Raw genomic sequence first — 141,898 nt, forward strand, 5'->3', positions numbered from 1 at the left:
CTAGGGAGAAGGACAATGTTGGACGAGGTTCAAAGGGAGTGAATCAGGCAGGCTGCCCTGGGACTTCCTCCCTTTGAGTCCCCCCAACCCACAGCCCTGGACCCCCTCTGCCAGCCCTGCCTGCCATCCCTAATTAATAGGTATCCACATAAGCTGTTTTGTGCCAGGAATCCAGAGCATTGCCTTCTTTGCCTGCCAAGTCCCCTGATTTTTTACTCAAAGCCAAATGCCATAATGCCTAACTGCCTCTTATGGGACTCCCCAGCCTGGATCTTGTGGGCCAGGAACCAGACTGCGGCAAGTCCTGTTCCTGAAGAGGGCCTGGAGCTTGGAGCTAAAGGCCCAGTAGAGGGTTACAGGAGGGGAAGCCCCCAAGTGCTCCACTCTGAGGCCAGCTGGCCAAGGGAGATGTTTCCAAGGAGGCCACCAGGGCTAGAGTTGAACCACAAGGCTGTGGAGCCAGGTGGCCTGGGCTTGAATCCCAGCTCTGTCCCCCGCTAGCTGCCCACCATGGGCAGGTTGATTACCCTGTGGGTGCCTCTCACCTAAAAAATGGGGGTGATAATAACAGGGTGAGTGTGAGGTCTAAATGAGATCATATCCGTAAGGTTCTTAGCCCATGACAAGTGCTATGAAAGTGTTTTTTAAGTAAAAAGGAAAGTGCTTAGTGAAGTGTATTTTAAAATCACTCTCTTCCATGTAATTGTATTGAAAATGTTAGGTAGGAAAAGGGTTCACCCCCTTTAAGAATAATCTGGAAGAAACTGCTTCTGTCAGCACAAAGTCAGTGACTAGGAAACAAAGCAAGAGTTGCCAACGGTTTAATTAGTTCCTTTTAGCACTTAAGGCCAAACCCAGAGGCCTGTAGAGGTGGGAGCAGTGACCAGCCTGGGAGGGGTCAGCACACCCTGGTTTAGGGACACCAGCTGGCAGGGACCCCCGACCCCAGCCTCGGTGAACACGCTGAGTTGAATGGGCAGAGCCGGGAGGCTCAGCCTGTAGGCATCTGACCCTCAACAGCCAAGGAGGCCCAAGGCGAGGGGGACTGTGGGTGCCGGGGCCTGGATGGATGGACGGAACGCAATGCAAGTGTAGTGAGAGAATGAAAAGTCCAGTAGTAACAAGAGGAATAGAAAGTCAGCAAGCCACTTGGACCAGGCCTCCACTGTCTATTCAAACTTTCTGCCCAGATATCATCTTTCTTTTTCCATCTCTTTGATTACTAAGGCACACTCTCAGTTTGTCCTTAAAAGGGGGAAAAAGCACGACTGGAGGGTGCTAGTCATGAGCCTGGTGCTTTCTAGTTCAATATCCACGTTGGTGGCATCGGTCTTCCCTTGAGGGCAGAAACAAACACCAATATGATTTATCAAGCACAGATAAGAAAACTGAGGATAAGAGTTCTGCGAAATTGCTGATCTCAGAGACCTCCCACAGAGTAGACTTTCCACAAGAGGGTTGTTCAGTGGTCAGGACTGAGGCTGGGGTCCCGGGTGTCCCCTTCCCTCTTAGATCTCTCCACCTGCCCCTCTCGCTCTCCCAGGACCTCGTCCCTGGTGTCTCCCTGAAGAGCTGCAACCGGACAACAAACTCCCTTCAAGCAACAGTAGTCACAGGGATGCAAGTTAATTTCCACCAAGTGCCAGAATGCGGTGGGGTTTGAAAGAGAGAGCAGGATGCCGGGAGAAATTAAGGAAGACGTTCATAAATAGAGAGCTACACCATGTTCCTGGACGAGATGACTCAATATCTATGGTGTCAATTCTCCCCAAAATGATCTGTAGATTCAGCAAAACTCCAGTCAAAGTTCCAGCAAGATTCTGGTGGAAATTGACAAGCCTATTCTAAAACATACATGAAAATGCAAAATACCTAAAATAGGCAAGAGGATCATGAAGAACAAAGATGAATGACTTAAACTACCTGATTTTAAAACTTTCTATAAAACTACAGCCATTAAGACACTGTGATATTGGTGTAAGGGTAAATAAATAGACCAGTATAAGAGAAAAGAGAGAACCCAAAAATAGACCCACCCATGTATGGTCAATTGATTTACGACAAAGACACCACTGCAGTTCAGTGGAGAAAGGATTTTCTTTGTCCCTCCAACCAGCCTGGTCCCATCATGGGTACCAGAGGGAGGGAGGGGGCTGAGAAAGGAGATGATGGGGGAAGGAGACTCACCCAGCTTTTGGTGAGAGGAGCTGGTCCTCGTGTGTGTGTGTGTGTGTGTGTGTGTGTGTGTGTGTGTGTGTGTGTGTGTGTACAGCTTCCTGAGGCATCAAAGGCAGTTTTTTTTTCCCCAGAGGGACACGGGGCTGTTGCATTGTTGGGCTGAGCCACACAGAATCAAAGGTGCTTGCTAATGAGGAGCCGCTGCCAGTGGGGGTGTGACCTGGGCAGCCCAGGTCTCTCCAGCTCCAGAATCTGCTTCATCCAAAACCCAGGCCAGGCCAATCATTCCCCACTCCCAGCCCCACCTGTCCACTAAGGATCTCTCTCTGGAGACCAGAGCAAAGGCAAGGGGCTTCAGGGGCAGCCAGAGGGCTTGAGGGCAAAACTAAGGGAGCACAGGGGCGAGAGGATGACAGTCAGAGAGGCCAGAGACCAGAGAGGGGTGGTGAAATAGTGACGAGAGGTGACCTCTCTCCCCACACAGGTGTCCTATTTCACAAAGATTGGAACACAGATGGAAAGCACTAGAGATTTTTGCCCTCCGTGTGCTTCTGGCCAAGGACATCTGGAGAGAGAAGTTGCAGGAGGCCCACGAGCTCCTGGGCTGGGGCTGCTCTGAGAGAACAGAAGGAAAAGGAGAGACAGACCTGCACACAGGGACTTCCCCCTCCATAAAAACTGCGGCATGAGGTTTGAGTAATAAGAGCTTACACTTCTTGGAGACTCACTGTGTACCACCCCTGTTCTAAGTACTGTATACTTGAGTCATTTAATCCCCATGACAGCGCTATGAGGTCAGTACAATCACTATCTCCACTTTGCAGATGAGATAACTGAGGCACAGAGATGTAAACTAACATGCCCAAACCACACAGCAGTTAAGTGGCAGAGACAGGTTTCTGACCCAAGTAGCTAAGCTGACCACGACTGCGGGGATGGGGAGTGGAGGAAGGCGCTGGAAGGATGCTGGGGAGCAGAGGGCCCCCCCCCCGCAGATCCGGGGAGTCGAGTAGGGCGCGGCGGGCTTCCGCGGTCTCCATGGCAACGCGAGGGGTTGCGGGGAAGAGGGGAGACTTAGGGGGAGGAGAGAGGGCCTCTGCGCATTGATCTCGCTCCAGACAGATTCAATCCCGAGTGAAAATGGATTTTTTAATGCGTCTATAAGCTGCTTTGAAAACACAAATTGAGTTCAGGAGAGACAGAGGCCGCCATCAGAAAACAATTTGGCGTCTAAGACCCTGGGGGGCAGGGGGCACCCTAGAACGAGGTGCCCATTCCCCAAGCCTGAGCTTAGCCTTGGTGAGGGGGGAGGGGAGGGAGGAGGTACCCTGGAACCTTTCCCCCTCCCCAGTCCCCAGGGCAAGGGGATCTAGCCGTGGGGCAGCTCTTCCACAGAAAAGCGCAGATTACTGCCCCAGAGGGAAGCCAGTTCTCCTGAAGGGCACAATACTGGAAGTCTTCCTGGACGAGGCCGAATTCTTAGGGGCCTTTGAAAACTCACATTCAGCAAATACCGGGTTCAGGCAAAAATAATGCTCAGTAAGCTTTGGCCCAGCGCTTTACAATTTATAAAAGGCTCCCTCGCTAGCTCTCACTTGAGTCCTCCTGAGGGCTACAGAGAGCGGGTGTGTGAATTCGTTTTACAGTTAAGGAACTCAGTGCGGAGGAGGTGTGTTGCCAAGATCACTCAGGCAGGGCCCAGGCTAGAATTCCCAACCTCTGTTTTGTGAGACCCACATCTCTGGGAGGGAAAGGAGCTGCAGGAGCCGGCCTGGGCCAGAGGGCTTGGTAAGCAGGGAGTCAGATTGGCCTGGCTGAGGGCAGGGAGCAGGGCTGGCCTCTCCACCAGCTTTCAAGAGAGGCTGGGGGTGGGGGGGGGGGTGGCTGGAGGAGGCAGGAAGTAGAAGGGAGGGATGGAGGGGTTCGGGCCAGATACACAATTACTTCTCTTCATTGTCATTCGCTGTGTGTGGAGCCTTCTTTGCATATGCAGATGAATTCATCCTCCCGCAATTACACAGTAATCAGGAGGAAATTACCTTCTTGCTGTTTACTTTCAGCGTCCTTAATTAATCTGGTTATTAGATGATTAATGAAGCTTATTTGATGAGAAATTCATAGCAAAACTGGAGAAAGGGATGTGTGTGTATGAGGTGTGTGTGTGTGTGAAGGGGGTGGGAGATGATGCACTTATCCAGAAATAGAGGCAATCCCTGGGCTTCCCCTCAGCCTTCTCAGCCTCTTTCCTGCCCTCCACAGTTTCCAGCACACACCCAGACCCACCTCTCCTTTCCCCCAACCCACTGTTCCCAGCTTCCTCTTGCAGCCCATCACCTCCTCCAGGAAGCCTTTGGGGATTGGAAAAGTGGCCCCTGGTGTCCTCCAGAGTCTCTTGAAGGCAGTGGCCACAAACAGGGCTGGAGGTCGTGGGTTAGTTTCCTGGCCGTCTCTGTTGCCCCCAGGGCCCACTCCAGGCACCCTAATTCTCACACTGCCTCATGTTCACTGCCCACCCTCCAGCTGCGTCCAGGCAGTGTTCCAAAAGTGGCCCTCTGCCCTCTACAGGCAAAAGTAACCTCCCACAGCTTGTGGACCAGAGAGGTTACCGAGTGTGCCCACCCTGCACACTCACACACACTGACTGGGCTGTGAAACCACCAGACTCAGCTTGAGAGAACACTGAGATCATATTTCTTTTAATAATTTACCAGTAATAGTCTGAGGCCCAACCTGCTCATGCTGGCAGTAGTCAGGATTTCTCCTGAGGTACACTTCCCTAGACAATTTCTGGGCCTCCCAAGGACAAGTGTTCATGTCTCCAGTTCTATCCTGGAGTCATTTGTAATCTGACTTTTTTCTATCCAGCTGCTCTTAGGATCTCTTTGGATTTCTGCAGTTTCACTACAGTGTTTCTAGGTCTGGGCTTCTCTTTATTTACTCTGCTTCAATTCTTCATGCTTCCTTCCCAGGATTTGTCTTTTTTATCATTTCTGGAAAATTCCTAATCAATATCATTAAGTGTTGCCTCCCCCAATTCCCTCAATTATCTCCTATGGAATTCCTAGATGACATTTGTTAAATTCCCTATTCTATATCCCATGTCTTTTTTTCCTCTTGTTCATATTTTTCTCTCTGTGCTGTGTTATGGCTAATGATTTCTTCAAATCTGTTTTCCGGTTAAGTAACTATCTCTTCAACTGTATTTAATCTGGTGTTTAACCTGTGCATTGGGTTTTACATTTCAACATTATCATTTTCATTTCTGAGTCCATGTGTTCACTTTCATATTTGCCTGGTTTTCCTGGTAGCATCTTTATTTCTCTAAACACTTTTAACAAGTTTTTGTTGGTTTGTTTTTGTTTTTATAATCTTCTGGATCTGATCATTCCAGTATCTTAAGTCTTGAAGGTCTAATTTGGCCATTTGTTGTTTTTACTGACTCACTCATGAGCAGTTGTTTCCTGGAGTGCTTTGTAATTTTGTATTGCAAACTCAAGCTTGGCTGGGTTCTACACATGGGATTCCTGCACAGCAAGAGCTGAGGGTGTGTCCCTCCCAAGAGAATTTGCTTTTGCTTCAACCAGGTGCCCCAGGGGCTACCAATACACTTGGAGTTAATTTCACTACTTGAAGTTTCCTTGAACACAGGTAATGCATACCTTTACCCTAAACCCCTGTGTGGGCAGGCCTGTGGTTACAAACAAAAAGGCTTTTGTTTCTATCTAGAGCACAAGCTGAAATAGACAAATATTCTAATCATTTCTCTTTGCCACTGGAGACTTTTTTTCTCTGTCCTTTCACAAAAGGTGTAGCTTTGAGAGTCCTATTTTTGTTTTTTGTTTTTTGTGTGTGTGTGTAGAGGTCTCAATTTCAGCTCCCCACCATGAGTGCCCACAACCTGTCTCCTTCTTCCTTGTGGAGCCTTTAACAAGCCTCTAGGCCTTTGTTCCTGGGCCTGGACAATCTTGTCCCCCAGAAGACATTTCTGGTTGTCACACTGGAGGAGGGAGTTGCTTTGGCGTCTAATGGGTAGAGGCCAAAGTTGCTGCCAAACAACCTACAATGCACAGGACAGCCACCCTCAACCAAAAATAATCCTGCCCAAAATGTCAATAGTGCTACTGTTGAGAAACTCTGATCTAGGTCACGGAAATATATGTGCAAAGGACCTGAGGCCTCCCTGCAGCTTCAGGGCTCCCTAACACTCAGGCTTCCAGCACCCTCTTTATGTTTGACATCCTAAAGATATTCCTTGCATTCATTCATTCTACAAACACAAACATGCATTTTGAAAAATACTTGTCTATTTTATGGAGCACCTTTGGCTGTTCTGTGGTGGGAGATGGCTCAGGATGTCCACTTGTCACTCCTGCCTGCATCCACCTCTCTAATGTTTGCTGCTCAGGTTCACCTCTCACTGTCTGGTGACCATCTTGTCTATTTCACGCCCTCTCCCTGCAGCAGTGCACAGCAGTGCACAGGAAGCCCTGAGAATGTTACTGAAGGTTTGGGAGACAATCAAAAGGGTCCTGAGAGAGTGTGATGTGCCCACGGGCAGCAGTTACTCTTCTACAACCTCCCTCCTCCCCTGAACTCCAGGTCTCTTCAACCCCCTCGCTCACAACCTCAGAGAGAATGTCCTTACCTCCCCCCAGCCCGAGGCCCCAGTAATTCCTGCAGTAAGAATATGTATCCCATCCCTCAGAGTCTGTGTCAGGCTTGTCCACTCTGGAATCCAGAGCCTGGCCCACAAGAGATGCTCAGTATTGACTTGTAGAATGAATGAATGAGGCCCTGCTTCCGGGCCCAGCAAGGCCATTATAATAAGCAAACGTACGTTTCCTGGCTTCTGGGTTATTCAACTTCAAAGTGACGCTGTGTTGGGACAGCCACGGTGCACATTTAGGCAAAACATTTCTCTAATGCCTCAAGGGCACAGCCAGCAGGGCTAGAGGAGCTCCTGATTTCCATAACTAAACAGCGCACTTAACCTCGAAAACTGCCGCATCTGTGCTCCAATTTGTGGTGACTTTACAGTTTCCTCCGAGAACAAATAGGGCGGACTCTTGCTTGTTTGTAACTACAGGGCCCAGCCTGGGATGAAGACAAAGCAAAGGGAGCCCATTCCAAAGACTTAATTCCCCACCTCCAAAAACTCAAACTGCCGCAACCCCCAACACTCTCCCTGGAAAGAGCAAAACAAGGTCTTCCTGGTCAGAGCAGTCCCTGGAATTCCGAGGTCATTCACTCCATTCATTCAATAAATATTTGTAGAGTATCTCCGTGTGCACCGGTTCAAGCATTTGAAGGTTAGTAGAAAATAAAGTCCCCTCCCACTCAGCGCTTTTGTTCTCCTGGGAGAGACACAATCAGTATACTGTGGGATGCCAGGTGGGTGATAAGATCTATGGCTGGAGTAATGCGGGGGTGGGAATGCCGTTTGAGGGGCATCAGAAAATGCCTCTCTGTGAAGACAACTTCGTTCAGTGAAAGTAAGTGCGCCAGAATTGGTGGAGGGGAGGGACGTCCGGGAAGAGAAAGGGGAAGAAAGGAAGGAAAGGAGGCTGGGAAAACACTAGGGCCCCACCCCATTGAGCCTCATGGGCCTTGGCTAGAGATCTGAGGTTTGTTTTCACCGTGGTGGGAAACCTGGAGGGTTTAAAGCAGGGGCATGAAAGAATCCGATTTACATTTTCACAAGGTCCCCCTGGCTGCTGCATAGGACCTGTGTGAGGAAGAAAGAGCTGAAGCAGGGGGCCTAAATAACCCAGGCTAAGTGAAAGACGAGGGGAGGGGGCAGGGCACAACCCTTTAAGAATGACATAGCCACAGAGCTGTTGTGGATGTGACATAAACTGGTTAGGACTGACTAGGTCCAAGATGCTGGAAGATTCGACTTCCAGTAGACCTTGAGCCTCATTATATGCTCACTGTAATGCATTAGCTAAATGACACACCCACAGGTACCAGGACAGTTCCAAGGCCAACCATAAAAGTGGGCAGTGGCCCAATTCCTGGAAATCCCCGCCCCTTCACCAAAGTAGTTGGAATAATCTTCCCACTCATGAGCCTATGAAATTACCCAGCCCATAAAAACTAACCACCCCATATTTGGGGGCCCCTCACCTTCTGAGATGGTCCACACTCTGTCTGTGGAGTGTGTTTCTCCCAGAGCTGTTCTTGGCCTTTTGAGACAGACCACATGCTGTCTATGGAATGTGTATCTCTCTAAATACATCCACTTACCTTTCAGTTTGCCTCTCGCTGAATTTCTTCTGCACTGAGACATAAAGAACCTGAGCTTCATTAAGTCCTGAGACCAGGTACGCAATCTTAATTAAAAGACGGTGGGTTCCAGTCCCAGCCAGTGAGTTCAAGTCCCAATCTGAGTATTGGCTGAGTCCCATCAGAACTGTGCAATTTCATAAGGATAGTGGTGGTTTGCACCAGATGGGAAGGAGCGGTTGGATTTTGAGACTCCTCCTAAAGGCAAGCCACCAGGACTCGCTGACATACTGGATGAGGGGTGGGGATTAGGGGGTCAAGGTTGATCCTATAGTTTCTGACTATGAGGCTGGTGGGGCCTTTTACTGAGAGGAGAGAAGAGGGAGGAGCAGGTTGAGGGGTAGTCGAAAGTCTGGATCTGCACATGCTAAGGTGGCGGTGCCTGGTGATGGGGTTCAGAACAGGTCATCCCAAAATATGGCACCTTGGCATACTGAATATTTTAAGCTGAGTGTGTTTAAAAACGGCAGAAGCAGGAAGGTCACCCTGACCTACCTCCCACCTTTCTTCCCTGAAACAGGTCATAAAACCTTCATGTGACAGGTGCTCTCCCCCATGAAAGGAGATTCCTCACTCATCTCTGAAGACATAGTGGTGACAAGAAGGAACCTAACAAAGAGGCCCTGCTGAGTTCCCCTAAGTTTATTACACTTACCTCTTACTCTCTAACCTGTCATATTTCTTTTTGTTTATTTTAAAGCTGAGGCTAAAGTGATTTTTAAAAATTAATTAATTTCTATTTTTGGCTGCGTTGGCTCTTCATCACTGGACATGGGCTTTCTTTAGTTGCGGTGAGCGGGGGCTACTCTTTGTTTCGGTGCGCGGGCTTCTCTTGTTGCGGAGCACGGGCTCTAGGCACACCGGCTTCAGTAGTTGTGGCTCGCGGGCTCTAGAGCGCAGGCTCAGTAGTTGTGGCGGACGGGCTTAGTTGCTCCGTGGCATGTGGGATCTTCCCGGACCAGGGCTCGAACCGGTGTCCCCTGCATTGGCAGGTGGATTCTTAACCACTGTGCCATGAGGGAAGTCCCTCTAACCTGTCATATTTCTATGCAGCTGGCTTCTCTTCATCAAATATAGCATAAAAACACTCGGTTCTGTTTCTTCGGCTCTTCTTTCCTTATGAAGGCTCCCATGTCATGTAAAGCTTACATTAAATAAATGTGTATGCTTTTCTCCTGGGAATCTGTCTTTGTCCGTTTAATTTTCAGACCCAGCCAGGAGTCCTAAGAGGCTCAAGGAAAACTTTCCCTCCCCTATGCTGGCAGAACTGGGGAATGGGGAAGGAGCCACACAAGTCAAGTTCAAGTGCAAGAACAGACAGCTGGAGATGCAAGTCTGGGAGTCAAAGCTACAGGACTAGCCCCTAGGGAGAGGGTACAGCTGGAGAAGGAAAGGAGTCTGTGGCCTGAGCCCTGGACACACAAGCATCCAGAGGTCATTAAAAGTGCATGTCACGCCCCATCCTGCTTAAAGCTTTCCAGTGGCTTTCTGGCTGCATGGTTCCGGGTCCTGGGTGATCTCCCCTTGGGGTCTTTGACTAAATGCTGCTGCGGTCCCATCTAATAAGACTTTAAAGCAAGACTTGAAAGGATTGAACCATTTCCAAGTAACCACATTCTGGACAAACCTCAAGAATATTTGTATGTACACAAAAATAACCAGCCCCCTAGGAGGTAAAATTTACAGTATCTGGAATCCAGTAAGAAATTACCAGGTATACAGAGACAGAGGAAAATGCAGGCCATAATGAGAAAAGAAATCAATCAATTGAAACCAACCCAGAAATGACACGATGACAGAATTAGTAGACAAGGATATTCAAAAAGTTATTATAACTGTATTCCATGTGTTCTGGAAGTAGAGGGAAAATTGAACATTTAACTAGAGATATGAAAAATATAAAAAAAAGACCCAATCAAGGGGACTTCCCTGGTGGTCCAGTGGTTAAGAATCCACCTTCCAATGCAGGGGACACAGGTTCGATCCCTGGTCAGGGAACTAAGATTCCCACATGCTGCAGGGCAACTAAGCCTGCATGCTGCAACTAATGAGCCAGCGCACCACAACTAGAGAGAAGCCAGTGCACTGCAACAAAGAGTCTGCACACTGCAGCGAGAGATCCTGCATGCTACAACGAAGATCCCGCGTGCTGCAACTAAGACCCGAGGCAGTCACATTAATTAATTAATTAAAGACCCAATCAAGTTTCTAGAGTAAAAGAAAGCTACAACGCTGAGATTAAAAATGTACTGGACACAAACAACAGCAGATTGGATATTGCAGAGGAAAATGTCAGTGGACTTGAAGACACAGCTATAGAAGCTATACAATGGAGAGTGTGGTCAAGACAGCAGAGTAGGAAGACCCTGACCTCACCTCCTCCCACAGGCACATCAAAATTACAACTATTTGCAGAGCAACTGTCTATGAGAACAACCTGAAGACCAGCAGAAAGGATTTTCCACAATTAACGACAGAAAGAGAGAACCACAATGAGATGGTAGGAGGGTTGGAGACATGGTATAGTCAAGATGCCCACACTTGGGTAGGTGACACATAAACAGGAGTGTAATTACAACTGCACAGGTTGTCCCCAAGGAGTGAGGGGGCAGAGCCCCACACTGGGCTCCTCAGTCTGGGGGTTCTGCATCCAGAAGACGAGCCTCCAGAATGTCTGGCTTTGAAGGCCAGCGGGGCTTGCTTACCGGAGAGGTGGAGGGCTGTAAGAAAGAGACTCTGCTCTTAAAGGTCACACGCAAAATCTCACCTGCTCCGAGTCCCAGCACAGAGGGACTGTCAGACCCACTTGCTGATCTTGGAGAGCCTCCTGGAGAGGCAGGAGGCAACTGGGACTCTCCCTGGGGACACGGATGCTGACGGCAGCCATTTGGGAGGCTTGTCCTACCACAAGGACACTAGTGCTGGCACGTACCATTTTGGGGTCCTCCACCCCCTCTGTTAGTGCCTGGGGCTTGCCCGCCAACCAGCAGGCCAAGGACCCCCTGGACCAAGCAGGCAGCCACACCAGACCCGGCCTCGCACACCAATGGGCTGGCCCCAGCCCTAGGACCTGGCCCCACCCACCAGCAGGGGGCAGCCAACCAGGCCAGGGATCGGCCCTGCCACCAGTGCGCCCACAGTAGCCAGCCCTGCCACAACAGAGGGGCCCGTGCAGCCCACATGGGGGGCACCCTAGACTATATAGCTCTGGTGACCGGTTGGGAGCATGCTGGTGGGCTCCATTGGACATCTCCTGCCTAAGGCCACTTTTCCAAGATTAGGAGATGTAACCAACCTACCTAATACCTAATACATAAAATAAACACAGAGATATAGGCAAAATGAGGAGACAGAGGAATGTGTTACAAATGAAGAAACAAGACAAAATCCTAGAGGAATTAAGCTAAGTGGAGATTAGCAATCTACCCAATAAAGAGCTCAAGGTGCTCTCACCTTCTGAGATGGCCACGTCTGCGGAGTGTGTTTCTCCCAGGGCTACTCGCACATTTTGAGATGAACCACATTCTGTCTATGGAATGTGTATCTCTAAATAAATCCACTTTTTACCTACCAAAAAAAAAAAAAAAGAGTTCAAGGTAATGATCATGAAGACGTTTAAAGAACTCAGGAGAAGAATGGATGAATCCAGGGGGAAACTTAACAAAGACTTGAAAAATATAAAGAAGAACCAAACAGAGGTGAAGAATACAATAATGGAAATAAAAAATATATTAGAAGGAATCAACAGCAGATTAGATGATACAGAGGAATGGATCAGTGAACTGAAAGACGGAGAAGCGGAAATCACCCAAGCTGAACAAAAAAAATTTTTTTAATGAGGATAGTTTAAGAGACCTCTGGGACAATATCAAGCATACTAACATTTGAATTATAGGGGTCCCAGAGGAGAAGAGAGAGAGAAAGTGGCAGAGAATGTATTTGAAGAAATAAGAGCTGAAAACATCCAGGTCCAGGAATCACAGAGAGTCACAAACTAGATTAGCCTTCAGAAGTCCACACCAAGACACATGGTCATTAAAATGGCAAAAATTAAAGAATAAGAGAGAAAAGCAGCAAGAGAAAAGGGAACCTTCGTGCACTATTGGCGAGTATGTAAATTGGTGCAGCACTGGGAAAACAGTATGGAGGTTCCTCAAAAAATTAAAAATAGAACTACCATTCAATCTAGTAATTCCACTTCTGGGCATTTTTCCAAAGAAAACAAAAACTTGAATTCAAAAATAGAGGGGCTTCCCTGGTGGTGCAGTGGTTAAGAATCCGCCTGCCAATGCAGGGGACACCAGTTCGAGCCCTGGTCCGGGAAGATTCCACATGCGGCCAATCCACTAACCCCGTACGCCACAGCTGCTGAGCCTGCGCTCTGGAGCCCGCGAGCCACAACTACTGAAGCCCGTGCATGTAGAGCCTGTGCTCCGCAACAGGAGAAGCCACTGCAATGAGAAACCTGCACACCAGAACGAAGAGTAGCCCCCACTCGCTGCAACTAGAGAAAGGCCATGCACAGCAACGAAGACCCAATGCAGCCAAAAATAATAAAATAAATAAATTTTAAAAAACCCCAAAATATATATGCACCTCTATATCACTGCAGCATTGTTTACTAAATTCAAGACATGGAAGCAACCTAAGTGCCTATCCATAGATGAATGGATAAAGAAGATGTGGTATACATATACAGTGGAATATTACTTAGTCATAAAAAGGAATGAAATCTTGCCACTTGAGACAACGTGGATGGACCTAGAGCACATTAAACTAAAATAGATAAGTCAGACAGAGAAAGACAAATACTGTATGATTTCACTTGTATGTGGAATCTAAAAAACAAAACAAATGCACAGAACAAAACAGAAACACACTCATAGATACAGAGAACCAACTGGTGGTTGCCAGAGGGGAGAGGAGTTGGGGGGTGAGTGAAATAGGTGAGGAAGATTAAGAGGTACAAACGTCCAGTTGTAAAATAACTAAGCCACAGGGATATAATGTGCAGCATGGGGAGTATAGTCAATAAGATTGTAATAACTTTGTTTGGTAACAGATGGTAACTAGACATATCATGGTGGTCATTCTGTAATGTATAAAAATATCGAATCACTATGTTGTATGCCTGAAACTAATATAATATTGTAAATAAATTTTACTTAAATAAATAATTTTTAAGTTAAAAAATAGAAACTATACAAAATGAAACACAACGAGAAAAAAGATTGAAGAAAAAAAAAGAACAGAGCATCCCTGAGTTATTGGAACAAGGTCTAATATACATGTAATAGAAGTCCCCCAAGGAGAGAAGATAGAGGGAGGACAGAAACAGTTCTGAAGTAATAATGACCAAAACTTTTCCAAATATAACAAAGACTATTAACCCCTACAGATCCAAGAAGCTCAGCAAAATGCAAGTACAAGAAATGTGAAGAAAACTACACCAAGGCACGTCACAATCAAACTGCTTAAAACCAGTGATAAAGAGAAAAACGTAAAAGCAGCCAGAGGAAAGTGACATTATATACAAAGGGACAAAGATAAGGATGATGGCACATTTCTCCTTGGAAACAAACTGGAAGACAGGGAGCAACATCTTTAAAGAACCGAGATAAAGGCTAGAAGCTGGGAGAGGCACTGGGAGACCGTGCCCACCACCCAGGGGCAAGAGGTGGTGGGAGCCTGAGGTGCAGAGGTGGCAGTGGGCATGGAGGAGAGGACAGAGAAGATGGTGGGGACTTGGCCACACATGAGAGGTGGGAAGGGGAGGTCTAGAGGAAGCTTCAGGTTTCTGGTTTTCATGGCTGTTGATCACCAAAATGAGAAGCAAGGAAGCGGGCCACATTTAGGGGAAGAAAGAGTTCCACCGTCGGCCATTCACAGAGAGAGAACCCTGGAGAATTGTAGCTAGTGGGGTGCTCAGAAGGAGGTTTGGAAGCTGGAAGAGAGATAAATTTGGCATTTATTTGATGATCTATTAGCCAGGATAGGAAAAACTGTAACTTAGAAACCAATCCTGAAATCTCAGCATCCTAGCAAAAAAAGAGATTTATGTCCTGTGCATACAAAGTTCATCATGGGTTGGCAGAAGCTCTCCTCCAATCAGTGACTCAGGGAGCCAGGTGACCTCCATCTTACGTGCCACCATCTCAACACGTGACTTCCAAGGTTGCCGCAGCAAGAGAAGAAAAGCCTGGAGGAAGTACACCTGTGCACTTCTGGAAGTGATGGAGATTGTCGCTGCCCACAGCTCATTGGCCAGAACTGGTCACATGGCCTCAACCCAACTGCAAGGGAGGCTGGGACATGCAGCGGGAGGACATGGAATATTGGGAAAGTACTGAGGTGGAAGAAGAAAAGAGCAAATGGACACTGGCCTGGAGCCCCAGAGGGAGCCCTAGCATTTGAGGAGTGGTTGGAAGAAAAGAAGCCCCAAACCACAGAGGAGGGTGGGTGGGTGGGCAGAGAAGGAGAGGAGGGCACATTGTCCTGGAGGGTAAGGCAGCCAGGGCTCCAGGGTGGGCTCGTGTCCCCTCCCGACCTCCTGTGTTTTCACGATGCTTTTGTAATCATCTTCAGTAGCTATTTATCTCCATTTCGCAGATGGAGAAACTAAAGTGGGGAGAACTGTGTGACTTTGGCGCCCAAGTAACAGAGACCAAAGCCTGGGTTCTAGCCCCAGACCCGTCAGTGGCTCTGTGTCCCCTTCCCCGCCTATGCACAGCCAGGACCAGGCACAGCTGTCCACCTCCCTGGTCAGCGTGCACAGGTGGCTCCTGCCCTCCAAGCTTGGCCCCCTGCTTTCCCAAGTACAAGCTCAGAAAGGACAGTGTTTACCAGGAAGATGGTTTGCAGGGCTCCCTGAAAAGCACTCCTCCCCTAACTTCCTAGGTTGACCAGGATGGTGGTGGGGAGGGTCATTCTGGGGCCTCTCAGATCTTGACAAACCCCTTGACTCTCTGGGCTCAATTTCCTCCTTGGCTACTGTACATGTGAGGGGGTAGAGTGCACGGTCATTGGGGTCCTGCCCAGCTTAGACATCTAGTTCTATACCTACTTGGCGAGCGAGTCCATCTCCCACACTGTGGTGGAGGGCAGGGCTGGCAGGCCCACCCTAGACTGGTCCCCAGCTCCCCAACAACCCCCATCATTTCTCCATCCTCTTCCACTGCCCACAACGTTAATAAAGGCTCTTCCTCCAATCACACAGACCACCAGGGCTAGGGAAGCCAAACGAAGGGCCTGATTTGCAGGCCTTAGTGTGTGCGCAGTTGCCGTAGCAACTGACCCCAAAAGACTCTTCTTTGCAGTTGCCTCACCTTTCTGTACCACTGGAACACTGGCTGCTTACCCAGCCTCTGACGGCTCAGAGCTCAGTACCTCATTTAATGGATGAAGAAACTGGGGCCCAGAAAGGGAAAGCAAGTTGCCCAACGGCACACGTTGAGTTAGCCGCCGAGCCTTACTCAGAATCCAGGTCTCCTGATTCCAACTCCAGGCTGCCTGTCATCCTGGGGTGGGGGCGAGGGGGCAGATGGGGGCCAGTTCCCTATCCAGCGACCAGAGTGGTACAACCATGCTCCCCTCAGGCCTCTGGGGAAAACCTGGGGAAGCTACAAGGAAGAAATGAACCATTGGACTTTGGGCAGGAACTCAGTGATAGAGCTGAGTGCTGGGGGATGGGGGTGGGGGCGGTGGAGGTGGGGATACAGCTGAATAGGTTCCTCTGGGTCTCCAGTCCCACCCCGTCCCCCCAATCCATTCATTCAACAATATTCATTATATGCCTGCTGTGTGCCAGGGACTGTTCTAGATTCAGCTGTGATCAAATTGACATTTGTGATTTATGATCAAACTGACAAAAAGTCCCTGCCCTGGCGGGGCTGACCTTCTGGTGGGAGGATGAAGATAAGAAACAAACCACATGAACGTAAGATGATGTCTGGGGTGAAGTGGTATCCAGAAAGTGGTGGAGGGAAAGCTTGCTACTTGAGTTAAGGTGATCTGGGAAGTTCTTTCAAAATCAAGTCTTTCCTAGTGGGAAGCAGCTGCATAGCACAGGGAGATCAGCTCGGTGCTTTGTGACCGCCTGGAGGGGTGGGATAGGGAAGGTGGGAGGGAGGGAGACGCAAGAGGGAAGAGATATCAGAACATATGTATAACTGATTCACTTTGTTATAGAGCAGAAACTAACACACCATTGTAGGGCAATTGTACTCCAATAAAGATGTAAAAAAATATATATATATGCTAAAATAGTAGCAAATGAAAAAAAAAAAAACTTACCTGTCGTCCCCACCACCACCGCCCCGTTCCACGCCTTCAGAGCAGCTGGTGTCTTGAAACCTATATGCCTATATGGTTGCCAACCATCGCCGTATTTTAGGAGAACATGCCTCGACCCAGAAGCCTAAGGCTTTAGCGGTAGAATTTGAGGTGGCAGAGATGGCAGGTGGGAAGATGTTTGGGGGCAGTGGCCTCCCTGAAACGACATGGGTAGCTGCCCTGTTTGTTCCCAGCATGGCCTACAGGCTCCAAGAGGATCGCCCACCACCAGTCACCGGCACCAAAATAATGACTGAAATGCAGTTCCTGGTGCGTAAAGAGCTCAGAGTTAGAGAGAACACCAAGTCACAAGTGCTCCTGAGAGCAGATGCCAGGCGCCAGCCTTGGTTAGCAGACCCCTTCCCGGTGAAGGGATTTTATTTATTTATTAAGGAAAATTTCAAACCTCTGTAGCAGGAGAGTAGTATCAAGAATTCGCAGATCCCCAAGCGCAGCTCAAGAATCATCAACTCAGGGCTACTCTGGTTTCAACTCCACACCCTTTCTGACCACTGGAATCCTCTGTTTTTCTGGAATACCGGAATACTGGGGCTGGTTTTATAAGGAAAGAACTGGAAGAACAGGAAGCTCGTCTCCCCCAAACCTAACCTGGAAGAGGAAGACTCCAGAAGTGCAAGCAAGGGCAGCCAACAAGGGGGGAGTCTTGGGCAGGAAGTCCCTGGGGCAGCCCCTGAGGTTAGGGAGGTCCCAGGAGTACATGCTCCCAGAATGGGGCTCCTGGTCCTGCCGATGGAGCAGAGGATCCTGGCTGGGGTAGCCAAGCCCCATTTCCTGCCCCAACTCAATCTCTCTTTGTTTTCTTTCCCTCCTCTTCTTGGCGTTTTTCCCTCTAATTATGGGCTTTATAAAAAAAAAAAAAAAAAGGCAAATTACGGTGACATGCTTTAATTATCTGCCGAGCAATGGCGGGCTGAATTACACAGGCAGGGCCTTGGAGGTTACCTAAAAATAAAGCAAGAAGCCTCATTAGATGCTAATTGCTGCTTTTGCCAACTGAAGTGAGATTTTGGCACCATGTACCGCTTGGTGCTGGGGTGTCTGCAGGGAAGTCGAAGCCCTGGGAAGCTCAGAGTGCCAGGGCCAAGGCCTGTGGGGCAGTGGGGCAGGGCAGGGCAGGCACAGGGGTAGAGAGGGGCTCTCGTGCCAGGGAGAGCCCCTCAGTCTCCCCTCAGTGTTCAGGGACTGGATGGAAACCCCAGGCTTGGGGGGAGGGAGCACCATCAAAAAAAAGTGAGAGCATCCAAAAAAAAGGGTCCATGGTCTGACCTCTGGCCAGGGAGGGTCACAGCCTCCTAAAAGCGCAGCCTCCTCTTGCGGACTCCCAAGGACCCCTCCCTGGGCCTGGAGGCTGAAGTGGTGCAGGGGACCTGGCGTGGTGCTAACAGGCCACTCCCTGGCCACCTTGCCTCTGCCTCTAGGGCCCAAGAAGACAGGATGGGAGAAACTGACCATAGGACACTGGAACTCAGAACCAGCCCATCTGAGCTGGAAGGTATTCAAGCTTGGATACTGCTTCCGAAGCTGAGTCCCCAGGATCCTGGGAGTTCCACAGAGGTGTCCCGTGTGCCCAGCCAGCAGCCTGGGAGCTCAGTGGGCTCCTGCTCAGGGCAGGTAGCAGCCTGGTCTTGGTTTTGAGCCTCAAAAAGCTCTCGAGTGGCATTCTTCTCTACTGGCTGCAGAAACCCCAAGGTCTGGTACCACACCTAGCTCATTCACCACTGCACACCCGGGGCCTGGCTCATAGTAGGTACTTGATATCTGTTGAATGAATAAGGAAAGGGGTCTTATCAGATTTGTCTAGATTTTTCCAGGACTCTCTTGGTTTTAGCACTGAAAGTCCTGCATCCCAGGAACTCCCCAGGCCCCAGGAACCCTAGGCCTGAACTCCACCCTCCCCCTGCCCTGCCACATATTTCAATCTCACACATTGGCCTTTTAACACAGTTAGTCTTAGGCAGTGGTTCTCAAGCTTGGTTTTGCACAGAAGTGACCTGCAGGGCCTATAAAATGGATTTAAGGACCCACCCCCAGAGCTTCCAGTTCAGCCCACCTGGGGTAGGGGCTGGGGAGGAAGCCCATAATTTAATTTTCCAACAAGTTCCCAGGGATGCAGATGCTGATTTAAGGTTCTGTTGTTGGGATGTTCATTCACCTGGCCCACTAGACTGCCCCCGTTCTCCTGGGGAGCTTGTAAAGCACACTTGTGCCAAGCCATCCACAGGGCCTCAGATCCAGTCCTTCTGGGGAGGGCCCAGCATCTGCATAGTCTAAAAGTTCTGGTGGGGGTAAAATCTCCACTAGCCTAATCCTTTCATCCTGCCCTGAGGAGAGCAGCCATGGGGTCTGCCCCTGATCTCACCCCTGGGCCTCTCACTTGGAGAATGAGGCCCCAGGGGAGGGGTAAGAGCAGAGCCTGTGGAGACCCCATCACCCCTCTTGCAGAGCAAAGTTTTCTGGGGGCCGCCGGCTTGGTCCAGGGAGCCAGGGACACTGCAAACCCCCCATCTCAGTGAAATAGAAAATCCTGAAGATACAAATATCTGTCCACCTTTCTCAGGTGTCCCATGAGCCTGGTGAATTAAGAATATGGGATGGGGCTTCCCTGGTGGCGCAGTGGTTGAGAGTCCACCTGCCGATGCAGGAGACACGGGTTCGTGCCCCAGTCCGGGAAGATCCCACAGGCCGCGGAGCGGCTGGGCCCGTGAGCCATGGCCGCTGAGCCTGCGCGTCCGGAGCCTGTGCTCCGCAACGGGAGAGGCCACAACAGCGAGAGGCCTGCGTGCCACAACAGCGAGAGGCCTGCGTACCACAAAAAAAAAAAAAAAAAAAAAAAAGAATATGGGATGGAGAACAAAGATGGGCAGCCAACTAGCCCGGGAAGGTCTTCCCCACCATGTGCATCAGGGCAGGCCCCACCTGGGCCCACCTGTGGAATCCCAGCCCTGGCCTCACGGGCCTGGATGTCTTCCGTCCCACACTGCTGCTGCAGGCCTGACTTCCACAAGTCCTGCTGGGGACTGGTCCCTCCTCTCCAGCTCTGGACCACGGAGCCTGCACACCTCCCCTCTGTACCAGACCCAGCCTTCCCCACTTAACCCACTCATTCCCATAATTATGTTTCTTTGGGACCATCAGCATTTCTGGGCTGTTTGGCTCCCTGAGGGCTGTCTCCCCCATCCAACTGGTGGCCTCCGGAGGGCAGGGCCCAGATGCGCCCCCTCCCACCTGCCCCTTCTCAGAGCCCCAGGCAGGCTGGACTAGGCCAAGCCTCAGGGATGCCCGATGGGCCTAAGCCCCACCGAGAGCCCACCCTGGCCTGACCCTCGGCCTCCTCCTCCCCCTAGGAGGCCTTGAAGGGAGGGGAGCAGAGGGGGCAGCACCGCCTTGGAAGGAAGGTGATTCTCCCTGGAACCTAGAAGGGGGCTCCACAGATGTGGAGGACATGGGGAAAGTCCTGGGCTGAGCGTCAAACCCTTGAGTTCCATGCCAGACCCTCAGTCTAGGCCAGACCCTCAGTCTAGACTTGGGCCCCAGCACGGCGATCACTGTAGAGGGACATGGACCAGAGAGGGAACAAGGTGCCCAGGCCTGGGGTGCTATCAGAGGCCCCACTCCACTTCTACATCCAGCTTCTCCCCACCCCACCCCCACATATACTGCCCTGGAAGCTTCTGGAGGACGCTATTGGACTGACACCCTAGTTTTGCCTGATTACCCTGGGGCACTGGGTAGAATCTATGCCGGGTGGCAGTCTCAGGGACCATTCTTCGAAAGCAAGATGATCAGTGTGGGACCTCCTTCCCCGCCCCTTCCCTTACACACACGTTTACTGAGCATACAATAGGCGCTGCACACGCACACAGTGTGTGTCACACAGACCCTCGGGAAGAACGGACCCCCAAGTGCAGCCCCCCCCCAGGAGTAGATGGGCTGACAGAGGGGCACTAACACGTGGCATGATTGAATGCCCCAGCCTCACCTCTCACACACGCCCACACCTAGTCCCCTCCTGCCCCCACCGGGTCCCTCCAAGCCCCGCCCCCCTGTCAGTTAGCGGAGGAGGTGGAAGGGGGTACAGGCCTGGGGGTGCGGCAGGAAGGAACAGCACAGGCAGCCCGGGCTCTAGCTGCTGCCTGTAGTCTCATTGTGTTACTGGCTCTATAATTCACCCCTGGCAGGGCCCAGCCCCTGAGCGGCTCTCGCTCCCTATCTCCCAATCTGCCACGGAAGCCAGCTGCTGTGAATGCACTCACACTTGCCCAGGACAGGCATCCTCACGACATGGGTGTGATGTGGACTCACATCCACGTGCGCCTAAACAGACAGTCCCACAAGACAAACAAGCTTGAATATGGAGGTGCAGGAGCACACACACACACACACACACACACACACACAGATAGAACAGACACGCAAAGGGCTGGGGGAATGGGGGAAGACACACACACACACACACACACACACACACCTGTGCAGTGCACCTGGCCCACCTGGCCACGCACCACACACTCATCACGGAGACAGTCACACATCATCCCAGCACCTGTGACCTGAAGACAGGACAGGCAGGAGGGGAGGGCTGTGGATGCTGGGAGCCCCGGAAGGCGATTTCTCAAGAGGTGAGTTTCCTGGCTGGAAGGGGAGGAGCGGCTCAGGTTATGGGATGGGGGGGTGGGGCTCAGGCATGAGGGATGTGAGCCAGAGGAGAGGCAGGGCAGAAATGGTACCCTCCTTAGGGGCTGCAGGACAGAGGACAGGGACAGAACATCCCCCTTACTTAGGGGAGTACCGGGGCTGATTTCTGGAACCTCCCACAGTGTCCTGGCCCCTCCCTGCCCAAGGACTCTCCAAGATCCCACCCGATGCCAGCCCAGGGAGCAGCCTCCACTGCCCCCAAGCCCTATGTCCCTATCAGCCATTTCCTCCTTCCCGCTAACTCCAGGCTCTCCAGCTTTAGGCTGAGCTGGGGGTCCCACTGCAGGACCCTCAGTGGATGTGGAGCCAGGGTGCAAAACCATGTGTTGACTTTTATTAGAAATGTTCTTGGTATAAAAAAATCATGCGCTACACATTGTCATCAATAACCATCAACAAACACCCAGGCACTGAACTCCGTGTCATCGGCAGGAGGGGCAGGCGGGTAGGACACATGGCAGACGGGCGGGGGTAGGTGGGCAAGCTGCGGGCCATGGGGACACACACAGAGGCCACCAGGAGGACGCAGCACTTTGCAAGACACTCGAGATTTGTTTTAGTTTTGGCTTTTTTGTGTTTTGATTTTTTTTTTTTTTCTTTTTTCTCTTTTGTGACATGTGAGATTTGGTGAATTAGGAAAAGATGGCAGGGAGAGAGAACAAAGGTTGGATGTAAATGAAGGTGAGGAGGGGGCTGAGGACAGGAAACAAAAATGCACAAGAGGAGAGACCCGGGTGGAGCACAAGAGAAAAGACAGGAGAAAGCTGGAGACGGCAGAGAAAAGGCAGAGACAGAAAGAAAGAAGATACAGAAAAAGCAGACAGACACAGAGATACAGGTGATACAAAAGAGAGAAGAGAAAATAAAGACAGGGATGGAGACAGACTGAGAAGGTCACCAATAGGATGGAGAGAGACGAGGGAGAGAGAAAACCAGCGCGGGAGGCCTCCTGTGGTTTGGGGCTGGGAGGGGCTTTGGTCCAGGACACAGGGTCTTGGGGTGACCTGAAGCTTCCCCGGCCCCTCATCCTCCTCCTGTCACCAGCCCGGCTTGCCCAGGCAACCCAGCAGTGACCGCTGGGGGCTGTGCTATCTTCAGCACCAAGCCACGTCCGTGGGTGCCCACGGGCAGTTAGGACATCAGCTGGGCCCCCCTGCAGCGGTGGGGGGGCCCTGACCCGATGCACCATCCACAAGGGTCTGTTCTACTCCTCCTGTGCGGCTCCGGTGGCCTAGCTAGATTGCATGGTTGGTGTAGGCGACGTAGGTCTGTTTGGTGGCCAGCGCTGGAAGGAGAGAGACGGGGGGAGAAGAAGTCAGGAACTGTCTTCTTCCAACGCCCCTTCCACAGGGGTGTGGCCCTGCCCACGCATCAAGTTCGGACCCCTGAACTGTGTGTGTCCCCATGGCCTGCAGCTTGCCCACCTACCCATCGCCAGACCGGAGCAGGGTCCCGCCCCGCCCCTCGCATCGCTTCCCCCAGACTCATCCCACCCACACCCACACCTGGGCTGCTGGCCGGGAGGGCCCTTCCCTCTTCACTTTGTCCCTCTAGGAGCACTGCCTCCCGACCCCAACCCTCTGTGAGTGTCACACCCCACGGAGTCCCTGCCACCTCCTGACTCCACCACACTTTAAGAGAATCGTTTTTATTTGTGATATACGGTCTTCAAGTATAATCAAGGGGGAGTTTTTCAGAAGTTCAACACACACTCTGGAAGAGCACGTGTGAAGAATATACGTAGATGGCAGCCTAGCGGAAGTGAGTGGAAAATAGGGACAGAGGAGATAAATAATGGAACCAGAGAGGGGTCTTGCGAGGCTAGAAACTGAGGCGTATGACTGATTCGGCCCTCTCCCCATGCCCAAGGGAAACGGAAGTCCTCCTGGGCCCCTCAGGCCTCCATGCAGCCATGTTTCCCATTGCTGGGTGTCCTGACTCGCCTCAGTCTTGAGCCTCTCTTATCTGCACCCAACACCCTGGCCCCTGCTCGTCCCCACTGGGACCAGGGTTGCCTCTCTGGGTGTCTCCCTTCCCCACCACAGCCAGGTGACAACGTCAGCTCCCCTGGGCAGCACGAGTGCCCCGACCTCCACCCCGCCGGGGTTCGCGCCTCACGGCAGCCTCGCAAGAAGGCCAGATAAGCAGCACCCCCATTTAACAATTGAGGAGCTGAGGCCAGAGGGGTGAGGAGTCCAGCCAGGTCCTGGTTTTTGTCCTGTCCTGCCAGGGTTCAGGGTCTCCCTCTGTGGCCTGGGGACAGCTCAGTGAGAGTAATTGAGGCTGGTCTGCTGGTGCTGGGAGAGAAGACTAGACGGGGGAAAGCCCTGGTGCCCTTGGCCATAAAACTGCCTTGACTCCATCAGGATCCTGACGGCTCAGAAAAGAGGGTACATCTGCCAGGTGCAGCCAGGGGTGTCTGCCTGGAGAAGGTGACATGGAGGGGAGCAGTGTGGTGGGCTGCATGCTGACCACCCCCAACCCTCTTTCCCCATTTTTCACTGCCAAGTTAAGGACCGCATTTCCCAGACTCCCTTGCAGCCCCACGTGCCCCTGTGTGACTACATTCCTGTTAATGACAAGTGTCAAGGGCTGTGTGCAGCTTCCACGTCATCTGATTAAAATAGACTGTTTCCCCTGTCCTTCCTCTCTTTTCCCTTCCAGGGCCAGAACAGACATATGAGGTCAACCAGCCTCGGCCACGATGATGAGGACAACCCTCTCGGAGCTGATGAAATGACAAAATGGAAGGAACCCGGGTCCCTCCCTGCACCTGCCCATCCCCCATGCACTACGCTATCAGAAAGAAACAAACATCTGTCTGATTTGAGCCACTCTGTCCTGGGGCCTCTCTGTCACACCAGCGTAACTAGAAGCCCATTCATACAGGTAGGACTGCTGTGTCACCCTCTCAGAGGGTCCCCCGATTGTGGGAAGAAGCAAAGTTGCCGGGGTGGGGTGAGCAGAGCGGACACCACGGGACCAGTGCGGAGGCATGAGGGTCAGAGTGTAGCTCAGCTAAAGGAAGAACTCTCTCCTGGCCTGAGCTGAGAGTGGAGTGGGTCGCTTCGTGCGGTAGGTGAGCTGAAATGTTCCCTGTCAGCAGAAATATTCAAGCGGAAGAGGAACGATCACTGGGCAGGGAAGTCTCACGCTTTAGGTGCCATCTGGACAGGTGCTACTGGAAGAAAATGGTGCCCATGACACACAAGACAGCATTAAGAACACAGCACAGCGCCTTACAGTTTGTGAAGAATGCCCATCTTCATTTCTAAAATGGCCCAGGTCCCTCCAGGATGCTGGAGGACCAAGAGGGGAGAAGGAGCACAGACCGGGCACCGTTAAGGAGGGGCCTGGGCTGGGGGGCACCAGGGGAAGAGAGCTGAGCGACAGGAGGCTGGGACCTGGGGGTGGCAGAAGGTGCTGAAAAGGAGGCGGAAGGTGGGAGGCCAGCGCAGATCAGCCTCTGGAGACCAGGGCCTCAGCCTCCCTCTGTGACTTCAAGCAGCTCCTCCCCTGCCCTGCGAGGCTGTGGTCTCCCTGCCAGTAGCAGGAGGGGAGTAGCCCTTTGTGCCTAGACTTCTTTTCCTGTGGGGCTTTGGCCACCCCCACCTCTCCACTCCACTCTCTCCCGCACCACCAGAAAAAGAGCCGGCAGCTGGCTCTGTGAATCAGGAGCCCGCAGGCCAGGCTGGTGAGAATCAATTCCCCAGGGCTCCATCACCCCTTGGGTGAACTGATAATTATTGAGTTTCTAAACCTGTAAACCTGTCAGCAGCTCCCGGCTCAGAGGTGAAGGAAAATCTCAGCAACAACAGCGGCAAAATCTCCACTGACTGCAGGGAAACGGGAGCCTGAGGGTGGCCATAGCGGCACCGAGAGCGGTAGGGACGAGAGAAAGTGGCGGGGAGGTGAGGGACAGCTGGGCCCCTCTTCTCCCTGAATCACCAGAGGTGCCTCCTCTAGAAAACCCAATCTGTAGGTTTCAGAACCTAGAAGCACACTGGGCCCTCAGCTATAAGCTAGGAGCCCGAGTCCTTCAGCAGAGCCTCAGTCTGACCGTCCGGAAAATGGGAGCAATGATTCTGCCCGGGGCCCCCAGGAGCCGGGAGGCTCAAAAGGAAGAGTTCTGGCCAAGAGTCAGGACACTTGAGGTCCAGCCCTGCCCTCACCGGTGTAGGGGATCTCAGCACCTGCCACGCAGCCTTTCTAACAAATTGAACCTCTCGGAGCCTCAACTCGCTCATGTAAGATGGGGTGATCATAAACCCTTAGCTGCTCTCAGCCACGGCATGGATAGAAATACTCTCTAAACCCTGCAAAATGGTAGGCGAAGGGGCAGGGCTGAATAACCATAGTGATGAGGACAGGATGGGGACAGCGACACTCCAGGGGCAGCTTCAGCATGGGGGGAGGGGGGAGGGTGTGGGCAGAGGGCCCCAATCCATCCCTCACCGATGACAGGCCCTGGCTGCTGGCTTTCAGTCCCCACCGCCTCAGATTACAATTAGCTGGGCAGCGGCAGGCACGAGCTGTCAGCCCCCATTTGTCGGCCCCATGTTTCCTTGCCTAATCTGCCTGCAATCGCGTCCCTGAATTATTTATTCTGTTGTTTGTTTAAAGATACGTGGCCTGCCAGGGACAGAGTGAAAAATGTCCCTGCTCCACGGGAGTGACACCTCCCCGCACCTCCCGCTCACACCCCCTCCATCTGGCTGTTCCCAGAGTTAATCACCCAGCTCCTGCCCAGCGCCTCCACGGCCCCTGTTGTCACCGAGCTGAGACGGTGGGGGCAAGGGGCACTGGCCTCTGGTCCTCAGTGCAGGGGGCCATGGGGAGGGGCAGCTCTCACCCTTCCCTCACAGGAAGCAGGGGCTGGGAAGGCTGGGTCTCCCCTCGCCATGCCTGCACACCCCTCCTTGTCCCCTGTCCCCAGGTGACCAGTCTGAGCAGAGGCAGAGGCAACAGTGTCAGTGAGGTGACATCAGTGCTCTCTGTGACAGCCCTGTCCCTGTGGTACCCTCTGGCCTGTCACAGCACAATGAGGGCCACCCTCTGGGGTCAGGGTGCTATCTCCTGTTAGATACCCATGGTCTCCAGAGGGCTGATGTCCCACTCAGTCTCATGAGCCCTGGAGCAGAGTAGGGCCTGGAGGGATGGGACCCAGCAAGGGCGAGTCTCCGTGGGAAGGAGGAAATCTAAGTCAGGAGCTTGGGGCAGGGAGTGGCGAGGGGTCCGTGCCTAGGATAGAAGGGCCTGGTCAGGGGCGGCAGTGGGGGTTTCTGCACATCTGCGTGGACGAGAAAGGCCAGAGATGGGGAGGCCCACAAAGACACTGCCCCTTCCCGTCGCAAGTAGAGGGCCCACCTGGCATCTGAAGGGAGCCCCAGGCTGTAGGTACAGGGAAGCTGGTGCTCTGGGAGGAAGAGCAGGACTGGAGAGAACCAGATGTCATCTGGTGGAGGGTGTGGCCAACAGACTCATCAGGGGTGTCCATCAAAGGGGGGGTGGTGGTGCTGGAAGCCAGGTGCACTGCTCAGCACAGAGAGAGAGGGAGGCCATATGAAGTCAGGGTCAAGGGAAAGACACTGGGTGGGGCCAGCCAGTCACCACCTTGCTATGTGACTTCAGGAGAGTCACTCACCCTCTCTGGGCCTCAGCTGGGGATCCAGCCCAATCCGGGCCTCACAGGACTGCTGTGAAGATCACTCACAGGGGGAGAGAGCTCTGGGAAGTGAAAAATCCTGTTTGGATGTGGGAAGCTACTTTCCTCCTTTCCACGGCTGATATTCCTTCTACTCGTGGGAATGATGTTGAGAATGGAAGATGCTTCACCCAGAGCCCCAGCGCGGGGAGCCTGTAAGAGGGGCTGTCCCAGTCCAAACACACCTGCGAGGGGAGGTCTCCTGTTTCTCCCGATCTCTTGGTGGGTGACAAAGGGGCTCCTCTCTGGAGCCTATGTTCACCAGTGTCCCTCCTGCTGCCACCAACAATGTCCACTTCTGGCCTTTCCCCCAGTACTAGAGGGAGAAAGCAGAGTGCTAACCCCAGGTGCCACCAGGATCTGAAACTCTCCTGGGGAGAGGGGCTCTTCTCCTCCTCCCCCACCAACGGAAGCCCCCCAAGACTATCAGAGAGCAGGGAGGCAGCAGGAGCTGCCATGTTAACCATTTGGACACTTACAGGGTGTCCAGGGAGGGAGTCAGGTGTGCAGTGGGGCAGGGTGACCATAGCAACCCCTCAACCCTGTCTACCTGGGAGCAACCAGAGGCCAGGCCCATGGAGGCCCAGCCCACAGTCTGGAGGCCTCGGTCTCTGCTCAGAGGCAGCGGGGATACCACCTGCTGCTGTGTGGCCTGGGTGAGTCCCTCACCTTTCTGAGCCTCCCTTTCCTCACCTGTAGCAGCAAATAATTAAAAATCACTGCTTTCAAGGTTGCTGTGAAAATGAAAACTGGTTCCCGGCAGGTGTGGCCCACAGTTGGGGTTCAAGAAATGGTCACCACTGTTACTGGTCCCCCAAGGCCTAACCTGCCCCTCACATGCCCTGCCCCTCTCTCCTCTCTGTCCCTTCTCGTCACACTGTGGGCTGGCTCCAGGGGGCACAGGAAAGTGAGCAAAGATGGTGGCCCTGCTCCCTCCTGTACACATCCCTCAACCACTGAGGGACCAAGTCCTGCACAGGCTTTGGGTCTGCCCCTCAGATGCTAAGAGTCCCACATCCTCCCCCAACCCTGTCAAAGCACAGCCCTCTACAGCTGAGGTCTCCTTGGACACCCCCCTGAGAACCACAGCTCTGCGGGCCCTCCTCCCGGCCCCAGCCCTTACTTACCCATCCCAGGGCCCGTATCCCGAGTCCCTATCTCTCAGGGCCCTGCCAGGGGGCGGCTGGGCAAAGCCAAGCCGAGGGGTTTCAACTGCTCTGGCACCAGGGCCACAGCTCCCAGGTTACCAAAGGGCCCCGGAGCAATGGCCCTCCAGTCAATCCCTTCCCCAGGGAGACTGAAAGGGCACAGGCCCAGATGTGGACTCCAGGGCAGAGAAATACCGACGTCTCAGGTCACTCTGCCTGAACCGAGGCCCCCCCAACACCCCCCCACCCCCCGCCTCTCCCTAGGTAGACAGGGATCCCTGGAAAGGAGAGGCTAGAGTGGAGCAGGGGGTGTGTGGAGCGGGACCTGGAGAGACCCCATTACCCGGACAGAGTGGGGCAGAGGGGGCTAAGCTAGAGCCTCAAGCCTCTCCTCTGGGTGGGGACGGCTCACCTGCGGCCTCAGGGATCTCCCAGTGCCCTCATTGGTCCAGACTTGGTGGGGGGGCGCTGACCTTCTCCAGGAAGGGGACGGGGCCTGGGCGGGCCCAGGGGGAGAGGGGCGGAGCCAGGCACTCACCTGGAGCTTCCAGGTTCTCGCAGAGCTCGGACTTGGCCTCGCCGTTGGGCCGGAAGCTGCCCTTCTGCGTGAACTTGTTGGACATGGTGGCGGCGGTGACGACGGCTTTGAGGCTGCGCTTGCGCTTGGGCACGTTCTGCTCCGGGTGGAAGAGGATGATGTAGACCTTGGGCATGTAGAGCATCCCCAGGGACACCGAGGCGCTCAGACTCACCGAGACCGTCAGCGTCGTCGTCTGGATGTACAGCTGGGGGCGGGCCGGGGGCGGTGTCAGGGCGGGCTCCGCCCCGGCCTCTCGGGGGCCCTGTCTGAAGCCCACGCCCTAGACAGACACAGTGGGGTACAAACCCGGGGACCGCCCTGTGTCCCGCTGGCCTCGGGCAGAAGGGAGTTGTGGTATAGAGCTGGGACTTTAGACCAGAATCCCTGGATTCAGCCGGGCTCACCACTGTCACTGTGTGGTCTGGGACAAGTCACATCCTTGGGCCTCAGTTTCCTCGGGTATAATATGGGCGTGATAATTCTAGCCCTTTCCTCATAGGGCTGTTGTGAGTTTGAAATGACTTGATAAATGGCAAAAACATGTAAAATAATATTTGGCACATGGTCAGTGCACAGACGTGTTCACCACTGTTATGTGCTATTGGGTAGAGGCCCCTGGGGAGGGGCCCTCAGGGGACAGCTGACCCTCCTTGGGGGCAGCGCCCCCTGCACAGGGCTGGGAGTGAGATGAACATCTGTCGGTGCCTTGTAGTAATTCCCAGTGGCCATGGCACAACCCCTCGACCAGGCCCCCCATTCAGTGACTGCCCCCCCACATGCCACCCTGTGCAGAGCAGGCCGCTGGCACAGGAGCTGTGGCCTGATGGTGATCCACCGACGGCAGCCCAGTCAAAGCTCATTTCACGCTCACTCACCAGCACTAACGTTGACAGATGTTTAGCAAAATGAAAGTCCATTAATCTGGGTGTCGGGTAATCCATTCTTCAATAGTGGGGCCTTCCAGGCAGGGCCCGACAATTCCCACCACCCTCGCCTGGGATGCCCTCCCCACCTCCTCCCTCCCTCCGGGTCCTCCAGGCCTCAGCTGCCCCTCTGGCCCCCTCAGCCAGGGTGGGGCCAGGGGAAGCCCAGGCTGTGGCCCCCAGGTCTGGGTATGGGAAAGCAGGAAATGCTCTGCCCCCAGATTTGCCGTTTCCGGGCCTGGGCCCCTCCCCTGGGGCCTGGCTAATGTACCACCTCCTCCAGGAAGCTCTCTCTGACTCTCAGCTCTAGCCAATCCCCCATGATAGCCTTCACTCCTTGCACCCAGCCCAGAAGTGGGGGACCGAGGTCTGGACTTGCCTCCTGAGGTCACAGGAGCCCTGAGCTCATCTGGAAGTCTCCCGAAAGGAGGGGCCGGGTCCTCCCATTCTCACATTCCTCCCCATCTCTCGCCCCTCTCATAAATACCTCATGACCTGGATCTGAAGGCCTTCATCCCAGCCACCCTTCCCCGGGTCTCCTTCGGGAGAGGGGCTGGAGAAGCTCTAGGGTCTGAGAGGAGAGAGGTGTGTGACACTGAGGAAGTCTCATCCCCTCTCTGGCCCTCAGTTTTCTCAACAGCACAATGGGACAATAGCACCTACCTCACCCAAACCATGAGGCTACCCAAGTGCAGACTGTGAGGCCACATGAAACTTACAGGGCACCAGAGCGGGGTGTGGGGGAAGGAGGCTGGGAGTGTAGAGAGGCTGTTTCATTTGCCACCATTCAGAAAATGTCACAGGCCTGGGGAAATGAGAGCTTGTTTCCTAGTGAGCACACACCCCTCTGTCCTCACACGCAACCCACACTCTCACCAACAGGCACAGTGCTGCCGCCTGGCATGTGGACCGGGAGAGGTCATGACAAGCCAGTAGGAGGGTGCTGGCCACCTCTCCCACCCCCTGGATGGCACTGGGGGCCAGGGCGGAAGGAGTGAAGGGGGACAGTCTCCAGAATATCATAACAGACCCTTGGAGAAGACAGTGGAAATCTGGGCTAAGCAAGAATGGGCTTGTTATCTGGGTCTTCACTATTGACTGGGGGTCCCGTGGGGACAAATGTGTCTCCCTCATTAGACTGGGGGTTTCCTGAGGGCAGGGGTGTCTCTCCTTTTGCACTGGGGGTTCTTGAGTATAAGGGTGTATTTCCAGGGCAGATATCCATCTTAGGTCTTTTGCCCCCAACTTGTTGATGGGAAGGAGGTATGGTTGGGCCAGTATGGGGATGGTGGGACAGGGGTCAAGTACCCTCTCTGGGCAGAGTGAGGCCTGCAGTGGACACAGCCCTATATGGGGGTCAGGGGGCTGGGTTCCAGATTTCACTCTGCCCTGACTCATTGAGGGATGCTGAGCCCCCTCCACTAATATAGGCAGAGTTCGCTCCACGGGCACGCACACTCGGTTTAACACCTTGCGGCCGCCAACTTGAATACTGAATAATTTTTGAACAAGGGGCCTTCGTTTTCATTTGGCTCCTGTCCCTGAAAACTATGGAGCCAGCCCCGAGCACAGGCCTCGGTGTTCTGTTCTAATCTGCTTTTCGGCCTAGGAGCCTTTCTGCACACAAAATACAAGGAGGGGTGTAAAGAGATCAAACTTGGACAAAGCTGCCCCCCCGCCCCGCTGGGGCCCCTCCCCGCCAGCATGGGCCCTGGGGGCTCCTCTAGCCATGCTCAGGCTGGGGGCGGCTGGCCCTGTGCACAGAAGTGGGGCTGCGCACCCCCAGCCCCTCTCCTTGCCCCAGGGTCTGGAGTTCTCACCCCACCACTGGCTCCAGCATTGTTCTGGGGCCACCTGGGGTGAAGGTGCATGTCATCACCAGGAGGTGGTAGTGTGTTAACCCTGTCAGAGAAGCAGCGGTCCTCTGGAACCTCTAGCCTACAGGAATGGGGCCCAGGCGCGGATGCAGGTCTCTCACGGATGCAGGTCTCGCACGGATGCAGAGTAAGAGGCGGCATCCAGGATGTGATTTTACCTTCTCTCTTCTTCCAGGATGTGATTTCACCTTCTCTCCCATCCACCCATCCTCCAGCCTGAACTGCCACCCTTCCTGCTCCCCTCTTTGACTTTGGTCAGACCCTTGCTACACTCCGTCCTCTGCAAGGAATCCTGCCTTAGCCTCATGAGTCACCGCTCCCCAGAGCGAAGCAGGTTGTCAGAGCTGGGTTTGATGGAAGAGGACAGAGGTCACCTGGGGTGGGGCAAAAGGCAAAGAAAGGAGCTGCTGTGGAGGTGGACAATGAAGTTCCTGTTTTGTGCTCGGTCTGGTGGGGGGCACGGAGGGGTCCGCCTGCTTCGTGTTTCTGCCCAGGCTGACCCTGGTGGGTCCTGAGATCCTCAGTCTAACAAACCAGACACATGACCTTCCCCACAACCTGGCCGGCCTCTGAGGCCACGGCCCGCCCCAGCCTGGCTGAGCAGTTACCCCAACCAGTGGAGAGACGATGCCCCAGTCAGCTCAGGGTAATGGCACGCGGCTACGCAGGGGAGCCCTGGAAATCCAGGCCCACGTGGGAGATCCGGTCACCTGCTTACCAGAGCAACATGGACAGCTTCACTCGGCGCTACCTGCAGCCTGAGGGACAGGCGGGGTTGCAAGTACGCGTGCGCACACACCAGGGCACGCATAGATGCTCACAAATCCACACTTACGTACCCATGCGACTCTGCATTCACACACACACACCCCTGAACTCACAGCCGCACACTCCTACCTGACTCAGATACACCTGGGCTCTCACACACACACACCCCTTCATGTACCTGGGTACACACACGTGTGCACACACACACCTGCACACATACCTGAACACACACATACACCTGTGCACGCACACTTAATCTGCACACCCAAATACATCCTAGCAGCCATGAGCCCTCAGTGCACACCTGTCCATCCCCACTCAATCCGCACACACACACACACACACTGCCCATCCACTGCTCAGTGTGCACAGAAAGGCACACACACATTCTGTACGCACACACTTCTGTACCCATAACACAACTCCCCATAGTAGCCCCACTCCACTCCGTCCACACACACACACACACACTAGCACCCAGGACCCGGCAGTCACTGGGGCTGTTTGTAGCTCAGACATGACACAGCACAGATAGAGCCCCAGGGTTGCCTGAGCCTCTAAGAAGCCTGGTGGTCTGAACTGGAGGGACTTCAGAGCTCCCCTCCCCACCCTCGCCTCATTCAGAAGCCCAGAGAAGGAGGGGGCGTATCCCATGTTGACGCCATCAGGGGCAGAGCTGGGTCTCAGGACCATACGCTGGTGTGGGCCAGCCTGCTTTGCGACCCTGGGCAGGTCCCTCGCCCTCTCTGGGCCTCAGAGGAGATCATCTCAGAGGCTCCTTTTCATAACCTGTACTGAGAGGAGCCTCCAAAAAGGGAGAAATCAGAGGCAGGTGGGGTGGCCTGGAGAGATGGGGGGAGGGTGCCGAGATGGGGGCTGGGCCCCAGCACCTGGAGGTGGGAGGGTCTGGTACCAGGATGACAGGGACCGTACTGGGAGCAGCGTGCTGGCAGACAGCCAGGGGAAGTTATGGGAAGGCAGAGCAAGGGCCTGAACCACCATGCTGTCGGCCACCTGGCTGTGCACCTTTACACCCTGAGGAGGCGAGGGAAGGGGCCTCCTCGGATTGTTGAGGGTAATGTCTCAAGCTGCCAGCTTCCTGGGGCGTGGGCGGCCTCCCCTGATGGCTCCATGGGCCCCCTGGGCGCTGTGGGGCGTGCGGGCCTCTGCCTGCACCTGCCCTCAGTGGGGAAGGCCTCTCACTGGCCTGCTGGGGGTGGAGACCCAGCCCACCGTGCGAGCTGTTCCTCAGTGGCGGTGGCTTTGGCTCAAGTGTGCAGGGTGGCCTGGAGCCAGGTATGGTCTCAGACCTCGGGGCGCTCACTGCCAGCCTGAAGGTCTGCTTCTCAGAACCCCCAGTCTGCTGGGTCACCACTGGAAGACAGGCCACAGGCCTCTCTGCACCAGACCCAAAGGATTTGGGGTGGAGGGCGGCAGCTCCTGCACTTGAGGAGCTGCTGGAGAAGGGGTGGGCACCTACCAAGGAAGGCCCAGCGGGAGAGGTGCCCCAGAGCTGCAGGGAGTGGTGTGGGCTTGGGAGGGGCTCCTGAGTCAGACAGAGTAGGTTCAAGTGGTCCAGCCATGCCTCCTACTGGCTGTGTGACCTTAGACAAGTCACTTCACCTCTCTGTGCCTCCACGTGCTCATCTGTAAACAGGGATGGTGAATCGACCCTAGCCCACTGTTGTGGTGTCTGCTGACCGCCAGGTGAAGTGCCTAACACAGGACAAGCAGCCCTCCGTGGTTGCTATGACTGCTGCCTCACTGAGGCCAAGCATCTCTACTGGAGCTCACACCCAGGTTCACTCTTTAAGTGCTGCCCACAGGATGGCGACTCCCCCAGGTACAGATCTAACCCAGCCCTCGGCACTGAACCCCAGACTCACACAGTCAACCACTGACTCAACAGCTGCACCTGGACGTCTCACGGGCGTCCCAAACTCAGCACCTCCAGAGGACTTCCGGATCTCCGCCCCCTATAGGCTCCGCTGCCATCTCTACCCCGCCCCGCACCCCACCCCCACCCCAGTGCAGACACTCTTCCCTTCCCATCGCTCACACCAACGACTGTGGAGTCATCCTGACTCCCCCCTGCGCCTCTCATCCCACACGCACTCCATCGGAAACCCAGCCAGCCCCACCCCCTGACACAGCAGGAATCCCCCACACCTCACCACTCCTGCTGCCAGCAGCTCCCTTCGGGATCATTACAACCACCTCCAGCAGGGCTCCACCCAGCAGCCAGAGGGATCCTTTTAAACCTATGTCCCAACGCATCACTCCCTGCTCAGAACCCCTCCGTGGCTCACTTCTCACTCCCGGTAAAAGCCCACATCCTTCCCACAGCCTCTGGGTCCTACACCATCTGCTCTGTCTGCCCCTTGACCTCGTCCCCTCCACCCTCCTTCCCAGCCCCAGCCTCCTTACGGTGGGTAAACGGCTTTTACACCCCTCATGTTGTGTGACTGTTACAACACCTGTAAGGACTGCAGAGGAAGGGTCATGGCCCCAATCTGTTGATGAAGAGACTGAAGCAGGGAGGCCAGCTGGCTTGCCCAGGATCCCACAGTTAGACACAGAGCTGGGGTCCTCAGTCCCTCTGATTCTCCCTATCTCTGGCCTCTGACTTCAGTGACTCCCAATCCTTCAAGATAAAACCCCCCAGCACCCAGGCAGCACGGGGGCAGTGATGTGGGCAGAGTCCACGGGGCCCTTGGAGTGTATCTAGACCCTCAGGCCAGGCTGGCAGGATAGCCTGACAGAGCCCCCAAGAGGCAGCTCATCGGCAGCTCCAGCCAGTGGAGGGTGGACCCTCAGCTGATGCTGCCACGTATCCCCACCTGGCCTTCGGGGTGGCTTGGGGCCAGGGAGAGAGGGAGCGAGTGCCCAATACATCACCCACCTCGGGGACCCATGGGGATCCTGCAAGGGCAGAGAAGAGGGTGGAGAGAGGAGGAAGAAAAGAGGAGTGGACAGAAAGGAAGATGGGCTGAGTAGGGAGAGAGGTAAGGGAGAGTATAGAGAAGAATGGGGAATTCCCTGGCGGTCCAGTGGTTAGGACTCCACGCTCTCACTGCCGAGGGCCCGGGGTTTGATCCCTGGTCAGGGAACTAAGATACCGCAAGCCACGTGGCGCAGCTAAAAACAAGAATGAAAGCGGGGGCAGCATCCCAGGCTGGCAGAGAGGAGAGAGGAAGGTGGGAAGGAGATGGGGAGGGGAAAAAGGTGGGGCGGGAGAGGCAGGGATGGAGAGATAGGGAAAGAGAGAGGAGAGGGAGAGAGGAGAGGCAGAGGGTAGAGAGAGGGTGGGAAGCAGCAGGAAGGAGAGAGATGAGGCAGCGGAAGGTGGTGGGGGGCGGAGAGAAACGCGAGAGGAGGCAGGAGAAGAGAAAGGGAGAGAGAGAGGAGAGAAACCCAGAACCTGGAGAGAAAACTGAGACAGAGAGAAGACAGAATGAGGCAGGAATGAAGGCACTTCCAGAGCAAGGTGAGAGGCCAGCTAGCCCCAGGAGGCTGCCCCCTGCTTGCCTCCCTCACCCACCCCACCCCCGGCCCCTGCCACTCACCTTGTCAGCCGACTGCGAGGTACCAAAGAAGATGGGGATAAAGGCGAGCCAGACGATGCAGGTGGTGTACATGGTGAAGCCGATGGGCTTGGCCTCATTGAAGGTCTCAGGCACTCCGCGCGTCTTGATGGCGTACACGGTGCACGTGACCATGAGCAGCATGCTGTAGCCCAGCAGGCAGATGAGCGACAGGTCCGAGATGTCACACTTGAGCACGCCCCTGGCGAAGCGGGGGTCGAGCGTCCGCTGGTCCTGGAAGTCCACCACCGAATGAGAGGGGTCCACTACAAACCACACGCAGATGCCCAGCAGCTGCAGGGAGATGAGGCTGAAGGTTATGGCCAGCTGCGAGGCGGGGCTGATGAAGCGCGGGGCGCTGACCGACCGCTTGCCCTGCTCGAAGATGCGATAGATGCGGTTGGTCTTGGTGAGCAGGGCCGCATAGCTGATGCTCATGCCGAGCCCCAGGAAGATCCGGCGCAGAGAGCAGGTACCCAGGTCAGGCTCGGCGATCATGAGGAAGGTGGTGGCGTAGCACAGGAAGATGCCCGCCAGCAGCACGTAGCTCAGCTCGCGGCCCGAGGCCTTGACGATGGGCGTGTCGTTGTAGCGCACGAAGGTGACCACCACGAAGAGCGTGGCAGCGATGCCCACCACAGCCAGGAAGAGGGGCAGCACGGCCCAGGGTGAGTCCCACTCAAGCTTGATGATGGGGATGGGCTGGCAGCCCGTGCGGTTCTCTGTGGGCCGCATGTCGTAGGGACATGTCTTGCAGGTGTAGCGGTCCACCTGGTACTGGTACCCCGTGCAGGGCTCGCAGTGCCAGCAGCAGGGCATGCCCTTCACCGTCTTCTTCCGCTCACCTGGCTGACAGGGCAGGCTGCAGATGGAGCGGGGCAGCTGCTGCCCGCTCCCTGGCCAGTGCATCCGCTCTATCTGGCAACAACAGTGCAGAGGAGAGGGCCTCAGGACATGCCGCCAAGTGCCCTGGACCGCCCCACTGGTGGCACCAATCTGAGTCACTTAGTTAGTGATTTTAGTTAGATGGGTAAAATTCAGCTGCCTTAGGCCCTGCCAGGATCAGCTGAATCCAACAGCTGCATTTAAATAAGCTCCCTGGGGCAGGATCCAGACCCAGCTGACCACGGGGGATCCTGCTCGAATACAAAACTCCCAAGGGTCGTATGGAGAAATGCCCAGAGACCGGCAGTGACAACCTAGGGTCACATGGCAGAGTGGAGAGGACCCAGCAGTACCGACTCCCAGCCCCATGAGGCCTTGCTATGCAAAGTGGTCCCCAGACCGGCCACATCAGCATCACCCAGGAGCTTGTTGGAAATGGAAATTTTTGGTCCACCCCAGACCCACTGACACAGAATCTGAGTTTCAACAAGACCCCGCAGGTGACTCCTGTGCACCCTCAAGAAGAAACGTGCTACGGCTCAGCCCACCGGGCCTCCTCCAGGCGGCACAGGGACTTGGGTTCAGAAGAGAACAACGAATAAAGATTCGATCACAGGACCACTAATGTGTGCCCACAGGTTAGCGTTCCTTTGCATCTTGCTCTAAATGAGTGCTAGTCAGTTACATGTCTCTGAAGACACAACTGCTGCAAGCTAAGAGGCGATAGAAGCTGGCACGCCCTACTGAATGTGTCACAAAGTTCTGGAAAGTAAGCGAGAGCCCCATAGAGCTCCAGGCACGGGGCAAAGGGAACCTGACTACACTTGGGAGCCGTATTCAAAGCATCAGTTCTAAATAAGTGGCTCTGGGCTCCCCTGGTGGCGCAGTGGCTGGGAGTCCACCCGCCGATGCAGGGGACACGGGTTTGTGCCCCGGTCCGGGAGGATCCCACATGCCGCGGAGCGGCTAGACCCGTGAGCCATGGCCGCTGAGCCTGCGCGTCCGGAGCCCGTGCTCCACAGCAGGAGAGGCCACAATAGTGAGAGGCCCGCGTAACGCAAAAAAAAAAAAAAAACGTGGCTCTTAGGAGAGTTCATGCTTAGAGAACAGCAGGCCGTGCTCTTTGCCTTAAGACGTCGTCCTCCTCTGTCCAGACACAGCCCTCCCCTTCCTCACCTCTCTCCCCCCCGAACCCCCCCAAAACTTTGAGCCCCTGAACTCCAGCGTGACTTCATCTATCCAGAGTTCTTGCCCTGCCTTGCCTTGCAGCAGGCAAGAAGACCCCAGGCCAAGGGAAAGGGCAGGGGCAGGAATGGCAGCAGAAGCCCAGCCACCCTGTTCTTCTGTTTCAGGGTTGGGGAGCTCAGGGCCCTCTGAGGTCTAGGGTGGGGCATGGAAGGAAGCCCCAACTTGGCAGCAGCAAACCCGGGGGGCAGGGCTAGTCGGCGGCTGCCTCCCCTTGGCCTCCCCTCCCTGGGTTGGGGTGGCCTCTCTCTGCCGCCTAGCCTCCCGGGACCCCTCGCTGCCCTCCCGCCAGGTGCTTACTCTGAGGTGCAGGTGGTCAGTCCAGGAGCCGATGACCTTGTACTCGGCAGAGCCGTTGCGCAACTGGTACTGGTAGATGTCATAGCGCCCAGGTGCGTCTCCGTTCTCATTGAAGGTCACAGGGTTCCCCGCGATGCCTGTGGGGGCCCGTGGGGGTCACACGCTCAGGGCAGAGACACCTCTGTATGGAACCCCTTGGAAGCATCTGAAGAGACCCCCACGCACTCCCACCCCATGGAGCCCCAGGACCCTTTCCCCAGGGTTGGGTGGTGCCCCCACCTGAGAAATTGACGCTGCGGATGTACTTGAGCAACTGGGTGCCGTCCACAGGGTCCATGCGCGGGCAGAGCCCCACGCGGCCCGGACACAGGTCTCGGTGCATGGCGTGCAGTGCGTGGCCCATGGCGTACACGGCGTCGATCACAAACTGCACCTTCCCCTCCTGCTCGTACGCCGAGTCCTGCCCAATGCGCTCACGGCCTGCAACGAAATATTCAAAGTGGGGGCGCCCATGAGGCCCACCATCCTCACAGGTGTATGGTGGGAACCACAGCATACCTAGGTGTGCCCTGGGGCCCAGAGAGCCCACCTGGGCACACCTAGGTCTCCGGGTCCCTGGCCCAGTGCTCGCTCCATCACCCCAGGAGATGGTCTTGTGGAAGGCCCGGGGAATGGTCCTGAGGTCTGCTGCCCTCACTACTGTACCGCTGGACCCTGTGCCCTGAGGCCCCAGAACAGCCAGGGCAGGCTCCCTTGTCCCCATCGCCCTTGGAGGGCAGTGAGCCTGCGGGTCTCCCTGTGGCCGTGGTGCTTGCCTGCCCTCCCCCAGCCTGGCTTGGACCAAACACGGGAGCAGCTGGCCCTCACACAGGCAGGAGCTGTGACTGTCCATGAGGGCAGTGGTGCCCTACAGCAGCTCACCCATGGGTAGCCCCAGCACAGGGTATGGGTAGGGAAACTGAGGCCCAGAGAGGGTGAGAGATCTGCCACAGGTCCCTCAAGATTCAGGACACCAGATGCCCTCAATGACTTCCAGATGCCCCAGACACCAGAAGGCACCATCATCCCCATCCACTCCTCCCCCATGTCAGGGGCATCCCCCCATTAGCCACGGTGAGTGAGCTTTGCAAAATGGGGAACCCACCCCACTCACCCCCTTCTCACTGCAAACAGCAGTGGCTCCCTAGGGCACTGTGACCTCCCATCCTCACCCCCTGGGCTCTGGCCACACCCAACCCCTCTGCTCTGGGCCCTGGGCAAACTCTTTGGCTGCCGGAGGTCTCAATGTCCTCTGGGTAAAAAGATCATCCTCCTGCCTCACAGAAGTGCTGTGAGGCTTAAATGAGATGAGATAACAGAAAACACGCGGCACAGAGTAGCTGACTAAGCCACACTGTTATGTTTAAGTGGTCAGAATAGAGGGTTTCTAAGGTGGGCTACAGAGGTCCCGGGGCCAGAGCAGGCCAGGAAGGCTTTCTGGAGGAGGAGGAGCTCCTGGCCTGGGCCCTGGGTAATAATGATGATGAAGAATAAGGACTGCTAACTTCTTCTTTTTTTTTTTTTGTAACTTGCTCCTGTTTACTTTTTTTTTAATTTTAAATTTATTTTTGGCTGCATTGGGTCTTCGTGGCTACACATGGGCTTTCTCTAGTTGTGGCAAGCAGGGGCTACTCTTCGTTGCAGTGCACAGGCTTCTCACTGTGGTGGCTTCGCTTGCTGCAGAGCACGGGCTCTAGGCACGTGGGCTTTGGTAGTTGCAGCACGTGGGCTCAGTAGTTGCAGCATGCAGGCTAGAGCGCGTGGGCTTCAATAGTTGCAGCGTGTGGGCTCAGCAGTTGTGGCGCATGGGCTCTAGGGTACATGGGCTTCAGTAGTTGTGGTACGCGGGCTCAGTAGTTGTGGCTCACAGGCTTAGTAGTTGTGGCACACGGGCTTAGTTGCTCCACAGCATGTGGGATCTTCCCAGACCAGGGATCAAACACATGTCCCCTGCATTGGCAGGTGGATTCTTTTTTTTTTTTTTTTTGCGGTACGCGGGCCTCTCACTATTGTGGCCTCTCCCGTTGCAGAGCACAGGCTCCGGACGCGCAGGCTCAGCGGTCATGGCTCACGGGCCCAGCCGCTCCACGGCATGTGGGATCTTCCCGGACTGGCGCACAAACCCGTGTACCCTGCATCGGCAGGCAGACTCTCGACCACTGCGCCACCAGGGAAGCCCCAAGGCAGATGGATTCTTAACCACTGCACCACCAGGGAAGTCCCAAGGCAGATGGATTCTTAACCACTGCGCCACCAGGGAAGTCCCAAGGCAGATGGATTCTTAACCACTGCGCCACCAGGGAAGTCCCAAGGACTGCTAACTTCTATGGAGCATCCACTCTGTGTCGGGCACTCTTCTAAGCTCTTTATGTATATATTAAGTCATTGAATACTCAGAACAGTGCTACGAGGTGAGTAATTATTCCCATTATAGAGATGGAAAAACTGAGGCACAGAAAAGCTCACTGGCATTCCAGGACCACAAAGAGCTGGGTTTGACCAGGTGCTTCAGCTCCCAGCCTGTGTACCACACTACACCTGAGAGATTGTAAGAGCCTGACTGCAGGGGGACGGCAGGAAAGTGGGGGGCGGGATGGGGCAGGGGCTCTGAGGTGAGGAAACAGGGGCCGGAGGATGGCAGAGGAGAGGAAGGGAGAGTGCTAGGGAACCCCAGCTTCCCCTCCCACAGCCCCTGCATACAGCATGGCCTGCAGCCTCCTCCCTCAAGGCCAGGACAATGAAATTTACCCTCACACATACACACACACACACACACATACACACACACACACACCCATGCCTCCCTGCTAGAGGGCCAGTGCTGCACCTTACAGAAGTAATTCCCCAGCGGCCAGCGGGGTGAATGGCTGCACCTGTGTCCCACCCCATGGGCCATAGGCCTGGGTGTCCCATGTCTGTCATGTGGGGGGTCAGGTTGAGGCCCCAGGGATCCACAGATCACCCCCTAGATTCCTTTATTTTCAGCCAATGTATGGTCACTGTGCCCTGCTGCCCAGGGCTCCCACGGAGCTGATGGCACATCTCATATCCTTGTCTTGGCCACCAAGACTCTGTGACCAAGGTCAGAAACTGACTCCAGTACCCCAACCTCAGGGTCAGAGATCAAAGGTCCCCAGTACACAGACTGGACAGTTTAGGGGCAGATGCCCAGTTGGCTCTGGGGGCACTGCTGGGTCCAGAGAGAGCGAGCCCCCAGCTTTTACGGCGTGGCCTTGGGGCTGGAGGCAGGGTAGTCTTCAAGGGGGCTCACCTGGCTCTCCCAGGGGTCAGCTAAGCCCCTGGCTACCCACTACACTTCATTCACACAAGACTGTCTGGGCTGAAACCCCAGCTCTATCCTGTACTCTAGCTGTGACCTTGGACCTGCCACCTCATCTATCGGGCTTCAGTTTCCTCATCTGCAAAATGAGGATAATGATGGTACTTACCTCAGGTCGGGACAGGGTCCCTATGAGGATAAATGGGTTTATATTCACAGCGGGTCATAAAGAGGGGCCTGGTGCTTGCCAGGTGCTACAGAAGTTTGTTAAACACAAGGGTACAAAGAGTTCTAAGCCCTGCCTGCCTCGGAGCTCCTGGGACAGCAGAGCTTTGCTAACAGGCAAAGCTCTCTCTAGGCCACGGCACAAACAGAGATGGATGGACAGGAGAGGCAAATTCTCCAGCCTCAGCAGCCTGCCCCCTTACTCAAGGCTACTGATCCCAGCTTCTGAGAGCCAGGAGAGAAGCGCAAGGGACGATCCTGTCCCCGAAGGGTGACAGAGGGGCCTGGGGCAGGGTTACATGCAAGGCCCCAGCCCCAGACCCCACCATCACCCCCGGCTCCCAGGTCCTGCCCTCTGTATCCCGCTGCTCCATGCTCCCAAAGCTCCCATCACACCCTCATTTCATATGGATGAGAGACTGAATTATTAACCAGGACAGATGGGGAGGCTGCAGCCACTGCAGAGAAGCAGCAGCTCTATCCCAAGGCCAAGGACACAGCAGGCCAAGGGACCCTGGCTGAGCTGCCCTCAGCCCCCTCCTCTCCCTATCTTCCCAGGGGTGCCTCCTCAGTGGTCCAGCTGAAGCATCCATCCCTGGGCCACTCAGGTCCAGGACCACGTGTTCTCACTGGGGTCACGAAGCCACCTGCACTGGCACTGGGATACAGATGGCCCCACAGGAGGTCCTCACCAGGGGAGCCCACCTCTGCCTGGGGAGGCTCCCGCGGGAAGGGCTTTGGGGTCCTGTGGGCTGTGGGCTGTCAGCGGCCCTTGAGCATTGCCCCTTTGGGATTTCCACCCCAGAGTTGTCATGGTGCCAGCCATGGACTTCTAGAGATTTCCCAACACACTTTCACGTCCTTGACTTTTGTCTCAAGTCTGCCCCCAATTACAAATGAGATAACAGGCCAGTGAGGTGCCTTGCAAAGGGCCTTAATTTGAAAGGGAGCGGCGGGCCTTGAGTGTGACCCCCTACACACACACACACACACACACACACACACACACACACGCCCCTCAAACTCCAAGGGCACTTCCCCTGAGCCCCACAGGAAGCAACAGTGACAAAGCCTAAGTGTGCTCCCTTTGGGGGAGGGGGAAGGGATCACAAACACAAGTCAAACAAGGTCAAGACATGCTGTGCTGAACGTCGGAAGCTGTGCCCATAACCAGTGCAGCTCTCCCACACCCTTGACTCTTCAGCAAATAACCCTGCAGCATGGCTGGTGCTTCCTCTTCCCCGAGCCTCTGGGACGTAGGCCAGACTGGCCCCCGTCACAGAGGAGGTAACTGAGATTTTCAGGTGGTCGAGTAAGGTACCCAGAGTCTTGAGGGAATCCTGGGCCCCAGCTGGTGTTCCTACCCACCTGGGGATTGGCCTGGCTGGTGAGTGGCTGGGATTTGAACCTGGATCTCTCTGGGTCCCAAAGAATTTCCGCCACCCTGAACTGTCTGCCTCCTTCTTCTCCCGCCATCCAGCCCCGACCTGCCTTCCCCCTTCTCTGGGGCTCAGGCCTTGCCCCAATTGTCTGGCCAGGCCTAACCAGGAGCTAAGGATCCCTGTCTCCAGGGCTGGAGGAGGCAGATGGCCGTGGAGGGAAGCGGGGGTTCAGAGAATCCCCTTTCATGGGTGGTTGGGACCCCCAGGCCCAGACAGGGGAACCACAGTTCTGGCAGGAAACAAGACACACATTTCCGAGAGCTCCTAGAGGAGATAAATTCCAGACACATGGCAACAATGACAGCAGCAACAGTTTGAAGATGTCCTAATTGTGTCCCAAGGCACAGTGAGCCGGAGATGTGTTTGGCTTGGCCACGGATGACAGCCAGCCCCGGAACCATCCGGGAGAGGACTTTCTCCATCAATCCCCCGCCCCCCCCCCCCCGTGGTTACTACGGCGACTGCAGCCTTTGTCTGCAGGTTGTAAATTGTAATTGAAATGAGTTTTCAAAGTTGAAATAATCAGAGTTCCTCCCTGTCTCCCTGCTCACCTCTCCACAACTACTCACCCCACCCAGCCACAATCCTCCTGCGTTCTAGGCTCATGTGTACACACACACACACTCCCTCACATAAAGGTACACAAAATCAGCCACATATACACTCCCATATTTTCACATCTACACATATAAAGTAGCAACACACAAACCTGCATGCGTTTATATACATCCCTATACACGCATCTATGTTCAAACATCTAGAAACATAAGTGTCCATATAAACACATACTCTATATATTGGGTTGACCAAAAGTTCGTTTGGGCTTTTCTTAAAAGATTTTTTTGACGTGGACCATTTTTAAAGTCTTTATCGAATTTGTTACAATATTGCTTCTGTTTTTATGTTTTGGTTTTTTGGCGCGAGGCACGTGGGGTCTTAGCTCCCCGACCAGGGATCGAACCTACACCCCCTGCACTGGAAGGCGAAGTCTTAACCACTGGCCCATCAGGGAAGCCCCTCGTTTGGGTTCTCGTAACATCTTACGAAAACCCGAACAAACTTTTTGGCCAACCCAATACATAGCTACACAAGAGCATGACACTCCTACAAGCACATGGTCATTCAGATTCACTGTCGGCTGAGAAGCCCCACGAGCAGGTCCTGACAAGGATATGAGTGCAAGTGTTTCATCTGGGAGGTGATGGCCGGAAGCACAAATTGGGGGTGAGGAAGTGAGGCAGAGACGGGAAGGGATGGGAAGACACTAACGCCAGGTGTGAGGCTCAACCCCGTGGGGGGCTCTAGAAAACTGTGTGGCCTATGCCTCAGGGCTGCCCCATCTGAGGGGATAAATAGCCCCACTCCCACCAGTCTCAGGCTGCAGACTGCTCCCGGGGACATTAACTCCATTGGCAAAGCAGGGCTGGGGAGCGCCGAGGGGACCTGGGGCACCACACCCACAGGTTCAAGTCCACACGTGTAATCGGCGTAGGTGTGTGGACATAGCACACACATCTACACACATATAAACTTCCACCTACATACAAATGCACAAACATACACACTGGTTTTCATCCCTTGTGCAAATTTCCAGGGAGCAGGATAAGAGGGTCCTGGGATGCCCCACCCCCAGGGAGAGCTGTAGTGTGTGGTTCTGCCCTGGACCAGCCATATGACCCTGGTCAAGTAAAATTTACATCCCCCAGATGTAAATCCAGGGTAATAACACTTACCTTGAGGGGCCACTGAGAGGATTCAAGGAGGTGCAGACGTAAAACACGTAGCATCATGCCTTATACGTAGTGCTCTCTAAGCCTCCGTTTTCCTCTCCTCCCTAACACTGCCCCGCGGAAAACTCCCCACCCCTGGAGGCCTCCACCCCAGCCCTGGGCCGCCCCTCCATCCTGTCTACAGCCCGGCACGTGCTGGGTCTTCCCAGACCCCCAAAAGATGAGTGTGGGGTGTCCACCCCACAGACAGGGGCCCAGGTCAGCTCACCCACTGACACTCAGATGGGGGAGGAAGCTGCCACCTGTGTTCCCGGCCAGTCCCCCTCTTTCCTGACTCTGCCTGTGGTCGAGCCATTCTCCTCGTCACCTCCCTGGAACACGCAGGTCTTTCTGAGGGTCCCCGAGTCCTGCTCCGGAGGCCAGGCTCCACCACCCCGGCATCCCCAGAAGTCACAGAGCAGGCTCCCCCTCCTTGTCTGGAGTCACACCCTTGTTCTTCAGCCCCATTCATACCATGGTGTCTGCCAGTCCCTCCCCTTGAACTTTCAACCTCCATCAAGCCACCTGCTTTCCAGGTAGGGCACCTCTAAACAACTCAGCCTGGTGCCCCCACCCCTAGATCTGTTCCGCCAAACTCCACCACAGCTCTCTGCCAACTCCTGTCCTGGGGAACCCTGAGCCAGTCCGTGTCTTGGGGGGTTAGGGGTGGGGGCCCATAACAGTCACCCCCTCGGGGGCGGGGAGGTGAAGGGTCTTGCCCAGCAGTGGGGGAAGGGGGTGGTGGCTCCTGACTCTCTTCCAGGTGCTCTCTTTCTGGCCCTCAGTGGTGGTACAGCCCAGGGCTCCCCGAACTTGAGCCAGCCTCAGGCCCCTTTTGAAGGAAAACAATTCTGTCCCAGGATGATCCTAGGATGAATGTGGGGATGAAAATACTGACATCAGAGGCTGAAGCCCTGGCAGTGACAGCTACTTCCAACTGCAAATGATCACGGGAGCAGAGAAGTTGTCTTTGCAATCTGTAAAGACCGCTTTCAGAAGGCCATCGAATGAAAATGCCAAGTTCAAGAATCGTCATGGAACTCCTAGGGCGCTGAGAGTCTGACCTCAAGAACATATCCCCAGATGTCCACAGACCCTAACTCAAGAAACAGGACGTGGACGTCCAGCCAGATGGGAGCAGCTTGACACCCCACCCTCCATTCAGCCTCTCACTGGCCTGCCGAGTTGTGTAGCATCTCTGAGCTTCGATCCCCTTGTCTGTAATGAGGTCGGCTCCCGGGACCATTAGAGAAGAGTGATACCTGCAGCAGAAGCCACACTCGGCACCTGCACAGGCCAGCTCCCAGGGAAGGCCGTTCTCTACTCCTCACTGGTTCTGCCCAGCCCAGGGGCCTGGGCTTAGCTCTCCCAGACAAGGTCAGACTGGGGCCAGGGGTGAAGGGGAGGCAGCTCGCGGGGCCGAAGTCACAGCCAACCCCCCACGTGGATGCCCCTTCTCCCCCATCACCCAGCCATGCTCCTTTTCCTTCCAGTAGCATCCAGTTTTTCCTCTACTGGATCTTTGCTGTCAACATGTTTTAATTTCTTCCATTTAAACAGAAACCCTTTCTTGACCCCACTTTTCCCCCAGCTAGCATCCCTCTCTCCCCGTTTACAACAAAACTTCTCAGAAGGGTTGTTCTTACTCACTGTCGTCAATTTCTCTCCTCCATTTTTCTCCTGACCAACCCCAGTCTGGGTCTTGCACCCACCTCTCCCAGGAATCTCCGCGTGGCTAAGCCTGGCCCTCCACCCCCAATCTCAGTGCACCACCAAGAACCTCAGAGTCATCCTTGATTTTCTGCCATCTTTCTCTCATCTCAAATCCTTTAGCAAACTCTGAGACCACACTGCAAAACTGATAAAGAATCAGACTCCTTCTCTCCATCTCCATGGCTACCACCTGCTCCAAGTTCTCACCACCTCCCACTTGGACTAGAGCCCCGGCCCCTAACTGACCTCCAGCTCTGCCCTCACCCCCATCTCTGCTCCAGGAGGCAGCCAGAGTGAGCCCATTATAACATAAATCTGATCACGTTAATCCTTTTTCAAACCCTGCCATGGCCTTGTCTCATTTGACATTAAAAGACTAAATCCTTACAGATTGCCGACAAGGCCCACAGACCCGTGCCACCCCGCCCCACCTCTAGGACCCCATCTCCTACCTGTTGATCTCTCTGCTCCAACCACATGGGTCTCCTCACCGCTCCCCAGACCTGCCAGGCCTGAGCCTACCTCGGGGCCTTTGCACATGCTGTGCCCTCTGCCCGGCATGCTCTTTCCCAGTCATCTTCCCAGTGAGGACTTCTGACCTCCTGATTTAAAGGTGCAACATCCCTAGTCTCCCAGAACTCTCCAGGAGGCCTCCTGGATCTGTCCTCTCTGGTCTCATGATTAAGCTCTCTGGAGGCCCTCAGCTCTGACTACTGGGACCACACCATCATGTACCACCTTGTCTCCAAGGCCATATCATCTCCCACCTGCAGGGGGAGCCCCCCAGGGCAGGTCTGTCCCCTTCACAGAGCCCAGCACAGGGCTGGGGACACAGTCAGCCTCTGAGTAAACGCCAGCTGAACAAGTAAGAAACAGCACTGAGGGGAAGGGCTCAGGACCCCTCTGCCCACCAGGTGGCTGACGGCTTGGGCAAATGTGAGCTCCTCTAATGAGTGGCACAACCTGGTGCATACTAGGTAATCCCAAATATGGGTCTTCCTTCCTTTCCCCAGGTTCCTTTAGGAATGTGGAGGTGAAAAGAGCCACAAAGCCAGGCTGGAATAGCCAGAGGGCCCTGGGGCTGGGACATCAGCTGGCCTGAGGCAGGACATCCCTGGAGCCAGATGGCCAGAGTTCAAATCCCAGCTCTGCCATTTACTACCTGTATGACCTTGGGAAAGTCTTTAACTTCTCTGTGCCTCAGTTTTCTCATCTGTAAAATGGGTTGCTGTGAAAAGCAAATGCAAAACACTAAAACAGAGCTTGACATGTAATAAATGCTATATAAATATCAGCTGTTATTATTGTTATTGCTGCTGGCACAGGCTGGGTGATCAGCATCTCCCCACACATCCCCAGCTGCCATGCGGCCACCCTCCCTCTCAGAACTCCCGGCCCCTGGGAGCAGCAGGCAGTAAATTTCTCCTATGTCCTCGTAAACCAGGCCTTCCTCCACTCAGCCATCACCTGGCTGGCAGTCCTGTCAAAAAGACGGATACCACATCTGCCTTGTTTTCAGCTTTAATTCCCAAGCCCTGCTCTGCGGGCTCCTGGGGAGGGGGCCAGGAGAGGAGGCGGGAGGTGGGCACTGCCCTCCCGCAGGCCTTGACAGCTGCAGAGACGCCCTGCTCTGTGACCCCTATCTCGCTGAGGTGTGGAGCAGCCCGCAGGCCATCTTCTAGTGCTTCCGGCAGTGCTTCCTCCAATCCTTCTCTGGGAAACCATGAGAGAGGCAGCTCTGCTAGGGACAGGGCTCTGGGGGATGGAAGTGGGTAGTATGATCCCCATTTTACAGATGAGGAAACTGAGGCCTCAAGAAGTGACCTGCTCCAGATCACACGGCTAGGAAGTGGCAGCACTAGGACTCACACCCAGTTCAGGGGGACTCTCACGGTTGTGTATTTGAGAAAGAATGGGTGCCCAAGGCCACTTGCTGCTCTGAGACACACCAGCCCAGTCTCCAACTGCCAGTATCTGCCACTCTTCTGAGACTCTCTGGCCACAGAAGCCCTCTTTGCCAGCCATTTGGCGTGTGGAGGCACTGAGGAATTAACACCCTCTGGGAACAGCCAGCAATGATTGATGGGAGTTGGTGTACACACACCCCAGCTCCCTCACACCTCCAGTGGGATGACTGCCAGGCGTGCTCCTTTCTGTCTCCAGAGCCCCCGGGGGAGTAAAGCTTCAGCGCTCACAGTGGTAACCTGCTTGGTATCACACCCTTTATGTCTGCCTTCCCTCCCCTACCAATGTTTCCTGGGATTCTCTCCCAAAGAAACGACTGGCTCTCAATTCCTTGTCTTGAGGAGAATTCAACGTTTTTTTTCTTGGCCGCGCTGCACGACTTGTGGGATCCTAGCTCCCCACCAGGGATCGAACCCGAGCTCTCGGCAGTGAAAGTGTGGAGTCCTAACCACCAGACCACCAGGGAATTCCTGAGGGGAATTCAACTTAACACAGCCTTGAAGGATGGATCGGATCTTCCCAAGCGTAAGACCCCAGCAAGAGAAGGTCCTTCCCACCCTCTGAGAAGGTCATCGGGCCCGTCTGTTGCCCTGAGGAGGGACGGCATGGACCTGGCAGAGCAAAGGGCAGGGGAACACAGGAGTGGCACTCGCTCATGCTGAGATCGTGGGCAGGGCCTGAGGGACTGAGACAGGCAGAGGCTGGCTATTGAAACTGTTAGCAATGAGGGGACCGGAGTGGGCCCACCCGGTGTGGATGGGCAGGCAGCCTGGAAGAAGTGAGCGTGGAGCTTGGCTCGGGAGACAGAGTGAGGCAGGTGGAGAATACAGGGCTAGCTGAGGGCAAGCGAGACGGTGGCTGGGGGCGTGGGAGGAAAGGAAGTGGGAGAGGCAGGTGGGGCACCAGCTGGAGAGCCAGGCTGCCTGGGTATGAATCCAGCTCTGCCAATTCTCTAGCACTGCGATGTTCACCAATCACCTCAGCGTCCTCTTCTGTAAAATGGATGCAACACTTGTGACAGCCTACACCACCCACCCTCAGGATGCTGTCCTCCCCATCGGGGATCCTACAACGGACAGAAGCCTTACAGCAGACTTGAGCTGTTAAATTACCCAGTTGCAGGTAAATCCCACCTCTCCCCCTCCCTCTCTATCAACAACAACCACCATTTTATCAGCGCTGATCATACACATCCTTTTTCAGCCAGCTTCTTCATACTCTTCAAACACATCACCAATCCTTCCAACAACCCATTGAGACGGGTGGTGACTTCCCTGCCCTCTCTGAGACTCAGAGAGGTTAAATAACATGTCCAAGGTCACACAGCAGGGAGGAGGCAGAGTCGGACCCAGACCCTGACACGTTGACAGGTGCCCGGTCCAGAGCCCGTACTCCATGGGTGTCACCCCAGCCCTCCTGGCCTAAGGGACTGGCTCAGCTCAAACCTGGGCGGGGCCATGAGAAGCCAGAGCTGCCTCCCCCTCACCCAGGGTGGGTCTCCGATCCCACAAACGTTCCCAGCAGCTCCCCCACCCCTCACCTCACCCAGAGATGGACGGGCTCACTGTGCCTGATGTGGGGCCGCCCAAGGACCCTTACCAGCCTCTGCTGGGGCTTCAGATGCAGCGAGAAGGATCCAGGTCAGCTGGAATATGCTGTCCTTCCACCCCTCCCTGTGATACACACCCCAAGCTCATTCTGGGCTCTGGTGCTTTGCTCACGCCTTCCCCACTGCCTGGGGTGCACGCCGTCACCCCTTCTATCACCCACCTCTCCTTCTGAGGCAGTGGTTTCCATACATGGCTGCACATTAAACCACAGGGGTACCTTTTAAAAATCCTGATGGGGCTTCCCTGGTGGCGCAGTGGTTGAGAGTCCGCCTGCCGATGCAGGGGACACGGGTTCGTACCCTGGTCCGGGAGGATCCCACACGCCACGGAGCGGCTGGGCCCGCGCGTCCGGAGACTGTGCTCCACAACGGGAGAGGCCACAACAGTGAGAGGCCCGCATGCCGCAAAAAAAAAAAAAAAAAAAATCCTGATGCCCAGGTGGTACCCAGGGCCAATTACATCAGAATGTCTGGGGCTGGGAGCCAGGCCTCGGTCGGCATTTGAAAAGATCCCCAGGTGATTCGATGTGAGGTTCCCAGCCCTAGATACACATAAAATCCACTGGGAGAGCTTGAAAAACAAGCCACCCATGGGGTTCTGTTTAGTGGGTCTGGGGGGGGCCCTAGTAGAGCGCTAAAAGTTCCAGGTGATTCTGATGCACAGCCAGGCTTGAGCACCACCCTCTCACAGTTCACCAAGTGCCTCCAATCAGCTGTCTCACCTGCACCCCCAGACACCCTCTGGGCTGGCCCACCACCAATCCCATTTCTCGGATGAGAAAGCTAAGGTCCTGACAGGGTACAGCTGGCCTCAGGTTCCCAGTGAGAGTCTACACCCTCCTGAATCCTGATCAAGCCCTCTTCCCCACCTGCTCTGACAGCGCACACACCTCCCTGAGGGCACCTAGAGAGGTGCGCCCCCCCGCACCAGTTCACCAGCAGCCGGGGAGTCCTGAAGAGGACTGGGAGTCTGGAAAGAGCTTACAGGGACTGACCAAGGCCTTCTCCCTGCCTGCGCCTCCCAGACCAAGAGCAGACTCCAGAAAGCCCCTCTCCCTTGGTGAGCCAGACACAGGGGCCGAGACGCCCCCTTATCAGTGTTGCCCCCATTTTCGGTCCCACCCATTGCCATCTCCAAGCCAGGTCTCGTTACCTATAATCAGGGTGAAGATACAATCTTCTATCCCCACTTGGGCACTTTTGAGAATAAAAGGGGATGCTCTCAATAATTATGCCAGGAAGAGAGAAGTAAACAGGATGCTCCTACCCATGAGGGCCCAGCCTCCCGTGCCCAGGCATGTTTGTACTTCTTACACCTTTGTTGTGGTTACTGCCTCATAAAGACCTTTGCTGTGCAGCCTCGGGCAAGTTGCTTGACCTCTCTGACTCTCCATAGCCTCCATAATAAGGGGGTCAAAGGAACCCCTAGAGTTGTTTTGAGGGTGAAATGAGATGATGTTGTTAAAATATCTGGAACATAGTAAATGCATAGTAAAGAGTGGTGTGTATGGTTATTAGCTCACCCAAGAACGTCACCCCTACGTAAGACAGACATGCACATATATACCTTCTCTTTTAGACACTCATGTACATACACAGTCACATACAGTCACACACACAAGGGTGTACACACACTGCTGCCTACACCCACAGGCGTTTGCCTCTGTCCCCAGGGGACACCCAGAGTCTTAAGGAGCCACGATTGCCCTGGCCACCAGAGGTCAGCATGCTCCCCACCGGCCCACCCACCTCACCATGCTCCCTCCTCCCCTGGCCCTAGTGGACCAACCCCCCCCCCCCCACCCCCAACTGCCAGTGATTCCATGCAGCATGTCCCTGCAGCTGATCCAGTGGCCCTTGCTCATCTGGCCCTCTGCCCAAGCTGCACCCATCAGTCCAGGAGACTATAAGAGGGAGTTCATCATCCTTGCATGGCCACCACTCACGGTTGAGGGGTACACAGAGCCCTCCCAACGTCCCTGACGCCAGGTCCTGCTGCAGAGCTACCCAGACAAAGAGAGCACAAGGACCCACATCCAACTGTATCAAAGGTGAATGCACCAAGACAGCTACCATAGGGGTCTGAGGGCCTAGAACTCAGACCTGGGTCCATATCCTGCTCCACTACCTCTCATCTGCGGGAACTCAGGTCCCTTTACTTACCTGCTCTGAGCCTCTGTTTTCCATTCTGTAAAATAGACCCATCGTCCCATCCTCCCGTGGCTCATTCCCTGTCCTTTTCAGGACTCTGCTGAAGTGTTACCTTGCAGGGAGGCCATCCTCTTTCTTATCTATTTTGTTTCTACTGCACTTTTTCCTTCTGACATAGTCTATAGTTTACTTACATATCTCGTTTATTGTCTGTCTCCCCATTAAAATAAAAACTCCAAGAGCTTTTCGGCTCTTTCATTCACTGCTATATCCATGGTGCTTAGAAAAGGGCCAGGGAGTGGGAGTCAAACTGGTGTCTGTTGAGTGACTGTGGGAACCTGGAGGGGTTACAGATGGTTTCTGTAAAGTGCTCAGACCGGTGAGCGTTAGGATTCACAGGGCAGCTGGGGTCAGTCAGGTCTGTGGGCTTGCCATAGGGGCGTCCAGATGAAGCCCAAGGTGAGCAGCCAGACGGCACCTCTGCCCAGACCCAGGAGCCCCTTCCCCTACTCAGCAGCGTCCTACGGCTGATGGTCTGAGAGATCACCGAGGTTTCAGCTACCCTAAGCCCACCCACCGACAAGGCCCTGGTGTCAGACCTTGAGTCAGTCCTGGCCCCGCCCCTTCTGCCCCCCCCCACCTTAGGGCTCCGTCCCTTCTGGCCCCCAACTCCACCCCCAGGCAGCACCGCCTGGGCCCCTGGACACCGCTACCCCTGCGGCAGTGTCCCGTAGCCACCACTCACCCCACTTGACACTCTCAGCCTTCTCCCCCATAGCCCCACCCCCTCAGGGCCCACCCTGGCCCCGCCCCCTGAGGCTCAGTCCCACGCCCCCCCACCACGCGCGTGCTCACTGGTGCACTTCTTGACATGGCTGCCTTTCTTGAGCGCGTGGCGGCTCAACTTGCAATGGAAGTTGTCCTCCCAGAACTCAGCAAACCAGATGTTGCGCCGGTTGTTGTCCAGCGTGCGGCTGGAGAAGTAGCGGTCGAAGCCTGACAGGGAACCAGGATGTCAGGACCTCACGCCTCCCTTCCCCACCCGCCCCCTCCCCTTCCCGCTTCCCGCAGCTTTCATGTGACCCAGGCAGAGGGAGGCGGAAGGGAAGAGCACATCCTCTGATCCAGGGCCCAGCCGGAAAAAACAAAATGTGGACCATTTCATTTTCTTCACAATGAAAAGAGCGGTATTAAGTTCCAGGGAGAGCCTGTGTAATCTTACAACTGCTTCCTTTATGGAAGAAGTACAGGATGAGGGTGTTTCTGCTGTTTCTTAGCCACCAAAATGGTAATATGGGGCCTCTTTGAGAAGGAGTCACTTGGGGGCCCAGAGATTAGAGCAGAGAGGCTGGTGGGGGGCAGGCACTCAATCCTGGGAGTACCTGAGCATTCTAGTTCTGAAGAGGAGACCGGACCAGAGAGTGTAGGGAATGACCCAGGTCACACAGATAAGATGGGGGGCTGGATCTTCCTCCTTCAAGTCCAGAACTTCCCCATCACTGACAGAGGCAGCCTCCTTCTCCAAATGCCCCTAAGGGCTTACCCGCTCTGCTCTAAGCCTAGAAAACCCCATCCCAGGGTAGGCAGGCTGGTGAGTGAATATCGCCTTCTCTCTCCTACCAGTGCCCCCTCTCTATATATCATGATCATTCCATGTCATGGGCACAGCTGTCTGACTGTCGGAGCTGTCAGGGAGGTGCTGGCGCTGGTGGGGGACTGGCCTTAGAGCAGAGTTTCTCAACCTTGACCCACTTACACTAGGCCCGATCATTCTTTGCTGGGGTGGGGGGCTGGAGCGGCAGGGGGCTGTCCTGTACATTTCAGGATATTGAGCAACATCCCCGGCCTCTACCCACTAGATGCCGGAAGCATCACTCCCTAATCGTGACAACCGAAAATGTCTCCAAACGTTGCCAAACGGCCCTTGGGGATCAAAATCACCCCCAGGTGAGAACCACTGCTCTAAAGGCTCCTCTAATGTCCCAGAGAAAAAAGGGGGGCTTCCCTGGTGGCGCAGTGGTTGAGAGTCCGCCTGCCGATGCAGGGGACGCGGGTTTGTGCCCTGGTCCGGGAAGATCCCACGTGCCGCAGAGCGGCTGGGCCCGAGAGCCATGGCCGCTGAGCCTGCGTGTCCGGAGCCTGTGCTCGCAATGGGAGAGGCCACAACAGTGAGAGGCCCGCGTACCACAAAAAAGAAAGAAAAAAGGGATTTCTCTGGCAAGTCCAGGGTTCAGATCCCAGTTCTGCCACTTAATAGCAAGTATGTGTCACTTACTGCCACTACATGTCACTAAATCTCTCTGATCCTTAAATGTATTCACCCACTAAATGTGGATAAAAGTTTCTTTTGAGGTTGCAGGGAAGATTGAATGAGATGTCTGTAAGGGGCCTGGTGTTTGCAGGTATCAAGAGCCATAGTTATTGTTATTTTGTGTTTATTATGGCTTGAGGCTGACAGGGGAGGTGTGGAAACTTCTGCGGCCTATGCTCCCTCTGCCTCAGGGTGAGTAGAGGACACGGCGGTGTGACCCACATCCCTCCCCTGTTCAGGCCTTGGTCTCTTGCAAAGTTTGGTGGAAGCAGATGTCTGCAGGCCTTTCCACCTCCATCAATGCTGGATTCTATTGACCAGAGCAAGAGCAGGGGAGAAGGCCCTGGGAGCCTGCCTCCCCCATGGGGAGGACAGTGAGGTCCCTGCCAAACTGAGCCATTAATAGGAACTTCACGCCTCACGCACAGCAAGGTTCTGGCCAGAGCAATCTGTTCCTGCCCAGGGTGACTGGGTTCTGCCCCAAGAGGAAGGGATGCCGGGCAGGGCAGGCGCAACGCCTGCCCCCACACCCAGGGCCCGCCAGACCCAGGCGGGCTCTGCAAGGAGGCCCCTGCCCCCTGGCATGGCACGCTCTTCTTGTAGCTTGCTGGCAGTGCCCAGCCCGTTCTGGCAGAGGATGCGCTCCAGGCAGGGCGGGGATCTCACCTCTTCTATCCCAGATGCGAGAAGGGATGAGAGTATATAGGGATGAAGGAGAGTCCTTGATAAATGAGCCTCCTATACTTGCCACCATCTCCCACACCCACAAATATCTGAGACGGGAGGAAGAAAGGTCCTGAATCTGGATTTGAATCCTGCTGGGTTGTGGCCAGAAAGGCTTCCTATCCCAGAACCCGAGCACAAAGAAGCTGTGAGCCAAGGAAGAGGAAAGACAGGATGGAGGGAGACGAGGAGTGGGAGAGGAAGGGCATGGGGCGCCAATAAGAAGGAGCCATCGGGGTGACACTGACAGCAGTGGTGATGGTGCCGGGTGAGGGCGGCGGGCGTGCCGTCCGGGCTGCCGGGCCTACCTCGCACGGACATCCTCTTGGGGAGGATAGTGACGGCACCCTCGGCCACCTCCTCCAGGTGCCGCACAGGGGCGATCTTGGAGCCCCAGCTGTCTGAGCCCATCCAGAAGAAGTGGCCGGTCTGGTTGGCCTTCCGGGCCGCCTCCAGCACACGCCTGTGGGAACACGCACCAGCCCAGCCCAACCCAGCCGTGTCTGCCCGCGCGGCTGCCGCCACCCTGGCCACACCTGCCCTTGCCTGACCCCCTTCCCCGAGGCCCACACCTGTCCCCCTCCCAGCCTGTGCCTGGATCCCCCATCCCGAACCACATGAGCCCAGGGCCCATAGCCGCCCCAGCACCCGTGTCATACCCGCAGGCTCACAGTTCCCTGCTGCCCTGGCCCACGCCTGCCTGTAGGCCCACGGCTTCCCCTCTCCCCATACGGAAACAAACCCCTGTCTGTTTCCCAGACCCACTCCTGTTCCCTGGGGCTACCTCAGTCCCTGCAAAGACCACAGCTGTTTCCCTCAGTTTGGACCTGTCTGACTCAGGTCCCCAGAACCACATCTGCCCAGGCTCTGTCCTTTCAGGTACATGCCACCCTGGTCCTAAGCCCAGACCCACATCCCTTGGCCCTTTCTCACATTTATATCCACTGTCTCTCTCACACACACCCCCCACTACACCCTTCCCCCTCTGCATGCCACCTCCTTCTGTGCCAAAAGTCCAGGTGCTTCAAAGAGCTGCTCCCCACACCCTCCTGGATGGATGAAATGGTGCGGGCAGCCAGGGCCTCACCCCTCCGCAGGCCCACAGTGACAGTGGTCCTAGTCGAGTCAGGGGCCCTGGAGCCCAGCACAGGGCCCAGCCCACAGGAGGCTTTCAGTCAGTGCTTAATGGATGCTTGCACTAAGTGGCCCCTCAGAGACACCCAGGAGGAGAAAAATAGGAGGGACTGGGCAGAATTCTCGCAACGCACCTCCTTCCACGGGGAGAGACTGGAGCAAGCAACTTGCTCAAGATCACACAGCGAGAGGCCAGGACACTAGAAACCGTCCAGGCCCTTCCCATGGACAAGCCAGGACAGACTCCGGGGCTTGGGGTGGCTGCTGCGCCTGTGCAGGAGGTGGCCAGCTGGGGCAGGACCGCCTGGGGCTGCCAGGGAGAGACATGTTTCCCAGCCCCGGGGCCCTGCCCTCCTCCATCGTCTCCTGTTGGACATTTCCAGACCCCCAAAGCTACCGCAGCCCAGGCAGGGCCCAGTAACTGTAGGTGAGGCTATTAATACCTATTAATACCCGCCTGCATCCGGCCGGCCAGACATGACCAGAGCTGCCAAGACTCCATCTCTGTAAAGTCACCTGGGTTTATTTTTACTTCTGTTTGCTTCTGAAATGCCTGTGGATTTCCAGAAATGCGCCCCCCTCCATCACACACCTCTACCCCCCGCAGCTGCTCAGGGAGTCAGTCTCAGGCCCTTCCCTCTCTCTCCCAGGGGCCTCATCTCTGGGACACGTGGCACCTTCATCCTCCCCTCCCCGCGTGTGGGTCCATCAGAGCCGCAAGGGAGGCCTGGAGTGGGGTGCGTCCCGGGGCGCAGTGGGACCCAAGTAGTGCTGGGCTCTGGGGTGGGAGTGGGGGCAGGGGGGCAGCGACTGGTGACTGCAGGGAGGGAAAGAGCTCAGAAGGAGCCCCTCCTGCCCCTGTTGCCAGCGGACCTGTGGCAGTAGGAATTTAGGGGACCTGAAAGCTTTGAGGGGGTCAGGAGCAGCCTCTGTTTTCAGCTTGGAGGTGCCAGATGGATCCTGAGGACTCCCACGCCCTGGTCCTTCGAGGCCTGAGAAACACCTATTAGAGCTGGTCCTTGTGGCTTTTGAGGCCTTAATGACCTTCCCAAACTCCCCCCTCCACCCCTCCAGGGACCCGACAATGTCTCCTGGGGGGATATCTGTTTTGCTGAAACTCAGGAGTCCAGGATGGGGTCTTCACAAGTGGGAAAGACTGCTGGAAAGAATGCGACCCAGAGAAGATGCTGGTTAGCAACGGGGAGAGGGATGCATGGGGGGCAGACCGGGCAGGCTGGGCTAGGCAGGTGGGCAGGTCGACCAGAGGGCACAGCGGGCTCTGAAAGCTCAGGCCAACTATCTGAGGGAGGAAACCTGGGGAGAACCACATCTCCTCTGCCAGTCAGACTCTGAGCAGGGGCTGTGTCTCCCACTGAGACTAGGGAATCAGGGAGGCCGGCCCCTCTTGGCCCTAACATACAGTCTCGGAGGGGTAGTAGTGAGAGAAAAAGCAGGAAGAAGGGAAGTGGGTTAGGAGGGGTGCTCAGGGGTCACCTTCTAAGGGCACCTGAGTTTCTGACCTGCGACTCGGGACCCAGGGGCAGATGTGCAGAGAGGTGGGGTGGTCCAGGGTTTCTGCACTGCATGGTTCTGGCACCCAGAGTCCACCTGCCCCCAATCTGCAGATGTGGAGACTGAGGACCAGGGAGGGGACAATACTGCCCACAGTGAGTGTGTGCCCAAATCGGGACTAAAACCTCAGCCCAGGCCTCCTCCCACTACTCTGAGCTCACCGAAGGAAGGAGGGAGGCGCTGAGAGGTGGCCAACCTTGCCAGCCTCTGCTCTAAGCCCCTTATGCACGTTCCTGCATTCAATACTCAAGCAACACCATCAAGCAAGCATAATTAGCTTCTCTTTTTTTTTTTTTTAAAGCAGAACAGAAGCCCTGAGAGGTTGAGAAACTTGCCTGAGGTCACACAGCTAGTAGGAAGGAAAGCAGGCGAGGAACCTAGGTGCTCTGACCCCAAGCCCATGGCCTTAGCCCCTCTGTAAAGGTACCTGCTTACCATCCCCAGTTGGTAGAATGGATGCAGGAAACAGCGAGGGGAAGGGGAGCCCATTAGCAGTAGCCTGTGCCCCAGCCAGAAGGGTCTCCCCACCACCCACTCACTGGCCCACCCCATCTCTCTGGATCCCAGGGTGGGTCAGGCTTGCCTAGGAAGGTCTCCAGCAGGGATCCCCAGCTCCCAAGCCCCGCCCCAAGCCCCACCTGCCCTCACCTGATATCATCCTCATTGGCAAAGATGATGACTGCCCTGGCGTTCGAGGTCTCCAGGAGGCGCCGGATGATCTTGTCGAACTCCCCAGGCTTGGGTTCCCGTGGTATCTTGACCGACTGGGCAATGCACACACCCCCTGCAAGAAGGGCACCAGTCAGCCTGGGGCGGACAGAGTCTCTCCCCCAACCCACACTCCTGGGGGCTGCTCACGGCCCTGTGCCTGACTCTTAGCTCCCAGGTCCCCATCTCTGGGCACGGGCTATGCAGTCAGAATAGCCACAGGGGGAATTTTGGCTCCACAACTCACAAGCTTGGTGACCCTGGACATGTCACTTAGGTTCCCTGTGCCTCAGTTTTCATAAATAAAATAGGTTGTTAGCAAGAGGCAGTGCAGCATTGTGCTTAAAGCTAGACTGCCTGGGTTCAAATCTCAGCTCTGCTACTTACCGCTGTGTGATCTCGGGCTGGTTACTGAACCTCTCTGTGCCTCAAATACATCATCTATAAAGTGAAGATAATGATACTACCTATTTCATAGAGTTGTTATAAAGCTAAGTGCGTTCATGCATATAAATACAATAATATCTGGCACATAGTAAGTGCTCAGTAAACATTGGTTCTTTCCAATGTAACCAACTCATAAGGTTTTTTGGAGGAGTAAATCTGAGAACGAGAGCAAACTGCCCACCCTGGGCCATTAGTGCCTCTGGCACCCACATCCACACACACCAACCAGGGCTCTTGTCCCCGGGCCCCATGCTCATCAACAGGCCCCTTGGTAAGAGCAGTGCGCATGGCTGCTGACTCGTGCCCACACATCCTGGGCAGCAATGCTGCAAACCCAGCTACAGTCCTCATCCAGGTCTTCCCAGGTTCCCTTCCACGAACCCACAGGCCACTCAGTGTGTAAGTCTCTCCAGCTCCCACCCTGGCCTGGCAGGGTGCCTTGATACTTGAGGCCCCGCCCATCTTATTTGTGATCAGATTCCTAGCAGGGAGCTCAGGAGAGCCCTGGAAGGTCATTCTAACCGGAGTGCTTGGGGTGGAAGGACTGGAAGAGCTCTGATTGGGGTCAGAAGGTCTTTAGGGGCCCTCCTGTCACTCCTTCTTCTCTGGGCCACCACCCACCTGGCTGGGTCCTGGGGAAGGCGACCCAGGGCCTACCTGCCTCTCAAGCTCATGCCTCTGCGAGAAGGCCAGCCCCCAAGTCTGCAGGAGCCAGGATTCAGTCAACACACACCCCGAATTCACAGCCAGGCCATGTGGCTTACAGAAACCCTGGGAGCACTTTCCACTTCACCCAGCCAGTCCCCAGCCTCAGACATGTCTCTCCAGTGCTGGTGGGGGACAGGTATCAGGTGTGTATTTCAATCTCCCCTCATCTCCTGCTACAAAAGCACTGTGGACCACTGTTTCTATCAACTGCATTTGACAGGTGAGGAAACTGAGGCTCAGAAAAGAGGAGTGGTTTACCCAAAGCCACACAATTCCCTGCCCTACTGAGGTACAGAATGGGGGGCCTCCAGGGAGTAACACCCCCGCCAGGACCCCAGGTGGCAGAGTCAGGGCTCAGCTGATGGAAAAACATGAGGGATTACTCTTGATGAAAGCAGATCCTTTATCTGAGACCATTACCTTCCTCTGGGTCCCGCTCAAGGGTCTCAGCCCAGCTCCACCTCACACAGGAGCCCTTTAGGGCCCAGCCAAACTATGCACCTTGGCTGGGCACCTGGCTGTCACCTCTGGGCACCCCCGAGCCTTTGAATGGCTTCTCAGTCCAGGCCGGGGTCACCTGAGCCTTCTGCGCAGACTCCACGCACCTCTGCGTGGAGGACTGACTGCAAGGGGCTCCCAGCGCAGGGAGAGGTAACACACCCACCTGCCCCCCGGGGAAAGGTGCCAGCACCCAGCTCCACCCAAGGAGGGCCCTCTACTCCTGGGCGTAGGTGGCAACCAGGGAAGGCTGCCCAAGGGCGGTGACCCTGAGCTGAGTCTTAGCAGGAGGAGGCGCAAGCAGCCGGGGCGTGGGGCATTCTGGGAGAACAACGTACTCACACTAGAATGGGGGCTGCTCTGTGCCAGGAACCTGCAAGGCCTGGAGCCACACGACACAGACACATTCTCACATTGCCAGGAAAGTAGACCCCCTGGTTCTCTGCACCAGGCAAGGCAACCATGGCCCTCTGCCCCCTGCCCTGACCAGCACCCACTTCCCTTACTTTCTGCCACTTCCGTGCAGACCAAGCTCCTCAAGACCTCCTAAGACACCCAAAGAAGCCCCAAGCACAGGAGAAAAGCAGGTCTACCAGGAGCTCATGGGGGAGGGAGAGAAGGAGAGAAGGCGGGTGGGTCTGGGGGCAGGACGGGGCCCCTCCAGTCCCGGCTCACAGAAAGAGCCCGGGGAGCCAGTCTGCTGCCCACAGCGCTGGCTCTGCCCTAACAGCGGCCGGGCAGACACTCAGCTCCCAGGTAAACCCTCCATATGGCTCCTTTCCAGTTAGAAATTGGGCCAATTGCTACATTTCCGCACCCCCCCCCCATCTGGGGAGACAGATGGACAAGAGGAGGAGGCTGGCTGAGGGGTTAGGATGTGCCACCTGGCTCCAGGAGGGAGGAGGGGGCCAAGGGGCAGAGGGGAGGCAGGCATAGAATAGGAGTTAATTGTTCTCAAGGAGGGAGAAACTTTTAGATTAAGTCATATTTCTGGGCAATGCTCCCCTAAGAAGTTCCATAGGATGGCCCCACCTGACACGCCAGGGTATATCTTGCAGGCTTCGTTTTGCTGGTGAAAGAAGAATTAGGTGACCACAGCTCAGGCTAATGGCCCCATCTTACATATGTGGAAACTGAGGCTCGGAGGTGCTAAGTAGACTGACGGAGGTCACATGGCCGGTCAGTGGGGCTGTAATCCAGGTGTGTGTCCAGAGCCTCCCTCCGGCAGAGAAAGGGAAGGCCCCAGTCGCTGGGTCTCTGTTAACCCCCATCTCCTGCAGCCCCTCCCCACCCCTGGGAAGATCCCAAGTCTCATGCTAAGCCCGCCAGCCCTCCCATGTCCAGCCCCTGCCTCTGCAGCACCATGACTAGCACTCCCCTGGGACGCCCTCTTCAAACCTCTCCACCAGGGCGGGGGCACTTCTCTGCACCCCTCCTTTGGATAAAAAAAAAAAAATCCATGAGTCCATACTGAGAGCAAATATAATCAAATTAAACCCGAGGAATGAGCCCATGCCCTATCTCTGCACAGAAGCTGGAACACTCCACCTGTCCCAGGCTCCAGGAACAGGATTATAAGAAGGGGGGCATGAAGGAGTCTGGCGTTCCCCGTGGCTCCCCTAGGCCTTCCTGGGTCACTCTTGGCAAGCCCCTCACCCCACACACAGCCCCAGCCCAGTTGCCACATGCCAGCTGCAAGCTCCACCATCCGCCCAGCCAGTGCCTCCGTGCAGGGCCGGGGTGGGGGGGGGGGGCGGGTGGTGCAGGAAGCCACAAGCACTTGCCAGGAGCCTCTGAGTGCCTGGGGGCAGTAGGGACCTTGGAGAGCTCCTGGCCCAAGTGCTCTGGGAACAAGGAGACTGAGGGCAGACTGCACCAGGGGGTCTAGAATCCTACAGGCCAGTGTGTCCCCCTCCACATCCTTCCCAGAGAAAGTCACACACGGGTGCAAGGGAACGTGCCCAAAGACGGTCACTGTGGCGCTGTTCGAAACAGCAACAAAATGGAAACCACTTAAATATTTTACAACAGAAGAATGGCTAATCCGTGGTGTGTTTGCACAATGGAATATTATGTAGCTAAGATTCATAAAACAGCTCTCAAGTATCATCACGACAAAACCCTGAAAACATAAAGTTGGCTGATAAGGCAAAGTACAGCACAATCCGTCCCATTTATGTAGAAATTAAAAGCCACATATAAGATTTATTCTATATGGACACACACAGACATACGAGCAAAAGCTGCATGAAGGCAGATCTGTTCTACTGTATGCACTGCGATCTCCCAGTGCCTGGCACACATTAGGTGCTCCATAAATGCTTGTTGAATGACTAAACGGGGACAAGAAGGGAACTCATCCCCTTCAGAGTCGTGGGTAGAGGGTACCTCAAGGGAGGCAGGGATAGAACAAGACTGAGGGCTCCGTGAAAGGGCTTCCAGGCAATCCCCATTTTATTTCTTGAAAAAAAAAAAATCAGAAGCAAATACAAGATGTAAAGATGTAAATGCTTGGTAAATGTGGACCCCAGAACCCAGGCCAGACCAAACTTTCAGACACGAGTGACAGTGAAGGCATTCAGTCCCTGTGTGCGCTGCCCTGAGCCTCTTTGTGCATCCGTGACACGGCGTCACTCGGCCACTCCCGGCTTGGTAGAATCCACAGGACACTGGAGAGGAAGCACATGGGGAGCCCACCTGGGGCTGCCCTCCTCCTGCCAGCCATCTGGCTCCCGAAATCCTACCTCCCCCCGAGGACAGGCTCTTTCCTGGCCAGCCCTCCCTGGCACTGGAACCCTGCGCCTCCCCCAGGCTCCAGGCACCTGCACTGACTTGAACGTGACATGGAGACTCCACTAGTGAAACTTGATATGGGTTTCCTCTTGCATTTTGTGGTCTCTGCGCCCTTTCCATTTGCAGTCTGGTGACCTTTCCCGATGTTCTCTGGGTCCAGCCAATATATCTGGGTCAGTGTCTGCCTCCAGCTGCACTCCCCAAGGGCAGGGCCGGCTCTGCGTGTTTGTTCATTCGTTCATTCATTCATTCATTCATTCAAGAAGTGTCCTGCTCAGTTCCTGGCACATTTGGTCCTTAAGAAACAATAGGAAGTAGGGACTGCCCTAGCGGCACAGTGGTTAAGAATCCGCCTGCCAATGCAGGGGACACGGGTTTGAGCCCTGGTCCAGGAAGATCCCACGTGCCGCAGAGCAACTAAGCCTGTGCGCCACAACTACTGAGCCTGCGCTCTAGAGCCCACGAGCCACAACTACTGAGCCTGCGTGCCACAGCTACTGAAGCCCGCGCACCTAGAGCTCGTGCTCCGCAACAAGAGAAGCCACTGCAATGAGAAGCCCGCGCACCGCAACGAAGAGTAGCCCCCACTCGCCGCAACTAGAGAAAGCCCGCGTGCAGCAACAAAGACCCAACACAGCCAAAAATAAGTAAATAGATAGATAGATAAATAAATAAAATTTAAAAGAAAAGAAAAACAATAGCAAGTAAAACCCCTTCCTTGGGAGCTCAGTCTAGTTGGGAAGCAAGACAGGAAGAGAGAGCGACCAGCCCCAGGAGGGACTCAGGAGACAGCATTGCTGGCCACACTGGTGGTGGGGAAGGCCCCCTGGGTGCCAGGCCCACCGCATGCTTCCCCAGACACCAGCCATCCAACAACACACCCTGTCCTGTGTGCTACCGCTGCTTTTCCTTCACTGAGTCAACAAGTGTTTACTGAGCACCGTTTAGATGCTGGGATGCAGCCATGAGGAGGACAGAGCCCCTCCTCCCATACAGCTCTCATTGCAGGGCAGAGGAGGAAACAAGTGGAGTGAAGTGATGGAGGGAGGCTGGGGGCTGCATCCTAGGGGGCAGGGAGGCCGGGCCACGCAGTGGCAGCAGCAGGTGTGGACTCTACTCAGACTTTTTTCTAGGAGCTACTGCCTGGCCTGAGAGCCAGGAATTGAAGACACTTTGGACTTGTAAATTCCACCTGCAGGTGAGAGATCGCTGCTGAAATGCCCTCATTTTTCTACGCTTCGCTGCGTGGGATTGTCCGCACTTGGCTCCCTCCATCAGCACAGAGGACCCAGGGGCTTATTTGAGGGCAGGGCCACGGAGACCTGCAGGCACTAAGGACTCAGCAGGGGGGCGGGGAGGGCAGGGGAGCAGCGGGGGGTTGGTCATCAGCCCAGTTTCCCGCCTGAGGTGTCTCCCTAATGTCCTGGTGGACTCGGGTTACACCAAGTAGGATCACTGCACCTGTGCTCAGCTTCCTTCTTCTCTTGGCACCTCCCTGTCCCCCACGGGACGGCTCTCTCCACTCCACCCATCTAAATAAGTCCTCCCCACTCGCTCCAAGCAGCCCCCAGACCCCCTGCCTTCATGACACGCCAACTTGTGGGCTGAGCCTAGCCCGGTGGCCCAGAGCAGGCAAAAAGAAAAAGCCTCCTCCTGGAGCAACCCGCTTCTGCCCAAGCTCACCCCAGGTAGGGGGCAGTCGGGGACCTGGGCTCCCCTGTGCCTTCCCAGAGCCCTCAGCCACATCCTCCAGGCTTGGGAATCCTCTTGTTCCCCCATTCTTCATTCTCTCACTCACCAAGAGACCTACCCTCGCCAGGAAGCAGCTAAGCAGCCAGCCCGCAGGCAGTGGGCAGCAAGGTGACCCAGACAGGGCACTGTGTCCATAGCTCCAAAGCCCTCTTGCTCTAACACCCAGGGCCCTGGGACCACATTCTGCAACCCAGGCTGTTCCCTCGTCCCAAGCAGCAGCCCGGGCTCTGGTCTCCAGACCAGGGGGGAGAAAATCCTCCTCCAGAGCGTCGAGCAATTTCCCTGCAGACAAACAGTGCAGGAGACCAGCAAGACTGGGCTCTTCTCCTCTCTTTCCCTTTTCTTTTTCTTTCTTTCTTTCTTTTTTTTTTTTTTGTCTTTTTAAATTTAAAATGGGAGAAAAACAATGAAAGACAAATCCTAGGAAATCAAGTGGAAAAATCTACATTATGGCAAAATGTGAAGGCAGCAAATTGCAACATGGAGAGAAAGTGGGGATTGTTAACAACCCAAGGGGGTCCCCCAGGCTCCGCTACGTTCCTGCCAGAGAGGGAGTTGGGAGGAAGGCATGACGGAAGCTGGGAGTTACCCTGGACTGTATGGCCTCACACACACACACACACACACACACACACATACTCACACACAGAGGTCTTTCTCCCTGGTCCTCCCTTCTTTCCCTCCCACTCCAAACCTTCTCTCAGGAAAGGGAGTTACTCAGAGGGCTCAGTGACTAACATGGTGTTACTTTTGTTTTCAACCAGGAAGGAAGTCCTTGTCTAAGTAAATGGAGCCATATGGCAGATTCCAGGCAGTAGAGCTGTGGTTAAAAGGGCGTCTGAGGTCAGGAAGGCACCCAGGCCCGAGTGAATGCCCCCTAACCTGTGGCTGTCCGGGGTGAGCGGGGCTGAGGGGCACAGCGAGGAGTGGACCCGCACTCTGGCTGGCTCTGGCTCCACAGAGGGCTTGAGGGCTCTCCGGGAGGCAGCTCAAGCCTGGTTCACGGCCACCATCCCTCTGTCTGCTCCACTCCCGGCCCGACTCTCCACCCTCCGGTGTCCACTCCATCCTCTTTCTAAAGCACAAATCCCTCTGACACATGGCTCCCTGCCTGCAGCCCTTGGTGGTTCCCCACCTGTGTGTGTGTGTGTGTGTGTGTGTGTGTGTGTGTGACATTCAAGGCCACATCTCCTCCTCAGGTCTGCTCCCTACAAAAATCCACCATCCAACCACATCTGCTGCCCCAACAGGCCTTAGCAGAGGCTGTTCCCTCGGCCAGCCCTTCCCTTGCTGGGCCCCAGTTTCTCCTCTGTGTCTGTCTCTCCACCCCATCCCTCATGGGGCCCAGCACACATGCTGTGCCTGCTCGGGTCAGGCAGTGACCCACGCTTGCCGGTCGAATGAGTCACTGAGTGCCCGACTGACAGGGATGGGAGGGCTGGCGGGGCAGGAGCCACTGGCATGGGCAGAGGGGCAGAGGCTCCGTAGGAATCTGAGGTAGCCACCTGCTCAAACCTTCCCACGTCCTTCAGGAACCTCCCTGACCCCCAAAGCCCACTATGACCTCCCCTCTGAGCCACCACCTGGTCACACGGAGTGCCCGAATGTCTGCATGCACAGGCTCTGGGCACCCACTTTGTGCCAGGCTCTGGGCTGCAACGGTTATCCATGCACAGCGCCTGCAGGACACACTGGTGAGCTCCAAGCACACATGGTGCTGGGCGTCATGCACACCAGGACCCCTCTCTCTCAGTCCTGCCTTCTGTTGGGAATTTACTTCTCCACCTAGATGCAAATTCCTTACTATAAGCGCTCGAGAAATGCACATGCAAAAGAACAAGTGGAGAAGTATAAGATAGCCATGCAAACTGGCCGGGCCCCAAGGGCCCAGAGCCGAAGATAGCTGGGCCAGTAGAGAAGGGCATGAGGGCAGGGCGACTCCAGCCCTGTGGACACGGTGGGCCCACTGTGAGAGACCTGGCTGGAGCCAGGAAGACCCAGGTACCAAGGGAAAATGAGGGGGAAACAGTCACTCCGGTTTCCCACCTGCAGGTGTCTCCCTGCAGGTGATATACCCCATCAAAGGTTTGTGCAAAGCGTGGATACTGCACCTGCTGGCTTTCCCCTCCCCTCCAGTCTGAGACAGAGGGGAAGATGCCTGCTCCACTGCTTCCTGGCTGTGTGACTTTGGACAAGTTACTTAGCCTCTCTGAGCATCAGTAAAATGGGAAAAAAGCCCAGTGGGGCTGGAGTGAGGGTCAAACGCGATGGTGTTTGTGAAGGCCTGGGTTGGCCTCCTGGAGCCAAAGCCGCTGGGGAGCAAGTCCTAGTGGGGGCGAGAGCTGCTGAGGCAGGGGGACAGGGACCTCATCACCCAGCTTGGGTCAGGACCCAGGGCTGGTGAGAGATGCTCTGGGGACCAGAAACACCAGCTGAAACTGAGAGATGTCCCCAGGGACAGGGTGCTGAGCAGAACCTGGGGCCTTAGCCTAGAGGCCCAGGGTCTATCCAAGGCAGGACACACATCCTTTCTTTCCTGAACACACTCAGCTCATCTCCCCACCCCTGCATCACTCCCAGCCCCGCCCCACCACACACACATGGTGACACACACCCTCACACAATCACATACCACACATCACTACAACCTCACACAATCTCACAGCCACACAGGCTCACACACTAACCACACCACCCCACACAGCCACACTCACCACGCCCAGCCTCCCAAAGTCACACCCTCCACACAGCCACACAGCCGCAGACCCAGGCACACAAGTCAGCTGTCCACATCTCCACCAGCCAGCCTGGCCACACCTTAGTACCATCAACACCTCTCCTTTGCTACTGGTGCAGGGGAGCCCGGCTGGGGGGTGCTAACGGGGATGGGGTGGTGACTGGGTGGAGGGGTACAACTGTTTACTGAGGAGCCTCGGTGCCGCCATCAGGGCAAAGTCCTCAACTTTCCTCTGAAACCAGGCCGTCCACTCACACCCTCCTGCCCCCATAGAGAATCGGGCTGGGCCTGCAGGTACGGGGGGCACAGGCATCAGAGAGCTGGCCTGCTGTGACACAGGAGGCCGAGGCTGGGCACAGATGGGGCCCTCATCCCACCTCAATCCCTTACTTGATAAGAGCCAAGTCACCCAACCTCTCTGAACCTCCACATCTGCATCTGAAAAATGGGAGAGCATTCTCGCCACTCCCCAGACGTGGCAGGGGTGTTGTGAGGATTAAAGGGATCACCTGTGGACAGGCCTGGCCCCTGGGGGGATATTTTGGGGAGGGGGAGGAGGCAGGCTGTGGGGGACCAGCCAGGGCAGCTGTGGGGCTCAGAGCCCCTGAGCTAAGCGCTGCTGTCCCCTCGCTGGGAAGCCGCTAAGCTGCTCCGAGCTGCATTATTCATGGTGCTCAGCTCTGAGCAGAGGGAAATTTGCTGAGTGATCGACCTAATATCTTAACACAAACCCGTTTAGGTAAAACACCTTTGAAGCAAGAAAAGCAGAAAAAAGGAGAGAGAGAGAGAAGGAAGCAGAGGTGTTTGGAGGCAGGTGGTGGCAGGAGGGGACTGAGCGGGGAGGGGCCCTGAGACTGATTTCTGTCCCACCTCCACCCCAAGGGCCCCCAGGAGACCCCTTCCCCCCAGGCCCACCTCCCCCCACTCTCAGTGGCCATACCGGGCATTCTTCTACTGAGGGAATCCCGCCCATTCCTCAGATTTTGTTCAGAGAGGGAAAGGAGTCTGCCCAAGGCTCACACAACAAGTCAGGCCAGCCAGCAGCCAGAAACAGGACTGCTGAGTGTCAGCTCTGAGTCCTCAGCTGAAAAACCCCTTTCAGGACAAGACAGCCCAGCTCCAGTGACACACCTAGGGGCTGAGATCACACAGTGGCTTTTCAGCCCCTTCCTCAGCCTCACTCCACACTCTACAGCAAGACCACTTTCTCCAACGCAACTCAAATTTTCCCACCCTGGAGCTTTTGCTGGTCCCTCTGCCAGAAATACCCCTCCTGCTTCCCCACCTGCCCAACCCCAACTCGGGGCTCAGTTTCTGCACCTCCTCCCCCACAAAACATCCCAGAGTGGGGACTCATCACTGCCCAGCCCGGCTCTCACCTCACCCCTCTCCGCTGGCACCCGCCATCCTCTGCCTAGACTGTCGGTTTGTGACTCTCATGCTTCAGGGCATGAAGGCTGGAGCCAGGTTGCCTGAGTTCAGATCCTGGCTCTGCCACTTCTTAGCTGTGTGACTCTGGACAAGTTACTCACCTCTCTGGGCCTTGTCTCCTCTTAACAAAGCATGAAGAATAAGTGAGTTAATACATGTAACAGTGCCTGGCACATAAGTACTCAATAAGTGTTTGCTGTTATAACACTGTTGTCCCTTTCCTCCATTAGCCCATAAGCCCCTTCAAGGGGCTTTCTTTCTTGACTCTATCTTTCTCTTTCCTAACTCCCTGGTTTCCATGAGAGTCTCAGGCATACAGGAGGTGCTCAAACAATGTTGGTTGAACTGAGCCTAATTTCTGGCAATGTTGTCTGTCTGGACTCTTCACCCCAGATCCCTTGGGAAGAGAAGACAGCGCTACGCTGGTGGTAGAGACCTCCGTGTGGGGTAGGGGCATGGAGAAGATGACCTCTGGCCAGCTCCAGCCCAGAACAGGAAGCGAGGCTCAGTTGGGCAGGGAGGGGCCAGGGCTCAGGGTCAGCAGCCGGGCCTGCGGTTTGGCCAGAAAGAAACAGGCAGCTGCAGGCTGGGATGAAATATTTAGGAGCCCACATCCCCAGGAAGTGGAAACTGACAAGCAAAATGAAATGTTGAGATGTAATTACCCAGGCAGGCCAAGCATGTCTCCCCACCAGCGGCGGGCTCAGGCCCCCCCAACGTGCCACAAGCAGGCACTGGCTAATGAAGTCCTCCTGGACCCTCTCCCACACCAGCCGTCCTCTTCAGGCCAGGGCAGGGGGAGGGACGGTGAGCAGCCCGGCTCTGGCTCCTCCAGGCCGACCCTTTTGATGGCAGAACAGCAGGAAATGCAAGGAATGGGGGGTCTGGGCCCAGCCCTGGCTCTGGATGTACCTGGGGTGAGGCCTCAGCTTCCTCAGCCAGAAAATGGGGCTGCTGATGCCCCCGGCTGGGAACGAGGATGAGACGGTGGGCGTGAGTGTGCTCCATAAACTGGCTGTGGTGGAGGAGGGCAGTGAGGACAGCGCAGACACCAGCCCGACCCTGTGGACCGTCGGAGGCTTTCTTGAGGTGCTGGGCTGCCTGGGACTCGGGTTAGTTAAGAGTTGGTAGACAAAGGTCAGGGACAGAGGTCCAGATGTGGCCCTGAGCTGGAGAAGCACTCACCCCCCCACCCCAAAACCTGCCCCAGGCTTTCCCGACGCTGTTGGGGAAAAGCTTGGGGCCCCACAGCCTGGGGGCCTGCTTGGCCAGATCTGGGAGTGGAGAGACAGGGACCAGGGAGGGCTGGAAAGGGGACTCCAGGCCTGGATCCTGGGAGCAACCCTGAGTGGGCCTCGGGAGGGCATCCGGGGAGGGGAGGTAGGAGAAGGGTGCTCAGCTGACCTTGCCCTTCCTGTGGAAGGCCAGAGCTGGGGCAGGGGATGCTACCATCTGCTAGCTTTTCTCAATAGGTATTTGGGGTCGGACATGTTTCATAGTGAGAGACTGTCCCTTGTTGTAATACAAGGGACATCTTGGGAATCTAGACACTAAGTATCAGGAGGGACTCAGGTCATTGTGATATTTATGTTGACATTTAAATGTTCTCCAGGCACTCCGGCCCCGGTGGGACTGCCCAGAGTTGAGAGGTTTTTTTTTTTTTTTTTTTTGCGGTACGCGGGCCTCTCACTGTTGTGGCCTCTCCCATTGCGGAGCACAGGCTCCGGACGTGCAGGCTCAGCGGCCATGGCTCACGGGCCCAGCCGCTCCGCAGCATGTGGGATCTTCCCAGACCCGGGCACAAACCCGTGTCCTCTGCATTGGCAGGCGGACTCTCAACCACTGCGCCACCAGGGAAGCCCAAGTGGTCTTTTAATTAATCTAAACCAGAGCCCTGGCCCCTCTCCAGGCTGGCTCCATGCCCCGGGGGCGGGTCCAGCCTCACCTGGCAGCAGCCAGCTGACCCCTCAGGCCCGAATCCCCTGTGCCCCTTGACTCCTGTCGGCACTGCCTGACCAGACCAGAGCCCCACACCTGCATGCAAACCTCAGCCTGCCCAGCCTGGCCACCCCACCTCTCCACCAAAACTGATCCCACCCCAGCACACCCCTCCTTCCCACCTTCGCTGGCTCTCACCTCCCCTCAGGGCTCAGGGCAAAATCCAAACCCCTCAGCCCAGTCCTCAGGCCCTGCGGCCTCAGCTCCCATCACTCCCCACCTCCAAGAGCACCTGCAGTTCCGAACACTAGACTGTTCCCTCTGCCTTTATGACCAGTTCCCCTTCCCAGATTCCTTCAAGTCAGCCTCTGTCAGTTCTCGAAGATTCATCTCAGGCCCCCTCCTCCAGGAAGCCTTCGTAGTTGTCCCCAGGCTCCCTCTCCCCTGGGTGCCAATAACGATCGCAATGTCTCAACCACTGCACTTAGCACAGGGAAGGGAAATTACTGGACTAGATGCCGCTGAGCTCCAGGGAGATGGCCACTGCTGGGCCCACTGCCGGGCACAGAACAGCCATTGATTCAGCAACAATTCAAGCTCCTCCTGGTGCCAGATGCTGCCCTCAACACTACGGGGACAGCCACGGATAGGACAGACAAGAATCCTGCCCTCTGGGAGCCGACTTCCCTCTATGAAGTAGACTACAGATGCTGAGGAATGAATGAATGAACAAATGACTGAATGGACTAATTAATTAAGAGCTGGCCTATTGTCCAGAAGGCCTCTTACCCCCGTCTCCAGCTCCCGTCCCTCCACCCTCGTCTTCCTGTCTCCCCGACTCGGTCCCCTGCCCCATCCTCTCCCTCTCCCCCACACACACATTACTCCACGGCCCCTTCATATTCAGGAAGCACTCTTCAGTTGAATAATGTGTGCACATGTTCTCTCATTAGTTCCTCCCAATCGGCCCACGTCTTAGGTGCTATGACCATCATACAGATAAGAAAACCGAGTCCCAGATCCTAGTCCCAGCTGCCTCCACCTTCCCTTTCTCCAGCCCGTCTGCTCCCTCTCCTCAGCCTTTCTCTCTCTCCCTCCCAGCTTCTGGGGTATCTGGCACGTTTCCACCTCTCTCTGAGCCTGTTTCCCCATCTTAAAATGGGGCAGGCAGAGAGGTTCTGAGAGATGGTAAACAGAGCCCGTGCTTCCCCTCCACTGCTCTGTAGCCCCTACTGCGTCCACCCCAACCCCGCTCCATTTCCTCTCCCCTTCCTCCCTCCTCTCTCCTCTTGTTTGTCACTTTGTCCCCTGCTTCCTCCCCCATCCCAAGGCCTCCCTCGGGCCCCAATACATCTGCAAGATGGTCGTTAGCTTTCCTTCTGGCTCGTTAAAAATAAGAATTTGCATAGAATATCCATATGATCATTCTGTCTACGGCAAAATGGGGCACAGATATAACCTGCCACATGAGTCAGGGAGAACAAGAAGGACGGTCACAAAGGGACTGGGAACAACCAACCAGGAAGAGGCCAAGTGCTCACCCTTGGGGTCTGAGGCCTCAGAGGCAGCCCCTCACCCCTCCAGCCCTTTCTTGGCCTTTCTGATGGTTAATTCACCCATTTTTGTCATTCTTACAATAACCAGCACAGTAGGGACTACAATTAGCCCATTTTACAGTTGGAGAAACTGAGAGCCAAAGGACAGACACACAGCAAGTCCGTGGAAGCCCTGAGGGTCAGCACTGTCTGCCATGGGCTGACGTACCCCGCTCAGTGTCAGGAATGCTGCCCCCTCCTCACTCTCAGAAGGAAGGCATCATGAATAACCACATTCAGTCACTCAGCTCCCCTACCCAGGGCACCCTGCTGCTCCTCTGAGACAGGCCCACCGTTCTTCAAGGCTCTCTTCCCATCACCCCCTCCTCAAGGAAGCTCCCCTTCCCCCAGTTCCCATCCTAGCACCCCACTCCATACAACACAATTTAGCCAGATGCAGAGATTTTTGTATACAACTGCTTCCAAACCTCTCATCCCAGCTATATAATTGCATTCAAACCTGCCTCATCCCAAAATGGATTCGCAGCAGTGCCCAGAAATAAACATATTTGGCTAAAAGAGAAATGGATAACAAAATCGAGGGGAAGGGACCAGCACTTTACAGATGAGGCTCCGGTCAGCATCCAGGGACTGGCCGCTTGTTTGTTGGGGACCTGAGCCAACCAGGGCTTCCCCCGTGTCTGGTGCTGGCGCTGTCCGTGGTGCTGAAGCCAGGAACGCCTGGGCGACGCCCCTGCCCTCTGCCCACGTGCAACCCGGGAGCAAGTCCTGTGGGCCCGAGCTTCAAAACATACCCCAGATCTGTCTCTTCTCACCACTCCCAGCCCCTTGGTCCCAGTCATCATCCCTTCTACCCTGGAGGACAGCAGTAGCCTCCTCACTGGCCTTCCTGCCTCAGGCCCACAGTCTCTGCCCCACACAGTGGCCAGAGGGATCCTAGTAAACCCAAGTCCATTCACGTCCCTCTTCTGCTCACAACGCTCCCACGGCTCCCATCTCACTCAAAGCAAAAGCCAAAGTCCTCACAGTGGCCCAGAAGGTCCCCTGTGATAGGCTCCTCCCCTTCTGCTTCTCTCCCCCTCATTCACTCTGCTCCTTCTTCTTGGCTATAGTCCCCAAATGCCAGGCAGGCTGCTACCTCAGGGCCTTTGCACGTGCTGATTCTCCTGCCTGGTGCACTCTTCTCACAGATCTCTGCATGGCTCATTCCCTCACTGTACTTAGGGCTCTGCCCGAATGTCACCTCTGCAGAAAAGCCTTCCTTGACCACCTGTGTTATAGTCTCCCCTACCTGCACCTTCTGTATACTTATGCTGCTTTGTTCTTCTTCATAGAAATGCCCATCAGTTCCTATCTGAAATTCTATTATATGGTGATGTATTTACTTGTTTACTATAAGCTGCCTCTATCTCTCTCCCCAAACATGAGCTCACAAGGTCAAGGATCTTCATCTGTTTAGTTCACTGCTGTATCCCCCATGTCCTGGTTCAATGTCTGGTACATAATAGGTGCTCAGTAAATATCTATAGAGCAAATGAATTAATTACTGTATAGAAGTGAGGGGCGAAAGGGCTGAAGAAATGCCCCCACTGCCCTCCTTACCAGCCACATCCCCGCAGAGCAGGCTCTGTGATCTGGAGGCCTGGACTCTCTCCTTCTGAGTCCCTAAATACCCCAGGAGCACGAGGGAAGCCATCACTGAAAAGGTGACCATCAGGGGATGCATTCCTCCTGATCTCCAGGCCCCGTTACACCCACTTTTAGACAGAGCCCCTCACAGGCTCATCCAAGGCCACACGTGACTTGGTGACTCCTGTCACACAAACATTGTCCATCACAGGAGCCACTCCCCTTCCTCCTTCCCTGGCCCTGAGAGAACCTCTGGCCTCTGTATGCGGCGGTGTGGGGAGGGAGGGGTAAGGGGGGGTCCTCCAAGGTCCAGCCATCTGACTGACCCACCAACGTTTCCCTGGAGAAGCCAGGTGAAAGGCATCAGACAGCTCATTGAAAGGAGGGCTCCACCCACCTTCCTTCCCTCCAGCTGAGCTCTGGGAGTCACACAGACCAGAATGCAAATCCCAGCTCTGCATCCGACAAGCTGTGAGGGACTGCAGCAGCCCTTGGGCAGCCTGAGCCACGGTCACCTCCTCTGTAAAACAGGGACAATCCTCAGGGCAGCTGTGTAGGAGCTGGGGCCAGGGTCTCGTAGCTTTGATGAGGATGGGTAATGAAATGTTCCCTAGAAAATTATATATTAAAACAAAAGGAGGTCCAGGGGTCTTCACACAGACCAGGCCGGGCTGCCTGAGGGGCTGGTGCAGGAGGCAGAGCCTGGGGCTCAAAGGCTCTGGGAAGAGGGCTGGGTGGGTGACACAGGATAATAAGGCAAAAATGGCTGCAGGCATCCCTCCGTGTGTCCACGACATGCATGAGCCCTTTGAAAAAGGCGCACAGCCCCTTCCTGGTCTTACGATGAAGAACTGGAGGCTTGGGGAGGGGCAGTGACTTGCCTAAGGTCACAGAGGAGTAGAGGATGAGGCTGAAACCAGAACCCACCCAGGACACTCAGCAGCCCCATACTGGCCTGAAGTAGGAGCCTCAGGGTAGGGCGGGAAGGAAGCCACAGTGCAGGGAAAGGGGAGATGGGGCTTGCTTTGGTGACACCTCCAAGAAGCTGGAACCCTGCCTCAGATAGGAAAACAGGCTCAAACCCAGTAGTCAACAAACAGGTGAAGAGGGCTTCCTGGGGGTCGAGGCCCAGACCAGAGCTGGGGGTGGTGGGGGGCAGGGAAAGGTCAACGGCCTTTGCCACCTGCTCTTTAACAAAGGGGAAGAAATCGGAAGGGATCCCTAAATGTGGGAGCCTCGGAGGATAGATCCCAACATGCTCCAGTGCAGAGGCTCAAGGAAGGGGAGGAAAAATAAACAAGGGCAGGAAAATGAACTTGAAGACAATGGAGTTCAGACCAGGTTTAGAGATGTGTTTGTCAAAAGGCTCAGAGGTAAAAAATAAATAAATAAACCAAAGAGGCCAAAGGAGCTGAGGAAACAGATGCTGCGGATGCGGCTACTCTGTGGGCTCAGGTCTGGGCTCAAGAACATAGACACAGCAGAAGCCAGAGGCCCACCCCATGGTACCCGGACCTCCATGTGGTGAGGACAGAAAAGCCAAGAGAGATGGGTGAGAGATGCAAAGACCCACATCACGGGGGACCTCAGAGGTCCCCTGACCCATCGCCTTTCACATTGGTGATGAAGCTGAGGCTCAGAGAGGGAAAGTGACCAGCCCAGTGTTACACAGCCACCCAGAGACAGAGCCAGGACTAGAACTGGGTCCCGATCCCCACTTCCCACTCTGATGAATAATGATGAAACTTACACCTCCAGAAGCTTAGTGCTTAGTGCAGGCCCCAGACTGTGCTAGTTAGTGCTTTACATGTATTAACTCATTTAATGCTCATGGCAACCTAGAAGGGAAGTGCTTCTTTTTTTTTTTTTTTTTTCCTGCAGCACTGCACAGCTTGCAGGATCTTAGTTCCCTGACCAGGATTGAACCCGGGCCGCCTGCAATGGAAGCATGGAGTCCTAACCCCCGGACTGCCAGGGAAGTCCAGGGAAGTGCTATAAATATTCCCATTTCATGAGGTGGAAACTGAGGCCCAGCGCCCCCAAGTGACTGCTCAAGATTGCACAGTTCATGGTGGCCAAGCCAGCATCTGGGCTCTTAAACCCTCCACTCCACTGCATCATCCAGGGAGGACAGGATTCACAAAGGGGCTGCAACCAGCAAAGGAAAACTTTTTTAGACCTGGAAGAAATCTTCAAACATGTTCCACAAAGAAGCCTGGTGAAAGAAAATGTTGCTTCCTGTCCAAGAGGGAAGGGATGCAAACTCAGAGCAAAAAGGGCTCAGTGTCCATTCTGTCTCCTTCCTCCTGTCAATCCCGTCAAGCTTAGAGGCGAACTCGGATGGGAGCATGTCCCCATTGTGATAGGCCAGGGCGAACACATCAGAGATGAGTCAGAGAGAGAGGAAAAGTGGCCTGATGACACCCAACCCACGGGACTCACAAAATCAAGAGGTACCAGCACCGCACTGAAGGCCAGGGGGGCGGAGCAATTAGAGCGGACAGGCGAAGTCCTCACGGCAGGCCAGACAGCGCAGGGCTCACCTTCAAAGCGGGACAGAGACTGACTGGGTAATCACTGAGCAGTCACACTGATGCCAGCACCTTGCCAATCTTGCAGAGCATCCCGGAGACCCAGCCGGCACGTGGTGGGCCTCACAGCTTGGCAGGGGATGCCCATACCAAGTCCACTGAATTTCCACCCACAGAGCAGTGACGGGCAGCAGAGCAAGGGAGAGGAAGATGCAATTTGTCTCAAGTTGGGGGCAGCCTGGGTGATAAGCTAGAATGGTGGGGACTGGCTCCGGGGTGGGGTCCACTCCCTTCCCACATTCTTGGAAAATGCATTGGTCAGTGGGCAGGGATGAAGGTCCCTGGGCTGTGAGGCCCAGAGGTCTCCCCTCAAGAAGATGCTACAAGCCACCCTGCTCTCTTATACACCAACCCAAAGCCAGTGGCAGGACGCCTCCCTGTCTCCAGCGCCCTGCCCCATCGGCTAATCTCAACCACATTACACCTGACTGAGGGCGAGAAGGTCGCATGCTCCAGGCTCTGTCCCCATACAGTTGGACCCACTCATCCCTGAACCAAAAGACCAAGCCTGGAGTGCCCCCATGATGAGGCTTTGCTTACGAGAAGGATGCCTGGAGTCAGGGGCCTCGGGCTAGGAGGACCCAGCCTGCCAGATGTCAGAGCTGGACCCTGCAGATGAGCTGATGTGCCCACTCCTGTCACAGATGAGAGACGGGGGCCCCAGAAGGGCGATGACGTGCCCAAGGGCACAGGGCTGGTCATCTGTTCATCCTACAGACATCTATTGAGACCCCACTGTGGGCGAGGGACGGCGAAGGACACAGAGCCAAGGGGGTCCTTCCTTCCACAGCCTCAAGGGGCCCAGTCAAGTGGAAGAGGAAGAGGGGGAATTCAACAAGCACTGGGGCAGGTATGATTGGGGTTCCCAGGAGGCCAGCCTAGGGGAAGATCATATGCCTCCCTGGGTAAGCAAGTCTGCAGGGAGGAGGGGCCTTGGCACTGAGCCGTGATGGGCAGAGAAGACTCCCCAGGGCCCTATGTAACTTGGACATGGCAGGTGGACACAACAACCCCAAGTGCCAAAAAACTGTTAAACGCAGGGTTGACCTGAAAGAAACCACTCCGCTCCATCTCACACGGGTCCCCATCCCACGGCTACTAGGACCAGGCCAGGCCCCTCACTGGGGTCCCATCTGCCTGCTCACTCCTTCCTCCAGGCTGTGCTCACGCTGTTCCCCCACCTGGCACGCCCCTTCCTTCCTCTCCACTTGTCCAAGTATCCCTCCTCCAAGCCCTGCTGGACTGCCCATCTTGATGCGCTGGGCCTCTTGCAACCCTGGAGTTTATCTCTTCACCTCAACACATGCGTCATCACATCCCTTCATTCAATTATTAAGGCAAATTCTCCTGGGCACCTCCTGCAGGAGGGCAGCGTGCCAGGTCTGGGTGGGCACTGTTCTTCCCACGCCTGCTGAGAGCTGGCAGAGCCCACTCCCTCTCTCCTCTCCTCGCGCAGGGGCTGGGTACCCAGTGGATGTGAAATAAATCCATGAAGTCCAGGCCAGTGGGAGACTCGAGCAGGGTCTGGAAGGCTGAGCCTCTTCCTGTTCCTGCCCTCTGGGGCAGGCAGCACCTCAGAACAAAGCATCCCGAGGCAGGCGCTGCGGTGGAAAGGATATCTGTCCTCGATGACTCAGGATAGGGTTGGGGGCAGCCAGGAGCTCAGAGGGGAGGGCAGGGTCCCAGGGCAGCCTGACCCCAGAAGCCCGTGCTCTGTCAGCCTCAGTCTGCCCTTCTATAGACTGGGAGAGCAACCTTTCAGGCCTAGGATGGGAAGAAGGGCTAAAGAAGTGAGTAGGCGGCTGGGTTTCATGATCACCCATCCCACAAACATTTACTGAGCACCTACTGTGTGCCAGGGACTGTGCTAGAGGCTGGGGAGGTACCAGAGAACAAAACAGGCAAAAAATCTCTGCTGTCATGGACCATAAACAAATAAAAATGTACTTGTCAATTGCTATAAAGAAAAACAGAGCAGGGAGCATGGAATGGAGAGTAGTGGACTGGGGACTCAGTGGTCAGAGAGGCCCCTCTGAAGAGGGGACCCCTGGGAAGGCAGCTGAATGCACTGAGAATGCAGCCACATGGACAACCAGGGACAGAGCTTTCTGGGCAGAGGGAGCAGCCAGTGCAAAGGCCCTGAGGTGGGCTTGTGCCTGGAGTGTTAGAAGAGCCGTGAGGAGGCCGGTGTGACTGGAGAAGAGCCTGAGAGGGGAGTGGAAGGAGACAAGGTCCGGGAGGGGAGGCAGCAGAAAGGGGAGCTGCTGGATCCTGGGGGTGCCCTGGGGCAAATCTCTCTCCTCTCTAGTCTCCCAGAAGGATGAGCAGTGCCATCCCCTCCGGGTGGCACGGCTCTTTCCAGCTGGCCAGCTCCTCCCCACTCCCCTTGGAGCCTCTGTTTACAGCTGGAGAAGTTGAGTCTAGAGATGTCACAGAGCCAGAGGGATGAGGTGCCCCAGCCTTGGGCCTCCAGCTGCCAGCCCTGCCACTCCGCCGCGCGGACGGGCCCATCTAAATGCAAGTCTGACGCTCAGCCCTGGGAGTTGGACCTGGAGGTCAGACCAGCAACAGCTTGACTCACCAACATCTCCGGAATACCAATGGGGGATGCGGGGACACAGCAGGGAGATGAGACTTTAAATTTTCCACCGTGCGAGGGACAGGACATCCTTCAAGGAGCAGGCCTGAGGCTCCCACGTCCCTTCCCGCCACACCCAGAAAGGCCCTCCCATTCTCACCCTAGGAGTACAGGCCTAGATGTGCCCAGGGTGCTGGAATCACTCATTAGAGAACCAAACTCCCAAGGTGGCCCCATGGTGATGCCCCTGCCCAGAGCTGACCTGTGTGTCCTTCCTATGATGTGCACCAGAGATCAGGAGGCCACGCTGGATTCAAATCCCACTCCTGCTACTTTCCAGCTGTGTGGCCTCAGGGGAGTTACTTAACCTCTCTGAGCCTCAGTATTGCCATCTGTATAATGGAGTTGTCTTGAAAGACAAATGAGTTAACATGTATGAAGCACATAAAATGGGGTCTGGTCCACAGAAGGGCTCCATAAATGTTACCTACTAATATTATCCATTGTCCTCTCACCCACACAGGAGCCCTGGGCTCTGACACTCAACACTTCCTTGTGATCTTAGGCCCCTTGACTTCCCTGAGCCTTGGTTGTCCTCATCTGTGAAATGGAGCACTAGTGCAAGTAAACTGAGGCTCACACAAGGCCCCACTGATACGGAAAGGCTGTGGGGGCATACAAGTTCATATTCCAGACCCCAACCCCTGAGAGCGCCCAGGACAGTGGTGGGAGGCACCGAGGGCGGGGCCCCACCTGTGCCACCCCCTCTAGCCTTCATCTCCCTCCAAGGGTGACTCACTCACATTATCTCCAGAGCCTAGGCAGGGCCTGCTCTACGTACCTAATCCCAGGCCTGGTTGTGTCCCTAGCCTTTCCCTTGGGCAGCCTCTGCCCGGCAGGGAGAGGGAGAGCCCTGCAGCCAGAAGGAGCGCACACCACACAGATGGGGGATGCGCCCGACACCTCACAAAAGCACACGCACGCCCACGACCTGCTGCAGACACCAGGGCAAGCAGGCTGGCCTGGGCTCCTGTGATTTTGTCCCTCATCCTGTCCTTGGACACTGCCTGTGGCCCCACGCAGGGCCCAGCACCACCCCCTCGGGCCTTCCATCACTCCCCGGGCCTCCCCAAGAGCGGCTGGCACCAGGGAGGGCTGGGGCCCAAGCAGCCAGACCCTCCAATGTGCGTTCCTGAGCGCCGACCTCCACGGGCCAGGAGCACGTTTCATTCTGATAACAACCAGTTTCATCCCCACTTCGCAGATGAGGAAACCAAAACCGAGAGAGGCTGAGTGACTTTCCCAGAATCACGTGGCCAGCAAGTGGCTGAGTCGGAGCCCAGGTCTGTCTGTCGAGGCCTGTTCCTTAACCATGCACTGCCATCTCTGTGATATAAGCTGGGGGAGACAGATAGCGTGGGGTAAAGGGCCTAGGGCTGACAGCCTGGCTCCAAGTCCTACTCCAACACCTCAGTGTGTGAGCCTGGGCCAGCCACTTCACCCCTCTGAGCCTCAGTTTCCTCATCTGTAAAAGGGGGACAAAACACTGTCATCAGGATTCATGAAAGTGCAGTGAGGCTGCCTGGCACAGTGCAGGGTCCAGTCAAGGGCCATAGGCTGGCTCAGGGCGTAATCCACATGACCAAGTGATTGGGGTGGGAGGGCACTGCTGATGGGGACTGGAAAGTGCAGCGCCAGAGCTTTCTCTAAGCCCTGTGCCAACGGCCCAATAGTGCTGGGTGCTACCCAGGAGCTCCCCACCCAGAGGATGGAGCTGGGCTCCAATCCCAGCTCCTCTACGTTCTGGCTGTGTAGCCTTGGGAAAGTGACCTACCCTCTCTGGCCTCAGTTTCCTCATCTATAAAAAGGCCATCGGCTTCCCTGGTGGCGCAGTGGTTGAGAGTCCGCCTGCCGATGCAGAGGACACGGGTTCGTGCCCTGGTCCGGGAAGATCCCACATGCTGCAGAGCAGCTAGGCCCGTGAGCCATGGCCACTGAGCCTGCGTGTCCGGAGCCTGTGCTCCGCAACGGGAGAGGCCCGTTGCTCTGCAACAGTGAGAGGCCCGCATACAGCAAAAAAAAAAAAAAAGGCCATAATTATGCTCCCTGAAGGACCCACCAGAGCCCAGCACACAGGAGGCACCCAGGACTTGCTGGCTGAGCTCTCACCAGGGCTCTGATGTACACCCTCAGCCTGGCGAGCGCACCCTCCCGTCCTCCCCGCTCCCTGGCACTCCTCTGAGCAACGCGAAGATGATTTATACTTCAGAGGACGAATCAATACGATATACAGCCAAAGACATCTTTAATCTTTCACAGGAATTAGGCAAAAGGTACAGCGGCCCCTTTCTACTGGCCGCTCAATTCTGATTTCAATTTGGGCAGCTGGAGAGTGGCTTTCTCTCTCCTTTTCTTTTCATTTGCCTAAAGATGGTTCTCCAAATCAAATTTCATTTAGCAGGCCAGGCAGGAAGACCTAGCTGCCCAGCCAGGGCCCTGGGGCTGCACACCCTGCCAGGGGGTCTGCGGATGAGGGAGGTCCGGCCAGGTGGGAGGCCAGACCCTCAGCAATGGGAAGGAGTGCAGGCGGCAGGGGCACAGCTGTGCCCCTGTGCTGGGCCCGGGCAGAGTAGCTAGTTCTCTTATTTTTCTAGGGTTCCTTTTAAAAATCTTGAGTAGACTTTCTATTTTCTAACTACTCAATGCCTGATTAGATGCTTGCAGAAAATTCAAACAGTAGCCTCAGCTTCAGCCGAAATGCAATGCCCTGACCTCACCCGAATCCCATGCCTCTCCCACGCTTAACACATCAGCATGTGTCCCTCCAGGCCAAGTGTGTGTGTGTGTGTGTGTGTGTGTGCGCGTGTGTGTGTGCACGCGCGTGTGCACGCGTGACTGTCATACCCCCATCCCTTGCACAGGACTGGTCCACATGGGTCTCAGTTACTGCAGTGGGAAATGGGCAGAAGACAGAGTGACAAAAATACAAAGCAGTTAAGACCTCTAGTCCTGGAGCCAGCTCGCCTGGATTCAAATCCCTTCTCCACCTCTAACTTGCTCTGTGACCTGGTGCCAATTATTTGGTGTCTCTGAGCCTCAGCTTCCTTCCCTGGAAAACGGGGGTACCTGCTTCATCTGGTGGGGCAGATTACCCAGAACACCCGGTATAAACAGGGGCTCGGCATGTGCCAGCAGCATAGGGAAGGCTATGTTGAGTACACGGGATGGCTTCCAGGTCCCTATGGCAGGGACCAAACACAACCGAACACTAAGATTCTGGACCTCTGTCCCTGCCCCCATCCAGCACTTTTGTCCCCAAATCCAACAGAGGTTGCACCTGAATCAGAAAGGCAGTGGGCTCGTTTGGGGAAGGACTCAAGCCATCAGGCAGAAGAGGAGCCTGCAGGATGGGTGGAGCCAGTGCAGAGAGGTACCCAAGTCTGAGCAAAGAAAGAAAGGATTTGTGGGCAGTCAGAGGGAGGGGCGGGGGGTGGGGGGCTGGAGTCTGACACTGCCCAGCCTGCCTGCAGGTGGGAATGGGGTCTGTCCACCCCCTGCTTCCTTCCGTGGGGGCCCAGCTGCTGGAGCCGCAGCCATCAGTCAGCACTACCCCATTTCCACCACCCCGCCGCCCTCGCCGCCAGGTTACAAGCACCCGAGCTGCTTCGGCTGTACAATTAAAGGGGCTTGTCTGAGATTTATAGCAGGATTATGCCTGCAGGGTGTTACCAACGCCAGCCTCTGGACACTCTGTGGTCCTTAGGAAAAACAATTAGAGTTCCGGGGTTCTCCGGGTATAAATATAGAGATGCCATCCTCCAAGGTCGAGGGCGCCACAGTGAGCTATTTAGAGACGGGGCCTTGGGAGAGGCCAGGAGAGGAGGCAGAGGGGCCCCGTCTGTGGGGAGGAGGGTCCGCCAGGAGCGGAAGGGCCTCCCTGCTTCCCTCCATGCCCCACGCAGCACGGGAGCCGTCCCTTGGCCCCCACAGCTCTGAATCAGCTTGGCAGGGCTCACCAGCCCAGGCAGAGCCCCCAACCCAGGGGCCTGTCTGCTGCCCTGGATGCCCACACACACAGTCCCACACAGGCTGTCCTGCCTCAGTGTGACCATCGGAAAGGACCGGCCAGAGGCCCAGGTCTGGGCCTGCCGTGGAGGTAACCCCTGCTTGCTTAGCTTCTCCTTGCTTGCTGATAACTAGAAGCTTTATCACTCTGAGGATGGCAATTCAGGAACGCAGTGAGCTCGGCGGGGCAAGGGGGCCTGTGGTAAGTGCGGAGGATCCGAGGAGAGCACGTCACTTTCCCACCCTTCCCCGAATCCCACCCACAGGGCACCTACTTCCCTGAGGCCGGCACAGCCCCACCGCAGCCCCTGCCCCTCACCACATGGCTCAAGTTTAAGGATTCTGAATTCCCAGTCCCTCAAACAAATCCTTGCTCCAAGAAGCTGCTGGTTGGCCTCTGGCTCCTGGGTCCCTGAGACTCCACTGAACAAGCCCACCTCCATCCCCACCTCCTTCTCCTCCTCTCTGCCTGAGAACAGGGGCTGTTCCATCAGCTCCCATGCTGGGGATATTGACAGTCCCTCCGTCTGCCCAGCCATGTCCGCAAAAGTCACTCACATCCACCCCCAGCCCCCAGCAGTCACCCAGCCACCCGCCCACAAGGCCACAGGCTCAGAGGAGAAACTCAGGCCCATGAGGGGGTGGCCCAGGGCAGGAGAGCCCAAGGCAGAACCCAGGGAGCAGCTCCCGAGCAGTGCTCGGCCACCACGCTGTGACATCCCCCTGTCCCCAAGCACGACCCTGAGGGCGGGCGCCGGACTCACCGTCCTCACGGGACTTCTGGACGAAGGCCTCCACGCCACTCTCACCGTAGCTGCCCTCCGAGGCTAGCGTGGACACGTAGTTCCACTTGAGGGCACGGACGATATCCACCATGGCCTGGGCCTGGTACGTGTCCGAGGGCACCACGCGGGAGAAGAAGTCGTAGCGGCTGTTGTCACTCAGGTCGGGGGCTGTGGAGGCGTAGCTGATCTGGGGAATCTGGGGGCGAGAGGGGCCACTGATGGGGGCGGCTGGCACCTCACCCTGCCCGGCCAGCACCAGCCCCTACACCCCAACCTGCCTCCCATCCCATGGCCTTGGGACCACCGCCCCCCCCAGCCCTTCCCATGGGCACTGCCTCCTCTCGTCCTGGGGGAGACCCCTTGACATGGGCTGAATAGGTCCCAGCCCCACTTGACAGAGGAGGAAACTGAGGCCCAGAGAGGGTGGGCAAATGGTTGGTCAGCCCCGCCCCTGGCTCTACCCAGGGTCCCAATGCCTCCCACCCCCACTCAGCTCCCCTGCTCCCATCTCTCCCCAGGCCTCTCCCCTTTCCCAGCAGGAGTGAGGCTGGCATCAGGGTGAGAAGTGAGAGGCATGTCAGCATCAAGCCCTCCTCTAGAAAGTCTCCCAGCCCACCTCACCTGGGTCTTGTGGCCGGTGGTCCCTCAATAACACACACGTACACACCCCAGAGTCCTAGGAGATAACGCACATGCCTGTACACACATACACGCACGAGCTCACACACACACACACACACACACACACACACACACACACACCACGGGATCCTCTGGGTGGGAACCAGCTGGAGAGAATCCCCAGATGGTTGGCCAGGGATGGAGTGGGAATGGGGATGGGGTGGGGATGAGGGTGGTGAGAGGGGCCTGAGGGTTTATCTGGTCCACTCCCTGCCCCCAGGCAGCCTTTCTTGTCACCACCCAGCAGACCCCATCCCCACAGCTCTCTCTGGGCCCAGGCTCCTTCCTCCTGCCCAGCTCAGAGGGGACAGAGCCCAGGTTCCAATTCCCGCAGCCCTCGCCCCACCCCACAGATTGAATCCCAGAAGGCCAGAGAGACTGGGGCCTCCGAGAAACCCTCTCTCTGCAGCCTGGGACAAAGGGCCCACCCGGTGCCACAGCCTCTCAACGGCAGACTCCGGGCCTCCTGGCCCCAGCCCGGCTGCCCCAGTCACAGGGCACCTTCCTGCCTTCACACCTCCCACCTGGCCCCCCAGGCAAAGGTGGGACACGGAGCTCTCAAGGTGCCATTCCTCCTGTGGTTGACATCCAACATTCCCAAGGGAAAGGGGTGAAAGGGGTTGTGGACCCTCCTGAGCCTCCCCCACCTTCCCCCCGCCCACATCCCGGGTGCCCTCCTCACAGGGCTCTCATCTGCCCTGGCTCCCCAGGACCGGCCAGTGGCCCGTGCTCTCCACCCCCTGCCCTGGTCCACACCAACATGTAGCCTTCCTGTGTACCCTTTACCCTGCCCTCAGTCATCCACGGTGACAGGGTGAAGGGCTGGGCATACTGATCTGGGCTGATGTCAAATCGAAGATTGATTCCCCCTAAGGAATAATTAAGATTCAATCCTGACAGAAAAAAATTAATGGCGAGAATTTTAGTCCACATGGCAACTGAGGGTGGGAAAATATTCCGGAGCCAGAGGACACCGGGAGCCCCCTGCACATGGGTTTGCCCACCTGGCCTCTGCCTAGGGTGTGCCTACCCCCCAGGGACAGTGCGGGGGTCCACCTTCCACTGGGGTATATACTCAACCTGCTCTGAAACTAAACAGGGGCAAAGCTGCCTCCTGGAAGACAGCCAGGGGCTAGAGGTGGGGTTGGGCAGGATCTCCCACCTTAGACTCTCTGTATGTTTTCCACGTAGAACTACGCAAATACAGCACGAGTTTAGAAAGCAGACCTCACTGGAATGTCCCAGAGCACCTGCGTCCCTCTGCCTGCCTGAGTCAGCAGTGTCTGAACACTAGCCCAGTCCTCTCAGCCCTGGAGGGCACTCAGCATGAAAGCAGCACCCCCTACAATGCGGACTCTGGTTGGACATTTGATGATTCATTCAAAAAGTATCGTTATTTTTAAGGTCTGATGATGGTATTATAGCTGCGGTTGGCTGGCTGGTTTTTGAGTCCCTAGCTCTTAGCGGTTTCCCCACCTCAGCGCTATTAACGCTTATGGAGAGGAGTGGGGTGTGATTCTTTGTTGGCGGGCTGTCCTGTGCCTTGTAGGATGTTTAGCTGCCTTGTCCCCTACCCACTAGATGCCAGTAGCACACCCCTCCCCTGGTTGTGACAACCAAAAATGTCTCTAGACATTGCCAAATGTCCCCCGGGAGACAAAGCTGTCCCCAGTTGAGACCCACCGTTTCAGAGATATGTACTAAAATATTTAGGCGTGAAGTGATATGATGAGGTCTGGGATTTGCTTCAAAAGAATCGCTGTGGGAACGCGTGGAAGAAGAAATAGCACTGGCCAAGCGCTGACAACTGTTGACCGGTGTGGACGCGAAGGTACACTGCCCTGTTTGTTGCACTTTTGTGCGTGTCTGAAATGCCTACATTTAAAATTTTTGACAGTAAAACAACAGAACAAAATAAATGTCACCCTTGGGGTCATCCCTCTGAAGAGAAGCGCCCTGAATCTGGAGCTGGCACCGGAGATGAGGGCCACCACAGCAGGTCCCTGAGAGCAGATGGCCGTGTTTGTTTGCCAGCTCACCTCTGCCGGCCCTAATCACACACCCAGAAACCCACTCGCCTCCTGATTAGAAGCGGCTTCTCTCCTACTTCTGACGTGTTCTCCCAACACAGGGCCTTAGGGCCGGAGTCAAAAGTGCCTGCTCGGACGAGGGGCAGCAGGTCCAGGGAGGTCTTGGGGCTGGTGGCAGAACAGGCCAGAGCAGCTCACACGAGGCAACTTCTCACCCCTCGGGCCTCCTTCCAAGCCACCTCCCCCCTCCCCTCCCATCCGGGCACTCAGCCTGGGCAGGGACAGCAGATGGACAGGTGGCTGTCCAGGTGCCGGGACTCAGAGCCTCCCCCAGTGAGCTCAGCCTGCGTCAGCCGGCTTCAGACCCAGGCACCACCCCTGCCCCTGCACACCCTCATTCCCATAGAGGGTGGGAGGGCCAAGCATGGGGTTCCTGCAGGTGTGTGTGTGTGTCAGCCTGCAGGAGTGCTCAGGGCCTCTGATTTCTGAAGCCCAGGAGGGGCCCCTGCGCCGCCCCCAACCATTCCTGAGATCCTGGAACAGGGACCCTGCCCTGAGATGATGAGGGTTGCGGAGGGGTAGAGCCAGCTTCCTGAACAGGGTCCAGGAGATAAGCCAGCATCCTCGTAAACATCGCCTCTGCCAGCTCCTCCTACCCCGCCCCCTGCAGGCTCCCTCCTCAACTCCAGGCCCTCCTGAGGTGCCCAGGAGGATGGCCTGAAGCAGTGATTTGGGAGTTAAACCGCTCAGATTCAAATCCCAGGTCTGCCATGCACCGGCTGGGAAACCTGGGGCAGGTTACTTCACCTCTCTGGGCCTCAGTTTCCTCCTCTGCAAAATGGGAATAATTCCAATCCCTTTCTCATAAGGTTGTGAGGGTCACGTGTGGGAACTCACAGGAGGTGCTAGGGGCAGCGCCTGGCGGGCAGTCAGCACTCAAGGGTTAGCTCTGATATGAGTTATTATCCCTCCCCCTGCACTTCCTCCTGGCAGCTTTCTCTCTGTTTTTACCCTCTAGCACTGCCCCTAGTGCCTCCCCCTCCCACCCCCAGCTCTCTCACTGTAGTCACAGAGTTACTGCTTAGTGAGGACATCTCCTGGGGCTGGCAGGTCCCCCCAAGCTCCCCTCCCTCCCGTCCCCACCCCAGCCTGGAGTGGAGGGGCAGAGGCAAGGACCGCCCTGGGGACCCCATGGGCAGGGGGATTGTGACAACCTGGCCCGAGTGGGGCTCTGGCATCTCCGCAGCTCTCACTGTCCCCGCAGCCCAGCCGAGAGGGAGGGAGGCGCTGGATTAACATTCTCCTCAGAAAACATTCCTCTCCTTCACAACAGCCATGCCCATCCTGTCCCCCCCGCCAGCTCCTCCCTCTCTGCCTCCCTCTTGCTGTCGCCCAACACTTAGAGCACCAACTGTGTGTTGGGCACTATTCCAGGTGCTGGGGATGCTACACCTTCCTATTGCGCCCTCATGGGACAAGAGTCAGCAAGAAGTCAGACTCCAGCAGCCCTGACCAACGATGGCTGTCCTACTCTGGGGCCATCTGTTCGCCTGTTTCTCTTTCCTCTCTGCCGGCCTTCCTCTGCCCACAAAGCCCAAGACCTCATCTCCCCACATCCAAATCTTCCTGGTGCATCAAGGCCCAGCTCAAGTGCCACCTCCTCCACGCAGCCCCCCCGGGAGCCTTCATCCTCCAGAGAGCCTGCTCAGACCTCCCTCAGCACCAAGTCGGGCTGCTCCAGGGGCACCGAGCACATCCTCCCTGTCCTCCCACGTGTTAGGTATTTGGCCAACTTATCAATTCAACAAGCGTTCTGAGGCGCTCCACGTTGTGCTGGGCAAGGCCACTGGGGAGACACCGAGGGGAACTGCGCTCATCCCACCCCCAAACCCAACACTCACTGCATCTGGGGGACACCCTGGGGAGGAGGCAGGTGGGATGCCCATGAGTGGCACACCGTGTGTCTGCAGCTGGCACCCCGCAGGGCCTCATGCTTACAAAAGTACGAAAAGGGTGAGTGACTGAAGGGGGAAATACATGAGTAAACACTCTCTCTCCCTCCCTCCCTCTCTCTCTCTCTCTCTCTCTCTCTCTGGCTTCTGGAGCGACAAGGAGGTCCCTGCCACATGGGAAAGACAAAAGCTGCTTCCGGGCTTGAGCAACAATGAAGATGAATGTCAAGCACATGTGTGTTTGTGTGACACGCGCACGTGCGAGCACATGCTGGAGCATACGCCCTGAGCACACAGCACACTCGTTGATTTATTCCTCTTACCAATAGTCACCGAGCGCCAACGACCTGCCAGGCACAGCTCTGAGAGCAGGGGTAGGCGGTGGACACTGCCCCGTGGGGCACCCCATGTCGACAGGGGCAGGCGATGGAAAGGCGATGCAGGGCTGGTAGATGGGGATGGGGCCCAGGAGAAAAAAGAAATCAGGAAAGTTCAGGGGACTGTTAGGGAGAAGGCCTAGGGAAGCCCCTCTGGCAGGGTGACATTTGAGTCAAGACCCCAAGGAGGTGAAGGAGGCAGCCCGTAGGTATTTGAAGGAGGGCTTTTTAGGCAGAGGGAACACGTGGATGTACGTGTATGCACATGTGTGTAAGCACGTACATGTATGTGTATCTGTGTGTTCCAACCTGAATCTGTTCTGAACCTGCCCCAGGCCTGGCCAGCAGCCCCAAACACCCCCCGGGGCACAGAGACGCTGGCTGGGATGCAGGTGGCGCCCCAAGTGCCAACAGCTCAGGCTCTGGGCCACTGGCTCCCCAACCAGCAGAATCTGAGGAGCCCCTGAGAGTGGCCGGTCCCCATCCCACCCCATCCAGAGGAGTGTCGGGGGATAAGGAAGCTGCCCAACATCTCAGAGTGCCGCAAGGGCCCAGTCCCCACGGCCTCTGGAGGCCAGGGCTCTGTCAAGGCCAGGGTTTTGCTCACAGCAGTCAGGGGTGAACCCCCCACCCTGACCTGTGCAAGGCCTGGGGAACCCCGAGTCAAGCGGCTGGATGTCCGGGGCCATCACCACGGACACCTAGGGCCACCTGACAGGAATCCCAACCCTCTTCCTGTGAGCGTGAGTGTTTAAAAGCCCCTCCTCCTCCCTCCTCTTCCCTAACCCTCGCCTCAGCACTCTCTAGAGCCAACCTGCCCAGGGGTGTGCCACCCAGCTTTGCCATCCAGCTGTGCCACCTTAGGCAAGCAGGCAGTCTCTCTGGGCCTCAGTTCCCACCCTTATAAAGCAGTCACAGAAACAACAGAGAGGACTGCATTAGTGAGAACACATACAGGGCTGAAAACTGTGCCCATGGGCTTCCCTGGTGGCACAGTGGTTGAGAGTCCGCCTGCTGATGCAGGGGACACGGGTTCGTGCCCCGGTCCGGGAGGATCCCACATGCCGCGGAGCGGCTGGGCCTGTGAGCTGTGGCCGCTGAGCCTGCGCGTCCGGAGCCTGTGCTCCACAGCGGGAGAGGCCACAGCAGTGAGAGGCCCACGTACCGCAAAAAAACCAAAACAAACAAACAAAAAAAACTGTGCCCAGCACATGGGGGCCCTCAGCAAATACCAGATATTATTAGAGAGGGAGGCAAGACTGGGACCATTGTGCCCATTTTTCAGATGAGGAAACTGAGGCTCGTACAGATGAAAGTGCCCTCTGAGTATCAGAGCCAGGAGAAATCAGAAACAAGGCACAGACCCAGCTCCCCTGCCTCCCTGTTCACCGTCCCCCAGTCCTGGCCTCAGACCCTACACACCCTCCCAGCCGACTCTGCTCTTTCTGTTCCACCCACAAGCCAGGCCGGGCAGCCACAGATTGAGGCCGGGATCCTGAAGCCCCCTCTGGCCACCAGCCCGACCCAGGCCAGGACCCAGGCAGACCCCAGGACCCCCACCTGCCTGGCGCAGCCCCTCTCACTCAGGGAGCAGAGGACCCTGCATGGGGCAGGTCAGACCCCGGGGTGGCTGCCTGCTCCTTGCCCTTCTGATCCTGGCTGCATGAGGCCTCGACTGCCCAGCTCTCAGCATCGGCTGTTTTCTTTGCAGATAAAAGGCAGCCAGCCAGGTTTTAGGTACATGAAAGCTGCTCGGGCAGGAATGTATGGTTCAGAGAGCCGGCGAGAGGGCAGAAGCCCAGCTTCCAAAGGCCTGGGGCGCCGTCGTCTCCCACCCGACCCCTCTCACGGCCTGAACCACGCGCCCTCTGCTGCAGAGACGGTGCCCGGGAGGAGCAGAGGTGCTGCCAGCCCACCTCTCCCTCCCCGGGGCCTTCGGGACAGGAGGGCATCTCACTGAGAGCCAGGCACACAGTAGGCGCCCCCCATACCCTTGTGGATCAGCGACCACCTCCTCTCAGCCAGGCGCTAAAGACATGGATTTAAATAACCCACCTTCCAGGCTTCCCTGGTGGCACAGTGGTTAAGAATCCGCCTGCCAACACAGAGGACACAGGTTCGAGCCCTGGTCCGGGAAGATCCCACATGCCGCGGAGAAACTAAGCCCGTGCGCCACAACTACTGAAGCCTGAGTGCCTAGAGCACGTGCTCCGCAACAAGAGAAGCCACCGCAATGAGAAGCCTGTGCACCGCAGAGAAGAGTAGCACCCCGCTCTCCGTAACTAGAGAAAGCCCGCGTGCAGCAACAAAGACCCAACGCAGCCAAAAATAAGTAAATAAATTTATTTTTAAAAAATAAATAAATAACCCACCTTCAGAGAACCAGCCTGCTGGGGGGGGGGTTGGGGGAGGAGGTCCTCAGAGTGAAATGCCTCCAGGCTGAAGTGCCGGGTTGGGGGCAAGAGGGATTCACTGCAGGGAGAGTCAGACTGTGGGTCCTGAGAAGAGAGCAGAGGCTGGCAGGGTGGGTCGAGGGTGTAGACAGATTGAAGAGGAGAAATGGGGAGGTGCAGAGAGGGGAGTCAGGGGGAGTTCAAGGCAGCTGGGAAGGGAAATCAGGTGAAGGAACTGGGGTACGGCAGAGGGGGGTGCAGTGGGGGGACCCAGCACGCAGAGGGGCACCTGCCCTCAGTCCTGACACAGCCCGACTCTTGAGAGGGACCCCAGGGTTCAAGAGCAGAGAAGCGGGCTTCCAAAGCCTGGAAAGTGGGGGATGCCCTGGGCAGGGGGCTGGGCTGGCGTCTGGGTGGTCTGTGGTCAGCGTGGTCTGTGGAAGGGCTGGGATGGGCCCCAGGTGGAAGGACGGTCTGCCAGCTGCCCAGTGCCTCATCCCAGCCACACGATGGGGTCTTTCCCCTCAACAACCACCTTCCCCCCAACCCACTGGGCCATTTGGGGGCCACCGGCCACTGTCCCACAGACCCTGTGGGAATTCAGGCCAGGCCGGCCCGGGGTGACTCACTTCAGGATGCCGTCATCAATCAGATCCCATTACCCTGCGGACACAGCCCAGCCGCCAGCTCCGGACCCCGAGCACCGGGTCACCGGGGGCCAGGCCATGTGTCCCGGCCTGGCCTGGGCCCGCCGACCTCTGCCCCAGCACAGTCCATCAGCCTGCCCAGCCCACCCTGGGCGCCCTGACTAGGCCTTCTGCCCCTCTTGCTGCCCAGGGCACTCGGCCTCCCCAGCTCTGCCCCTCCCCAGGCTCGGAGATGGGGTGTCCTCCACTGCCCGAGTCACACAGGCCCCTCAGGCCAGCAGTCTTTCCCCTCCTTGACCGAGACGTGGACATCAGTCTCCAAGGCTGCAAGTACTATCTTAAAAGACAGTGAAATCTGCCCACAAAGCCACGTGGTCCCTTCGCCTGGGCCGCCCTGTGGCCACCAGCCTCCCCTCCCCCCACAGGCTCCCAGCCCACCCACACCCCTCAGAAACTCTGTTGATTCCATCATGAATTCACTCACTCAGTGCTTCCCTGAGCACCCACTAAGCACCTTGCACAATCTTTGGCACTGGGGCAAACCCACAGAGACCAATCCCTGCTTTCATGGAGCTGACACTCCAGCAGGAGAGATGACACTAAATGAGCCCGCACGTGACTAACATGGGTGCTGGTCCTTAGAGACACTTCCAGCTCCCTGACTTCCTGGCACCTGGCAAAATCCAACCACCTGCTCCTCGTGCTTGGCCGGGGCCACCTGCCATGTTCTGGCCACTGAGCTGGGAGCAGAAAATGCTACCATTTCGAGGCCAGAGCATCTCATTGCCATTGTGAGACCCTACAGGGTACATGTTCCCCCTGCTACCGTGACCAGCAATGTTCCAGGCCAGCCTGCCTGGTCCCTGAGGAGGTGGGCAGAGCACTCAGCCAAATCATATGGACATGTAACATAGCAAGTATTCAGTTTACGTATTTTAAGCCACAGAGATGCGGGGGCTGTTTGTTCTTGCAGCACCTCCTCCTGATGCTGACAGACACAGGGGGCGTAAGCTCTCGCTCCAGGAGAGCAAGGAATGGGTCTTATTTACCTCCACTGGATGTGTCTGGTTCACACCCATCACAGGCTGGCTTGGGCTGAACTGAATTAAATTCACACACACACACACAGATGTAATCATCGTCATCCTGAGAATGAGCATTTATTGAGTGCCTACTGTGTGCCAAGAACTGTGCAAAGTGGTTTTATATGACTAACACCTTTAAACTTACAATATATGTGAAGTGGGCCCTCTTATTCTCCCCATTTTCCCAAAACTTAGGTACAGAGACGTTAAGTAACTTGTGCAAGGGCACACAGCTAGTGATTGAGCTATGATTTGAACCCAGAGGGATGAGCTCCAGAGCCCATTTTACTGTCAGGTAAAACCTCAGCCTCCCCCCTTCACAAGTGGGCCTACACATACATGTACACGTACACACACACACACACACACACACACAAACATGCACAGAATCTAAGGGTGACGGCAGTAGCCTCCAGTGACAAGGAGGGCCGCCCACATCGACTGTGGCCGCAGCGGGGAGAGCCAGCCCTACTACCCCTCTGTGCTCAGCCACCACCTCCACTCCTGGCTACCACACTATGGGCTGAAGTGGTCCATCTGTCCCCGTCACAAAGGATCGGGCAGGGGTGGGGGGGCAGGGGCCCCAGAGGGTTGTGTAAATGGCTCTGCTTTGAGCAACAGCTAATTTCTGGACATAATTATTAATTTCATGCTTATCATATGCAAACCTCTGTCTCCCAGACGAGATGAAATTGATTTAATTAGAAATTCCATCATCAAGCCTTTTGGATCCAAGCTTTTAATTAGGGTCACCAACCCCACCCTTGGCTGCCAGAGAGTGGGTTCATGGCCCCCGACTGCCCCCGAGGGCCCAGGCACAGCCAACATGCGTAGGTCCCTCCACTGCCACCAGGGCCCCACTGCCCAGGTCAGGGCCCCTCACCAGGACCCTCACCCACCTCCCACCCACAGCACGGCCCCACAGTCACAAGGGGCATCTTTTTCCTGCTGGCCTCGTAATGGGGAAATAGTATGGGAAGAGTTCGTATCATCTTGCAGCTGGAAGGACTGAAATGTTTAAGGTGGCAGAAGACAGGAGAGATAACAGGTCTCCCCTCTTCCTGAGAAACTCACACACCAGCCTTCTTCTGGGAGCCCCTGCTGGGTGCTAATAAAATGCCCTTTACTGCTCAGCTTAGGGCCATCTGTCAAAATGATCAACAACACTTGGCATTTTAACAAAGCATTTTCAACACATTACCTCTGACTTCATCTCCAGCTACCATCCTGGCCTCACTCACGTGGCTCCAGCCACACTGACCTCCTTGCTGTTCCCTTGAACATGCCAGGCACACTCGGCCTCAGGGCCTTTGCACTGGCTGTTCCCTCTGCCTGACTGCTCTTCCCCCAGGTCTCCCCAGAGACCCATGTGGCTCGCGCTCTCACATCCTTCCCTTCAAGACTACTCAAACATCACCTTCTCAGACCACCCTATTTAATACCAATCCAGCGTCCCTCTCCTGCACCCCATCTCCACCTCCCTTGCTTTGATTCTCCCCATAACAATGATCACTTTCTAACATGCTCTAGATTTACTTGCTTATTTCATTTATTATCCGCCTCCCCCTAAAACATCAGCTCCATGAATCCAGGGGCCTTTTTTTATGCCCCACTGTGTCCTCGGATGCCTGGCACAGAACTTGGCTCAATAAATGCAGGGGCCACTTCATTCCCTCCACACAGCCAGCCTGAGGACAAGCTCAGCAGGGCCCCAAGCACCTTAGACAGGTGAGGAAACCGAGGCTCAGAGCCTTGGGGCCTTGCCAAGGCGACAGAGACGACCGAGTTCTGATTCTCACATGGTCTGACACTTCACCTGGGTAAGTGGAGGGCATTGCTCTGCGGAAGGGGGCCACTCCACAGCAGCGCCCTGCTCACGGAAGATGCTCTGAGGTATCCCTCCTCCCACCCCAGGGCTCAGCTCACGCACCTCCTAGGGCCCTATTCCCCTGATTTCACAGTGATATCCTAGAAGGCGCTCGTTGGGGGGGCCATCCCCCACCCACCTATGTCTCCCCCTCCCGGGAAACCACCCACTCTCTTATCAGGAAAGCAAGGGGACACTTGGATTAATTTCCAGGCCTGCTCTGAATTATGTTTTCCAGGAGAGAACCAGACAGATGCAGGCAACACGCCTTTGAACAAATATTTCCCCAGAAAGTGCTTTATTCAGTACCTTGTCTCACCCTTTTAAACATTATATGTTTTCTTAGGAGCCCAGGAAAAAAGGGGGGCGGGCACCAATAAGGCACGGAGCCTGGAAAAGAATAGAGGGCGCAGAGTGGAGGGCTGACAAAGGAGCGGGTTCTGGTGCAGGCTCGGGGGAATTAAAGCAGATAAGAGCGGGCGGGGGAGCAGGCGGCATAAGGGCGAGAGGAAACAAGATCCTCAAATCAGCACTTGTCCTATTTCATAAGCAAAATTTAGATCAATAAATTACACTCACTTCTGCAGGTTTTACATGCTGACTCCGTAACCTTGTCAAGAGTGACATGTGGGGGGAGGCCGAGGGACGGAGGAGCCCAGAGTCTGGGGAGGAAGGGTGGGGGCCAGGGGAGCCCCATGGGGCTGCCGTGCCTGCACCCCCTTCTCCTTGAAGGGCCCAAAGCCCAGGTTTCCGGAGGTGAGAAGCAGGCCACCACACCCTCTGCCCACTGCCTCGCTGCAAGACTGCAGGCAAGTCACTGCCCCTGCGAGCCTCAGTCTCCTCATCTGCCCAGTGGGCACAGTGGTGAGAACCGGCCTCTGTCAACAGACGTGAAAGCTTGGAAAGAGACACAAACATCCAAGCTGCCAGGAGCCATTACTTTGTGTCTGATACACACCAGGTGCAGCAGCTACTGATACAGACTCTCCTGTTGATTCTCACCACACCCTGAGGGAGTGCGAAGGTTTCCTTCGCCCCGATTGACAGGAGAGGCTGCAGCTCAGAGCTGAGGCCCGTGCCTGGGGTCACCTAGCGTTGGGGCCGGGAGCCACACCCAGGCCCACCTAATGGCCAAGCTGGGCTTTCTCCATGCCATGAGGCTGCCTGTGGGCCAGGGAGCCGGGCAGCACCGGGCACCAGGCCACACCCAAGTGTCCAAGGGGCAGGGGCTCGGGACCAGCCCAGGGGGCTGCCGTACCCCAGGGCGCCGAGGTGAGGGTGCGGCTGAGCAGGGACCAGGCACTCAGAACAGGCCGGGCCGGGGCTGGGCATCCTGAGAGCCGGGTGGGGCAGCAGTAGGCAGGAGGCTACGCGGGTATTAGCGGAATCCAAGCAGGTCCAGGAGCTACCCCTTCAGAAGCTCCTACACCATGCCCAGCACTCCACAGGGATTCTCTCATTTAATCTGCACACAATAACCCCACGAAGTGAATGCTATTATTACCGTCATTTTGCAGATAAGACAACTGAGGCCCAAGAAAATATGGAAACAAAATCACACAGCAAGTGGCAAGGCAGGATTTGAACCCAGGTCTCTCTGACTCCGGCACCTGGGCCCTCTCACTCCTACGCCCTGCCTGGCACATAGTCCGTTTACGTTGCCAGCCTCCTGCCCTGTGCCCACACCATCCCTGCCCCTGGGAAGCAGCCAGGATGGGGAGCCAAGAGTCCTTGCTCCTGGCCTTTCCTCACTACATCTCTTGGACACACACTTCCCGTGTCCGAGCCTCAGTTTCCACATCTGTTCAATGGAGATTTAATGAGCCCTGGACTCACAAGGTAAGGACAGAGGACGGGGCCTCCACGATGTGGGGTTGCCATCCAGAAGCCTCTTCCACAGAACCCGCTGAGCCCACCCCCAAGCTGTGGGCGTCGGGGGCGGGGCCGGGACGACCTCAGTGAACAGGGTGCCCCTGGAGCATCTGTAATGGCACTGTCCTGCTGGCCAGCGATGGGGGCGTGGCCAGGCGGGGAGAGATGAACCACGGCATCTGCCCAGTGTTCTCCCAAGTCAGGTAAATGTGCTGCGCTGCGTGGAATATATGGCTCTGTATTAATATAATATGATATAATGGGATGTACAAACATTATCGAACACGCAAGTCGATAAAAGTCACATCACCATCACTCCAGGTAATTTATATCACAGCTCAGCCACAGCCAGGCTGGCAGGGAGGAGGCGCCACTGGAGCGAGAGAGCCTGAGCCCTGGGCTGGACAGGGGAATGGGTAGGCCTAGTGCAGCAATTTAGCCAAGGCCACTGGGCAGGCTGACAACCAGCCACCTGCAGAGCCCATCTCTCCCCTGCCCACCCGCTTTGACCCAGCACTGCCTCCCGGGGCCCTGGGATGGAGCCAGCTGCTGAGAACCCAGCCTGCAGGGGGCACCGCCAACCTCCAGGGGCTTCTCTGATTCCTGGCTGCGCCCACCGCTGTCCTCAGGCACTGGCAGCCCCTGGCTCTGACCCATCTCTCACCAGCACCCTCAAGAAGGGCATCCCATGCAGGTGTACCCGGGGTGCTGTTCTAACCCAGAGCTCCCTCTTGGGGGATGTTTGCTGCGGAAGCCCCATCTCCATCTGCAAAACAAGGGTTTCTGGGCCCTCGCAAGGGTGGAGGTGATATGGGCCTCCCATCCCATCATGCATTCATTTAAAATACATTTGCAGGATTTCTCTGGTGGTGCAGTGGTTAAGAATCTGCTTGCCAATGCAGAGGACATGGGTTCAATCCCTGTCTGGGAAGATCCCACATGGAGCAACTAAGCCCGTGCGCCTAGAGCCCGTGCTCCACAACAAGAGAAGCCACCGCAATGAGAAGCCCGCGCACCGCAATGAAGCCCCCACTCGCCACAACTAGAGAAAGCCCGTGCGCAGCAACGAAGACCCAGTGCAGCCAAAAATGAACAAATAAACTTACTAAACAAAAATAAAATATATTTACTGAGCACTCATTCTGTGCCCAGCACCATGGTAGGCACCGGGGAGACCACAGTGTGCAAAAGCAGACAAACCGCTGTCCCCGTGGAGCTGAGTCCTGTGGGAGACATGGTCTCTAACCAGATACGCACACCAACACATACATAATCACAGCCTCTGCTGGGAACAGGTCGGGGGGTGGTGCGGGGGCACCTGTGAGAGCCTGGAATAAGGGCCTGAATCTGGTCAGGGCACCCAAGGAGGGCTCCCTGAGGAGGGGCAGTGAGCTGACACCTGAAGGATGGGTAGGCAATACCCAGGTAAAGAGGGAAGAACAACCCAGATGGAAGGTGAAACAGGTGCAAAGGCCCTGTGGCTGGTTCAAGGAAAGGCAAAAACACAGAGAGGATGGGAGGATATAGCATGAGCCATGGTCGTACTGGAAACAGATCCGGGGCAAGATGGGAACCACCAAGTGCATTGGGAAGGCTACTGCACTAGTCCAGGTAAGAGGTGAGGGTGGCCTGGCCCAGGGGTGTGTGTGGAGATAGAAGTATCTATCTCCCCCCAAAAGCCCTCCAGCTCCAAGTGTCTCCCTCCATGACAAAACTCTCAGTGAGCCCTCCCCTGAACTCTGAGCGCACCCGAGACCAAAAGAAGAGTCTCAAGCCAGGAGCCGGGCAAACAAGTTCTCCGGGGTCAGCTGCCCGCTTCTCCTCTGGGCCAAGCCCATTCCTTCAAGATAACTGGGCTCCTGGGGATTCTCCAGCTGCCCCAGTGACATAGCAGGTTGAGGAGGGGCCAGGGACTCAGCCCAGAGCGGAGGGGAAGCTACCCCGCCTCTCACCCCCATTGCCGGCACCTTCTGTGGCTCTGAGATCTGGCCAGGGTGGAAAGAGCCTGAATTCTAGTCTGTCACTAACTCATCGTGTGACCTCAAACTAGACCCTCTTCCATCCTGTGCCCCAGGCTTCGCATCTAATAATCATAAAATAACAATCACAGTAATAACTGACATTTACTGAATGCTTACTATGTGCCAGGCTCTGTTCTCAGCACTCATTTATTTCGTCCTCACCAGACACCTGTCATCAAGGTACTAGCATTCCGCCTACTTTACAGGTGAGGAAACCGAGGCCCAGAGAAGTTGAATTACTTGCCCAAAGCCATGCATGCATCTGAACTGTCGCCGCTGGGCTCCACCTGCCATCAGCCTCTGCCCCCTCCCCGTGGAAGTAAGGATTGACCTGAACCACCTCTGAGACACCCGAGCTCTGTTGTGCTGCCTCTGTGCCTCTTAGCCCAGAAATTCGGCCTCCAGCCTGGAAGGGCCCAGCTCCTCCCAAAGGATGGCAGGTATGATTTGGGGGGGAACCTCTCCCCAGACCCTTCTGCTTCCTTCCGTCTACTGCAGAAACCTGCAGATGTCTGATTCCGTTCAGCGACCACAGTGTGCCTGGTACTGTGATGGGATGGGGACAGCACGGTCCAGCCCAGTACTGAGGACCTGCTCTACACTGTCCCCCCAGAAGCCCAGGTGGGATGAGTCCTGGGCACCCAACGAGGTAGCAGCTCATGAAGGCAGTGGCGCTGGAACTTCCCTTCTTACTTCTCCTCCATCCTGAGGGCACCTCCCAGGAAAGCTGCCCGTCATGCTCATCTCCGGTCTGCTCTGGGGTCTGACCTGTGACTGGGCCTTCTAACCTCACTAATTTAATTCTGACAACACCCCTTCCAGGTGGACATTGCTCTCTGCACTTCATGGGCAAGGACCTGGAGACAGGAGAGAAGTCGTTGGCCCTCAATCCCTCAGCTACTGATGGAAACCCAGGCCCACCAATGCCAGAGCAGGAATCCTTCCATCCTGCTGCCTGGCCTCCCTCCAAGCCCACAGCGAGAGCCACCAGCACATCTGGGGCCTGTCCAGACAATGAGCGGACAGGCAGGACATGCCCAGTTTCCAGCAACTGGTGATCTGAGCTGACACTCTTCTCTGAGAGGAAAGCCCGGAGCGGATCTTGGCCCCTCCCACCTGGTCCCCCCGACTCAGGCCCCTGCCCCAGAATCTCCATAAAGCCAGAGAGTTGACAAAGGTCTGCCCATGAGCCCGGGCCTCAGCAGGTCCCACTGGGAGCAGCCGCTGGGAGCAGAGCCCGGAGAGGGGTCCCGTCCCCCAGCACAGTCAGGCCCAGCAGACAGCGGGCACCTGCAGGTACAATTCAGAAGGGCCCAAAGCCTCCCAAGCATCTCCCCAACGCCTGCTGCCTGGCCGACTTCAGCTCTTACCAACCCTCCCCCCACTCACTTCCCTCTGGCCACACTGGCCTCCTTAAACAGCGCCTGAGCCCCAAGCATGGTCCAGCCTCACAGCCTTTGCACGTGCTGTGCCCTCTGCCCGGCTGGCTTTCCCCCCGCAGAGCCACAGAGTACACCCTTTCACTCATTCACATCTCTGATCAAACATCACCTTCTCAGAGAGGCTGTCACTGAACAGCTCATCTCAAGCAGCCCCACACTCCTCCCTGTCCCCTGACCCGTGGCCCTTCTCACTCAACTTGATATAACACGCCTCTCCTGGAGGAAGTGTCTGGAGTGAGCTGTGCCTCACAGGATTGGCAGCCTCAACAGCATGTGAGTCACAGGGGTTGAGGCGTCCCGCACCCACTGCCCAGCCTCAGGAGTTAGAAGTCAAGCTGGTGTCCCCCGCCAGCCCAGGCTTCAGGGCCGTCTATCCTGTCTGGCAGCTCTCCTTCACCCACCCCTTCCTCCAGCTCAGGCCTGGAGATGAAGACAGCAAGAAGGTCCTTTAGGGCGGGCTGGGGGAGTGGAGGGTCAGGAGGCCACAGGGAACAGCCTCTCTCCAGGGGACCCCTGTGTCCCCCAAGCAACGCGGAGCCAAGCAGAGACAGGTCTCCCCATGGTCACCCTCAGGGCAGCCAAGGCCTGCCCAGGTGGACACTCCAGGTAATCCAATCTCATGCTCCAGAGCATCAGCCGATGGGGGCAGGGACCAGGGAGGAGGAAACACGCACACACGGACACAGACGTGGACACACCTGGCAGCCCTGCCAGGAGCCAGCAGATCCAGTCCACCAAAACCAAAGGACCCGCTCACGTGTATGTGCCGAGGGCGTCACGCACACACACACATGCACACAGGCACACACACACACACATACGCAAAGTGCTCACCCCTGCCCACTCCACATACAGCCAGGTACACAGACACGAGAGCATACATTACACACACAGAATTACCTAAGTCACACCCAGATACACCTAGAGACACATGGTACGCCCTGAGCCAGGCATGCCCACTAGGTCTACCTGAGTGTACCTGACACACCCACCCCCATATTCAGGAGCACAAGCTCACACAAGCACGCCCTGAGTCCCACACACACATCCTGGACACACAAGCACAAGTGCTGACAGTGGCTCATGGTGCTAAATATACCTGAACGAGTGTGTGTGTGCCCGTGCACACACACTCCTGTACAATCAGGATGGGCAGGGGCAGCATTTACTGTGCATTTTGGGGAGCACAAAAGAATGTTCATAACACCCCCTGAACTGTCACCGCCCTGCCCAGCTGCCCATCAAGCAGCTGGAACTCTCAACTGCCCACAGCGAGCAGGGAAGTGCTGACCACTCTCCCCCATCACCACCCGTCAAGGGGCGGTTTTTCTGCAGGTTGATCCAACCAATAGGAGATCCAGCCTGGCAGGGGCAGAGCTCAAGGTGGGCGAGGGCTGATGAGCCTACACAGGGTCAGTGGGGGTTGAGGAGGACCGAAGGTACTGGGCACCAGCGGGAGGGGCAGCCCAGAGACTATGAGCCCACCTGCCATGCTCGTCCGCCTGTCCTGCTCCCTTGGATACCATGGGTTGGGGAGAGGGCTGGAGTTGGCAGGCCTGTCCCTCACTCCAGGTCCCAGCCCACCCAGGTAACTGGCACTGCTGGAGGGAGAGCGCCCTGGCTGGCTAGCACCTCCCACCGTTCCCTGGGTGCCCAGCACTTCCATGAGGCTGCAGGGACGTGAAGATCCGCAACAAGAAATGGGGGCCTTGCCCAGAGACCCCGAGACAGGGGAGGCCTCATCACTTGCCCCAAGTCGTACCTAAATAACTGTAGTGGAAAAGGGAGGCAGGATCACTCCTGTGAACCAAGCCCCGCTCCAGCCCAGGGAGGAGAGAACAGTGTCGGTAATTTGTTTTAATAATCCTGCTGAACTGGGAGAAAATTAACAAATGAGAAACCAGCTCGAAATTAATCAAAGTTCCCTGTCCATCCCCCCAACCTTCCATCTCAATGAAGGTTATTTATCCAACGAGCAATAAAACATAGAATTAAATTAAACAGGCCCTTTCTTTGAGTCCTCTCCCCTAGCCCCAGGGAGGCAGTGTCTCCCGCTCACAGCTCTATAAGCAGCTCCTGGAGGGCCTCAGCAGATCCACGGCTGCCGACAGCAATCAGAGGGGTTCCCCCAGAAGGAGCCCCACATTGAACGCACTCCCAGTCTGGGTCTCACCACCAGCTCTCTGCCAAACATATGAGCGGCAGATAACTCAACCACCCTCCCGAGGAGGGACGGAGGGAGGTTCCTGAGGTTGGGCCTGAGCTGATTGGAGGCTGGGGAGTCCCCAGGTTCTCCGTGGGGGAGAGAAAGGCTTGGTATGGAAGGCGGGGAGCGTGAGCAACTCCCCAGATGAGGACACTCTGGGGCCCACAGCAGTTTCCAGCTGGAAACACCCTCCTGGCCCCAACCTCTTGGTGGGAAGGGGCCAGAGGGGGCACAGGGTACAGCGGAAGCCGAAGAAGGACCTCCTGTGAGGACAGGACTCAACCCAGGGCTCAGACATCAGGGGGTCACTGCAGCACCCTCAGGGCAAGGGTGCACCCCACACCCACCACTTCCTTGGGCAGTCTGTCCGGCATGTGCTTCCCTAAATATCTCTTCCCTGCAGCTTTTTAATCCAGGCATATTTCAGCCAGGACCGCCACCTGGAGCCACAGGTTCCTAAATAACTACTCTCAGGGCCCCCTTCAACGATTCCCTTCTGTCTGCCCTCTAGCTGTGAAATCTGTAATAATAATGGCCTTCCCTCTACAGCTTTCACAGACATTCTCCCATTTAAACCTCACATCAACTCAGTGAGGGAGACATCTGCCACGATGCTCACCTCATGGTGACTGAGGCCCAGAGAGGGCCCTGAACAAGGCACATCCAGCAGTGGCTGAGGGTCCCAGCCGCAGTGCGTCAGGGATTGGGGACCAGGAGCGTGGGGCAGGGGGGCGGGAAGAACAGGGCTCTGCAGAATTGCCGGGCCTCCTGGAAGCCTCCTCAGGGGCTTTCTGCGGAGGAGGGCTGGGGGCTGACTGCCCCCTGGGAGGAGTGGGGAGGGAGGGAGGGTTATTACACATGAACTCCTCCATGCCTGCCTCTGACACGGCTACACCTTCGGCCCACACAGGGCAGCCAGGGGGCCTCTGACACCATAAATCTGATCCCATCACTTTCTGCTTAAAACCCTCCACAGGCCACTCGTGCGTCTGGAGTGAACAGCCACTCTCTGTCCTGGGACCCGGAGCTCCTGCTGACCCAGCCCTGCCGCCTCTTCTCCTCCTCTCTGAACAGCCTCCCTGTTCTTCAGATGCACCAAGAATGTTCCTGCTTCGGGGCCTTGGCACTGGCTGTGCCCTTCACCCACAATACCATCCAGGCAGCTGGTTCCCTTCCTCACTTGCCTGGGCCTATATTCAAATGGCCCTTCCCTGACCACCTGGTTTAAAAGAGCTCTTCACCTCCTCCATCACTCTCGAAACCCCTGGCCCTCTGCAGTTTTCCTCCACAGCACCTGTCACCTCTTGAATTACTGCTTGCTTACTGTCTTTCTCCCCCTTTAGAAGGTCAGCTCCATGTGGGCAAGGATTGCGTGTGTTTTTGTTCCCTGCTCTATTCCTAACCTAGACTAACATATGACTCACTAATTATCTGATTGCTGAATGAATGAATGAATGAATGACAGTATGCTTAAGGCCATCATTCAGGCCACCATAACCTCCGGTCTGAACTGTTCCATCAGTCTCCTAACCATTCTCTCAGCCTCAGGCCTCGGCCTGCAACCAAACCTCCACTCCACACCCAAAGGAATACTTTAACCCCCAAATCGGACCAAGGCACCATCCTGCAGCATCGAGCCCACACTCTTGGCCTCAGCCCCTAATCCATCCCAACTCCCTCACCCTCTCCCATGCCAGGAGCCCTGCTGCATCCATGCCAGACATACCTGAAGTCCCAACCATACCTGTCCTTTCCACTGGAGCACTGTCACGGTTCCCTCTCTGCCTGCAGGACACCTCGTCCAGGCAGCCACCCCATGTATGCCCTGTCAGAACCAACCTCTCCCTACTCTGAGCCCCCACACACCCTCGCCTGTACCTCCACCACAGCCCTCCCACACCCCCAACTTGAGCTGTGACAAATCATATGCATGTCATACCTCCGCATCCAGGAAGGACCCAGATTTATTCACTGGCAATCTCTCCCATCCCCACCACCTGCTCCGGTATCCTGCACAAACTTGGAGCTCCATACATATTTGCTGAATCCAATGGAACCAGTTCAAACACAGCCCAGGGAGAGTGCCCATTAAGAGGGGCCTTTCCTCCAGGCTGCTGCCATTTCAGGCTGCTCTGAGGACACACGGACCTTTAAGTGCCACTTAATTGCAGCACACAGGAGCAGCTGGCCCCGCATTCCACTCACCTCTCCTTGGGGGTTGCCTGGGAGGAAACGGATTCGCGGCGGTGGAGAGGTGACCAGGGCCCTGTTAAAACGGCAACGCACCGCCTCTGGTCCAGCCACCAGCCCATAATAGCAGCTCCTGGCCCACCCAGCAGCTTGCATGTTGAGCACACGTGTGGCCACCCCCATGGCTGAGAACAGCAGGCACAACACAGCCACCAATGAATTATTTATTCCGTACATTGTTAGCACAGCAGAGAGAGTAACCGTGTCTCCAGGCTTCAATTAAAATATCAAGGCGCCTGCACCGTCTGCCCGGCCACATGCCCAGCTCCCATCAAAACTGGCAGGATAGCACCTCCTGGGAAGCTATAGCGCCCCCAAGCCCGGCTCTACTGCCCCCTCCTCTGCTTCCCAACAGCCGTCCTGTTTCAGCACCATGGACAGTAGCCTCCAGGCTCCTCTGGGGATCTGCCCCTGAGACACCCCAGCACACTTTTCAGGGCTCTAAAAGACCATTTAGTAAATCGATGACCTGAAAGAGCCTTTCCAGCTCCCCAAAGCGGCCCTGGGACAAGCCTTGGTGGGTTCTTAGCCTAACTCCCATTCTCCATCCACTCCCAGCACACCCCTACAATCCTACAGCACGTGGCTGGAAGGCAGGAGTTCAAGGCCCTCACCTCAGCTCCTCCCCAGGCTCCTTGACAACTCTAGGCAGGTCACCCCACCTCCCTGGGCTCCAATTTTTTCACTCGGAAAATGCAAATGACGGTGGCCAGGCTGTGACCTCAGGAATTGTCACAACCAATGGAAAGGGATTTTGACAAGGTACAAACGTTGGCCATGCCAGAAGAGGGCTTTAATTTCATACGGGTGGGTTTCTTCAGCCTTCCCACCCCATCCCAACCTGGAAAACCCTGATTCTAGGGCACAGGCTCAGGATGAAGAAAAAGCTGACAGATCCTTCAGGAGCTGGCTGGGTCACAAGCTAACTAGGTCACCCACGAGATTTAATTCAACAACCCCCGGACTAGAATATGAGGCCGAGTGAAATCAAAGTGGGCGAGCTGAAAAAGAGCAAGAAATTCCAAACACATGCCGCTGAGAACTGTGGAATGAGCAGAGGCTTCAGGGACAGGCAGTGCTGCAGGCCTCCACTGCTTTCTGGACAAGCCTCAGTTTCCTCACCTGTAGAATAGGGCCAGTGCGACGGACTTCCTAGCCAGTGACTTGCATTAGATAACCTATGTGAAACCCCTGACACAGGGCCAGGCACATAAATCCAACTATTCATTTTACGAAGCACCTGTCAGGTTCCAGGCCCTAGAGATAGAGCAGACAAGAAAAGGGACACAACCGTGCCCTGAAGAGCTGACATCCAAGTGACCAGTGCTGTTATCCATCAGGGTGTCAGGAGAGGTGGCATTCAAGATGGGCCTTTGAAGCACAGGTGGAATTTCCAAAGCAAAAAAAAAAATGTGGCGGGAATATAATCCCTTTAGGGAAATGTTTGGCAGCTTCTCCTAAATCTAATCATTCATGCAACCAAAGAGCCAGCAATCGTATCTACTCATATTTATATGTATAACACAAATGAGCACTAATGTCCACTAAAAGACATGTACGCAAATGTTCAGAACAGCTTTATTCCTAAGAGCCAAACCCTGAACTCAGCCCAGATGTCCAGCAGCAGCAGAATGGGTAAATGAATGCTGAACTACACAAACAATGACACAGTGGAATAGTGCAGAGCAATGAAAAAGAGCAAATCATCAAAATACCCAACCACATGGGGGAATCTCACAGGTAATGGGAGGGAAAGAAGCCACACACAAAAGACTGACTCTGGTTGTATGAAGCTCAAAACCAGACAAAACTAATCTATGGGGGCTTCCCTGGTGGCGCAGTGGTTGAGAGCCCACCTGCCGATGCAGGGGACACGGGTTCGTGTCCCGGTCCGGGAAGATCCCACATGCCGCGGAGCGGCTGGGCCCGTGAGCCATGGCTGCTGAGCCTGCGCATCCGGAGCCTGTGCTCCACAACGGGAGAGGCCACAACAGTGAGAGGCCCGAGTACCGCAAAACAAACAAACATACCAAAAAAACCAATCTATGCTTTTAGAACTCAGGCTACCAATTCGCCTTGGGGAGGGAGGGATGTGGACTGGGAGGGGCTCAAGAGAATGTTCTAGGGAACTGAAAATGTTCTGTATCTTAATTTATAAAAGCTCATCAAGTAATGCCCTCGAAATTTGTGTACTTTACCGTGTATAAGTTATACTTCAACTACTTTTTATGTAAAGAAAAGGTAGACAGAGCGCTCTTCAGGGGCTGAGGGGACATCAGAAGCAGAGGTTAGCAGATTGGACATTGCAAGAGGTGTGGTCAGGGAATTGACCCCGGGGAACTGGACTGGAGCTGGCAGGGGCTGGAGGGAGGGCTGGAGTTGAGGTGCACGAGATGGGTACCAAGGCAAGGCCACCCTGGGAGCCCTGGGGCTCCTGCCTCCTTCTCCCAGACCCCTCCTGCCATGCATCCCTCCTGCCCACAGCAAATGGTGCGAGTGAGGGCATCTCTCCTCCCTGCTGCACTGGCCCCCTGTCCACACCCTCCCTCAGCCACCATGCTGGATTGCAATCCTGGAGCTGAATTTCCTGGGCTTTGGGGGCTTTCCTCCTGAGGAGGAATCAAGTGAAGCCACAGTCCCCCGGCCTCAGGCCGGCCGAGTCCAGCTGGGCACCTCTCCCCACCCCCGTGCTCTATGCCCATGGCATCATGGAGGACACCTGGTTCTGCCTCCTACGCTACACCTGCCACATCCACCTTTCCACCCACCCCCAAAGGGAGCACCTGAACACCTGTCACTCCCAGGATAACCTATCCAATTAGGTAGGGGCCTGCCACCCCCTGCTTCCCAGCACCCAGCACCCCAGCCTTCAATGCCACGACTCCCTGTGGAGGGAGAGCCCCCTGGACGTGCACAGACACGGCCGAGGAAGCGGCTCAGAAACCTCACACCCCACCAGCCACCAGTGAGACATGACACGAGCCCACTCGCTCCTCTGGGCAGCTCCTGAGCTGAGGCCCAGAGGCCAGCTCGGCCCTACCTCCCACGATCCACTACACGAGGCTGCACGGGGGCCAAGTCAGGATCAGCCACAGGACCTCCTCTGGGGCCACGGTCCCGGCCACGGGGCGCCACCGAGTCCAGCCGTCACCCCTTGCTGGCAAGAGTACAAGAAATTATAAACACGCTTGCCCTTTGCCCCAACACGTGTCTGCAGGAATTCACCCTACAGAGACCTGCGGAGTGGCCAATCACAAAATTACCCATCGCGGCTCTTTGTAAACGCACAAGATCAGGAACTACTAAGTGTCCGTCCTGAGGAGACAGGAAGCAGGCAGTCCTGGGGGCCACACAAAGCCCTTTCGCACTGACAGAGGCGAACCCCAAGAGCAGTGCGAGCTCACCCAGCAGGGGCTGCGGATGTGTGAAAATGGAGGGCGAGAACACACGTGTGCAGCCCCCCCCCACGTGCTGGTGAATGTTGCCTGGCGTGTGTGACACGGCAGCCACGCCCAGGCTGAGAGCTCTCTGGAAGGCACGCAGGGAGCGGTGGCTGCCTCCAGGCTGTACTCCAGGGGCTGGGGTACGTCCTCTGGCTCCTTTGAACACCCAGGGGAAGGTCTGAGGCACTCACACAGTAATGCTGTCACTGAAAAGGAGGCCGTGCCTACGGTGCTCCAGGTCCCCCAGCGGCCAGACAAAAGGCTCATTCCGGAGACAGAAGCAACTTTAAAGGAGACCCTGTCAAGTCCCCAAACACACACACCCTCTCTCCCCCACCACCAACTGAAATGCTTGAGAGAGGGGTCAGGACTCAAGGCCGGGAGAGCCCAGCACAGGCGGTGGGGGAGCCCCAGTCTGATGTTGGGAGGCGAGAGGAGGGGGTCCTGGTCCAGGCTGAGCGGCCAGGCCCAGGTGGGAATGGGGGCAGGGAAGGCAGGTGAGGGGGCTACTCTCCTCTTACTGAGTTTGTTGTACTTTCCTAATTGATTTTGTCACCAGGATACTTAGGACCATCTTAGAAACCACTTAAGCAATTTAAAATAATCAAAGTACTTAGAAGGCACTTAACGTTTCCTCACACTTCAGGCTTCCCATAAACCCCTTCCAGCTTCGACCCAAGGCCATCCTGCTGTCTAGAGCGACCCCTGTGGGGAAGGCGGCCGCCTGGTCAGGCCCAGCTCCTGCAGCCTCAGGCAGGTGGGAGAGCCAGGCCCCCACAAGCACACCAGGCTCCCTCTGTCTCTCTCTCTCTCTCTCTCTCTCTCTCTCTCTCTCTCTCTCTCTCTCTCTCACACACACACACACACACACACACACACACACACAAACACACACACACACACACACACACACTCTCCATAGCAGCCCCAGCCCCAGCCCCAGGAGGCGAGGCCTGGGCCTGCATCTCATCACCTCGCCCCAGCCCAGGCCCCCTGAACAGGTGGCAAGTGGAAAGGTCAATTGGAATATAAAGCAGAATTTTCCTTCTTTTCATTGCCAACATGTCTTGGTCATAAAAATGCTAGTTTAGTAATTCAGGGGAAACCGAAAAATACACAGTTCAAACCGGGCTTGGCAGGGGGAAGTAAAGTGGGCTTAGCCCTGTGGCCTGTGAGCCCCACCCATGCGGCAGGCACAGCTCCCTCGTCCAACTCCTGGTCCCAAGGATGGCAGGCTCCCTGATTTGTCTTTCTGTCTATATCCAGGCCGGGCACCAAGAATGCCACACGAGAAACCCCATGTACCCCAGGATTTCAGACCTTGGAGGGTCAGGAAAGTCTTGGATGTTGAGTCAGGGCTTGGGGGAGGAGCCCGATTCTGCCCGTCAGGCATCAAGGAGGACATTCCAGGAGGAGGGCATGGCCCAGGCAAAGGCGGGGAGGAAGGCTTTGGAAAGCACGGCCCACGATCAGGGAAGGCCACGGGTGGTCAGCCTGAACCTGAGGAGTAAGCTCGTCGCTCCTTCTGCAGGAAAGGCTCCAGTAAAGGACTGGGGTCAGAGCCCACCTAATCCAACGCCCTCGGCTCATAGAGAGGGCAGCCCACCCACCCAAGGCCACACAGTGAGTCAGCAGCAGAGCCAGGCCCAGAGCGCAGGTCCCTAAGCTATAGGAGACTTCTGGTAAGGGGACCCTCAGCCCTCCCCAAGGGGGGAGCCGGAGATCACCCTACCATCCCCCGCACCTAACTGGGAGGGTCGGGAGGACCCCAGGACCGTCACACAGGGGGACTCGGGTACACTCACCAGAGTCATTCCTCTGCCCAAAGCCAGCAACCTGCCCCTCCGCCCCACAGAGCCCCCCACCCTTCATGGCCCAGACCACACGCCTCCTCGAAGGCCCCTTGGATACTCTGTCAGCAAGAGATGAGGACAAATATTATTGACCCTACTGTGCGCCCAGCCTGCCACCCGCTTCCCATTCTTATCATTCTGCATCCACACCCTAAAAGGTGCATGTGATTCTGCCCGTTTTATAGATGAGATGGTGAGGTCCAGACAGGCCCAGTGATCTGGGGCCAGGATCTGAGTGACCTACTGTGTGGCTGCCTCTAAGGCCACTGCTCTGGGCTGCCCCCCCACGGCCAGGCACTCAGCCAATATCGAGTCCCATGCCAGGCACTGCCCTGAGCTCTTTCTGTGTAATCCTCGTGTAATCCTCACAAGGCCCTATGAGGTGGGGGTTGCAAGGGTCCCCAATTTTACAGACAAGGAAACTGAGGCACAGAGAGGGGCCTCCCAGGTAATAAATGGCAGAGCAGGGGTATGAACCAGGCCATCTGGCCCAGGGCCCATGCTTTGACCACTGAAAGCTACTGCCCCTCAGGGTCCCCGTCTGCCTCCCTCCTGTCTCCAGCTCTGTTCATCCTCAGGTCAGGGAGCGGGGAGCAGGGAAACGAAGGGGGAGGAGTTAGAAGAGGTACAGGGGGCTTGGGAGGGGGAGGCCAGAGGCCAGCACGGGGAGAGCCAGGAGAAAGAACTAGCCTCTCACATGGGCTCTACCCTTACATCTCCTCCCCATCACCTCTGTGGCTTCACAAGGACTGGTCAAGAACCACCTAACTATTTTACAGGTGAGGAAACTGAAGGCCTGAGAGGCCCAGTGACTTGCCCAAGGTCACCAGAATCCTGGTAACCCTCCTCCCCCAATACCCTTTGCAGCTAGAAGGAGCAGATGTGGGTTTTGGAGCCCCCTTGGTCCTCCTCCCCCTGGCCCCAGCGCTGTCTGGGTCCTCCCTCTTGAGCTCCTGGGTCAAGTCAGCAACCAAGCACAGTCCTGCCCCAGGGCCTTTGCACTTGCTGTTCCCTTTACCTGGAAAACTCTTCCTCCAGATATTCGTAGGGCGACCTCCTTCACTCGACTCAAGTTTATGCACAGATGTCCCCCTTCAAAAAGTCCACCTCCAACCATCCTGTCTAAGTTGGCACCCCCACCCCCCCATGGCTTTCTAGCCACCTCCTTGCTTTGTCCTACAAGGAAGTGCTCTCCCGTGACAATTATACCTTTATGTGTTTTACCTGTTCACTGCCTGCCTTTCCTTCAAACGTGGAAGCCCACGAGGGCCAGGCCTCCATCTGCTTTGTTGCCTGCTTTGTAAAGTTGCTTAGCGTGGCGGTTCTCCACCTGGGGTTGCACGTGAGTATCACCTGGGGCGCCCAGGCCCCACCTCACATCAATTAAATCCAAAATCCTGGGGTGGGGCTCGGATACCCAGGAATTTTAAACTCCCCAGCTGATTCCAATGTGTAGCCAGTTGGAGGCCACAGCTCTAGCAGGGCGAGGCCCGGATACACACTTGGTGAGTGAATGAATGAATGGATTCTTACAGATGGGCCAACCAAGGTCCAGGTAGGGGACAGCGAGCCAGAAACCAGCAGTCATGACCTTGAGCTTCCCCAGGCTCAGCCCCACCTCGGCCCCTCCACAATGTCACACACCTCGCCCAGGGGCCCTGTCAGCCCTACCCAGGCTCCAGGAGCCCACCAGGCCTCCCTCCAGGGCATCTCCAGGAGGTCTACCCAGAGGTCCCCCAAAGGCCTCCACTCTCTCCTTTTCATTCCCAGTAATGAGCCTGTTTGCCAGTCCAGTGATCAGAGCTGAAACCCTCTTGCTTCCACTCCCAAACTTCCCGCGTTCAGAGAGGTCCTGCAACCCGAAGGTACACATCAGAGGAAGCGGGCTTGAGAGGGCTGCGGGGTGAGCGGGGGCACTCGCTGGAGAAGACAGATGGGACAGGAATACCGGGACACCAAGGAGGACTCAGAGCATCCATCCAGCGGCCAGCTGAGCCTCCCAGCAGGTGTGCAAATACAGCCCCAGCCCCAGGGCTCCTCACCACTGGAGGCCCAGGAATCCAATGCTCCCCAGGTGACTACGATGAGCTGCCAGGCTTGAGAACCACCAGGCGATGCAACCTGTACCCCAGTGCCCCACCCACAGGGAAGGACTTGCCGGGAGCACAGAGAGAATTGGCAACTCAGTGGTCAGGGCTGTTCCCCTCCCCTCACCTCCCTCCCCACTCTGTTTAGATGCTGGCCTGACCCTGGGTCTTGAGGCCCCCTCCCCAGACTCCCACCACAAAGGGACACCTAGGGTTTGGGGGAAAGAGAAATGCTATAAAAGCAGAGGGAGGGCTGCGTGGTCCTCACCTCAGGAGAACGGGCCCTGACAGTCACCCTCAGCAACACCACTTCCTACACCTCCTCCGCTCCTCCCCGACCCCCTCTCACACCTTAATGTCTATCCAACCTGTTCTCGTAACACCGGCAACCCCTAAGCACCCGCTAAAGGCTTTGCATACTTTATCGCTGCTGCCTAATGAGTATCATCGCACTCCTTCTTACAGACACAGAAACTGAGACTCAGAAAGGCCACACAGTGAGTATCGGGCCAGATCTCACCCAAGACTATCTGATGACCAAGAGAAAGGAGAGCAGAGTGGTGAAAAGGGTAGATTCAGGGTCAAACCGCCTGGGTTCATATCCCAGCTCCACCACTTACTAGCTGTGTGACCTTGAGGAATTTGCTTAGCTTCTCTGAGCCTCAGTTCTCCGTCTGTAAAATGGGGATAACCACTGTACACCTACCCCTGGGGGTTGCTGTGAGGACTGGGGCAGACCCTGACACAGGATACATGCCATGTAAATGCTGGGATTATTTTACCCCAACGACCTCTTCAGGAGGGCCCCTCATTCACCCCCGAACATTCACTGAGTGAGCCTTCTTGGGACAAATCTCTAATAACAGCCAATAGTGGGACATGGGGATACCCTTTAACGGGGAACAAAGCATTAAGCGAAAAGAATTCCGTAAGTCAGCAAGGGGCTGGAGGTATTTGGGAGGAGGAAACAGGTGGCCCAGGGGTCACCAAAGTGCTGGGCACTGGTGGCCAGTGGCTGGACCCCATGGTAAAGTGAGCTTACCCACACTTATCCCCACAGCCAGGAGCTCATGCAGGCTCTGCAGACAGGGGCCACCCTGCTGTCATCGCAGAGTTTGGGGAGACATGGGGGCGGCAAATGGCTCACTCTCCATGAGTCCCTTCAGCCATGATTTCCTGAGGGCCCCCCATGGACCTGGCATCTGTTGGGGTCCTATAGGCGCAACTTAGAGGCCAGCAGGGGTCAGCTGATGGTCTCTGTCTCATCCACTTAATTCCAAGGGCATAGCTCAAGAGCAGTGCTAGACAATATATAAATGAACAGGCATGGCTGCGCTCCCATAAAACTTTACAGACACTGACATTTGAATTTCATATAGTTTTCCTGTGTCATGACATATTGCTTTTAATTTTTTTTCAACCACTTAAAACACGGAGACCATTCTTAGCTCGTGGGCCGTACAAAAACAGGCAGCCGCCCAGAGGGGAAGCCAAGAGAAACATGAAAACAAACAAAGAAATACGGACATGACTACAAACTGTGGTGAGGGTCATGAAGGGGAAGATGGGAAAATAATATAGAATAACTGGGGGATGGAGGGTGTTTCTCTGAAGAGAGTCCACTTAAACTTTAGGTTGAATGAGAAGGATGCAGCCTCAAGGAGTAGGAGGAGAACATTCCAATAGAGACGGGACAGCAGGTACAAAGGCCCTGTGGTGGGCAAACAGCACAGTGTCTTCAAGGAACATAAAGAAAACAGTAGGACTGGTATGGAGTGCACCCAGGAGAGGCAAAACGATGTGGTCAGAGCACCAGGTAGCACAGGGCCTGTCAGACTGGCAAGCATTTTGGAAGTTTGCGTTTTAATCTAAGAGCAACGCAAAGTCAAGAACAAGTTTAAGCAGGGTGGGGAGCAGGTTGGATTTGGCTTTTAGCAAGATCGCTGTTAGCTGAGCAAAGGTTGGGCTGTGGAAAGGCCTGTCTGGAAGCAGGGAGAGGAGAGAGGTTTCTGCCGGATCCGGGTGAGAGCACACAAGGTGGGGGTTGAGGAGACTCCAGCACGAGGACGTGTCCTAAAGGAGAGCCTGCAGGATTTGCAGATGGTAGAAAGGCAGAGGTCAAAAATGCCACCAAGTTTCTTGGCCTGGGCGCTGCAAGCACAGAGCTGTCTTCAAGGAAGACAGGCAGGCTGTGTGAGAGTGGGTGGACCCTCTTGAAAGTTCCTCCTGGTTGTGCAGTGAAAACACTTTCAAGACAGGAAAGCCACATCCTCAACAGAACATGGGGTATCAGCTGAGCCACAGAGGTTCCCCAGGAGCCCTGGGCCTGGCACTGAGGGGCAGGCAAGCCAAGCACCTGGCAGGCAGCTTTCTCTAAAAGGCACCACAAACCCTTACCAGCACTCACAGCCCAGCGAGGGACAAGCCCTCACAGGCCAGGCTGACGTGGCACAGAGAGCCACTGTTGCCCACCAGTGTCCCTGGCCCGGCCTCTCCTAGGAAGCTGGGCACCTGCCCTCCACCTGCTGGCTGGCATCCCCTCTGCCACCTGCCCCTTCCTGCCCTCCCTCCACTCCACTCCACCCCAGTCTTAGTGCTCAAACCCCACTGTGGTGACAGCCAGAAAACCCTCATTACCTGCAAGTTAAGTTGGCCACTCAGTCTCCACACCACAGGGAGACACCTGAGGCCCAGCAGATGGTCGGTCCTCTCCAGGATCAGCCTCAAAGGTCACCATCTGTCCCTGCCCACCCGGTCCAGCCTCTTCCACATCAACGGAGCCTCTCATGCTGACTTAAGGCCCAGCTACAAGCTGTGCAATGACATTTTCTGCAGGCTGACTGTGTGCCAGGGACCAGGCTAGGCCTTTTCTGGACATTAACCCTTAATTCCCACACCAGGCCTAGGAGACCACTGTCATCCCCTTTTTACAAAGGAGGAAACCGACGCACCAACAGGCTGAACGATTTGCCAAGGCGGCGAAAGCTGTCTGGCTCCAGTCTCCAGATTCTTAACCACCATGCTAGGCCACATTCCCATCTTCAAGCCTGAGTTTTTGTTGTTGTTGTTGTTGTTTCTCCACTGCAACATTAATGAGGGACTCAATGCAATGATTTCTGGATCCTTCTGAGCTCTTACAGGTCAAGGATTGGAAAACTGTTTCCTTCCAGGGCACTTACTATGTTCTTTTTCCCCCCAACAATAACTGCTCTCAGGAAAAGATGTTACTGACTCATTCATACTATGGTGTAAGTGACTGGTATGGTGAGTAGATATGGTGGATATGGTGAGGTAACTCTGGTGGCACAGCGATTCAAACTCAGACCTGACTGGCTTCAGAACCTGGGCTGTTCCCACGACATAGCATTGTAGAGGTCACATCCTCTGCGTTAGGCTCTCCTCTGAAAAGTATTCTTTACCTCCGTCAATATTCCCTTAACTAGGAGAATGGAGCCAAAATGAAGATGAAGGAGTGGGTGGGAACAGGGGAGTAAAGGATGTAAGCTGTCAGACCCACAACTTCCCGAAGTCAGGGCTTCTGATCCCTAATGAAGGCCTGGGCTTGAGGCCCCACTTCCAACCCAGTTGCTTTGGGCAGGCAGTCTGGAAGGAGTCAGTTCCGGGAGCTGGGACCTGACTCCCAGCCCTGGCCCGTCCCTTGATCAGGGCTCAGTTTCCACAACTGTACGACAGGAAGTTGGCCCCTCGCAGCTCTGGCAGGTGTGAGTTTTGCTCATGCCCTGGCCTTGACGGAACCCCATCAGCATGCTCCAGGCAGGAAATTACCCCACGTGCCCCCAAACCCAGAGCTCCTCTCTAAGCTTTGCACAGGAAATCCACCTCACGGAGGAAAGAGAGCTGTAATCACAGCCTCTGGGGGAAGTTCCCAGCAGACCCCACTAATAGCCTTGGCAGGGAGCGGGGCTGGGGCGCAGCGATGCCCTTTGAAACAGACACCTGACACCGCAGCTCCCCTGGCCCCCAAGATGCCCCTCCCTCACCCTTCCCTGCCTGAAGCTCTGCACCTGACCTCCCTCCTCAAAGTTCAACCTTTTTGTCTCTGTAAATGGCTTTTCAGTTTCTGGCCCAGCCTCTCATTTCTACCAGTTTAATTACTGAGGAGCCCTCTTGTCGCCAGCCTGGAACATTAACGCTCTTAAAAGGGACCCAGGGACTTCGGACCATAGCCAGCTGTCTCCTTCTGCCTCTCTCCCCATCTCCCCCACCGCCCGTCCCCTTTCCTTTCCCAACAGGCCCCTTCCGTCCCCCTTCCTTCTCCCCTCCCTAGGCCTCTACCTCCCAGTCCCATCTTGCTCTCCGTGCAGGACAAAACCCAGGCCACGCCACATTCACATGTGACTAGATGGGCAGTGGAAGAGCCCTCGGCTGGTGAGGCCCTTGGGCCCCAGACCCCCTCACCCCACCAGCGACCTTCCCCATCCTAGGAGAGGTCAGCACAGCAGTCACAGCCCACTGCTGTGTGGGGCTTCCAAGAACCCGCTTCAAGGCCTCATGCTGACAGCGACCTTTCTTAGAGCCTTGGCCATGTGTCTGGTGACACCTCTCAGCTCCTTTGATCTTTTCCACCTCCCTATAAAGTGCGTACTGGTTCCCCTCTGGGACATGGTGGGGAAGGACCCTTACCAATGTCATAGCCCCAAGGGCCCAATCACGTTGTTTTATCATCTTTATAAAACACTTTTTAAAACACCCAGACTCACCAAGGTGTTTAATACAAAGCTCAGAAAAGGACACTGCAGCAGCCCCACCTGTAGTCTGGTCTTCTCAAAGGCTGGGGGGCTGTGCCCCACTCAGACAGGATGACAGCTGCTGACCCAGGTCGCCTCACCTCCCAAGCCCAGGGAAGGCGGGCTGAATTGGTGACACAGCTCACCGAAGCCATCACTAGGCCCTGGGACCACAGAGCCTTGCTCCCCCTCCCCTCTGGGTCTCTACTCCTCACTGCAGAATTGGGCAGGTGGAGGGACTGGACCAGTTTCCCATTCCCCAACCATCCCACCAACGAATGTCCACAAGCAACACTGCTCCCCAGGGGTTGTTCAAATTGCCCGCTACAAAGGCAAAGTCTCCTTCAAGTCTCCGGCTTCAGCGTCATTTTGCATCTTTCAGAATGCATCCATTTGTTTTTAAATTAAAATAATGTTTTCATCTGGATCATCAAGCAAAACCAACACTACAGGAAGAAGGCCCCAAGGCAAGGACTGCACAGCACACGTGGCCCAGACCAGCCTATGGCAAAGTTCCAACCCCGCCCCTGCTGTGACAGGACAACTCAACCACCTTTCTTTCCCACCTACCCCCGCAGCCAACACAGAGACATTCGCACCGTTCATCCCCACTTCTACCCCGGCCCCCAGAAATGCCCCTCAAGTACTGATGCATCATGGGATTGGGCAAACGTGTTCCAGAAAGGGTCCAGGAGAGACGGCTCCAGCCTCAGCGCTTCCCATCCTGCATGAGGCCAAACAGCCCCTCTCTGTCCACTCCCTAACTCTGGAGCCTTTGAGGAGACAAGGGGCCAATTCCAGAGGCCAAGAATCTAACACCAGAGTGAAGAAGGGACCCAGAGGCTCCATTTGTGCCACCTTCCTCCTCCCTCACCCTCTTCTCTCTCCCTCTCTCTCTCTGTCTCTGTCTCTCTCTGTCTCTCTGTCTCTCTCTCTCTCTCTCTCTCTCTCTCTCTCACACACACACACGCACACACACACACACACACACACACGCACACGCACGCACGCACAGCAAACGAGGAGGCTCCCAGAGAGAAGCAGGCACATAATTATTGGTAAAATGCTTGTAATGTTTTTCTCTCTACCCAGTAGCTTTCAGTAGTTTTAGCAGCTTAGCGAAGCACTTGGCTCCAATTGAATTGCAAATCAGCAGCTCCTGCCCCAGGAAGAGAGGAAGGGAGGCGGCAAGGAGGGGGCAGGGAGGGATTCCAGAAGGAAGGGGAGAAAGGTGTGTAAGGAGGAGGGGCAGAAGGAAGGTAATGAGCCAGGGAGGCTAAGCTCAGGGCCAAGGGCACCAGAAACAGGGACTGCCCGCTCCTCCAGGCCTTTTCCCGTCCTCATCTCCGTTCACTGCGGGCTCGGTAGCCAACACCTCATCCAAAAAATCAGGACACATCTTCTAACTATAATCCTGAGGTGGAGCGGGAGGGCCACGCGGGGCTTTCTCAGCTGCCCAGGAGAAAAACAGATCTTTCTTGGCAATTGCAATTATTGAAAAACAATGTCAAAACAAAAGTCTTGCTTTTTCTCCCTGGCAGTCTCCAACATTCACATTCCCATTCTATGTTTATCTTTTAATCTGTCTACCTTTCTATCTACCTAAATTTCTATTCGTCCATCTGTCTGGGCTTTTTATATTTCTGTCTGCCCATCTCCTCCTCCCTTCTGTTGTTCGCCAGTACTCCCTTTCCCCTCCCGGTTCAGAATTCCCCGCGGAGGAGCAGAGTCGATCAAGGAGCTGCCTGCAGCACGTGCTGTTTCAGCACCACGGTCAGCACCACGGAGCTGGGTCCCTCCTCGCCACAGGTCAGCCCCAAATTCTCAGATATTGCTCGGGGAGCTGGGAAACACACTCTCTCCCTCGGATTCAGGAGAAGAAGAGAAAGGAGCTGGGCAGGCACTAACCTTGAAGAGACGAAGGATGTTGGCCACCATGATGGAGACCGAACTCCCTGAAGCACCGATGACACCCACCACGCGCTCAGGTTTAGTGATGATGGGCGGGCCGCCGCTGCCACAGCGGACCTCCGTGCCATCCTTCTCAATGAGCGCCTGCACAAAGGTCAGCGACTGCTCCAGGGCATGGGTGTCCCTGGAGCAGGTGTCCAGTATGCGGGCGCCCAATGTGATGTTGGGCAGCAGGTCCGGGTCATTGTTAATGCGATCCAGGGCAAAGAGCATGGCCTCCAGCCGGTGGATGCCCTTTTCCTTCTTGAGTTCTCCGCAGGCCTTGCCCTCTGAGCCCCGGCCGTGCACCGGGAACAGGCCTCCCAGAGTGATGTCACCATCTATGCGGATGGAATTCATTTGAGGGTGGCCTTTGGGCTTCCCCAGGGAGGAAGGCACCCAGGGCCCAGACAGGCTAAGGAGCAGGCAAAGGAGCAGCCGGGCCCACCACCAGCCCCAGCCCCTCTTCCCAGGCATCTCGGAAATCCCTAGAGACCCATGAATGGCAGGCCTCCCTCCTAGCCGTGTGGGCCCCTGGCCCACAGCCTGGGGGAGCAGGGGCAGAGCAGCCCCCACAAGTCTCTCCAGTGCAGCTTCAGCAGCAGGGCGGCTGATGGCAGCCAACAGGCTGAACCATGCTGGTGTTCCTCGCCCCGCAGGCAGCGCTCAGTTACGGGCACAGGCCATGCTCCCAGACGGCAGGGCGTGCCTCGGATGCAGCAAAGCTCTGGGCTTGGTCCCCACGTCCTGCAGGCCTGTTCTTGGTGGATGACTGTGAAAGGAGGAGAGTGCTCCTAGCTTGGCAGATCTTGGCATCAAGGGGAAAACAGCTCCAATGCTCTCCTCTTACCAACCTTAAAGAGAGAGAGAGAGAGAGAATCAAAGAGAAGCCCAAAGAAGACATTAGCAATTCGGATCTCTCATCAGGAGCCTGAGAGCAGGAGATGCTGGAGGTTATAGCCAAAGACTCCACAAATCTCCTGAGCTTGGTTTCCTCCCAGCTGCTGCTCAACTTTGGTCCAAATGGGAGAATTTGAGGCAGAAATTGGGTGGTGTCTGAAGATTTCTTAAGGCCTGTGCCCACTACCATCAGACCCGAGGCCTCAGAGAGCTCTCTCCTCAGGCAACAGCCTGGGAGGCTTGGGCAGAAGAGAGGCCCCTCTCAACACTCACCCACAGGAAGGAGCAGGCAGAAACCGGTCCCACAGGGCACAGCTCGTTTCAGAGATGAGGAAACCAAGGCCCAGAGCAGGAGAGCACCTGACCCGAGTCACACAGGGGGCAAGCAGCAGAACACTGCCTGGAACCCAGCTTTCTGGCTCCCAGCTCTGGAACCAGACACACTTGGGCTCCTTGAGGACTCAGAGACAAGGAAAGCCAACAAGGCCCCAGGAGAAGTCGTCTGGCTGAGAGCTGCTCAGCCTGAAGGCCAGGGAGAAGCTGGGGCTGCCGGGGGGGGTTTGGGGTTCTCCTGCTGAACTGGGGAGGGCTAGGTGGACCCTCCCATTTCCACCCCAGCTGCCCCGCCCCGGCCGGCGGGTGGGGGGGGAGGGGGGCGGGCGGTCAACCCAACTGAGGCTCATTTTCTCTTGCTGGGCCTCCCTCCCTCCCTCCCCCTCTCTAAGGGTCTTTCTCTCTCAGTTTCTCTTTGCTCCTTCTCTCTTCCCCACTTCCTCCCTCTGCGAGTGGGGCTTGGGTTCTGGCCTGAGCTAGCGCACATTATTATGACGGCCGTTACTATTGTTGCTGTGATTATTTATCTGCAAGGGTGGAGGAGGGAGAACCAGCTCTTCCTCATTCTCATGGCTAATTTGGGCTAATTTCCCCAGGACTTCCTTGTGTGGGCCCAGCCTTCCCTTACCACCAGCAACCTCCCTCCCCTCGACTCAGGAGGCCCCAGGGAGAAAGGCGGAAAGCTGAGCCAGGGCTTGGCTAGGGGGCGACCCCAAGGCCCCCTTCCCCATGGGTTTGTCAAATGAAGACCAGCAGCCACTCACCCGTTCTGTGCCTCAGTTTCCCTAGCCATTTGGAAGAAGAACTTGTGTTTGGGTTGGGAGGTGTCCCTGGAAACATGGTCCCTCTATCAAGACCAAGTGGTGGTCTCAGAACCACCCATCCCCCACCCCACAGAGGCCCTGACTGCTCCAGGTCTGCACAAGGGGTAGAGGAGGAGAGGGGGCACACCCCAGGATCCAGCCTCAGCTCCCGGGTTTCTTCTAAACCCTCACCTCACATCTTACTCCCCCATCAGAATGCTCCCTCCGCCATTTAGCTCCTCAGAGGCCAAGAGTATGGCTCTTACTTCTCCTCAGCCCCCTTCTGCCGGTGAACCAGTAGCCCAGAGGGACCACATAACTCTGCCAAAGTCAAACAGCAAGTCAAGGCGGGTGAGGACTCAAAGCCAGCCCCAATCACACTGAGAGAGCCTGGGGAAGCCGGCGGGAAGCCAGGACTCAGTGACCTAGGGCTGGTGGTTAGTGCTTTGGGGAAGGCTTAAGAGCTGTTAAAATACAAGAAAGGGGCAGCTACGCCTGTGTGCACCCCTCATCAGCACTCACCCCTTTGTGTGAGTGAGTTATCAGATCTCTCTCCCAGGGGGCTGTGGGGAGTGAGGGGATGGGGGATACTAGCTGCTGAGGCCAGTTCTAGGGGATTCAGAAGAGAAACAGCAGAAGCCTCAGACCACCCTGCAGTCCTGCTGCTGCCCTGCTGGAGGCCACACCTGTCCCCTAGGGAGTCCTCAGTTTCAACATCTGTAAAATGGATGGGCTGGAATAAGACCCAGTCTGGAGGCCATCCTGTCCCTGTGGGAGCATTTCAGTTGTCACAATGATGAGAGTCACCTACTAGCTTGCATCCAGGCAGGGTCAGAGATGGCATGGGCAAGACAGCCCGCACAAGGAAACACTGTCTTGTCCAAACGCCAATTGTGCCCCATGGAGAAATAACAGCAAAGGACAACATAGCGCTGTGTGCCAGCCACCACGCAGGTGCTTCTCAGGTGACACTCTCATCCCTGTGAGCCAGGTGGGATTTTTATCCCCATCACACAGATGACGAAGCTGAGGCACCAAACGTCAAACAGCGACACAGCCCAGGGACACGGAGCTTGGGCAGGCCGCCCAGGCCCTGACCACCCCACCACGCTGGCCCCGAGGGTCTCTCAGGCCCTGCCAGGTTCCCACAACCTAGGAAGTCAGGCTTGGTTTTCTTAAATTTCAAATGGAGGGATTTTTGGCATCAGGGACAAGGTGGTGAGCCGAGGCTGCAACAGGGCAGACTCAGGCTGGGAAACCAATGCACAGCAGCTTCTGACAGTCAGGCCCTGCTCAGGCTTCCAGATCCTTCGTGAGGGCTCAACACTGGCTTCTCTTGAAGCCTGAGCACCTCTGGGCTGATCAGTGCCCGCACACAGACACACACAGACACACACACACACACCATAGGCAGGGGAAGGACAGAGGCCACACAGGGGAAGGAGGCCTCGGTGAGGAGAAAGGCAAATACTTGCAAGATGAGAATCACGACCGCAAGGCCCCAGGCCCCGCCCCAAGCTGCTCAGACACCCGCAAGGCCTCTCTCCATTGGACTGGGTCCCAGCCTGCCTGCAGCGAGTCCCCTCCAGCCCTCAGACCTACCAGGCCTGCCTTTTCCGAGCTTCTCCAAGAGCTGGGCAAACCACCGCCTCTTTCAGCCTCCCCTCCTTCCTTTGATCCGCATAACAGGCACCAGGGAAAAGTAAAAATACCTGGGAGTGAAAGGAGCCAGGAGAGCAGAGGCTGGGGATGGGGCGGACACGGGGAGCCCGGCTGATCCTCCCTCCCCCACGGGGCACCTCCACCTGCAGGGGAGGGGGGAGCTGGGGGGGTGCTGGGAGCCCTCAGACCACTCCCCCAGGTCCAAAACATCCAGGAAAGCTCAAACTGGGACCGTTAGGGGGGGTCCCGCCCGAAGTGAAATCACCAGGATGGCCACCCACCCCCAGATGTGTCTCCTCTCCCATCCTCAGTCTCCCTTTCCCACCTCCCTCCTCAGCCCCTTACTCACTTCCCTCTGCTGTCCCTGCTAGATCCTTTCTCCAGGGAGGACAGAACTAGGCAGGGAGAGATGAGGAGCACAGTGTAGAGCAATAGTTCACTGGCCAATGGCATTTTCCAGAACATTCTCCTCAGTGAAAGGGGATGGGGGAGGGGAGGCTGGGGGGAGAGCTGCAGTTCACCCCTCCCTTAGCCCAGCCAGCCCCACCACCTGAGGGTCTCTCAGATGCCCGAGGAACTGGCCAAACCTACCTCAGTGACCCCTTCCGAGTCTTAACAAGCAGGATTCCAGGCTTTTCTCCTGCCTGACCTCAACCCTTCCCTCTCCAGCCAGGGCCTGGGCCATAAAGAACCACAAACCACAAAACAACAACCAGAAGAGAGCTACTGTGACTTAATAAGCTCCAATTTAGTTTTCACTGAGCTGCTTTTTCTTCTCCAAAAGCTAAAGAAATAGAATTCTCCCAAACACGAAATAAAGGGCAGAGTCGGAGGAGGGACCCTGCGCTTTGCTTCCAGGGGTGGGGGCCACAACCAGAGCGGCTCAGTCCCCCCTCCAGCCCTCTGAGGGGACGCTCAGCCTCCTGGCTCCTCTGCAGGCCAGCAGGCCAGCCCCTAGGGCTGAGCGGGTGGAACGAGGAAAGCCAGGTCCAGAAAGGACTCCCCGCCTGCCCGGGGTCCCCAGCACACCCTCCTCACATTCCTGAGCCAGGCCTCCGGACCTATGGTGGCCCTCCCCCTCTGCCTGCCCGGGTTCCCTCCAGCACCTACTTCAGCTCTCTTCACCTTGACCTCTGCTGGGCCCAGCCCAGCCCAGGTGCTGGGAGAACTCAGGGATTGTGAATGGAGGAGCGAAGTGGGGTTTGAACCCCCTGAGCTGTTTAGACGCCTCATCGCCCACATCTCACATTTCCACGGGAGGAGGGGCTGGCAGCTCCACTCCCCAAAGGGGACAGTGAGGGAGAACCTGAGGCCTCTCCCCTCCTTCCTACTCCACCCCCACCCCCTTGGGACTGCAGGTCACCTCTAAGGCCCCCCTCTCTCCTGACCCCTGGGGACTTGCGCTGGCTGGGCAGAGGTGAGGTTTGCTAGACAGTCTCCTTTCAAATGGACAAAGCCTAACCCAGGAAGCAGGTCATCAGAAGCCCTCTCCACCCCAGCTGCACCAGCAACAAATCTCTACCTGTATGATTTGGGTTCCTAAGGAAAGGGGGTGACCAATTATCTCCCTCAAACCCCAGCAGCACAACCCTCTCCCCACCTGGACCACAACCTGAGGGGATCACGTCATCCTCATCTTGATATCTCTGCATCCCAGCTTGCACGGTGCCTAGCATCCCCCACTAGGGTCTGTGGAAGTGACTGAATGATCCCTGGGGTCTTTCCACCCTTCTCTCCCAGGTAATCTAGTTCTAGAATAATAAGAAGAGTAGCCCTGCTCCAGGCACTGACCCAGCCTGAGCCATGTTCTAAGAGCAAGAAGGAGGGAAGAGTGGGGGTCTGGACCCCATGCCCCCTTCCCTTCAATTCCCTGAGCTGTTCCAGCTCCCTGGCCTGATCAGGAACCTCTCAAGTTCAGAAACCCCAGACCTCACTTCAAAAGCCATCCTCTCCCTGTTCCAAAACAAGGGCCTGGTTCAGAAGTGACTGGCTCTGTGCTGGGCATGCGGTAGGTACTGAGAAATGCGTGTGGAAGGAACGAAGGAAGGGATGGAGGACATAATTCCTGAGCTTCATGCCAACGGAAACTAAGAAGGGGGAAACAAACCAATTGCCCATGCTTCCCTGACCCTTGGATTCCCTCCAGCCTCCTCCCTGTGAGGCTTACCCTTCAAGTGAGCAACTGAGATACTTCTTCTTCCAGGAAGCCTGCCCTGATGATTCTAGTTCCTGTTATCTCCTTCCTCCACAGTCAGTGCCATAAAGCCTCTCTCTGTGTGTTGTTATTGGGCACTGATAAGCCTCAGAGCACGTTAAGGGCCTGGGTGCACAGCACCGCCCTCATCTCGGTGTCCCAGTGCCCAGCCCAAGGCTCAGAATGCAGGAAATTCTCAATCAACAACCAGACAAAGCCAGGTCCCTGCCCAGAGCCAGCACAGCACCACCCTCACCAGTGTGGAGCCCAGGGCAGGGAGTGGGGGTCTGCAGCAGCATTCCAGGTTCCCGGAGTGGGACTCAGACCTTGCCCTGAATTCTTACAACCCTCTTGTGTGGGCAGGCATGGAATATAATCCATGACCATTCAGTTATTCAATGTGCCATCCGAATACGTGCTGAGCTCCTGCTGTGTGCCAGACTCTGTTCTGAGCACTGGGGAAATGCTGGAAGTGAAAACAGATACAAACACCTGCCCTGTGAAGCCAACATCCCAGTGGGGAGTGGCGCAGGAGAGACAATAAATACATCTACACACAGATGGGTGGCACTTCAGGGGATCAAGGGGCTATGAAGACACACAAGGCAGGTAAGGAGAAAGGGAATGACCCAGAGGAGCTTCTTCAGAAAAAGATAGTCAGGGAAGGCTTCTCAGAAGAGGTGGCATTAGAGCAGAGATTAAAAACAGTAAAGGCATGAGCCATGTATCTGGGAGAAAAACATCCCAGGTAGAGAGAACAGCAAGTGCAAAGGCCCTGGGGTGGGCATATGATTAGCATTCATTGTTCAAGGAACAGCAAGGAGGTCAGCATGACTGGAAGGCAGTGGGAAGGGAGAGAGGCAGGAGAGGAGGTCAGAGCGGGCTCCAAGCATAAGATCAAGCAGGACCTTGTGGGCCATGGTGTGGATGGAGAAAGGAGGGCCCACTGTGAGCACAGCAGACAGGGACTCGGGACTAGAGAAACCAGAGGCTCAAAGGCAGCCACCCGCTAAGGCCACAGCAGCTCCCATCAGTTGCACGGCAAAGCAAGCACATCTCATTGGCACTGGGTCCCACCAATTCAGCTCAGAAAATGCCCAGCCTTGACCTCCGCCTTCTCCCAGAGCCGGGGGGCCAGCCACCAAGCTCGCGCTTGCTCAAGGTCTCCTCCGACCAGCAGCCCCCATGCAGACCCCCAGGCCTCTCCTTCTGGCCCCAACTCACCCCACCCCCACTTGCCAGGGCCATCCAGTTTTCCAGCACAACATCCGAGTGGGCAAGTGCCTTTGTTTGCAGCTGTTGCCATTGTGGGCTTCCTGCTAATGCTGTTTCTTCCTCTCTCCTCCTTCTTCCTGTCCGCCCCCCCAAACCCCGGCACTGCCCTGGAAACCTGGGGCCCACTGGCTTAAGGAGCCCATGTCCAAACCCTACTGCCTTGCACAGCCACGAACAGAACCACAGCTGTGGGGCAGACTTCCCACCCTAAGGCACCCTGAGGCCAGGCACAAAGAAGGGGCCGTGACATCTGAGAAGCGATCACCGGCCAAAAACTTAAGAATCCAGGTCAAGTCCCCAATCTTTATTTCTATATTCAAATCTAAAAATAACCCTGTAGCGATGAAGTGTTACTAGAAGTCATAGCCCAGCCAGAACACGGGTCCTGAGACTAGTCTGTCCCCCTGAGGGACAGAGGGATGGCTGGGAGGGTTGAGTGTGGGGGACCCACGGAGGACTCAAACCTCCTGGTCCCGATGCAGGTGGCCCAGCCTGGGACCGCCAGCCAGCTGAGCTCCCCAGGGCGTCGTCACAGCCCCTGGGTGGCCAGGGCTTTCTCCAGGAGAAGAGGGAGGCCTAGGGAGACACCACAGCTTGCTCGTCAGCATGGCTCGAGCCGAAATGGCACGGGCTGTCATTATGGGCTGGCATTTCCCAATTACTGCAGATAATATCTACCTTAATTGAATGGGGTCCAGATAATGGCATTATGCACCGCATTCCCCAATTTATTTAATATACGTGTGTACACATATATTTATGCCTCACTGCTGCCACGAGACTGCTGAATGGTGAGGTTAATTATAAAACATTTCGACGGGAGTCATCAGCTTTCATTTAAGGGTGATTTTTACTATCCTTGTGGTGCTCGTTTTTCCAAGGAGCCAAGAGAAACTTGGACAGGCGGCTAGAGACTCTCTCTGCCCTGTGGGCTGGGGGGCTGGGGGGCTGGGGGGCAGGGCTGCAGGGCAGGCTTCATCTTTCCTAAGCGAGTTCCCATTATAAGCCTCCCTTTCAGGAGCAAAGCTCAGGCAGGGAAAGAGAGGTTGGGGGAGCAGAAGGGGGGGCGGTACTGAGGCAGAAGCCCCCAGAGCTTGACTCCAGGACTGGCGGGGAGCAGAAGCCCGCTGGGAAGGCAAAGCTACATGCCTGGGGTTGGGCTGAGAGGCAGCAGGGAGACAGTGGAAGAGAAGGAGAGCAGAGGACAGAGGGAGGCCAGAAGCTGCACAGCCAGGAAACAAACAGAGCTCCCAGGAGCCAGAGAAAAGGCAGCCTGCACTCCGGCAGGGGCCAAAGGCAGTGAGATCTTGAGATTAATTTTTGATACTCCCCTGCTAACTAGGGCAGAGTGGACACAGAAACAAGCCCTCCCTGCTCTTTCCAGGAGCCGGCACCAGGCTGGGGTGGTGGGGGTGGGGGGAGGACCAGAAAGCTGGTGCCCTCCACTCGGGCCCGCTGCCCACCAGGGGAAGCCCCTCGGCCTCCTCCCTCAGGTTGGCCTGGGCAGCCAGCAGCTCTGCCAGCCCCAGTGAGCAGGGCCAGAGCCCAGATGCCAGCTCCCCCGCGCCTTCTCCAGGTGGCAAAGGCAGCCTCACTCTGCAGAAGTGAGATAACCTCCCATCCAGCAGCTGGCGGGCCCAGCTACCCAGGCTGCCAGTGGGGCCTGCCCATTGGAAAATGGGGTGCTAGACTGAGCAGAGGAGGACAGCAGGGGTGGGCAGATGTCTTGGGGTCAGTGGTAATTAGGGGCTGCCGGCCCCACACTTGTCTAGGGGAGAGGATGTATCTAGTGGCTGTAATTATAAAGCTCAGAAGCCCATGGTCCTGGTGCCATCGTTTCCTGCCAGCTGTCCCCCTGCAGCGGAACAGGTTCGGGTGTGGCTAAGCATCCTGGAAGCTGGGCAGGGGACCCCTCGGGAAGCAGGTGGGGGCTGCAGAGCCCTTCTGGTCTGGGCCCGCCCCCGACCCGTCTGGCCAGCACACTGCTCATCCACAGGCTTGCTCGCGGACTCTCTCACCTACCTCAGCTGCCTGCCTGCCGCTGTGCAAGGCGCTCCCTCCTGGAGGTGTCAAGCCTCTGACAGAATGAAGCCACACGGAGGAAAGTTGCGGGAGGAGAGAGGAGGGAGGTGGGAGGAGCGGCCTGTGCTGGACCACTGAAGCCAAGAAGGCAGCTCAACTCCTGGCCTGCTCCCTCCTCCCCTTCTGCCAGCTCAGGACCTATTTTATGGGATGTGCTGCATGCCCCGCCCCCAACATCCCATACATCTCTCTCCTGAAAATCCACCACCGGTAGAGCATTCCTTTGGGTTAAGCATTGCCTTCTTCGTCTCTGAATCTCTCTTCACAGCAAATGCCCCTGGGATGGGTAGCCCTAGAAGCGAGCAAGACCGCAGGAGGGAAGAACTTTTTGATGTTTTTGTCCCTGACAGGTGTGAAGATGTTGACATTTAAGGGAAAGTTGAGGGCTAGAATGACAAAAGTTGGGGGGAGATGAAGACAGTGGCCACCAACTTCACAAGTGGACAGGCATGCCCATCCGGGGCTAAGCAGAGGCTCAGAGGCACCATCCCCAAAGGTTCCCCATCCCATCCCCAGGACAGAACACTAGGGGCTGGGAAGGCCCTCCAGGAAGTGGTCCTCTTGGGGATCAGGGAGAGGGGCAAGGGCTCTGACCCCTACTCCCCGCTGTAGCTTCTTCGGGGGCCCTTGCCACTAGTCCCAGGGCCTGCCCAGGAGAGGAGATAAGCCCCCTGCCCTGTCCGGTGGATGACCACACCCAGGGGCCTCCAGACTGCTCCGTGGGAATTCTCTCTGCCACGTCAGGAGAGGTCATCAGAAAAGCCCCTGCAAGTCCTCACCTCTTCATGGAAGTTCTCCCACCACCTCATGCCCTGAGGCCTCTGAGGCGCAGAGGTGCCCACCCAGAGCCTGGGGCCCAGCATCCAGTGTGGAGCCGGGGAGAAAGCAAGGCAGACCCGGGACACATCCTGGGGAAGAGGCAATGGCAACTAGAACATTCTTCACTTCCACCGTGAGCTGGCCCAGGGATGGGAGGCTGCGGGAATGGGGTGCCCAGCATGGAGACTCTTACAGAGCTGGCCGCCCTGCCAGCCCTCAGCCCCCGACCTCACCCCAGAATGGAGGAGAGGAGGGACTATGAGGCAGACACACACACACACACACACACACACACACACACACACACAATCCTCCCTCCACCGTCATTTGGCTTTCTGCCAGACTGACAGAGGGGCAGACAGACTAACCACGGCTCCAACAGACACACGGCTTGGGGCACCCCATTAAGCAAGACCAGCTCAGTCCCGCAAAGCAGCTTCTCCCGCACCAGGGGCAGGGAGGGTTACCGGAGTAGGGAAAGAGACAAGGAGCCTCCTCCAAAAAGGACCGAAAGTCTGAAGGCGGGGGTGTCACTCGCGGCCTGTGGGAGGGGTCGCTCTTGGGTTCGGGCCTCAGGACACCCTGCCGCCGCCACTGCCGCCCCATTTCAGCACAAACAGCCTCAGACCTCCCCGGTGCGGGGGCGCCTCTCGCAGTCGGGGCCTCCCCCTCCCAGCCCCGCCCCCGCGCGGGGAGGGGGCGCTTCCAGCTCCTGAGCGTCCGGGAAAGCCGACCCCGGAGGGACCCCCCGAAAACACACACACACACACACACACACACACACACACACACGGACACACGGACACGGCCCGGCTGCCCGCCCCGCGGCCGCGTAGAAGCAAAGGTTCATCAGGGTCCCGGAGAGGGTCGGTCCCGAATATCCGAGAAGCACCTGACCGTGAAGTCCCGGGGCCGCGGGGAGACCCCAGACCCTGGGGTGCCGTCCCATCCCGCCTCCGCCGAGAGCAAGCCTCCGGCGCCGGGGTCGGTCGGAGACGAAAGCGACGCTGGGGCGGCCACGGGAGCGGGACGCGGGGCTGGTGTGGGTCAAGGAGCAGAGGCGCGCGAGGCTGACGCTGCTCTCCCGCCGGGAGACCGTGGGGAACCGGGGCAAAGAACGGCCCGCGCCCCCGCCCGCCCTGTCTCTCCGCAGAGGGGGCGCTCTGATGCCGCCGCCCCCACCTGAGCGCGGGCTCGACCCCCCAGTCGGGGGAACCCGAAACAACCCCAGGCACAGAGACACTTTCCCCCAGGCCCGCGAAAGAGCCAATGCCCTACTGCCTGTCTCGGGGCGGTGGGACAGCCGGCCCCAGCCCCGAGGGGAGACCCTCTAGCCCGGGTCCCGCGCCCTCCAGCCCCGAAAGCTCCGGTCCGCCGGCCCTCTGGGCAGCCCCGAGCCCGGGAGCTCGTCAGAGGCCACCTCCCCGAGCCCTGGAGTCCCCGCCGCAGCTCGCGCCCCAGAGGCCGGAGGGCACGGTCCCCTCTGCCCGTTCCCCACGGGCCACAACTCACCGCGCGCCGGCGAGGACTCGGTGGCGCACCCGCCCGCGCCGGGGGCGCAGGGAGGCGGCGGCCGGAGGCTGGCTTTTCGCGGTGGCCGGAGCCCGGGCCGCGGCGGGCGGCTCGAACGCTGCGGTCCGAGCCCGGCGCGGAGCCGCCCGGAGTCCGGGACGCAGCGGGGAGGAGCAGGCGGCCGCCCGGCCCGAGACGCCTCCAATCGCGCAGCGGTCTGCTGCTGCTCCGGCGAGAGCGAGCCAGCGAGCTAGGGAGCGGCGGGCAGCCCTGCTCCGTCCGCCGCGGAGCCCGACGTCCGAGCCGGAGGGAGAGAGGAGGCGGCTCCGGGGTGCGGGGTCTGGCCGAGGGCTCCGGGCTAGGAAGGGAGTGGAACGTGAGCCGAGCAGCGAGCTCAGCCGGCTGAGATGCGGGCGCCCGGGGGCGCCGCGGCAGCCGCACGGCAGCAGGAAAAAAGGAGAGCTAGCTTGAGAGCGCGCTGGAGAGCGAGCGAGCGAGCAAGCGAGGAAGACGCCGAGAGGGGAGGCTGCGGGAGGGGGCGGGCGCCGGGAGCACGAGGGGGCGAGGGGACCGCAGCCGCTCAGCCCGGCGCCCACTCTGCTGCCGCCACACTCGGGAAGGCGCAAGCCCTGCCCGCCAAGTTTGCTCTGCAGGTGCGGCCGAGCGCGCGGCTTCCGCCGGCCTTTTAAAAAGAGAGCACCTGGGAGCCCACACCACCGACCCCACACCTCCACCGCCGGAAGGCTGGGGCTTGCCCAGCTCCCCGCCACCCCTCCGCACCAGCCCCGCCTTCTGCTCCCCCTCTCACCACGCCCCACCGGCGTCCTCTCCTGGAAGCCCCCTTTTCCCCCCTCCCCCGGGGCGGATGTCTGCTCCTCGACTCAGAGGACTTGGCAGGGACCCCTCCTGACCCCAAAGGTCGAGGGCCAAGGAACATAGCATCCCGACACACTCCCTGAGAAGTACAGCAAATACAGTGATGCCAAGGGGTCACACTCCTCCCCACCCCCACCCCCATCTTCCCTGAGCATCACTAAGACCCCCACCTTAGGCCAGCTTATCACACATCTGCACCACGCACGTGGCGTGTGCCCCCATGTGGCATGTTCATTTGCACACCCCACTGCTCCTGGTTTGAGCATATGACACAGGACGGGAGGAGGAGGGGATTCCATTTGCCCCTGGTCACACAGCCTTCAGGAGCCCCTTCCCACTGAAGTCCCTTCCACCCCAGAACTCCACCAGGCTTGGGGAACTCCCACTCCATGGCCCACAGCCCACTGGTCTCCCTCCAGCACTGGTCTACAAAGTTTAACAGGTGGCCTGGCTGGCAGACAAGAGCGAGCCTGGGGAAAAATCCCTTAGCCAGGGAGAAGCTGGAGCCCCAGCTCTCCTCCTCCCCAGGGGGGCTGTGAAAAATCCCAGGAGAGGGCTGGTTTTAGAGAGGAAGAGAGGGAGGGAGACTTGCAGCCCTCTTAGGATTGCAAGAGCATCCCATCCCAGACTGCAGAAGTGTCTTCAGTTAGAGCTGTGACAAGTGACTGTCCTTGTCCCAGGGAGGGTGCTCAGCACAAGGCCAGAGAGCTGGGGGGGGAGAGTGGCTGACCAGCGGCCTCCCTCCTCCACGTCAGTACCTCAGTCATCCTGGCTGACCTGCAGAGTGCCATGTGAGCTCCACTGTGCCCAGGCCTGGGGGGATTCATGCCCCCCACAGCCCAACCCCTCATTTCCACAGATAATTTCTTCTTCTAGATCAGGGGAAGGTCTGGGAGGGCCTGGGAATAGCAGGGTCTGACCCTCCCCTACTCTGCCCTTTCTCCCTCCCTGCTCCTCATCCAATGCCCCAGCACCTTCCCAAAGACCCACTCAGGCACTCCCTCCTCCAGAATTCCAGACACTGCCAGGACAGAACCATATCTTGTTCTCCATGGTTCATCCAGGGCCTGGCACCATGCCTGGCCCTAGTGAAAGCTCAATCACTGGTGAATGAACACATGTTGGCAAAACATGAACTCTCTTTGTAACTGTCTCATGTGATAGCCCCAAATACATGTCTCATTTACCCAGTCAGACTGAAGTCTCTGGTGGGAGGGCGGTGATCATGCATTCATTCATGCCTTTTTTTTGTTGTTGTTGTTTTTTGTTTTTTGTTTTTTGCATACGCGGGCCTCTCACTGTTGTGGCCTCTCCCGCTGCAGAGCACAGGCTCCGGACGCGCAGGCTCAGCGGCCATGGCTCACGGGCCCAGCCGCTCCGCGGCATGTGGGATCCTCCCGGACCGGGGTACAAACCCGTGTCCCCTGCACCGGCAGGCGGACTCCCAACCGCTGCGCCACCAGGGAAGCCCTTTTTTTTTTTTTTTTTTGATGCAACCAGCACTGACCGAGATCCTGCTGCATTCCTAGTCCCAGGAATACACAGAGGGCAGCACAGCACCCTGCCCTTGAAGAGAGCACCCTGCCCTTGAAGTGTGCACCCATGGCCATGCGCACCTCGGCCAGACGCATTTTAAAGGGGCATGAATGAGCTAAGGCCACCAAAGCTCCTGCTGTCTGCCGGCTCTGCCCAACCACGTGTGCACTGCTCTGGGCTTACAGGAAACTCAAGTCACTCCTGGAGAGGCCGTGGCCTTGGGAACAGCCTGCCCGGGTTCCAACCAAACCCCGAGCATACCTGGGTCCTCCTGCCCAGGGTCCCTCAGTTTCCTACCTGTACAACAAGGACCATGATGCTGACCTCAGAGCAGGGCTGCCGGGTTGCTGTGCAAGAAGCCACCCAGTTAGGGGTGCTGGGAGGTTCAAGTTCAGCCTGCCTTGGGCTTGACACAGGACACATCCTGTCTTGAGGATGAGTCTGCCTAAAAGATGGGGGTCTTTGTCTGATTCCTACCAAGGGTCCATAAGGGCCAGAGCCTGGGCCCTACTGGCAAAGCCATCATGAAGAGGGAATGAAATAATGGATGCAGGGCACCCAGTCCTGTGTTTAGGTGCCCAGAAGTGGGAGCCACTGCAGTTTTTAACACAGAATATAGTCCTCAATATCCTTTTGTTGAATAGCCTTTTGTTGAATGAATGAATGAATGGAACTGAACATAAAGGGGCCATGGTTTATTGAGAGCCAAAAGGAGCCCAGCCGCTCTCCCCACCCCCTGGCCCTCAGCATTGCCTGCACTCTGGCCATAATTATCCCACCCCCCACCAGCTGTGTCGCAGAAGCCTGGGTAGGCTATATTTTTCAGGGGTTAAAAAAAGAAACACTGTTGGCTGGCAGATGGCTGAGTTTGTGGACTCGTCCAGTTTGAAGGTCTCAGCCTGAGGCCTAGGTCTTCTGGGCAGCCCTCCTGGGCCCTCCCAGGCTTCCAGGCCTCCAGCCTCAGAGTGGTCAGCCACCCAGCCCTCACCTGTGACCCCCAGCCTGGTCCAGCTGGGACACATCTTCTCCCTCATGCTGACTCATGGCTGACTTGACTTATCATGGTAACAGACACACAGAGACACAGACTCACACACACAGACACACCCCCGCCACAGACATAGAGACACATTCAGATACACATTCACAGAGACACATATGTACACACATACACAGAGACGCACCCACACAGAGCTCCTCAGACACAGACATACACACAGACACACTCACACACACCTCCAGAAACATCAATTGTTGTCCCCTGCCCTGGAGACAAAGGAACTACAGAGCTGCCTCTGTGGGAGAAGAGTGACCACAGGTGACCTCAAGGAATCACATAGCAGGGCCCCAGCGTGGGCCAGCTGCGAGGGCCCAAATTCCAAACTGCTCTTCATCAAGCCATCCCATTCCCACTCCTCAGAGCTGTTTTCTGACTGGGAGGGGGGGCACAGGGCTGAAAGCAGGAGGCCAGGGCCTCGGTGCTAAGGCTGTGTGACCTGGGGGAGTTGCCCAGCCTCTCTGAGCATTGGTTTCCCCATCAGTGACATGAGGGGCTGGGCCGAGTTCTTTCTAAGGATGCTGGGATTTGGTGTTGGGTCTTATTCTGAAATCTTTAAGGAAGTTGACCTGATTGACACTGGTGGGGCCCCCAGGGGGGGATATTCTAATCCACCAGTCCTGCACACTTGGGCCTCCCCAGAGAAAAGGAGACACCATCTCAGCACCGATGGACAGATGGCTTCGGGGGGAGAGAAAGAGGCAGGTAGTCCTAGAGGAAAGAATCATAGAAAGTCCTGCACCCATACTTTCTATCATTATGACCTGGAAGTTCTTCCTGAGGTCTGACCTAACTCCCTCCTGCTGCAGCTGATTCTTTCTTCCTGCTCTCATTCTGGCCTCCCTGGCAAGGGAAAACAACTTGCCTGCCTTTTCCCACCCACTGGGTTGGCAACTCAAGCTCACCAAGCTGCTCTAGGACTTCTCCATTTCAGAATATTCCTAATAGGAGAGGGCAATTGTCTTTGAAAATCCTGAAGTTTAGAATTTGTTGAACTAGATCAAAGTGAGCTTGAAGGTACAGGGGCCTGGGGGGAGCCTGGCAGGCCTGGAGCACCTGAGAAATGGTCCCCATGTGGAGTGAAACCAGTCACCGCCTCAGCCTGGGGGTCTGATGGGTTTCAATTTTGGTTTCCCCTGAACCAGGCCATGAGATGGAAATGTCCACGATAGGGGAATTTGTTTAAACAATAATTGTCCCCTGGCAGGACATTTCCAGCATGAAGAACTGGCTACAAGACAAGGCATGGCCCCAGGCTCTGCAGAGAGTCCTAAGTCACCCTGCAGGCTCAGAGGAGTTGAGAAGAGCTGGGGTGAGAGGTGAGGCCCAGGGTTAAGCACCCTGGGGTAAGTCACCCCTACTTAGCCTCCCAGGGCCACCCCAGCCCCTCTCCTTTGCCCCACAGAGATATTGAGTCTCAAGGACACAGGTACTCAGAAATTGCCCCCAGGCCAGGCTCGGGGACAGGCCAGGGAGTGACCCCCTCCTTTGAGGCTGATATGGGTCCAACCTCAGGAATCCTCCCACAACCCCTGGAACTTTCTCAGACCTTTGACTTGGACTAATTAGTTGGCTAAAGCCATCATCCCCTTTCCACAATTCCAAAATCCAACAGGCTCTGAAAACCAGTTTGTCCATAAATTTTAGGCAAAGTCATTTGGCTGCAAAACCTGATGTGAAAGCGAGTCGTTGTAACTGTCTTGCTCCCTCGGTGGGAGATACTCTGTTTCACCACAGGAACCTGAGCCCGCGTATTGTTTTGGGGATACTGCCCCAGGCCCCCTGGCGCTGTTGCACAGTATATCATATTTGTGCCATATTATCTTCCTAAATTCCAAAACCATCTGGCCCCAGGGACCTATGCACCTGTAATCATCCCATTTGGACCAAAGTCTTTCCAGGGTCCACAGCACAGCTGTATCTACACCCTCCCAACCTGCCCTGACATGTGGGAAGAGGAGAGAAGCTGGACGGAGCAGAGAGAGCAGATTCTGAACACAGCTCTGCTAAACCCAAGTGCTGGGGACCAGATGGAGGAGCCGGACCAGGTAGGTAAGGATTTAGGGGACAGTGGGCACCAGATTGCTAGAGGGAGGGGATATGAGGAAGGAAAAGCAGGGGAGGCTGTGGCACAGCCCCAGGCTCTTGGGTGGTCAGGGAGGGAGGGGCAGCTGAGGCTGGGAGGTCAGGGCCCTCAGGGGAGCTATCACTTAGACCCTGAAAGAAGAGTAGGATTTGGAAGAGCTGAGTGCTGTGGAGGGGGGCGGGGGGGGGGGGGGGAAGGGGGAAGGAGGAGGGGGGAGGGGGGTTCCATAGCCTGACTGGGCATCTGAGCCTCCACAGGCTGAGCCTGTACCAGGCATGCAGCAGGTACCCAATAAAGGTTGGCTTGTTAAACAAATGAATGATGACCGGCCCCACCCCTCCCAGAGAAGGATACTTCCTCCTCCTTGATTCCACTCTCTCCTCCTCTCTCTTCTCCTCTTTCTCCCTCTTTTTTCTTAAGACTGAATTTTCCAGCCTCTTTGCCATGCTGCAATTTAAAACTACTTATTATCCCTCTCCCTCCATATGTCGGGGGCTGTCAGCTGTGAGCCCAATAGCATTAGAATGGATGTCACAGCCGAGATCAAAATACAATTAACTTTTTAAAGCCCCTCCCGCCCCACCCTGGGCCTCATGGCAGGCCTGCTCCTTCCGCTGATGGCAGGGCTCTGGGCGTCAGGAGAGCAGCCAGGTGACGGGGCAGGAGGGGATGCAGTCCAGCTGGCCCAGAGAGGAGGCCTGCAGGAGGCCAGGCAAGGGGACAGGGGTGGGGGGGTGACCTGGAAAGGGGATGTCTTTGCTTCCCCGTGCCCCACCTGCAGTGCCTTCTCCAGATCCTACCCGTCCTTTCCTTCATGCCCACCACACACCTCCCCGATCGTCACACACGCCACGGAGCACCCCGGCCTCACACACTGTCCACAGCATGCCCCCCACCCTGTTCTACAGGGCATGTGTCCCAGGAACCTCGCCTACTTTGAGCCTCAGCTCCCTCCACCAGCAAACGTGCACCATTGTGCTGCTGCCACTGGGGGCTCTTCAGGGTTGAAGGGAAAGGATGGGGCTGAGAAGCGCTTTTCAGGTCTAAGGATCCCTATGACTGGAGCCTTAGCTTGTCCTCCAAACGGGCCCCAGGCCCTTGGGTTGGGGCATAGGCCACACAGCCTGGCTGGCTGGCTGACTGACAGCCAGGCTGGGAATCCCTGGCGGGCCCTCCATCATTCCCCACCACACTCCAGCCTTGGCCCTCCTCAGGAACCTCCTGTACAGCATGGAAGGAAGTCCCAGCATTTGCTCCCTGCTAAAGTGGAGCCAGACAGCTGGCAGGATAGAAAGCTGGGAAGGACCCCGCAGGACCTCTTGCTAGTGGAGCCTCAAGGAGCATCGATCCCGCCCGTGATGACTCCAAGGCTTTCATCCTCACTGCTAGGTGCCTGCAGCAGCCCCCTGGGAGAGCCGGGACAGCTGGACTGACCCGGAAAACACCCCATGGGGGGTGTCCTGGTCAGGTCACGGGGCAGGGGTTGCAGGGGCCCTGCCCTGCCCCATCCCCACATCCTCATTATCCGGAACCCGGGCCCCACACACAGGGGGTGCAGCTCCCTCTAAAGCAGCAGTATTTAGGCAAACACCCCTCATGCTCCTCCACCTCGGCTCTCTCTTGCCTCCCATACCCACAAAGACCAACCATCACCCAGACACCCCCAAAGAGGAGAAAGCAGTGCTGGGAAAGAAAAGCCCACACCCGCCAGCTCCTACCCTCGTGGGCTGCATTTTAATGGCGTTTGACCGGATCGGATGTGCTTTTAATTCCCACCTGGGACATTAGAAGGAGGAGGGGAGAAAGAATCTTTAATTCATCAAACTGAAATATTAATAGAACTCCAACCAGCTGGAGTGGGGTATGAGGCCCCACAGCTGAAGATACGCGGGGGACAGGCAGAAGCAAGATGGGACAGTGGCTGGGTGGGGAGATAGGGCCTCTCAGCCAGTTGTGCTAACAGGCGGCCACACCCAACCCAGAGAACCAGGGCTTCCCATCCCACCCCATCTGCCCCCCACACCCCGCTCCACCCCTACATCCCCACACCTGGGCCTCCCCTCTGCCCTCCCCACCTCAGGGATCTGCCCCACCCCTTCAGGGAGCAACTGAGGCCCAGAGATGGGGAGCCACCGGGCCAGGGCTGCACAGCAGTTTCACTGCAGAGCTCAGTCTGACTTCTGACCCTGGCCCAATTCTGCACAGTCCCAGCTCTGAGCCCCTAGCCCCTTGGCCCATGGCTTCTCTGGCCCCAGTCCCTGGTGGTCACAGGAGGAGTGGGGCTCCTAAAGCATGGACTCTGCCCCACCCGGTGTCCCCTACCTGCTGGTAGAGCCTGAATTGAATCCCCTTACCAGGGGCAAGGGCTTTTCCCACACACTGCAGAGGTCACGGTTGATGGCAGACAGACCCCCTCCCAAAAGCAAGGTGTGAGTGGGGAGGAGAGCAGAGCAGGAGAAATCTCGGGGGCACAGAGTAGAAGCCAGGAGCATGAAAGAGCCCCTGTGCTCCTGGGAGGCCAGTGTCAGAGTGCTCAGGACTGCGAGCTGACGCAGGCTGACCCTGGCCCTGTATGCCCGGTTAAGGTGCTCTGTGGTTAAAGGCAGGTGCTTTCTCCACCTGAGCCTCATACACCTGCATCAGCCCCAGCTGAACACTCACCACCGGGAGGGGGGACCCACAGCCAGTCCCTTGACCTCTGTCAGTTTCCTCATGGATCAGGAGGAGATCCCCCAGCGTTGTCCCTACGGATGGTTGGGTGAGATAGTGCATGCAGCTCCTGGCTCCCTCCAGCCTGTGACCCTGGGCCCTCCATCCTCCCTCTCACCTCTGTGGCTGAATCACCTGCCCTTCTCACCCAGAAACCCTCTCCCTGACCTTCAAGGCACGGCTTAACCATCACCTGGATCCAGAATTCCCGGGCATCCAGTTCACTGCTTTGCGTTCCCCAGACTGGGAGGCATGATCTTTTTACCCACCTCCCATTTCTTCAATCCAGCTGGTTTAGAGCCTGTGGGGAACAAATGTCACCTGGGTAGACAGGTCGATGGACACACAGACTAAGAGTTAGATGTATAGATAGTCCTGACCTCCTCCCCCCGACTGCCACCAAAGTTCAGAACTCAGGAAGCATGTGGGAAACGTGAGACAAAAAGAATCAAGAGAGTGGGGACGGTGGCCCCATTTCTCTCCCTGCCAGCTCCCGCAGAAGGGTGCATCACTGGCCTGGACAAGCCCCCTGCCCCGGCCTCCTCAGGATGAAGAGCCCATTCGGCCCTGCTCCACCCCCAATATGCGGGGAGATCACCTCTCGGGACGCCCCAGACCGAGAAGGGGCGTGAGGAGCCTCCCTACTGGAGAGCCACAGCGCTGGCCTTCTCCCTTCCCAATCGGCCCGGCTCGGAGCCCCAGCCGCTGCGAGGCTCCCATCGCGGATCAGCAGCGCCGCCCGGTGGTCGGGCGCCCTCACTGCACGCGCTGGCCCGCCCGGGGAGGGTCCGTGCGCGCATCGTAGCTGGACCCAGGCCCGGGTCTACGCGGCCAGCAGGACTCGGTGCCTCCCCACTTCGACGCCTGGAGAGACATTCAGATAGAAAGGGTTGTTTTTCACTCGAGTAGATCCTGGGAGGAGGCAGCGGGGGCGGCGGGGGTGTCTATTTCAGGGCTGTTTCCAAGGCTGGGCTACCGCCCCCTCCGACTCGATTCGTGCGTGGCTGGGCTCACCTGCGCTGACAGCAGGGATGGAGGGGGGCACTACCCCCAAATCCAGAAGGAAGTGGGCTGACCCCGGACGGGAGGCGGCAGGTGAGGGATGTCCTGGATTCCTGGGTGAGAGGAAGGCAGAGTAAGGGAGCTGGAGGCGCAAATAGGAGACGCGTAAGGGGAGCAAGGGGGCGCGCCAGCCGCATGAAGCTGCACCCCCCAGCCTTCCCAGCCGGCTCCGGCCTCTCTCCGCCCAAGTCAACGTTTACTGTGCTCTCACTGTGTGCCTGGCCCTGGTTGCCAACTCTACCTTACATTAGAGTCACCTGGGGGAGCTCCGATGTCCGTCCGCACCTCAAACCAATGAAATCAAAAAGTGTTGGAGGGCCCATGCGTAATCATCGCAGCGATGCAACGTGCACGGCGTCTCACTCCCGCGGTGCGGGCATTACAGGCGCAAGTTTGGCTGGCTCTGTCACGAGGTTGCTCCTGTCACTCTCATCACAGCCCTGAGAGGTATATAGACAGAGGCTCAGAGAGCGGAAAGAGCGCTGGGATTCAGCCCCCTGCGCTGGCGTGCGCAAGCTAACGCTTCCTCAACTGCAAGAAGTCATCCCTAACAGGCATCATTATTGGCCTAATATGTTTACTGAGAGCACAACCACGTCCTCCCATGGGCCAAGGACTGGGGACTGAGGAGACAGAGTGGAGAACAGGGGCAAGAGCACGCCAGGGAAAGAGCTGTTTCCAAATTGGGAAGTGCAGTGGGGGGAGAGGGGTGTGGGTGGAGAGAGGTGCCCCTGTTTCACACGCTGGGGATGACCAAGCCCAAGTGCTAGCAGCCACAGCTACACTCTTTTTTTTTTTTTAATTGAAGTATAGTTGATTTACAATGTTGTGCTAATTACTGCTGGACAGCGAAGTGATTTAGTTATACATATATACATAGATACATTCTTTTTTTTGGGGGGGGGGCGTGCGCTGGGTCTTCATTATGGCTGGCTCTTCCTTGCCCAAGGCATGTGGGATCTTAGTTCTCTGACCAGGCGTCGAACCCATGTCCCCTGCATTGGAAGGCGGATTCTTAACCACTGGACCACCAGGGAAGTCATTACATTCTTTTTTTATATATATTCTTTTCCATTATGGTTTATCATAGGATATTGAATATAGTTCTCTGTGCTACACAGTAGGACCTTGTTGTTTATGCATTCTATATATAAAAGCTTACATCTCCTAACCCCAACCTCCCACTTCGTCCCTCCCCCAACCCCCTCCCCCTTGGCAACCACCAGTCTGTTCTCTATGTCCGTGAGTCTGTTTCTGTTTCATGGATAAGTTCATTTGTGTCATATTTTAGATTCCACATATAAGTGATATCATATGGTATTTGTTTCTCTTTCTGACTTACTTGGTATGATAATCTCTAGTTGCATCCATGTTGCTGCAAATGGCATTATTTCCTTCCTGCTTATGGCTGAGTA

General features: G+C 56.3%; 1 protein-coding gene across 3 annotated transcripts; it reads right to left on the reverse strand.

The window, feature by feature from the left end:
- Window positions 1–22,745: 22,745 nt before the first annotated feature.
- Window positions 22,746–120,054, reverse strand: GRM4 (glutamate metabotropic receptor 4). 3 transcript variants are annotated; one of them, XM_065884613.1, is made up of 10 exons: window positions 119,536–120,054; window positions 84,653–84,869; window positions 59,106–59,241; window positions 56,060–56,214; window positions 53,573–53,713; window positions 38,804–39,004; window positions 38,525–38,661; window positions 36,077–37,012; window positions 28,901–29,147; window positions 22,746–22,795 (listed from the first exon to the last, which is right to left on the reverse strand). In XM_065884613.1, exons 1-10 carry the CDS (start codon window positions 120,052–120,054, stop codon window positions 22,746–22,748), a joined length of 2,739 nt encoding a protein of 912 aa, XP_065740685.1. The 3 variants fall into 3 exon arrangements, with proteins under 3 accessions (XP_065740685.1, XP_065740687.1, XP_065740686.1); XM_065884615.1 differs by lacking the exon at window positions 119,536–120,054 and adding an exon at window positions 94,745–94,830 and having other exon boundaries at window positions 84,653–84,888; XM_065884614.1 differs by lacking the exon at window positions 53,573–53,713.
- Window positions 120,055–141,898: the final 21,844 nt, after the last annotated feature.

This window comes from Phocoena phocoena, chromosome 10, assembly GCF_963924675.1.
Source record: "Phocoena phocoena chromosome 10, mPhoPho1.1, whole genome shotgun sequence".
NCBI lineage: Eukaryota > Metazoa > Chordata > Mammalia > Artiodactyla > Phocoenidae > Phocoena > Phocoena phocoena.

What these genes read in the sequence shown, in the direction of transcription:
- GRM4 (XM_065884613.1), bottom strand. Translation starts at nt 120,054, where the DNA reads ATGCCTGGGAAGAGGGGCTGGGGCTGGTGGTGGGCCCGGCTGCTCCTT. An exon ending in CCATGTCAAGAAGTGCACCA is followed by an intron (nt 39,005 to 53,572) that starts GTGAGCACGCGC and finishes ATTTCGTTGCAG; the next exon opens with GCCGTGAGCGCATTGGGCAG. An exon ending in CTGACCACCTGCACCTCAGA is followed by an intron (nt 37,013 to 38,524) that starts GTAAGCACCTGG and finishes TGTTGTTGCCAG; the next exon opens with ATAGAGCGGATGCACTGGCC.